This window comes from Onychostruthus taczanowskii, unplaced genomic scaffold (genome assembly GCF_017590055.1).
Source record: "Onychostruthus taczanowskii isolate IOZ18803 unplaced genomic scaffold, ASM1759005v1 scaffold12, whole genome shotgun sequence".
In the NCBI taxonomy this organism is placed as follows: domain Eukaryota; kingdom Metazoa; phylum Chordata; class Aves; order Passeriformes; family Passeridae; genus Onychostruthus; species Onychostruthus taczanowskii.
Window position 1 is genome coordinate 4,565,705 of NW_024498351.1, and position 126,760 is coordinate 4,692,464.

The 126,760-nt window shown below is 41.1% G+C and overlaps 3 protein-coding genes across 7 annotated transcripts; 2 read left to right on the plus strand and 1 right to left on the minus strand.

Annotated features, from left to right (window-relative positions):
* Window positions 1–16,352: 16,352 nt before the first annotated feature.
* Window positions 16,353–18,992, minus strand: TIGD4 (tigger transposable element derived 4). Its single transcript, XM_041395737.1, has one exon. The coding sequence runs from the start codon at window positions 18,935–18,937 to the stop codon at window positions 17,411–17,413; it is 1,527 nt and encodes a 508-aa protein (XP_041251671.1). The 5' UTR covers window positions 18,938–18,992; the 3' UTR covers window positions 16,353–17,410.
* A 189-nt stretch (window positions 18,993–19,181) lies between these two features.
* Window positions 19,182–59,910, plus strand: ARFIP1 (ADP ribosylation factor interacting protein 1). Of its 5 annotated transcripts, none has more exons than XM_041395741.1 (10): window positions 19,182–19,332; window positions 23,546–23,625; window positions 27,500–27,601; window positions 35,639–35,741; window positions 38,225–38,296; window positions 39,732–39,841; window positions 44,856–45,077; window positions 48,494–48,651; window positions 50,786–50,960; window positions 58,318–59,910. In XM_041395741.1, the coding sequence occupies exons 2-10, from the start codon at window positions 23,548–23,550 to the stop codon at window positions 58,471–58,473; spliced, it is 1,176 nt and encodes a 391-aa protein (XP_041251675.1). In that variant the 5' UTR covers window positions 19,182–19,332; window positions 23,546–23,547; the 3' UTR covers window positions 58,474–59,910. The 5 variants fall into 5 exon arrangements, with proteins under 5 accessions (XP_041251675.1, XP_041251677.1, XP_041251676.1 ...); XM_041395740.1 differs by having other exon boundaries at window positions 19,183–19,332; window positions 38,225–38,320; XM_041395743.1 differs by lacking the exon at window positions 38,225–38,296.
* A 9,993-nt stretch (window positions 59,911–69,903) lies between these two features.
* Window positions 69,904–100,172, plus strand: FHDC1 (FH2 domain containing 1). The gene is made up of 11 exons (XM_041395754.1): window positions 69,904–70,386; window positions 77,134–77,195; window positions 77,716–77,818; window positions 85,973–86,058; window positions 86,140–86,240; window positions 88,900–88,970; window positions 89,088–89,195; window positions 90,084–90,154; window positions 92,460–92,577; window positions 94,810–94,974; window positions 98,124–100,172. Exons 1-11 carry the CDS (start codon window positions 69,904–69,906, stop codon window positions 100,170–100,172), a joined length of 3,417 nt encoding a protein of 1,138 aa, XP_041251688.1.
* The last annotated feature ends 26,588 nt before the right edge of the window (window positions 100,173–126,760 follow it).

The following is a 126,760-nucleotide window of genomic DNA, read 5'->3' on the forward strand; positions in this document are numbered from 1 at the left end:
TGTATGTAAGTAGGAAGGTTTTATGTCACTTTTCAGGGTGATTAAGCAAGAAAATTTCAATAGTGCCTCACCTCCTGCCTTGGTTTTCAAGCTGTAATTCTCCCCCACATGAGGGTGGGAGACTGCATGCATTTACAATCCCAAAAGGCAGCCCCCAAGTAAGCTGTCTTCAGCAAATGGGATGAATGGCTGGCATTAGGAGCCTACAACTGAGTATTCTGGGCTGGTTTGTGCAGAGGAAGAGGAAAAAGCAGAAAACCACATCATTTTTTTGTTATGAGCAGGTGGCTTAGTGAGAAAGTGCTGTGACACTGGTGTGATAATGTCTGCAGATGACAGGGGACAAGAAGATTTCAATCCAGGATGCAGGGCTGGGGACCCACAGTGCCATGGTTGATTGAGGTGGCAAGGGGAAGGTAATCCTGACTCCCTTCCTCACTCCTCTTTGTTTTTGCTCCCCCTTGGCAGTCTCTGTCTGGGTGAGCAGACCTTGGCTGTTGCCCCCCCAAGTGCTGCCCTGTCCTCTATCCCACCACCCCATCACTGTCCACACACTCAGAAACACGTAAGAGCTGTCCAGGGGCTTCCACATGTTTCCTCTTCTGTGTTGCTCTGTGAGTAAGTGCAATGGAGAACTTAAAAATTAAACCAAACATTTTCAATCTTCTTGCTATATAGGGAGAGCCTAGCCAGGGCTCAGGATCTGGGTCTGGATCCAAACCATACATGTACCCAAGCAGGGAGAGTGGTTGGACCACAGAATTGGGTTGTTCCACTATAGAAATAAGTGCTAGGTCTAAAATTAATCTCTCTGAGTTGAGGAGAGTGTGCACTCCAGATTTTACTCTGGAGTATCCCAGGTAAGAGCCATTTTAAATACTTGCATAAAATTTTCCAGTAGTAGTCTAAGGAAGGAGGGTTGAATGATGACAGTGTAGGAGCTTCATAGTACTTCCCCTAGACATCAGTCTGTCAAAATCTGATTTCTGGTCAGAATTTGCTGAGTTCTGGAATTTGTCAAAGCTGGTGATTCTTTCTGTTCAGATTGGTGGGGAGTGATCAATTGCTGCTCTGTTTCTCCAGCTAATAATTTTTCTTAACACACTGATGCTTTTATAGGTCATCAGTTTTAGGTTGTTTAGCTTGAGTAGCTGAGAAATAGGTCAGTGATTCATTTAATGACCAGCTTGTTGATAGATTTAAGCTCCTTGAATGATACAGTTAACTTAAAATCTGAACTGGTTGCTTAGTATTGGCAATATGTATATCATAAAATAGTGGGGGGGAAAGCAAAGTTGCAACATTTGCACCTGCAAGTAGATAAAGAGGAGCTCTGAGTTATGAAGCCAGTACACTGATCAACAAATCAAATATTTCTAGGAGATATTCTTTAATATGATGTCACAGTCATACACAATAACACTTATCAGACACAAGTGTCAGAGATGGAACTTGCCAATACTTTTAAGATTTTTCCTTTAAAAAATGACAGAAACTCCAAGGAATAGTAATAGTGTCTAAATGACAGACTGTTTGAATGATGAAGTCCAGAAATTGAGGCTACCCATCTGGGCTCAGAGGTGATTTTGTCTAGCCTGGCAATAGGAAAACTGATGATGGGCTGGTGGCCAGCAAAAGCAAAGCCTGTCTGTATTTTCAGGAGCAGAGTCTCAGATCCCAAGGCTGTCACTGTTGTCCATCCTCAGCTTTTCTTGAACTTTAGTCAGCAGTGGGCAAAGTCTTACTATTTAACAGTATTTTTGTTGCTTTAATGTACAGAAAAGATGTGCTGTACTCCTTTCTGTTTCTTCCCCATTTCCTTCCCAGCTTTGACACTCTAATACTACATGGGCTGCAAATATGTTCTTCTGATTTATCCTACCCTGCATATTTATGGATTTGCCCCATTCTGTAGACTCAGCCCAGCTCGCTCATCCATTACAAAAACATAAACCTAGAGAGAGAAACTGGAAGGGAAAACAGGAAAGGATTTGTGTTTGTTTTCCTTTGCTGCACTTTTACACCATATTTCTAATTTAAAGAATTATATCTTTTTCTCTTTCCCTTTTCAGTCTTTCTGCATAGGTTGTAGCATTTCCTCTCAAGTTCCCATCAACTATTATTGACAGATGTTTGGCTAACAACTCATCACTGCCCCTTGAAAGCAAGATAGCCATCTACTGCTGTGTACACAACTATGATTTCTAAGGCAAATAAACGTACAGGAAATGTGACTCTTTGCCACAGTACATTTTAATGAAGATTTTAGAGGCATATGAAGGTGGTTTGGCATGCATTTGACATGCATTTTTTAAAAACTGTAGAGAAGGAGGGATGAGGTATTTTGGATGCTGACCAATCAGACTCCCAGGCAAGGGCAGTTACCTCGGTCCATGCCCAGCAACATTGGGATGGTGATCCCCTGAAGTACTCCCAACAGGCTCTCTTTGGCCTGCCTGGGAAGCAAGGATGGTACCTCTGCCTTGGTTGTTGTCTTCAGCCTCATGTGTCGCTCCTCATAGTTGAAATACAGAAACCAAAAGCTATAGTGACAACTTTGCTGCAAAACAAACTTGTGCATTTGGAAACCCATGTAGCTTCAGTCATGGATGGTTTTGTAAGAGAAGCAGATTGTATCTGACAATTTCATAGGCCTTAGTGCATTTTCTAGGATCCACAATGCACCTTAGCAAAAGGAAGTGTCTTTTCACAAGTAAAACCACTAAATTTTCAGGATGCTTACAATGTATGTTACTCATCTGGAAACATTTGTACATTTCAGTGTTACTGTTTCATTGGTTTTTAGAGTGTAAAGGGCAGTTCTGAGCACAAAGCTAGGCTGTTTGCTGATGTTGTTCCCTAGCAGAGAAGGATTTGCATCACTGAGATTACAGGATGTCATCAGAGTGACATTTTCAGAAAAACAGAAATGTATTGCAATGCTGCAGCCACTAGGCTGACGCTCTTCTAGTTCCTTTTTCCTGGGAGAACAACAACAGCTAAACTTGCAAGTGAAGTGCCCAGCTGATGGTTAGTTACAGGGCTTTTGTTACAAACCTGCTAGTACAGCTTGTCTGCTGCAGTCCTGAGCAGCTAATCCACCTGCTCTGAAGTGCAGGCAGGGGCCAGAGCCAGCCAAGTTCTGCTAGTCCCTTAATGACTTGTTTCTGCCTCTGACACATGTTGAGAATGGATGGATAAAATTTTCCCACAAGTTGCTGTGAAAGAGTGGAAAATAGCAGCGTATTGCAATTCACTGCAACATTTTAAAAAGAAACAAACATCAAAGCAAAAGAGTTTGTGCAAAGCCCACAGGGATCTTCTTGAGTCAGCCACAGTGTCAGCTGCAATGGCACTTCTGTGGGCTGCTGAGCTAAGTCAGATTTGCAGAATCAAGGCTAAAAGCCATCCTAGTGTGGAAATCCCATGGGGATCTGGAACCACATCCACAGTTGCACTTGTTTCAGAGCAAGCAATGTCTGACTGAGTTGCAGATGACAAAGCTCTCTTTCCAACAAATTCAAATCTAGATTATATGAAAGGAGAAGTTACATTTTATTTCAGCCAGAGAGGTGCTTCAGGAAAAGTTTTCAATCTTTCTGAAACCAATACCACCAGTATAAATTAGAACAAAGCTTAGAACAATGACATGTTATCCCTAACAACTGGGACAATGTAATAAAACTAAAATGAGAATGACAATAAAAGCATAAAAACAAGTATCTGCCGGTTTAAAGAATCTCTTTGCTTAACTGAACTTGTAATTGTCTTTTATTTTCTTTTTCTTTTCTTTTTTTTTTTTTTTTTTTTTTTTCTCCACATACATAACACAGGCTGTTATTTCTTGCTGACAATATTTTGGAGGCTTCAATAGGAATAGAAATAAAATATGAGACTAAAATTGAAAACATCCAGATGTTTGCATCTACAAAATTATACTTGAAAATATTCAGATGTCTGCATCTAAGTTTCCTTTAACAAAATAAAAAATGGGTTCAAATAGAGACTTCTAAGATTGAAAATCTCTGAAATGGAAGAGGCCTCAGGGTGTATTGAGAGCACTGGCAGATTTATACTGGAGTGTAGCTGGACACTTCGTTTCTACTAATTTTTGGGAAAGGACTACATGGATTATATATTTTGCACTTGCCAAAAGATTCCTAAATAACTTGTGAATTATGTAAATTCCTAAAATAGATGATGCCTTCATTCTGCTGTAGCACTGACTGTGTTTTGAAAGTTGTGTCCTCCTGGAAGCTCAGCTTTCCCTCAGGCAAAATCTGCAGCTGAAACTGCACTTCCAAAAGGACAGTGTCTGGTCAGCAAAGTTGTCTTGTTATTTGACCACAAGAGAGACACAATTACTAGCTGACATGGGTAGTCCCCAGCAGAGCTTTCCTCTAGCCTAGTGGGGATTCACCCATGAAATCCTTCACACAGGAACCTTCCTAGACTGCCATCCTTGAAGTTGAGGTGGGACTCCATGAGGTCTATCTTTGTCTCAATGCAGGTTGGGTGAAGGTGGGATGAACACTCCAAAGTACAACTTAAGGTTTGTTTTTTTTAAAGCCTGCACTTACCTCAATGCTACCTGTAGCAGGCCCAGGGCCAGCAAGGCCTCCTTGGCGGTCAGAAGCCTGAGCTAGGAAATGCCAAGTCACAATGACTCGGGCCTCAGAAGCCCCTCTCTGCCGCCTTTCGGACCCCGCTTATCTCTCTGTAAGCCTGTAGGTCACTTTTCCCTGACCCTTTCTATTGGACAGTTTTCAAAACCTCTGTAGGGTATAAAAACCCCTAATTCCGCCTGGTTCAGCAGAAGAAGCTGTGACTGAGAACCTTCGTGGGACACCCTAATAAAGAATCCTGCGGAACCTTATACAGCGCTTCTCCTCTCTCTCCCTGCGTCTGTTGCCCGCGGCCACAAGCAAGCCAAAAGAGCTGATAATCACACAGAGCTGATAATCACTAAGAGCTGAAATCACTTGAGCTTGCTTGGCTGCCAGCAGCTAGGAACGGCTTGGGAGATTGGACCAAGTCTGAGCCTCCACTGAGACTATCCTGGCCTCGGCAGTCCACTGGGCACAGCCCGGCTGGAACCTACCGGGATAGCTATCAGCTTCATATTCCTTTTGGTACCTAAATAATTAGTGCTTTCTCCTAACTATGCAACTTCAGAGTGCTCCTGGGCTCCAACAGTGGTTGTATCCTTTTCTGCCCTCAAAACTGTCAGTTTTAACAGGGAAAACCCAGGTTTTTGGGCCAGGATGCTGTCCCTCACTTATTTTCAAAACTGTGCAGAGCCTCATGAGACATGAAACCATGAGCATCTCAGACAAGAAGCCAAGGTTGAGCAATGCAATTCTGAGAATCGAACTTTCAGGCACTTTTATTCATTGTGACACACCACTACTGTGAGAGAAATTTACAATATATTAATCTTTTATATTTTGTTCTTCTGAGGCCAGTGCTGGAATGAAACTGAAATAAAAGCCATCAGTTTTTAAAAAGGCTTGGGTCACCTTCCTGACCTTTTATTTATGAGTAAATCAGGCTTTCACTTCTTAGTGGAACAGCATAGGGATTTATTAGTTAAAGGTTTGTTTCATTCTTTGAAAGTAATAATGCACAGGTTGTATTAGGGTTTAAGCTGGAATTAGAGACTGAAATTATATAAATGGAAATATAAATTTTCTGTAGGGTTGCAGTATCCCAAAACTGTATTAAGTATACAGCTGATGTAAACAATCCAAGTCATAAAGAAACAACCAGTTCATTGGGCACTGCAACCCAGCTGTCAGGAGAGGATCTCCTTCCACTCTCAGTCAGGGGTTGAGGAACGCATCTGACCAGAAGTGGACCCCAAAAGATAAGCCATGTAATAACCTAGGAAGAATTGATTTGCTTGAGATGCCTCACAGAGGGATGGGAGTGTGTTCAAAAGCCTGTTCAGAACAGGAGCTGACTCCTGGGTCTCTGGTATTGGGAATAAAGCTGTTTTGTACAGAAATGGCTGTGCAGGCACAGCAGAGCAGCAGACCTCCCAGCACAGACAGACACGTGGCAGACAATACAACTGTCATGCTAAAAGGAGTATCTGTGCAATTTAGAAAAAAAAAATCAGAGAATGGAAATTCTCTGTAGCTGCTCCTGGGAGTGAGAGAAGAAACATATCCTGGGTGTCCCACGCAAGGATCAGAGCCTTGTCTGCTCACAGGCTTTCATGTGCCAGCTCACTTGAGAGATGCATGGTCAGCAGCTTAAATGGGGAAAAAGCTGTCAGGCAGTGAATTATCTTCACATGAAACATCAGCGCTGTGTGTCTTTCATGGAGGTGCTTACTCAGTAGTTGTCACTTACAAGTCAATGCCAGCTTAAGAAAAAACCCACAGTACTCTGTAGAAATTGAAATATTTCTCTTAAAGAGATAACAAGGCATGAGATTGATGAAGTAAAGGATTGAAAACCAAACATAAATCTGTTCCGTGTGCAATCACTGGGGATTTAGTAAAATGAAGAGCAGAGAAACAAGGTACTTGAGGGAAAGTAAACTAGATTTTTTAAAATCCTCCTTACTTTCATTTTTAGGGTGCTTCAGCTGGATGTATGAAGGTATTTTCTCAGCTGTGAGCAATTAATAAGAAGAGAATAAAATCTGAAAAGCACATTCCTTCAGGAATACTAGACCATAAAAAAACACACCAGCACATCCAAATTGTAACGTGAGTACTAAGATTTTTCCAGCCACACCTAAAGCATCTGAAGATAATCTTTGATGTCCTAAAATAATGCTGCTTAAATGTTGCTTGATACATTTTTAGGCTGTGGCAGATCTCATTTGATCCTCCCATCTAGGTCACTTTTTCTGTTCTTGAATTAAATGTTCTCGAGTTTTTCCTTTGCATATTTTTCACTGTAATTACTGAACTTTACTTCACAAATAATTTATATAGAGTCCAGACTCTAAAGGAACATTAAAGACAAGCCTTTTTAAAGCTTCTCAGATACCTAAAAATGCAAAAAACCACTAACTACATTTAAGAGTATAGATATCTGATCTAGGGCAAATTTTGTCCCTAGATGATTTGAAAAATTTATTTTCCATAGTTTGTCATTTAAATACCTTTAAAGGACCTAACCCAAGTGCTCAGTTCTAGTGTAGTGTTATGAAACGACATTTAAAATATGTAAGCAGCCTCTAGTCCTTTCATAGTCCAGCTCTGCAGAATTTGAGGACATGTTTAAGCATATAAATAGTCCCAGTAGAATTAAAGAAACAGCATCCAGCTTTAAACCAGACAGATATTAAAGGAAAAAAGTGTGATAGTCTGCAGAGAGACTGTATTTATAATATGTATGCAAGTGAGAGGCTAAATTAAAGTGTTTGGAAGCCTTTCAGCCTGTGTTTTGAGCCTGTGCCTGTTTAACTTCAGGCCCCTGAATCAAAATGTGTTAGTGGTCCTGAAGGCACTTTGTCTGCTTCTCTATGCAAGTGGAAAATAGGACTGGAGCAATGAAACATAGCTGATTATTAGAAAATAAACATATTTTTGAAACACATATTAAAAAAAATCAGTTAAAGCACTTCCTATATGGCATGACATTGTTAATACTGGTTTGACCATCACAGGTGCTAATATGTGATACATCCCTTTGTCAGGGTGATTATACTAAACCCACATATTATTAACTCAAAAAGTTTTAAACAGCCTTTGCAGAACCAAGGAAGCTGTTTCAGAAATTTTACATTTTTGTCTAGAATCTGAAATCAGAAACCATGCTGAAACCTGGAAAACCATGTATCTGCACCCTCATTGTCAGACGGAAATGTGAGTGGTGTCTTGCCTACAATTCTTATTTCTCTGAAAACCCCATCTCAACGCAGGGTTTTATTTAATCACTGACCAGGTCTTCATAGAGGTGAAAGAATTTTTTGGTGGTATGCATACAAAACGCCATCAGTCACAACCCAGGGAGGGATATACTGAGGGCATTTGTGGCAGAAAGCATTGCTTCTCAACACTGTGTTTAAATCTAACTTTCAGTTCAGTATAGCTGACTGTAGTGCTGCAAGACTACCAGAAAAAAAAAAACCAAAACATAAATTTGGCCTTCTGATTGAGTGTGGTATGGGGAGAAATCCTTTTCTAAGAGCTGGGTTGGATGTACTGCAGCACATTTTCAGGTGGATCCGTGATTTGACCAGTGTCTGTGATGGCAGTACAGGATGGCACACCTTTATTAAATATTTTTTGGTTGCTGTAGAGAGCTGTGCCAGTGAAATACACTTCAGTATATATATATTAGCAGCCCAATATATATATATATATATATATATTATATATATATATAATATATATTACACATCCTAATAGCAGTACACAGACTGATACCCCTAAATTCCTGTGGTTCCTCTTCTATGCATCTGTCCATGCCACAGTTACACCCCTGTGCCAAAGTATAGGTGCACCAAGTGTGGTCTGAAGTGAGAAGATCGTGGTTCTGACAGGCTGCTACCTTGCCTGCATCCTGCTCTCTGAGGCTTGATCTTCTGTCAGAAGGTACAGGTTTTATACTTAGGTGTATCCTAAGGCAAGCAATACTAAAATTCTGTGAGACCTGGCATTTAGCCATTCACAGGCAGATGCAGCAAGAATGAAAGAGGTCAGTCCTAACTATTGGCTGCTAATGAAACCCCCGATGGAAAGAATTGTAGATGTGATCCTATAGGAAACATAAGCTTCCTGGAAGTGAGCATATAATTCCTCTCGTAATCCATTTTACTTCTGAGTACTTAATTGTGAAGCTTTATGACTTCTACCATGTCTGCAAAGGTCAATCCACACCTAACCTGAGTCTACACCCTTCTTGAATGTAAGTGAGGGCAGATCTCAGCATGGTTTAAATTCTTATCATTTCATCTCCACACTGAGAGAAATGTGGAGTTCATTTGAGGTTCACAACTCATTCTTTTCCCATTAGAGCTGGAAATGCTTTTAGACAATGCAAGTATCCAATACTCAACAAAAAAACAAATCCCCCAGAAAAACCTGCCAAATATAGGTGCTATATTTAAAGCCTGTAAATGAGGAGGGTGGATTGCACAGAACCATCCCAGGTTTCCAAACTGGGGGACTGAACGGTTCAGGCAGGCGCCTGACAGGGAATTTTTAATCTCTGAGGAGCTGGAATGGCAGACAGGAAGAAGAGAGAAGGATGAATGATTAAAAGCAAACCAGTACCTGCATTACTGCTTTTGGAGGATGTAATCTCACAAATATGTGCCTTGCCTGAGGAGTCAGCATCCTAATAAGAAGCTGGCTCAGCCCACTTGGAAGGCAGAGCAGCAGTTAAACCTCCTGCTGGCCAGATCACATGGGTTGTTTTCCACACTTTTTCTTCCTAATCCTTGCAGGTCAGTATGCCTCTGAACACTAGCAGAGCTCCCCCCAAAGAACACTTTTCAAAATTATCTCCTTTGCACTGGTGCAGCTACTGGGTTCTCCCCCTGTGAGATAAGGTGAGAGGATAAAGAAATCTGAAGGAAGTTTTAAATTCATAAAGCTACCTAATCCCATTCCAAATAATTCCTTAGGAAACTTACATTAATGAAAGTTTCATATAATCTCATTGTCCAGGATGCTATCTGCCATCCCAGTATTAGTTCTCAACATCACTGCAAATGCAGTCATTTCACAAGGAACACAGGTTTGGAGTTGCCCATGTGCATTATGGCTGGGGTATAAACAATGCTGTTGATATTGTTAGGGAATGATCGAGTCATTTTACTAAAGCTATTTAACTATGAATATTTAAGATTAAATTGCAAGATGATTTCTAGCCACCCAAGCATTATGTTTGCCAAATGCTCTCCTGTTAGCTCTGGCAGACAAGTTGTTGGCACCAGATTACACTTCGACAAAGCTCCAAAGGTGTTGTATGATCTAGGGCATCTAAATCTACATGAGATAAATGAGGGCCAGTTGAGGATGGGACACAAAAAACTACAAGTTTTATTACATGTTTACTTCAGCATTACCTTTTATATTTGGATTTGTTGCCAACTTCTACATGGTGAAAGGGTATGAAGAAAAACATTGCCAATTTGGCAAGAAATTATCAAACCTTAAATTTCTTTTGGTTCCTAAGAGAATTTCTGTTGCTTTTTGAAAAGATTGGGCTGGTAACAGGATATGTAGAGGAAGCCTCCTGATGGGGATTGGAGGGCTGTTTTTGTTCATTCAACAAGCAGAGCCAAGAGCCTGTAGCTCTGTCTGCCTGTACTTGTATTTCTGTCCTGCTGTTGCATGTCTATAGCATTTGCCACATCTGCTCCTGGTTCTCTGCAGATGCTCAGTGTATAATGCACTGAGTCTGGTCACCCTCAGCTCCCACAGAGAATTAAGTGTTTTCCTCTACTAGAATTTGAATTGTAGTTCAAATTTGGATTGTTTGCCTTTGCCATGTGTTACTTGTGTTGAGCATACATGTGACACTCAGAGCCACTTTTTCTCAGAGCAGTAAAACTGATATCCATTGTGCCAGCTTTTCAAAAATAGTTTAGCAGTTGTTAGCACATAATAAGTATCTCCAATTCAGATCATATTACCAAGTGTCTCTTGGTTAACTTCTGAAAAGCCATGTCAGTTTTCAAGCTCATCTGACTCTGAAACGTCTAGACTCTGCAGAAACTCTTCTTACACAGAAATGCTGTTTCAGCCTTGCCTTGTCTCTAGGCAAATGTCTGTTTGCTTACTGAACATTGATGAGCCCTGGGCAGGGCAGTGACAGTTTACACAGATCGTGTGTCATTAGCTCCGGGGAAGAAAACTCAAACACAAATTTGTGTCAGTTTTGAAGTGGAGCTGAATTGTGGGTGGCCATTTCTTGCTATTCAGAACTTAGAGAGCTTGTGGTTACCTCTCCTAATAATTTCTGTGAGCTTAATTATATATAGATATGGACGTACAGAGAACTCTTAATGTTGATTTTTAATAAAAAGTTCTGCTTAACCTGACTTAGAAATTCTCTTGAGTTCCTGCAGGGGAATTTCAATAGACCAGGACCCTGCCTTTTAACTCCTCCTTTTTTATGTTCTACCTGCCTTTCTCTATGATCTCAGGCCATATGGGCTCACTACACTTGGCACAAATATCTGAAGTCTCACAAACACCTATTGAAATAGCAAAAAGCAAAAATAAACAACAAAATATGTAGGTTCAAATAAAAACCTTGATAGATATTAGCTAATGTTTGAACTGGCTTTCAATCTGACTTTTTAATGCAACACTGTAACACAGTTAGCTATGTCAACAAACAGTGCTAAACTCCGTCTTTGCAGGTTTGCATGGTTTATTTGTGGGTTTATTTTTTACAAGGTTAAAAAAATAATAAAATTCATGCTGGTGATCAGGAGTGCAAAAGAAAGTTTGAAACAAAAGCAAGACTTGAAATGAGTAAGCATAAAGGATGGGGGGAAAAATGCTTATAGGTAAAGTTAGGGAAGATAACATACTTCTAATCATTACATAATATTTGATGTGCAAATATCATGGAGACGTGCCAAGTAAGATAGAAAGTAAAAAAACTGGTTGTCTCCAGAAAGAGTTAAGTATTTGTTTTTGGAGGAGAGCACTGGACATGAAATCATAGAAAGGAGGACAAGGGAGTTTGAAATGCAGTTTAAATATTAGATGGGGCCAGTAAAAGAGGAGGGAAGAAAGAGCCAAAGAGTAAGAGAAGTGATATGATATTTAGAAATGTGAATGTAAAAGTGTAATGTGGGAAGGATGCTAAACAGGCAGGTAGGGGTAAGAGATGAAAGAGAAATAGGAGCAGCTTAAAAAAAGATACTAAATGTCAAATTGAGAATTTCAAAATAACAGGTCAGAAGGGACCACTGACAGAAAGAGAAAATGGAGACACCCAAAAGGAGAGAGAGATTATATTTTGTTACCAGTTCTCTTGGACATTCTGGGAAAGTGCTGGAAAAAGCACTGCTCACCCTCTGCTATAAAAGGAAAAGACAAAAAGAAATAATGACATACTAAATATTTTCAGCTAAGTGAAGCAAGGATTTGGGAAAGCCACTAAATACAGCAATGGAGAGATTAGGGCCTACGATCACGAGGATGAGTACTAAGAGAGTAATACTAGCTGATACATGAGACAGTTCAAAACTATGATCTGCAAAAGATAATATTAGAAATAGGGAGTGTAAGGAGGAAAGCAGTTTGCCAAAAGGTTGGGCCAACAATACTAACATTAACATTAGAATTGTCAGGATATCAACGAATATAAAATGATACGGGCAACGGATGAATAAAAGGTGGAAGGGGAAAGAAATAGCATTTTGAATAGCAAGGTATCATATAGCATCATTTACACAGGTTAGAAATAGGAGGCACCTATGCCACTAGAAGAAAAGCAGCACTTCCATTAGGTTGTCTCATTGTATGCACGATACAGAGGCAGCCCCACAGCACATCTCTCAAGAGAAGTGGCTGACTTCAGATGAGAAATCCAACAACTAGTTACCACATGTCAAAGTAGTTCTTGAATAGTGAGTGTTTTGTAAGAACTTCTCCACAGCAAGGACTTCTCCACAGCAAGAACTTCTCTTTCAGCCTTCCTACTGAGCAGGGACCAGGAGAGCTGAGACATCTTAATGTCCTCCTCAGCAATCTTGGGTCCCACAGTCTTCAACCAATAAACCATGAATTATTTCATTTGGCATTTGGGGTGAGGTTGCACTACCCCATCAGACCACAGCTTTCTCAGATAGATGAGTCACTACCTTGGTGATGACAGCCAAGCGCTGGCACAGCACACAGAGCAACACAAGCATGGAAGGGGAGGAGGACGCAAACCAGCTCTGGAACTCACCTCCCCAGTGACACAGCCACTACCTGTGGGCAGGCTGACAACTCACATGGATTGTAGCTACCTATGTGTTGATGGGAGTGACCTGTTCCCCTTGGTGCTGTTCATGCACAAGGCTGGAATGTTGTGGCAGAGGTAGCATGACATGAAAGTTTGGGAAGAACGTGACTTTCAGCTGAAATATTGTGAAACACAGAAAGCCATTTTAAAAATTGTCAAAAATACGGCACCTTCTCACTCAACAGATTTGGTAATTCAGTGTGCTATTTGTTCACTTTACTGATAGCACTAATTTGCAGTTTACACTTTTCCATTCTGCTCAAAGAACAGAGGTGACACAGCTGAGAATAAATTGACAAGACACTATTGGCTTTCCCACTCTGCCTTAACCCAGAGGTTTTATGGTTTTAACTAGACCAGCTACATTTGAAAGGAGAAAATTCAGCTCAACTAGAGTAAATGAGCTACCAAGAAAGGAAATGAGCTACACCTGAATTCCTGTTTCTATAAACCAACAATGTGCAGTTGTATCAGGAAAAGGGAATCACATGTCTATACTACACTGCTTTACCAGCATAAAGGCTGTGTGTAAAATCAGGCTGTCAGACATCGAGTTGTTGTATTTTCATCTGTTGCAAAGATTTTTTTTTTCTGTCGTTAAAGCATGTATCAACAGAAATATGCTGGTCACTCATCCCACTGCAAAAATTTCAGTAAGGTTTGTTTGCTTATTAATTGACTAGGCTTTGTTCTGATTTTCAAGGAAGGGTCCCCCAAAACAGACATATTAAAACATCTAGATACAAATACTGACTTCCTTGCATAAATATAAAAATTCTTCTCTAGCCACATTCTGGCCACAGCATTCAATTCTCAATGAGAACTTTGCAAAACCTTCGTTTAACAAATGCCTCCCAAAAATAGGAAGCACCAGCTTTTATTGATATTAAAGGAATAAAATAACATGAAACACTGTCATTACATTCCATGGTTGTCCAGTCACCATACATTTCAGGTAAGTCTTGAGTAGGCCAATATTACTCTATCACTTCAATACATGCAGCCACCAAGAAAACTTGGAGGTATTTTAGTAATATTCTCATGTTACAATTTAACTTAAGTTTACAAAAATATTGCACATAAAATTTAAAATCACTTAAGACTCTGTGTGTTTGAGGGTATTATTCTCAAGATTTGTGTAATAATGTGAAACCATTGACTTATTTACTCCCATGATTGCTCAGCTATCAAAATGTCACAAATCTTGGATACACAGGCACACATGGATTGCTCTCCTATAGATCTCTGACTGCCTCCTCTCTTCCATTTTTGCCTAAGGGTGCAAAAAGTTATTTTCTCTTACCATTAGAGGAGAACAATATTCCTTTTAATAACAGTTTTAACAGAAGATGCAGTTTTATAGACCTGAAAGGTATCCAGAACTGCACACACAGTAACAAACATACAAAAAAAAATCAGAGTGTAATATTTCTACCAGTTTTCAAAAACCATGCATTTTTGAAGAGCATATTTATTTTACATATTATTTATCAAAAGAATGAATCTGAGGATGTTTTTATTATATCAAACATACTTTCCAAATTTTTTTTTCTATTTTGGCCTTGTCTAGACATCAGTTATATTTTTAAAACTTCATATTTTCAGTTCCCACTTCTAGAAGTCACTTTTGGGTTACCGAAAGCAACTTCACTGACTTGATGCTGAAGAATATAATCACTCTCTAACCATAGCACGAAGCAGAAAAGCTACAGGAAAAAAGCACATTGTTGTCCATACTAATATTAAAGTATTAAAGCAAATTACAGCCTTAGTTACCTGCCTTTTGTAGAAAAGGTTCTTCATGTTAAATATGATGCAATCTAAAGCTGTGCTCTTCCTCTCCCTCCAAAAGATAACACCTCAAGATGTAAAACGCCAGTGTCCTGGTGGTTTACCCAGAAAAATGTAAAGAAATCTCCAGCTCAAACTGTGTGCACAGGCTAAACTGACAAACATTTACACAGCACACTGCTTCCTTTTCCACTGTTTGTATTTTGGGTCTGGGAGCCTGCATGTCCCCGTGACAAACACCTGAAACAGCAGCAACTTCAGAATAGATTTCATTTTAACTCACTATAAATATGACCTAAATCCAAGAAAGGAGAAATATTCAGGCTCCTAAATAACTTTGAAAGCTATAGTGTTAGAATATAACGTGTCTGACTTACAGAACCAGTTTCAGTGAGTGCATTTTAGTTTGGTTTCTCAGAATGAACTAGGAGGCTAGGAAAATGTCATAAATTCTCCAAAGATACAGGATTTTGACAGGCTGTATGTTTTTTAAAGCAAGTTTCACAAATCACCTTCAAAGTCTAGGCCAAATTAGTAAATCCTTCCTGTAGCTTTAATGAGGGAGTATGAAAACACTCAGTAATTCACTTCCTTCCTTTCCAGCTGACGATGTTATTTCCCATCTCCTGATTTTACAAGCATCTTCTTGGAAAAGTTACACTTCTTGTAGAGTGAACCCTTGTTTAACCAAGATTTGCTGCTTACATACATGAGTCTTTCTCACTCAGATCCAACACTTTCACACCCTGAATTCTCTCAGAAGGAAACAGAGAGTTCCTTTATCTGGAACCCAGGCCAGTGAGGGCCACATGGAGTCAAATCATAACAAATTACACATTTACTATATGGATAAGAGAAATTTTTCCCTAAACTTGCCTTTAGCAGGAAAAGCTGTTGCAAAGAAATAGTTTTTAAATCGAAAGATTACTATAGGAAAATTATCTACAGATGTCTGTGGGATTAGATGAACTTCAAATAAGCTTAGTCAGAATCTAAAGTACTTTTCATAAGCTTGTTATAAAGTATGTAAGCAAGAAGAATGTGACACAGATTGTTAATTTTAAAGATTTTTCATCTGTATTTTAAAATAATAAATACCTAGAAGAGATAATTCAGAGGAGTACCTTTTTCACAGATTCTATAAATGTCCATGTAGGACCTTATTTGTTTGGATTTCAACAGAAATTTCTTAATTAATCAGAATATCCTTTGGACAAAATTCACATAATATATTTCACAACAAGAAACCAGAAGTTTGCGGGGTTTTTTTGGAAGGGGTTCTAGTAAAACATTCTTACAGCCAAAAGCTTTTTCTCACCAACCCTAATATTTTCACTGTCTTCCAACAATCTGATATATTTTCTGAAATGATTTCTCAATAATGAAAATGGATAAACTGTCCTACACCAGAAAAAAACGAGCAAACAAAGCTATAGCCAAACTATTTATTTAAAACTGAAGATCCACATATGCAAAATATTTTGTTTCTCATGGTTTAATTACAGGCAGCATAACAGATTTTTTATTGTGCAGGCTACCTCAAGGACCTCTAAATTAGAAAAATTATTATCTCCAACTTTTGAAAAAAAATCCAAATTTATAGATATAGAAAAGATTTAAAAGAGGTTTTGAAAAAAGCCAGAAGGTCATATACACTGTGGGTTTTGGCTCTCATATGATTACCTTGTTTGAAATGAATACTCCAAGACAAATAAATGTACTGTGATTTACAGAACTTCACACTGCAATCATGCAAACAGCACCCCTGTTAGTGGGATTTTTAGTGATAAACCACATTAGTGCATTGAATCCTACAGCAAAGCCTCCAAGTATTGAAAATAAAACAAGAGCTCAGAGAGGTTTTTACTCCAGATACTGGGGTTTTTTTTCTAAATTTACTGTAGAAATACATGGAGTTGCACAGAAAGACCTACATCAAATCTGTGCATCAAAAATGCTGAAAAGGAGAGAATGACCTTCCTTTTTGACCTCTTCAAAGACCAAGTAAAGGTTTGTTTGTCTTTTGACTCTTGGATGAATGATTATGCCATTCGAGTGTATCCACACATGAGCAGTTTTAAGAAAACAAAACAACACATTCAAAGCTGTGGTAACTTTTTGCTGTTCATCATCTGCTGCAAGAGTAAAGATGGCCAGAATTCCTGATAAAGGGCAAAAAATATTTCTTTTAAAAATGCCTTACTTCTCAGAATTTAAGCATGTATTTTCTGTGTTATTCAATTTTGTGTTTATGTATCAAAAAGCACCAAGGTGATAAATATTTACTACTCCACTGTCAAAATTCCAAAAACACCAGTGAAATTATTGATGTGTAGAAGTGCTTGTCTCTTCTTGAAGAAAGAGTTCCAAGTGGTCAACAGTTTATCCTGAGTGCACCAAACTGCTCAAAGAATTTCTTTTGCCTCCACTGTATTTATTACAGTTAGCATTTTAAGGGTTCAGCTTACTCCCTCTCTTCACCTCAAATACGTGTTATTTGCTCCTGATTTGGGGGAAAATTTCAATTCATAGCCCTTTTTCAGTTTTGTTATGTTCGTCTAGGCACCTGAGCAAAACATACCAGAGAACATTTCAACAATGCTTGTTTTTAAAATATCTTTGATTATATAATTTCTTTTTTTTTTTTCCAATTACATGCTTTCCCACTTTGCTAAAATATTTATTCACATGCTACATGTTGAATAAAGTTCTCTAAGTCACTTAGGGAATCATAAAGAGAATCATCTGTGTCCTGACTTCTGAGAAACTTTCGAAGGGTATCTAAAGCACTCAAAGCCTCATTTTTGGATGGTAAAAGCTGTTCAGCTCCCTGAAGTCGATCACCTTCATCCTTATCTTCATCACCAACAAATGTCTCAGCTTTATCTGATGCACTTTCTTTGGCACACATCTTTTCATTATTTGTGGGCACTTCATTAGTTACCAAGCCATCATCTAGAGCTGCATATTCTTCCAAAGACAAACCTTCTGGAAACTCTACTCCAGCTGCCCGTGCATGTGCAATCAAATCACAATCACTTTCAACCTCATTGTCATTATCATTTGTCTCAGTTTCTAATTTGAAAGTTACTCCATTGTAACTTTTTGCAATAGTCTCTGGTGTTACTTCCCTCCAGCACAGGCACAGCATCTCAATTGCATCAAGAAGGGTGGGCATAAACTCTTTATTACTTTCTATACAGCCAACAAATCTCTTGATAAAACAGCACCTGTATTTTACCTTCAGACGTTTGATAATCCTTTCTTTCATACCTATACATGAAGAAGAGTCTGGAGGAAAGAACACTAATTGGACAGACTTCAGGTGCTTTACTTCTGTGTGAGCTGGGAGAGAATCAACAAGAATAACCACTCGGCGCTGCTGTGCTTGAAATCTGTGATCGAGTTTATGCACCCACTGTTCAAAGACTCCTGAAGTCATGCACGCCTTATCATTTGCTTCATAATCCACTGGCAGCGACTTCACATCTTTGAAAGAGCATGGACTTTTACTTTTTCCTATAATGAGCAGTGGGAGTTTCTCAGAGCCATCCATATTTGTACCCACCACTACAGTGATGCTCTCTTCGCTTTGTTTACCTACAGAAAAAGTCTTCCCTTTAAATGTAAACGTGTTATGTGGTAACATCTGATACAACAACGCAGTCTCCTGCATGTAAAACACATTTTTTGGCTGATAATCTTTTAAATAACAAGGAAGCACATTTTGGTACCAAAGAGTTGGAGCACCCACTCTAGGAGAAGCAGCTGCTTCTACAGGCTGAGCTCTGAAAACTAAACCGTACCTCGACTTGAAACGATCGAGCCAGCCATTGCTGCATTTAAAATCACTGTGTCCAAGCTTCTGGGCAAAATCATTCGCCTTGAGGCGCAACATAGGGCCATTGACCGGCACCTTCAAGCACTGTGCAATTCTGTACCACTTCATCAATGCCTCCTCCAGGTCGGCATAAAACGCAGTCCTCAGTCTTTTTCTTTTAGGATCAAACCGCAAAGTTTCAAAGGCTTCCAAAACTTTTTCCTTATTCTTCATAATCGAAGACAGGGAGTTCCTCTTGATGCCATACTTGGCTGCAATGTCCGCCTTTTTCTTGCCGCTCTCCACAGCGCTTATGATGTCGATTTTCTCCTCGATAGTTATGCTTTTTTTCCTCCTCACTGTGGGTTCGGGCAGAGCCTCTGCCATGGCACCGAGCAGCGTCTCCCAGGCGCGCTCATCCGCGCCCACAGCCGGCCAGGCTCCTTCCCTGCCGCTCCGGCTGCTTTCCCAGCCGGCGGCCCGACCTCACGGGCACGGCACCCGGCGGGGCTGGAGCAGCCTCCCGGGCGGTGCCGGCGCTGGTTGCCATGGCTGCGACCATAGACATGACGGCCTAGAGAGGCCGCCGCCGCCGCCGCCATCCCTTTCCGGCCCGGCGCTTCCGGCTCCTGCTGCCACCGGGGAAGGAAGAAAATAAAGCTTGAGAGGGGCCGCCGGTGCCGCCCCGCCCGGCCTCCTCCGTGCCCCCTTCCCTCCTTCCGTCCTGCCCTCCCGTCCCCCGCAGCACGACGCCCCCGGGGCCGCAGCGGCGCCGCCGGCAGGTGAGGGACGGGCCGGGCCGGGCCGGGGCAGCCGCTGGGCCCGGGTTCGGGGAGGGCCGGGCCGCGCCTCCCGCTCCGTCCTGTCCGACGTGTCACCCGCGGGAGCGGCCGCCCTGCCCCGGGCTCCGCCGCGGCACCGGCGGTGCCCAGCGGGTCGGGCTCGGCCCGGCTCGTCCGGCCGCTCCAGGGGGGCTGGGAGGCAGGACAGGGAGAGCAGCGCCCTGCTCGGGAGCCGGCGGGTTCCACGAGAGAGAAAGGGAAGCTGTGTGTTGGTGGAGGAAGAAAGCTGTAGATGCTGTGTGAATTTTGTGCCCCTGGGAGTTATTCCACACCCTGGCAATTACTGTTTTAAGTGTGCCAATTTGTGTTTTGCTTACTGTTCTCAAAGCATGGAAACGCTTTGGTGTTGTGTGACAAGCAGGTGTTGCATGTGGTACTGTTTCCAAACGAGAGGCAGTTCTTCCAGTATTTCTTATAGTACCTCTCTATATAGGTTATTTTTAACCAAATCCCACTAATAGCCTTTAATTGCATGAAAGTCTTTGGAGGGGATCATTCTGAACATCCAGCCCAGGATGTAGTTTCTGTTTCTCACGTGTGCTTTCTATGCTTGGTGGAAAAGGTAGGAAGGAGTTATCACTTTGCAGTTGGTGGCTCTGTTACCTAAGAGTTGATTCTCTAGAGAAGATAACAGAAGGGTTCTTTTTGCAGGGCTGAAGAAGGATGTTATTTGATCAGTGCAACTCCAAAACTTTCTGAATCGTTTTATGTATGTGTGTATGTGCACACAGTTAAAATGTCAGGAATAAGAAACACAGAAGAGTGTGAGATTGGCAAAACTGGAAGCTGAGGCAGTGGCTTGATCAGATGCTTTTTTCTGATTTGGTAGAAGTTGAAACCATAATGGGAGCCCATGGCTTAGCTAATCTGGAGACAAGCAGTGCATTAAATTGTTTAGGGCCGGGTTGATGTAGCATGGGGAATGCAAAAGTCAGCAGCAGCAGCCCCATTCTCCAGTCTTCGTCTCCATCATGTCTTCTAACTCCCAAGCTTACTTATATCTTGCAAGTGGAGCAGCCAGGGAATTCAAGAGCATTAAGAGGAAACTATGGGGTGATTGCAGCAGGAAGTGTTTAGTACAGTCCTTTACAGTATTTTTTTTAATGGTTGATCTCTATCTTGACAAGAATTAGTGAAAGTGTTCTTAGTTAAAAATTGAAATGGTCATTAAAATGGTCATTTTTCTACCAGCACTGGGATTTTCTGCAGTGTTACAAAAATTTACATTCTTTATGCAGTTAAGTAGTAACAATAAAAGTGTGTAATAAACTTCATTTTAGACAGAAGATATCTTGCTGTTGCCTTATTGGCAATTAATTTAGGAGAAAAGTAAGTGAAGGAACCAGTGCATCTTGCTTAGGAAAGCAGATCTGATTGTTGAGAATCCCGTGGTTCTTATTTCTGAGACCGTCAATCATTTACCTAAGCGATGTAAGTATGTGAAGAATGTACTTCTTATTCAAAAGTAATTTATTGTTGATGACATTTACCTCATATTTTCATGAATAAGCAAATATGAATTTGCCTTTTTAATGAAAAGTACATAAGTATGCTCTTATAACCATTAATTATAAATGGTTAAATGTCTCTTTATGTCTCCATCCTAGAGGAAGCTTACTATGTTGTTCATAAGTTCTTGCTTTGTTTTGCTTTTTACTTTGCCAGTTGAAGAAGTGATATTTAAATCCCCAGGACTGAAAAATCATGTGGTTTCATATATGATGAGCAGAACTTAAAATTACTGAGGCTGTAATCAAATATGCATTTAAGGTAGCTTCACCATGGGGGGAATGAGTCTTAGTCTAGTCTGTGTTTTCTGTTCAACTGTGGTGCAGTAGATTCTGCAAATCCAGGTGTGGATTTGCAGTATTGGTATAGTGAGGTAAAAGAGAACCCAGAAGAGCAGGAGTGATGTGGACAGGGTTTCAGTTCTTGTCAGAATATGGATCAAGCATGTTTTTTCCAAGTAGAATGAATCTCTTTGAGTTGTTCTATTGCAGCAGATGGTAGCAAATGTCCTGGTACACCAGTCATTTAATGTGTTCTGAAGTTGTGGCTGCTTTAGTGAAGAAGCAAACCAAGCCCTGGATAACACAATCCATGCTGTTCTGGGATGAACAGCTTCTTGCAAAGATCAGCCCTTTGTCTGGCACCTGCAAGAACTCAGAGATGCTGAAGTCTGTATGGATTTCTGTAGTGGAACCTTAAATGATAGATGTGTGTAGATGTCATGATTACCACAATTTCACATGGGTGTCTTCATTTCTGAATTTTTGTGAAGGTGTAGAAAGTTTTCATCCTTGCATACAGTATTGGATGTTTACATCCCCATTTTTTTGCTGTAGAAGTAGTAATCAGGAAATTCTGTAGTTACATTTGAATGTGCAGTTGAACTTTTTATGAAAGCCACCTTTAATCTACATTTTTTTGCCTTCTCATGTTTTAAAGTTGATCACTGTGATCCTGCAGAGCTGTGTTGAAACTGCTAGCACTACTTGTAGGAAAAGAACACTACAAAAATTAATCATGGAGGGGTGTTCTAACACAAATGGTGAATTCATTTGGGTTTTAAAAAATTAATTATTTGCTTTTATGCAGTGTCTTCTACATGGATTTGTGAGATTGTTCTTGCTCCTAGGTTCTTAAATCTATCAAAAATTCTTAAATCTATCAAAAAATGGTTTTGCCTGTAGTAGTTTAGAACTGTGTTACCATAGTACATAGGCTTGTATGTGATGAAGAAATACAACTCCAGGAGCACTGATGTGGTAGAACTGAAGAAAAGATTGTCTTAAGGAGGGCTCTATCACAAGATGAATTTAGCTTTTTGTTTAACAAGCAGAGCAAGGAAATCACACTTATTGTGCTATGCTATAATGTAATTGTTTTAGCTGCTCAGAAATAAGCTGTTAAGCACAGAGCTTGTTTTCAGCCACAAGCAGAGTTTGGACAGGACCATTTTGCTGTGGGCAAACAGCATCTCTGCTGTACAGTCTTCCATGTTCAAAAGAAAGTTGAAAAATTAAGAAAGCTATATAAGGATATTAAACTTATTTCTTAATTACTTCAAAGGGAGTTTTATACTGATCCTAGAAAAATCCAACTTCATTCAGTGGTAGCCCTGAATGAACTATTTTTCTGGAGAAAATATCTTATTTTGCATATTTGGTTTTCCAAAATAAAGTAATAGGTCATCCAGTGTAAGATGATCTGGGTGATTGAGTTTCTCAGCCTTTGTGTCCTTATTTTATTTTCCTTGCTATGTGAGCTGTTTACCTTATTAATTATTTGCTTTAGTTAGAATGTTTTATAGCTCAGGAATTTGAAATACAATATAAATACTAATAGTAATCTCTTGTAAATTTTCTTAATCTGGTATGTGTCTGAACATGTATGAAATGGTGCAAGACTTAATGAATTGAAGTCATGTGTGATTGTATGCAATACTGGCAGATTAATTAATTTTTTATGATTGGTTGTCTCCTCCTCTCAAACAGCTGAGTGAATTGTGGTGTCATCTGTAGTTACCAGCTATTTGGAATCAAATTTAGATACTTTCCTTACTTAAGATAAAATTGTGTATGTAATTAATCTTTCATGATCACTATATTCACAGAGTTGATTTCATTTGCATGGGCTCAGTGTTAACAACTTTCTTTGCTTTTGTAGCTGAGATCTTTTTGAGGCTAAAATGAAAGGGATTCTGTTCTAGTAAACACAACAGATTTAGCAGCTTAATAAGTTTCAGTGGCTTAGCATTAATGTAATCTTGCAATGTTTGGATAAATCTTATGCCTTAACAAAATGGTGATCTTTGCAATGGTAGGATACAGTCAGTGTACTGTTGCAAGTGGCAGGATATATGTCACCTGAAGAACCTTGTTTGACTTCCAGGGTTTTATGTTGCAAGCTTAGTTGTCTGTGGGGAAAGGTTGCTTTGGAAGTGGAAGCTTACACTAGACTGTATTCCTAATCCCTCTTAGATTTTTGGAGAGCTGAAGGCCTGGTCACTCTCAAAAGAAGGAGGTTTCACTTTGCTTTAGCAGAACTTGTAAAAGAAATGTTTTCTGAAAGCCTGCTTTGGTTTCTGTGAGGTGCAACATCCAGCTCCTTTCACGTCAATTAATGCATGCCAAACCTGTTTGGTTTTCAGGTATGTCAGAACACAGCAGTGAATCCACAACACTTGATGAGTCTCATCCATCTGCAGAAGAGATCCAGTCTGGCTGTGAGGTGATTGGGTGATAGTTATGTTACTGTAAAATCAACCAATCCTAACAAGTTTCAGATTCCCAAAAATTCTGCTGTACACAGCACAGCATGAGTTCATGCATGCTATGATATGGGATATGAGTTCATGCACAGCAGCTTGAATGGGTGGGGTTGGTTTTGAGACACCATTAAGAACAGTCCACTTAATTCATAGCAAAGGATTACTTCAGCTAGTAGCCTGTTGCTGTGCTGCCGTATTTGTTTTGTAAGTTTAATACATTTAGGCATGGTAGAATCTGAAATGTGTGAGCATTGCAGGAAGAAAGGGTTGGTATTCAAAGGCATCAATCTTGGTGTAGCCTCACTATAACAAGGTATTCTGTCTACTGCTGGAGGAGTGAATCTTTTTTTTCCCTGAGAGCAGAAACAGTTTTCACCTTCTCTATGGAGAAGTCTCTGACATATTTGAATTATGAACAAATTCCTAAGGTTCCCAGTATTATTTAGCTAATCAGGTGTGTTTGGGATGCTCTTTCAGAAAGATAGTCAACATTTTCCTGACTGTTCTAGAGTAAAAATGAAAAAAAGTAATGCTGACTTTATTGCTATTGTAGTTTCAGTGACAGTGAATTGTTTTTAAAATTTCAGTAAAAACAGAATAGTGATTCTCTTTAGCATATTTCCAGATCTGATATTTGTAAACACAGATGTACAAAGAAAACCTAGGTTTTTACTCAAGGACTATTCTATTTTTTCAAAATAAAACATGCATCTGAAATGCAATGTTTTCTTCTAACACTCTTGTCGTTCATGTCTAATACATCAATAAAAATTTAGGAACTTATTTGGATTTATTTTAGGTGGTTTATGCATATGATAAATTTCCTTCTGAGGAATCAATTTCTTTGTATGCTTAGTTTAAGTCAGCTGTGGGCTACACTTGGCAAAGAGACCCTTGATTCAGCAATCATACTCCCTGTTTCAGCAGAAATGCTGCTGTGGTTTGGCAGTTTAGTATTCTCTCAGATCAACAACCTTACTGTGGTTGTGTGGAGTTACAGGAACACACATCCAGAGGTAAAGAGAAATGGCTGCTGGATTTGGGAGTAACCTACAGTCAGAGTAAGTATTTTGAGATACTGCACGGCTGATGCTGTGGGCGGTCCTTCATTCTCAGTGGTGTCTTCACTGCATTACTGCCTGCTCTGTTTCATAGGTGCAAGTGTTGGAGCTTGCCTGCTTTGGAGACTTGATGGGAGTGTAAAAATTACCTATTCTCTCTTTGAGCACAGGTCACTTCTTTTGATCTGCAGTGTTTCCGGAATCTTGTTTGCTGTGCAAATCAAATACATTGTTCTGGCACAGGAAGGAGGTGAAGGGATGGTGAAAGCTGCTGGGGGGAAGAGTTGGGGGAAAAGGGCAAGGATTGGTTCTTGTCAGCAGTGCAAGCTTAAACTGTTAACTAAAATGGAGATGATGGTTTCTTGTTATGTCTGAGTTAAACTAGCAGTTTATCACACTTCCCCTTTTCAGCTGCTCATTTCATGACTTTGGTGCTTGTCTGACTTCACTGCAAACTGATTCAATTTACTGAAGTTGGAAAATTAACCTGGTGAAAAGGTCTATTGCCAGGCTAGTGAGTTGTGTGTGGTGACTGTAGTCAGGTGAGTGTTGGGGAGGTGAGGCACTGTGTGGTTCACAGTAGAGACTGAAAAGTAGAGGGTGAAATATCCCCTTTTCAGCAATGGGAAATTGTTGTAGTTCAAATGTATCATGGAACTGACATTAGCAAGTAATTTTTTGCTTTCTCTGAACTAGATACAGAGGTCTGACACAAGTAGGAATGCAAAAAAATAGGTTAATTGCTTCTAGTTGTCCAGAGAAGCTGATGAATTTTTGTTTCCTAGTATATGTATTTATTAGAGGTGTGTGCATGTGCTTTGAGCATGTATGTCTCTGAATTAAAGCATAAAAAATATCAATGTCACTATTTGTGAAATTATTTTAGATTCTTGTTGAGAAGCACCTAAGTCAAGGTGTTTTTCCTTTAATTAGAGATGCAGTTTTGTTTGTGATCCCTAGCAAAGTGCCCCTTGACAGAAGAGGACTTTTCCTTTGCACTGTGTTGTCACAGTGCGATTTGCGGAAAGAAGAACAAAAGTAGCTGTGAACAGAACATGGCCTATGCTAATGCTTCTGTATTGTGCAAGTAGCTGTGACAGGCCAAGCAGTTTGAAAAATACCTCACTTGACCATATCAAGTAGAAGTGCAGTTCCTAGCAGTCTTAGAGCTTAATTAAGCACATATGAGATTTAGAGCAAGCTTAAGAAACTTGAGCTATTGGACAGATTTCCCTAATCAAAATGTGATGTGGCAGGTAAAAGGGGCATCTAGTCTAATGATGTCGTATAGCAGCTCTCTGTGAGGAGCAGGGAGTTGGACTTGGTGATCCTTATGGGTCCCTTAAAACTCGAGATAGTCTATATTCTATGAAATTAAACAAATTACTGTTTTAAAAGTACTCATAAAATAAACATAGACCTTTTGGTGTGCTTCAGTAGAAGCACATTTATTGGAGCCCACAGACAGTGCCTAGTTAGAAAAAGTCTTGAGAAGCCTCAAAACTAATAAAGGAAATCAGGCTCACAAATGTAAATGAAGTGGCGATGTGTGAAATTGGAAGAAATATTAGCAATGGGTTGTGACAGAAGATGTTCCAGTTAAGAATGATGCAAGTGGTGCTCAGTGAGTTCCAGTAAAATCTTTGTGTTATATTGATACTCCGTAAAGCTTCACGTGTGGTTGGAGAAGGTGATGGTGCTTCAGATCCTGATGCCAGGCTGGGCCTCTTCCTGACCTTTGGGCTGAAAAGAGCTGGTTCAGTTTGATGATGTAAGAGCTTTAAGGGTATAAGGGTACCTATTCTCAAGTACCTGTTGATGGTACACCTTGTCTTGCCAGTCTAGCGCAAGTGTACGGGCTGGTTTGAGGACTTGAGACAACTTTTATGTAAGTGAACAGACACTACCTCGGTTGTGTGTTGATTTTTCTGCTGTTTACACTCGAGATGACTGATGAAGCTGCCTTGCAGAGTTAGGAGCAGCTTTTTGAAAGGGATGACATTCTCACTGCCTCTTAATTTTGGAGTGTTAGGCTGCCATTCTCTCTTCAGGTCCTTGTAAATAATGTGCAGTTCTTCTGGGAATGTCTCTTCAAGGCTATGCCTTAGGTTGTACTTGAAACACAGCTGCTGCTACTGTTCGTGATGCAGCTGCATTTGAAACTGACTTTGAATCCTGAATTCTCTTGGTACTTCTGAGCTCTTTTGATGCTCCTGCATTTCACTTCACGTTTGCTGCTGTTAATTTCATGAGAGTTGCGTACCAACAGTTTGGTCAGAAGGTGGCACTATATTATGGTAAAATAAGAAGCAGCTGAAACTGTTTTAAAGTTTGTAATCATTGCTTTTCTTGTAACACATGATTAAACATATTGCTCTTCTCTAGTATTTATCGTTTAATCAATTGCTAGTACAATTTTTTTAGCCAAACTCATTATAATTTGAGATACAGAAACTACTCTAAGGCTCAAGCATGCATGTAAAACATTTGTCTGAGCCCATGCCTCATTTGTGTTTTACTCTCACAATGCCAATGGGTTACATTTTCGTTTTCCTTTTCTCTTAGATCTTTAAATTACTTCTGACTGAGATGTGCTAGAGTATTACTGTGATTCAATGATGTGATTAAATAAACATGCAGACTGAGTATGTCGGAGTATTTCCAGTTGGAGCTTGAAATAAAGTCAACTGTTATGAAACCCATACATCAGATATTTTCATATGGATTACTGATTGGGAATGTAAGACAGACACTAACCTGTTTCTTTTTACAGGGAAGTGCAATGGCTGAAGAATCTCCCAAAAATTCGGCGGCAGAAATTCCTGTGACTAGCAATGGACAGCTGGAAGATTCTCATGAACACAGCTTTAACAGGGTCAGAATTGTCTTTGCTGTCTCTTATGGTACCATTGTCAGAAATGCTGAAGTTACAATTCAATGCATAGCAGTCTCCATAGCAGTTTTCTGGAGGTTTACTGAAAAAAACGCCTTTGAGGCTCATAGATTATTGTAAGAGTTGACATTACACAGCGCGGTTGCATGTTGCAATGATCTTTTTTGTGTAAAAGGCGCGTTCGTAGTGGCAGGAGCCGAGTTCTTCCCCCTCCCTCCGCTCGGTGCCGATGAACGAGCAGTTTTGCTCGTGCCCGGGCGTCCAGCAGAGGGCGCTAGGGCACAGCCTGTGGAATTTGGGGTCGGGCTCCTTTTATTTGGATTTTGGACTTGTCCACGTTTATTTGGTGTCTGCTGAGGCTTAGGTTTTAAGGAAAGCTCTTAAGTTTTAACAGTTCCAGACTGACTTGCAGTGCAGAACTATTCTTAAAAGAAATGTTCAGCAGAATTTCAACATTTTATTCTGTTTTACTAGAATGCTGATTAGAGGGGGAAACCTTCATAAGATTTGTTGTTCAACTAAGATCTACCAGTGACATAATGTAAAAATTAGTAGAGTGTTTAATGAAATAAATTTAAAACTACATTTCTATGAAGATGTATATTTAGGGAGACAAGGCTGGGGAATGCATCTTGAAGTGGTAAGGAATTTGGGTTCACCTCAAAGCAGGGAAACAGACTTAGTAATTTGAAGCTTGATGACCTTGCTGCTGCTGTGACTTGGCTGCTGTCTAAGTTACCTTTTCCTTACACAGTGATTCTTCTGCATGCAACACTTATGTACATCAAATGGAACTTGCACTCTTGATGACTGCATTAGGGCCCATGCTCAGGCAAAATGTAAAGCTGGAATTTTAAGGTGATTTTTGTCTATGGCCATATGTGAAATTTGGAGTAGATTTTTCATGCATGCTAATCGTTTTGCTGGCTTGGAGTCAACTATATTTTGAAACTTCTACTTGGACAAAAATGGGTCAAATCTTCGGTCAAATTGCAGAAAAACCTGTACTCTGCAAGCATATTTGAACTTGCTATAATTATTTTCACAGTGCTTATTCTGAGATCAATGAAGAAGTGCACTTCAATCATTTTTTTGAACTGTCTTGTACAAGTTCACACCTGCATGTGTGACCTGAAGTCAGAATATGTGATAATCAAGGCTTCTTATAAACAAAGAAAGTAAACTTCTTGGAATTAACATCTAGGTCTGTTTACTAATCTCTTGGTCTCAAATTCTAATATTTAGCTTCTATTCATCTTGCTTCATGTTTGTTATTTCTAATGCTTAATGCCATGCTTTCTCTTTTTTTCCTTGCCAGGTAATTTTTTACTTTAACCTAAAGCAATATGCATTGCACCACAAAATTTTTGGGGTCTTTTTTCCTACAGCTTATGGAAATGACAAGCCAAGGACTGGTTTTTATGAAGTCACTTAAGGAAGGGGCAAGAAACCCTGACCACTCTAATTTGTACTGCTACCACAGTGCTCAGTAAGAGTATGTGACCACAGTAGAGTTTAGAGCATTCAGTGTACTGGTTTTGATTGCATCTTCTTGGGAAGCTGGGGAACAAAGTTATTTTAATTTCCTGCTTCCTTATTTGTATGATCAGGAAAATATTCATCTAGATGCTGTACAATTCAGATGTAAAGAACAAAATACTACTTGCTCTGTATTTTTTAGTCTCCTGCAGCTATTTTGCCGCCAAGACTTGAGCAGCTTTGATTGCATGTTTTTGAGTGAAGAGGTATTTGTACAACCTTTTCTTTAGAATTCTTTAATTACAAAACTGCACCTTCCTCTAGAGCCATGTTCTGTTTGGTACTTCCATCAGCCCTTGTCCATAAGCTGCCCAGGCATGAAAATGCACATTTGTGTTTCCCCAAATGCAGTATTAATATGCGTTCAAGCATGAGAAATATTTCATTTTGCGAGGCAGTGCGGAGCAAACGTATTTACCTGGAAATGACAAGCAGGATTGCTCCTTCTTTGAAGAAAGATGTCATTAGTTTTGCAGAACATCAGACAGCACAGATTGTCATAATATCACTACAGAAGGAAGTATATTAGTTCCATTTTTGTGGGAATGTGACATAGCACTAACTGGTGCATCTTCTTGGTATAATGAATATTTAAAAGGTAACTTAAGTGTTTTCCTAACTGTAAAATCTCAGTCAGAAATATGCTGCTACATTCTAATTCTCTAATAAGACATGCCTGTGGAATTCAGACAAGTTTTGTCCTGCCCATATGATGAATGGAAACTCTTTTACTGAAAAAGTTGGAGCTTCAGTCATCACTGGATCGAATATCTAACGTTCTTTCAGTACAGAAAAGCTTGACATAGTGCTTTTTAGCTCCCCAAGCTCTGTTGGATCTCACATGAGCTTTAAGGACTTGATGTATGGAACTGTTCGCTTGTGTTTGGCTATTTGTTAGACAGAATGCTTCAGCATTTCCTAATCAAAAGTTTTTCTTATTACTTTGTATAAGAAAGCCCTATGTACAAAAAGTCTGGCTAGTTTATATTATTCACTTGTTTTATTTCACTTATCCCTGATTTCCAGAGCCCAGTTTTCCTCCCATGCTGTTGGAATGATGTGATTAGCATAGTGGTGTTGTAATGTGACTGGGGGTACTGGGAGCTGAGGACACTAGAAAGGAGTGAGGGAAGTATATTAATTCTATTATTCCTATATATAGGAACATGCCATATAGTGTGAGAGCTGCATAGGAATAAATTAAATTTTTCCGAAAACAGTTTGATTTGCCTGTAAATATATTCAAGCAGCTGTAAGTGATTTGTTATGTTTAAAGTATTGCACAAAATCTACATGATATTCTTTTCAGTTTGAGCCTGAATTTGTTTAATTTAATTTTTGATACTGCCTCTCCTCATGGTTCTTATTGAACAAAACCACAGTTAAGCATGCATATACAACTAGTAATAAACTTCAGGATCCAAAAATATAATGAACTTTGTTGTGAATCTTCAATTTGTCTTATTAGAATTATGAAATAAGGTCTGGGATCTGATGAATCTGAGTGCATGTGTTCACGGTCTTGTTCTGTAATTTTGTTGCTAGACTGCACAAATAGATAAGGTCAATTTTCTTGTTTTTTGCTGTCTGAAAAAAAATGCTAGCCTTGTCACTTACATTCTGCCTGCAATGTCTGAGTTAATCTCTTAGGTTTTGCTGTGTTGACTGACATAGTTAGATTTTTACTTAGGGAAATTTTCATTTAATTAATGTAGAACTGATTTAAAGTGTATTTCTAGAACTGTATCAGTTCTAGAAAACTGGTTTGAGGAGATAAAAAAGTCAAATGTTCTTCATACAGTCTGAAAACCCAAAAATATGCATGTTAATTATGTGAGTGGGAGGGAAACTAAAACTGGATTGTAGTATGACATTAGGTAATTCAAAGGGATGTAGTAGAAAGGGTCTTCTGGTTGAAGAGCAGTGAATAGAGAATAGAAGAAATGTGTTAGTCTGTTATTTGCCACTTCATCAGAGATTAAAGCATTCAGGTCTTCTCCCATTTGTTTATGTTGAATTTATACTGTTGTGAGGATCTAGTGGCTTAATTCATGGAGAATAGGAACTGAGTGATGTAATGGGGCAAAGAGGAGAAGAAAAATCTGATTGTGTATGAGGAGCTCTACTTGCACGTGATTTTGATAAGAAGTTAAAAGTTCAGAGCCCATGTATCTCACTGGATAAATGTTATGTCTATCTGCATAACCTTTTATTCCACAGGACTTATAATCACACTTTAAACTGTGAACTTTACAATCACATAGATACGTTGTAAATTTTTCCTGAAGTCAACTTGAGTAGTTTTATTTAAAACGTCATCCACCATTGAAAACAAGCAAGCATATGATTGGTCTGATATTAGTTGCTCCACTGTTGAACTAGCCATTGGTGTGAGGTTTTAAGAATACCTTAATTCAAGATATTAAAGGCAAGTAAAACTATCTGTCAAACCTCCTGTTGGTACTAAGCAGAAGTTAATGCTTAGTGATGCATTATTAATGGAGTGGTATAACTAAGAAATAAATCCAGTGTTGTTTCCTTAGTTGCTCCTCAGTTAAGTAAGTTTCTATAAATTAAGTTTTGGCTGGGTTGGTTTCTGCAGTTGGAGAAACAATACAGTTCTTGTCTTTCCCCTCTTCATTTTAGGTTATTATGGATAGCATGATTGGGAAGTATCATTTTGGAAATAGTCTTGTAATTCAGCCAACATTCCTTCATGATCGTGCATTCTGAATGACTTCTTTGCTGTGTCTGCTGTCTCAACAGGACTGCTATGTCAAAAATCTGTACTGGTTCATCAAACTATTGTCTGTATAATAGAGTTAGGTAAATAAGGCTAACCTGACTAAAATATGTTTAGTTTAATATAGTGATTTGAAGTCATTGAAATGGGATTTTAGCAAATGGTTCAAGTGGCTTAAATGTTCATATGTCAAACCTATGGCGTATAGGTTTGAACTGTCTTGACTAGACTTAATTAAGCTAGTACACTTATTCTGTTTTGCTATATTTCATGCTTTTGCTTCTTGCTAAGAATGGAGTAGGTAATGCAGCCTTTTAACTTGGGAATCTTCTGAGTTGTGGTTTTTTTACACCTCTAGTTCTCAGTCTCAGTGAACTTAAAAAATTAAGATGCTTCTGCTAGGTGCTAGTTACATGAACATGGTTTCAGCCTGATACAAGTGAAAATTATTAATGAAGCATTTATCTGTTTGTTTTTTGGTGATGGTGATTCCTTAATAAATTTTTGGGCTTGCCATGTATTGATAAATCTTGATCAATTCTAAAGACTTGAATTTACCTTTACAAAGAAAGGGGAAAATCTTAAACTTAGCTGGAAGAGCTATATAATATGATCATCATTGGTAGTAGGGGAATCTATCCTCACTTCCTCTCTTGTAAGAGCCAAACTTACATTTAGTGGGAACAAAGACAAAAGCTATTTATGTTGCCTTCTTACCATTCAAACAAAGTACACTCATACCTTCCCTTAAGTGTGACGTTTTGTGCAATGCTTCTAAATGATCCCTCTTTGTAAGTTTTTGAAGGGATAAATGTTTTGTCAGTATGATTACAGATTTTTGGTTGTTTTTTGTTTATCTACACTTGTTTAAAGAAAAGAAAAGCAAGCACAATCAGTTGCAAGAATGACATTCAAACTTCTAGTTTACATGCAGCGGTGTGTCTCCCCTGAACAGTAACTTTCATGTTTATAAACAATGAAAAGGTACTGTTTTGATAATCACCGACTTTTTCCTCCATTCTGGTCATGTGTAAATGAACAGATGTTAAAGTTTTCTTTTAAATTCCTATATAAGAGTATCATTTTTCACAAAGATATATTTGAACTGGTGTATAGGTGTTCAAAAAGGGGTTTGAATTGAACTTTGCCTTTTTGAGAGTGGGGAAAAAAATAGATCTCTTTGAACAAATGTGTTTGTACACATATACATATGTATATAGATTCCTGTTAAAAAGTCTGGTATATATATGCACAGCTGTAGATCTTTAAAATTTTCATATTCCAAATACCAAATTTTTGTTTAAGAGATGGATGCATTGTAGTATTTTGATTTATTTAGTTCTGTAGTTTGTTCAGCTTGTGTTTAACTTCAGATTAGAATTACATTGAGTGTACGGAGGTAGTGCAGTTGCTTAGGTTTAGATACAAACTTTTGTCTTTACAAAGCTGATGTTCTGCATTTTAACCTTAAATACAGATGATTGCTTAGATTCCTATTGCGAACGTGCTTATGCAGGTTAGCTGTCTACAGTTGTTCGGCTTCATGTTTAGATATTTCTGAAAACTACACAACATGCCAGGGTGCCTTCAGGACAAAAATAATTCATGCCGTGTCCCTTTTTTTGAAATCAGTGCCTCTTCTCTGCAAACTGGTTATCCTTTTTCAAGTCTCTCTGCTTTTCCAGCTTCTGGTGACTTGCTACATTTTGAGTTGAATGGCCTCTATTAGCTAAGCTAAGTGGAAGCAAAGGCTTTCCAGCATACCACCAACTGCAAGTACTTAAATGGAAGCACCAATGTTAAGTCAGTTTTGAAGACTGAAAACAGTATGTATCTAAAGTTCCGACATGCTTAATTTGGGAGATCAGGTTCTGCATGTGACTACTATTTGTTTTTCATGATGTTTCTTTTTCTTTTTTTGGTATGATGCTTCAGGTACCCGAGTACGGCATGATCTATTATCACCTAGCCTGTTCATTGCAGTGAATGTTTGGCTGTAGCAGTTGGTTACTCTTTGCAGTAACATGCTGGGTTTTTGATGTTGGTGAAATTTCTGGAATTCACGTGGAAAAATTAATTTGCTGGAATTCATGTGTTTGTAGTTCTTCCTTTTTTCTTCTTCCCAGGGGTTTGTTCTAAAGTGAAGACATCTAAATAAATCTGGGGGGATGTGATCCAAAACTACTTCTTGACAATGTGAGCCTCTAGGCAGTATCAGTATCATTCTTATGCACTAACTTGCTTCAGGTTTGTGAATTGAGTGACTACAGTTATAAGTCAAACATGGATTAGATTTTAAAGGTTATTATTTCTTTTTTCTTGTAATTAGAGGCATTGCATGGATCATAAACAGTTACTACCTGTGTCTAGACACAGACATCTTAAAGTTATGTATAGCTTTTCTCTAGTGGTCCTCTATACTTTCCCACTTTTTTACCTCTGTATGGAAGCAGAGGGGATGCAAAATAGTACCTGATTCCAGACACTGACAGTTTTCCGATTTCTTGATGCTTTTATTTTTTTGTAACTGTATTTTACCTTTTTGCTTTCACTTTCATAGTACTTTTTCACTTACTTTTTATTTCCATGAATTAATAGGTTTTAATTGCTTTAAAACCTGAACTTTTTTTAAGTACTAGGTCTAATTCCATAACACCAGAAACTTAAACTTCAATTAGATCACTGGCAGTCTAGTCCAGGAAACCTGTGGGAAGGTTTTTGGTAGAGGTAGGTAAGACAGCAGAAATGGGCAGTAGGATGGGATGTGAGCTGTGGTTGGTGGAGTTTTCTTAGGCCTGTGCTGGGTTTCAGTGAAGACTTCAGTTTCTTGAGAGCTGGTTAGAATCAAGCCCCCAAAAGTAAAGAAATTGATCAAGCCCCCAAAAGTAAAGAAGATGTTCTCAGGCAATTTTAAATGAAGGAGTTTCAAAAGCAAACAAAAGTAAGTGGCAGCTTTGTGCTCTGAGCACTTATGATGCAGAATAGGTGCTCAGAAGGAAGCTGTTTAAATTACGGCTTTCTGGATGTCACTTCTGTGTTAAATATTGAAAAGATTTAATGTGCTGTTTGTAAGAAATAAGGATGCGATGAATTTTAAGGCTATTCCTTACTTAGTGATTTTTTTTTAATCTTGAACGTTATGATAGTTGCTTCCATGTTTTTGGTTTATAAGGTGTTTTCTGCTTGATAATCTTATATCATTCTGCACCCCTGTCAGTTTTTAACTGGACACTTTATTAAACTGACATGGTTGCTTGGACCAGCTTCAGACCACATAACATGATGCTTCTGGCCATGTTTTTGGTAACTGCTTCTCTAAGACATGGCATTCTTCTTGGTCATCAGTATAACAGAAATATCTAGAATAAATACTCAGGCTATACTTACAGTGTTTCTCATTCATTTATGTTTTATTTGTGCATACCAGTAGAAAGCAGTGACACCAGCAGGGACTTTATAGGCTAAAGGCAAAATTGATTGTCTGAGAGCTGCTGAAACTGTGTTATAATACTTTAGAGTAACTTGCCTTTTTTTTTTTTTTTTTTTTTTTTTTTTTTTTTTTTTTTCTTTTTTTTTTTATTTTTTTTGGAGGCCAAACACATCTAGCTTTTGACACTCTTTGCATATCCTGTGCTCCATCTTTCTGATTTTTTATTCTTTTTTAATAACTTTCTTTTTTTTTTTTTTTTTTTTTTTTTTTGTCTTTAACTTTCCATTTTTATTCATATATTTTGCAGGACTTGAAACTTGGACTTGGACTTTCTGAAACCAAAATAACATCTCATGGCTTTGATGGTGCCAAAGAGGGAGTTGTTGAGGCAGGGCAGTTTCCAAATAAAGGTAAGTGCTTTTTTTTTGTATTTCTCAATTTAAAATCTTTAGGCATATTCTTACATGGTCAGAAATACAATGTTCTGTAGCTGCTTCGAGCAGGTGGGATGAATGGACACATTTGAGATTTGCATTAGTGACAACCAGTTTATCTTCTCTTGTAGCTGGGTTGTTAAAATAAGAGAATACATGCTACACCTTTAGTATCTCTCAAGGGACTGGAAGAAACTACTTAGTGTTAAGCTGGTCTGCACTTATGGGAAGGGAAGGCCTTGGGCACCTTGAACTGGTGTCAGAAGAATTTTACTGAAGAATTTTACTATTACGTTGTGTTGAAGTTTTCTTCAGATTTTGCGCGTTACTGAGAGTTATTTATTTGTTATACACAATTCACTTACCATCAGTAGATTAAAAAGTGGGATTCTTCTTGTTGTATTAATGTATGCCTTAGAGAATCCAAGTGATATTAAAAATGAGAAATGCAAAGTGATAGACAAGCAAATAATACAACTATTTCCTGTCTAAAAGCAATAGAATACCATGATATTGTATGGGCAAATGGTATTCAATGAATTATGTACCTTTGACAGTTTCTGAATTTGAAAGATTTTAAATTATCTCGGTTGTGCAGCTATGAAAATAAGCTCTTTGTAGTCATAAATTTAATTTGCATTTTGCTTCATTTCCTGTTTGGTAAAATTCTTTGCTTATGAAAACAGTTGATTTACATGTTGTACTTTACATATATTACAAAGTGAATGCTGTTATTCTTTATGCCTTTGAAAATAGCAAAATATCTAGCTAAAAAACTGGAGCAGATGGCAAACTGCTCACCATTCCTGCCTTTTTGTATTCTATTACCAGGATAACTGTTGCAGCTGTTAAGTGTATTAGCCTGTGAGGGAGAAGTGTCTAAAGATGTTTCAAGCTACACTAATGTGTTTGAAATGCAAATGTTCTGTGGAAATTTCTGTACACAAATTATGATCTTTGGACACTTTGTGTATCACAGATTTTCTCCAAGGGTGTTTTCTTGGGATTTTTCCTGATGTTCTAACAAAATCAGAGAGAGAGAAGTAGTGGTAAAAGTGGCTTCATGTGAAACCATGGACAAAAGTTGAATGATTGCCCTATTTCTAAAAATTCTGTCTTCTGTTTGAGTGTCCTTATTAGGGCTTCATTTTTGAATGCAAAGTAGACAGTACTGGAGGGGAAGGGCTTTTAGGATTTGGGGGATGTTGAATGATGAAGCATGCATAAGGCTGTGTTAATACTCTGTCAAATGATAAGGATTTTTTTAACTGCTTGTCTTGGCTCGCTTGCTGAAATGATTCAGGCAAGATCTTGCAGTCAAACTTTTATGCCTGGATGAATTCAGTTGCAGCTCTTATGCAATGTACATCTACGGGAGGGCACAGCAAGTGAGCTGTGTTTTTCTCATCTTTTCTCTGCAGTTGGATCCAAATCATTGGATTTATTTACCCCATGTTAGCAGCACTCCGTGGAATGTTTTAAAGCTGAATGTTGATCCAGTTACTTTGAGTGATGTTTTTGGTGTTACTGGTAACTAAATTTTGTTGAAACTGCAAAGTTTAGGTTTCATTTTCTTTCCCCTTGGCACACTGTTTGCCCTGAAGTATATGGAATTTCTCAGCAAAAGCAATTCAAGTTCCTCCCCAGTATGGTGTCATTCACCATTACAGAGGAAAAGCTTATTTTTTAAGTCTTGAAAACTCCATAAGGATGCTGCTTCAGATTTATCTGTTATGAAAAACTGGCAAAGCTCTGAAAAACATAATGAGCATAATCCTAAAACAGCTTAGAGAACACACACATTGCAGGTCATTTAAAGTCGGTTGCTTTTTGTTTTGGTTTGGGGTTTTTATTTGGTGGTTTTTTTGTTTGTTTTTTTAAAGAGAAACAACAAGTGCTGTCAAATCTTTCATTTGGGAATGAGTTTACACTCTTTCACAGCTAATAACTTGTATGATCTTCAGGATAATTTATTGCTGCATGTTTACACAGACTTAAGAGTTGATGTCAATAAAGTCTGTATGAAATTGGCAGAGATTTCAGGGCTTACTTCACCCCTTAATGCTTTAAGTACCACTCAGTGACAATGCAGAGCTAGACCTGCAAAAGAGTGTTTCAGCTGTGGATTGTTATATAACAATCTTCCATGGAATTTTCTGTTTATGGTCTGTACTTCACTGATGAGCCCTTCAGTTGTATTTTGATTTTTCTTACAGAAAAAAAGAATGGTCATCATGACCTAGAGAAAAAGATTAATTCAAGAAAACTTGGAGTAGTTCACACAGAGAGATGTACTCTTAAAAAACATTTCCATCAGAAATTCCAACAACTTTTCCGTGAATACTTCTATCGTTGTTGAAGCAAATGTTTCTTTGTTTTGAAAATGTGTCTCTGTAAGAGTGCATATTCACTTCCAAGAGAAAATGATGCATTTTCATTGTTAAATGTCGTGTTTCCAGGTTCCTCAGCATCACCCAAATCATCTGTTATATCTCCTAGCAGTGCAGCAGCTAGCAGACTGGCTGGACAAGGTTGTGATTTAATTATTCCCACAGGTATTAAAGCAGTGAATGGATAACGCCCTTGTCTCTGCTGAGACTGTACTAACCCTTCCATGTTTCTGATTATTTGATGTACTATTAGTTGGAAATAAAATTTCTGCAGGATTTTGGTGGCTCTTTTGACTTCAACAGTTTACAAATTAACCTTTGCTTTCCTCTCTCTAAGCTGCTTTTACTCCATAAAATTAAAATTATAACTAATATTAATAATAACTAACAGTAGGTAACAAAGGAGTGACCAAAATCTTTTATTTAGGCTAAAGCTGAAACTTTTAGGTTTTTTTGCCCAAATGATCACATATTTCAATAGACTGTGGGGGCAGCCATTAGGAGGTCACAACACCCCAGCTCAGCTTTGCCACTTGACTCATTTTGTGCCTATGGGCAAATTTCTTAACATCTTAGTCTGCTTCCTCCTGCATAAAAGGAGAAAACTTAACTCAGTTACCTCATAAGGGGGTTGAGAGGGTTAATTACCTAATGTTTGCACAGCATGTTGAAGATGTAAAAACACAGTAGAACTTGATGCTGAAGGACTATCTTTAGGCATCTGTATAGACTTTTTTCCAAACTCTTGCTTGCATAAATCACTTGGCAAGACGAAGGTAGCAGTAGGGATCAGAGTCAGGAGTAGTTAAAATGAATATGGACATGAATAAATAAAAGTGTTCCTTAGAAAGTGATGATACTTAGCAGTTTTTAATATTTAGGACACTAGGAACTTTGCAAAATTGAAACATGGAATCCACATAATACCCCATACTAGCTTGAAAATGCTGAGTAATGGTAGTTTGTGTGTGGTGATTGGCCCTAGGTATTTGAATTAGTTGCTTTAAATTTCTTCTTTGCTGGTTTTATACTCATGGTTTTTAGAATTAATTGTTCCTAATACAATGAACTAATAAAACTGAAATAAATTATATATTGGCTGAACACATCTTCTGGAAAGAATGACTTTCATTGGAAAAGATAAAAAAACTCTGTGCGTCATGACAACAGTTTGCCAGTAATTGTTGTTTAATGGTCTTCAAGTTGTAAACAGACTTTTAGATTGACTAAATGCAAAAGCGTGTTCAACTGTTGGAGTTTTTAAACATAGATATAAATGTCTCAAAAATAATAAGAATAAACATGTCTCAAAAGTTGTTTTAAGCTTTCAGTATGCTTAATTCAGCCTATTACTTAATGAAGTAGTGAGATACATATACATTTTTTATCAGTTTTAAAGTAAGTCTTTCTTTCTGGAACTGATTTTTAAAAATCTGCTTATTCATCTTAACCTTGCTCTGCTTTTGGATGTGCAATTGCACAAATCCTCCATACCTGCTCCTAATCCTGTCAAACAGACTAACAAACAAAAAGCCCAGACACAAGGCCTTGAAGATTTGCTTTGTGTCTGACACAGGGGGCAGAGCCCAGCAGAAGAGTGGACCTGTTGTGTTGGCAGATGAAGTAAAGAATCCAGCGATGGAGAAACTGGAATTGGTGAGAAAGTGGAGCCTAAACACTTACAAGGTATGCAGCTATGTGTGTATGTATGCATTCTATAAGTGAGTTTGCTACTAGGTAGGAATAGAGCTGTATGAAAGTAAGCTGTTGTGACAGTGAGAATAAGCAAGAATGTATAGAAAAGGCTTAGTTTTCTTCCAAGTGTAACATTCTTTGTTAAATCCCTGGTGCAATGTGGAAAATCTTTAATAGGTATTACTGATTTAGCAAGGTAAAGAATGTTCCATTTGTAATGTTCCCTTCGTCATTCCGAATGTAGAGATTTCAGCACTAAAGCTTGGAATTAAATGTTTTTTGCTCTTTTTGAGTTGACTGCTGATACAATAAGATTTTAGGAATGTGAAATCAGGGGTATCTAGAAGTTCAAAACTTGTTAATTGCTATTCTGATGGTTTTGTTTTGTCTTGGCAGATTGGTTTTTCTTAGTGTTGTAATAGTTGCTTCAAGTTGTGTGTGTTTTATATGCTTATACTTCATGATCAGTTGATATTTGATGAAATTAAAAGAGAATAATGAATTTGTAAGAATAATGAAAAAGTGCTTAAAGGACACCAGTTTGCTAGAGGGGACTTTCATTAAAAAACTATAAGGTAAGGAACAGTTGTCAGGGAATGCATTCCTGTGAAAAGTTTTAAAGAGACCAGTTTTGAAAAATAGCTTCTTGTTATGCCTACAGTTTAAATAACAGAGTTGTGGACAGCTGCATCAGTGAGGTCTGTATGAAACCAAGAAGAAATTAACAATCTGTGGAAAGGAAAGTCTGAATCCCTCCATTGTTCTTCAAGCCCAGATAAGAACATCCTCAGTGAGGATGAGAAGCAGGGATGGAGACATTCTATCCCTAGTAGATGCTTATGCTGTCTTTCTGTTAGAATCAGATTTTTTTTTTTTAATGTCTACTTAAATGGCTTTTAGATTTGCTACTTTTCTTGTCATCTAAATATTTTAGCATACTGCAGAAGATGCAGTCCAGTGGTATCCTGGGGTGCCTTAAGAGGAACATTGCCAGCAGGTTGAGGGAGATGATCCTGCCCCAGTATTCAGCTCTGGTGAGGCACATCTGGAGTGCTGTGTCCAGTTCTGGGCTCCTCAGGACAAGAGAGTCATGGAGCTCCTGGAGATGGTCCAGTGGAGAGCAGCAAAGACAGTGAAGCGACTGGAGCAGCTTTTGAATGAGGAAAGGCTAAGGGAGCTGGGCCTGTTCAGCCTGAAGAAGAGATGATTTTCAGGGGACCTCATGAATACCTGTAAACTATCTGAGGGGAAGAGTGCCAAGAGATCTGGGTTCTTCCCAGTGGTGCCAAGCAACAGGACAAGAGGCAATGGGCAGAACCTGATGCACAGGAAGTTCCACCTGAATGTGAGGAAGAACATCTTCACTGTGCAGGTGACCGAGCACTGTAACAGGTTGCCCAGAGAGGTTATGGAGGCTCCCTCACTCAGTATTTTTGAGATACTCAAAAACCCTCTGGATACAATCCTGTGCAATGTGCTCTGAGATGGACTTGCTTGAGCAGAGATGTTGAACTAGAGGTCCCACTGTGGTGCTTTCCAACCTGACCCATTGTGTGATTCTGTCTGTCAGCTACTTTGGAGTGCACTGTGGTACAATCAGAATACGTGCTATTCAGCTGAAGCTGTTCTTTTACAATTCTCTTGTCTTTAAATCATTGAGTCTTGGGATCAAATCTCCTATAACACAACTAAATAGGGCAGGATTTGACCTTATTCTGTATTTTTGGTACTTTGGTTTAAAAAACAAACCCACAAAAACTCACAATGTCTCAAACTCACTGACATGAGCCATCAGCCAGAGGACTAGTGAAAAATGTTGGGAAAGGGGTCTTAGGTCTTTGTTTTGAACACTATTTCTTTGGCTGTAGTGTCTGCAAAGTTCAGATTTTTAGTTTTCTTTTATGGCTTACGCCTTCCCCTTGCTGAAATCCAGAATCACACCAGTAATGACATAGCAAACAAAGACTATCATTTTCAGAAATTAACATGTTTACTTTTATCTATTCCCAAACATGCCTAAGGAGATGTGTCAGTTATGATCTTTCCCATATTGACTTGCTGTTCACTCTTTTTTTGAGATACAAGATCATTCAGAGAACTTAGAAATTCATTTTGAGTTGATAGACTATTGTGCAACTGTACTTGGAGGCGCCATACATTTGTGTTGTAGACTTCGTACAAAAATATATTTAATATGGTTAAGGACGGTATTTAAATTCATGGACATACTGGCTTGCTTTGGTCCCCATTAGGAAGATCATGGGAAGTGTCCTCCTTCTCTCATAATAGCTAACTACATAGGTTTGAAGATGCAGAAATAAAGGACAGGAGTAAATGTCAGCACTTGAATCCCTCTGAATTTAAAATCCCTGGTATCAATGTACCAGACATTAATCTACAAGGGGAGTTAGTGGTAAAATTTGCTGTTAGGAAGTTCTTTAGGAATCTGACATGAGTAGTTCCTATACCATGGTATCTATATGAGGGGTTGAGAAATCAAAATTATTGGGTATGTTCAGAAGTCATTCCCATCTGTAAATGCCTTTACAACTACCATCGCCCTTCACACTCTCCAGTCGAATGCTCCCTAGTAATCATGATTAGTGTGAAGAGAAATTGCCTTTCTTTCCATAGTCTAGTGTCAGGATCTTGTTCTGTTATTTCTTCTGCCCATGCCTTTCCCTTTGGATGAGAAGGAGGTTTTCAGTCTAGCAAAAACATTTAGGCCCAAGAAAGTCAAGACTCTTCTTGACTTTCAGCAGTTCTAACAAGCTTGTATTTTTGTTTTTTGTACAAGTTCTTAAACTTTGAGGGGGGAAAAAAAAGCAAACCTGTTTTGCAAACCTCTCTGACACTGGGCTACTAGTAGAACATTTATTTCTGAGACATGTCTAGTAATGCCTCTGTTCATCTTTGGCATGTACAAGTTAAAATATATTTCTCTTAAACGTATTTTGGTAATTTTTTTTCTCTGAGTTGTTTTTCTTAAACTTTGCATTGGATGACTTCTTTTTTAGTTGCATGGTCTTTTTCGTGACAGTTTCCTTTATAGATACTCTTAGAACAATGATGGAAATAATGCATGGAATTTTCTTTGCAAGTGAGAATATAGAGTAACTTGTGTGCTTGTATTAGTCCACTTAGAAATGGAGTAAATCAAAATAGATTGGGGCATTTTCTTTATCTTTTGCTACATCTGAGTTAACAAAGTATGCAGTGTAAGTCTTTCCAATTACTGGTTTTTCTTCACTTGTCACTGCTGGGCTTTTTTAGGTGTTTTGCTGTGACTTATGAAGCAAATACATGTTGTCTGAAAAGAATTCCTTCATTTGTAATTTATCCTTGCTTTCAAAAAGTTTGCTTTTCATGATTCAGATTTTTCTCTTGCATTTCCGTGGGGGTTTTTGTGTGTGTGTGTGTGAGCTCATTTGGAAAATAGCCAAAATTTGACCATCACTTCCATAGTTCCTAATGAAAGGCTCATTTATACTCTGAGCACACTCAGAGCTAAGCTGTATTTTGTAATTTCTCGTGGAGTCCTTGGTAATAAAGTTGTATTCTCTGTTATGATTTGTTAACGCTCTCCCAAATTTCTGATGCTTAACAGATAAACATCACCTAGATTAGCTGTGCTTTCTCTTGTCAATTACTTGAATCTAACAAAGTAGCCCAAATAGTCTGTATCTTCTGACTTCTTGAATCGCTCCTGTGTTCCTCTATTACATTAAGAAGGGACATGGAAGTTCTAGCGGGTTGAATGTGCATTTCCTTTGGGCACAAGTAAAGATGGTATTAAATTAAAGTCCTTGAACTGGGAAAACCTGGGAAATCCAGTGCTGTAGTGTATTTGCAGAGTATGTTACAAGATAAGTTTGAGCATTATTTCACAAAAAAAAAATTTAAAATAGCAGCTTTGTGCTTAGATTAAGTCCTTTCAGAGTAGCTGTGGCCTTGACTACTAACTTAGTTTCCTTGTACCTTTTGTTTCTAGCAGTAATTTTTCATATGTCTAAGTTGTCTATCTGTTCATGACTTGGGACCACAGATTAACTTCAAGTAACTTACTAGAGCAGTAAATAATTCTGCTTTCCATGGAGAAACTGTATAGCTTTGCTACACATCTGCTTTGCAAATGGCTTCTCCTGTGTCTCAGTCAAGGGAAACCCCAGTGTGCATCTTGGTAGGCTGACTGCCAGGCTGGGCTCGAATCTCTGGCAGAGAAGGTGTCACAGATAGATCAGTGGAATGTGGTAGCAGCCTGCTCTGTCACAGCCACAGGCTGGGTGAGAGTGTCTACAGCTGCGTAAGAGCACATTTCCTGCTCCGTGTGTTAACGAGCTGCAAGCCTACTAAGAATTTGACTTATGACAGAAAAGCAGTAGTCTTTCTGAGTAAATCATCTCCATTTTATAGATGTGTAAATAATAAGTGCATTTTAATACTTTTGCGTTTTTCTCGGGAGGAGTTCCCAGGTTCCTAATCAGCTTTAACAAAACATGCTGAAAACCACCACCTTCTTACTTGCCACCTAAAAAAAACCACACAGTGAACATTTTTGGAAAATTTAACATGGATGTTCTGATCAGAAAATTGGTAGACAAAGCCCAAAAGATTACTAACTAGACATTTTTATGCAGAATAGTAATGTTCCTATTAACTGACTTAAATGCAATGGGCTAAAATGCTTCTTTTAACTTAATGAGATTCACCAAACCTATAAAAAGATAAGTGTTCTTTTACTTGAGAAACAATTAGTTATGCTGTTGATTTGCTAACTTGAATATTCATCTTAGTAGGAGTTGAGACTTGTCCAGCTGTTCTTGCTGAGTCCTGATAAACTTCTAAAGACTGTGTTGTTTTTTCAGTTTGTTGTGCAAACTTATATTGGGAGGGGTGATTGTGAAAGAATTGTGTGTAATTATATGTCCCTTGAAGCTGAAAATGGGTGTATGCTGTGTTGTCTTGAATATACTTGAATCTTTATAATTTAATTTTTTTTCTACAGTGTACACGTCAGATCATCTCTGAAAAACTGGGTCGTGGCTCAAGAACAGTAGACCTGGAACTAGAAGCTCAGATAGATATATTGAGAGACAACAAAAAAAAATATGAAAATATCTTGAGACTGGCACAGACACTGTCCACACAGCTCTTCCAGATGGTACATACCCAAAGGCAACTTGGAGATGCATTTGCTGACCTGAGTTTGAAATCATTGGAACTTCATGTAAGACTTTTATAGCGTTAAAAAATACAGTGGCAGAGATGAAGATAAGCCTAATTGACTCGTGCAGGGTATCTGCTACTTAGCAGCTACTTTTATAAACATTGTAGTTAACAATATATTACATGCTTTTTATGTTGAAAGCTTCTGTGATTCACTTAAAACTAGGAAATTATTGAAATTACTGTAATTTTTTATTGTTTCTTAAATGTTAGTCTCTAGTTGATGGTTGAACTCAAGAACTGACAATTTTGCTTTGTAGAGAAGATGCATTTTAGTATTAATTTTGCACCTAATGAAATGTCATCAAAGTGTTCCAGAGTGTTACGTCATTTCAATTACAAGATGTCTTTGGGGAATGTGCCTGGGAATAAGTAGATTAGGGCACATTACTTCACTTGTGCGCATGGAATGTGAGTAAATTATTTTTCTGTAGCATATTTAAGAATTGAGATTTGATCTCTAAGTCCTTTTTTAATCAGAATTTTCCTACTAATAAGACTAATCTGTATTCTTATGTTGTCTGGAGTTGCTGAGCAAGAGAGGCAATCTTGAGATATCTGGGTTGTTATGATTCCATGGTTTAGAAGTTTATGTAACAGTGGCACTTTCTTTTGCCAGTAGTAAAGCTGTTTGCTGTAAAGAGAGACAAGATGCATGTTGCTTACAGAGTATAGTATCTGGCTTGCTTCTACATTGCTTGTTCTGCATTTGCAAAGTTAAAACAATTTGATCCTTTGGAAAACCAGTATTAAATAGTTTAATAATTCCCTGAAACATAGCTGCTGAAACAGCTCAAATTATCTTTGTGATTTTAAAACCATCTGTCTTTTCATAATTGTTTTTTCCCATTGAGTTTTAAGGGAGTAGGTGGAGTTCATGCTTGCACAGAGGAACCTTAAGTGATAGCTAGCTGAAAAAATGTGAAACTCCTACACTAATATGGAGGAATTTTTAATATTAGTCTGACAGATGAAAATCTGTGAATGTAGAGCATTTCTAGCAGCTAAGAAATTAAATATCTGCTAAAAGAAGCTTTTAATAATCAGTTTATTCTTGACACAAATATGGGCATGTGATTTGTGGCAGATCTTAGTGATTGTTGTGAAGTACGTGCTGAAACTGGATGTTTCTTCCAAAACGTGGATGGAATCTGGCATTATGCTCATTTAATGAATCTTGGGGTTTTTCCCATTATTAGCTTGTAACTTCTAATGGGAATGCTGGTCTTCCAGGTTCTTTCAGCATCTTGTATTGGTCTTGGACTTTGTTTCTGTCATTCATCTCCTGTGTAGATTCTTGAATGGGGTTGTTGATGAAAATCAAATAAAGGTTTCTGCTGCTGTAATTAGAGTTATCTAACCTTTGCTTCTTGGAGACTTGCCTGGTGTTTGTCTCTTTCCTCTTTGTGTTTTCCCTCTGTTTAATCTGTAATGTATTATCATCTGTAGCCAGGCCTACTTTTGGATATTTGGATTTTTGCCTCTAAAACTTGTGCAGGACTAAAAGTAAAATTTCTGAACAGCTAGTCTTTAATGTTTAATGTGATAACAGTATATAAACTTAAATAAAATTAAAAAGCTCCCAAAGTCTCATGCTAATACTTTTTCTTTTATACATTATAACAAAACAAATTTTTAATGTGGTATCGGGTGAGGTATTACTTCATGTGAATGGGTTGCTGTTTCTCTTTTGGATACAAAGATAACTGCTGGTTCCAAGCCCATGTGCCTCTAATTATATAGGCAGATGAATCCCAATTTTAATTGACCTGAGCATAGAGTATGAACTGAATGTAAACTCCGGGTGTAGAAAGGATTTCCTGTGTGTTTCGTAAGAGGAATCTGCAGAGGTCACGGACAGAACTGAAAAGTTTGTATGAAGCTATGAGCCATTGGAAGGACATGATTGTTGGTTAGCATATTCCTTAGTACTGCAGGCCACTGCAGACCCATCCTTCTTACCTCCCCCTTTGAACTGATGATGTTTTCATTTGGGTCTGGGATGATCTGAGTGAGAGACCAGCTGGAAGACTAATTGCAGTCTTGCCTGCAGGAGGAAAAATAGATGGGAGTAGGCTGCTGCAAGGGGCAGTTCTACTGCTGTTGTCTCTGCCAGCATGCTGCTATTTCTTCTCTGTGCTAGCACTCGTGTTAGCTGTGTAGCTGGCAGTGTTAGAGCAAAGCCAGCTGGAAAATACTTGTTTTGGGTTTTTTTTTCCAGCAAAATCTGTAGCAATTTAGCCAACTGCTTTTGCTGCCTAAGCAGCTGTACAAAGCAAGATGACAGATTTTTAGCAGTGTTTACAGGGCTTATCTCATAAAAAACTTGCCCTAATTTCTCTTCCTTTTTTCTTCTCCTTCAATTGCTCACTTCCATTGCACCTTCTTTTCTAGAGGATTCTTCCCTTACCATTGCCCATTACCTGTTACCCTTACTGTCATGAACTTGTTGACATGAAATATCGTTTGGCTTTGGTGTTCATTTTCTAGACAGATGAAAAGAAACTGGGAGAATAGAGCACTTCTGAGTCAGTTGTTGGCAGTGTGCAAGCCTAAAAAGACCAAAATTCCAAATATGAACCTAGTGTGTTTTATAGTCATTGCAACCAGGGATTGTACTCTTTTCTGAGAACTCCCATCTGTAGAATATGGAGATGCTATATAGATGACATAGATATAATAATTGGATTTATTTGGCATCCATGCATTAGAAAAATCTTTGCAGCCTTGCTCAGCTTACTCTGCTGTTAACAAAGAGACATGGACAAACATATGTCTAAATGTGACTAAAATGCCTTGAAAATAGTTTTGCCCTCGTCTCTTTGAAATTTATGGATGACCTACATTAAAATTTTTATTTGCTATTCATTATAATGCTCTGCTCTTCAATTATTTACAGCCTATTAAACCATGATAGATGCTGGGTTTTTTTGCAGTGCTCCTTTCCAGAATGTAAGAATAAAACTTAATAGCTAATTAATGCTGTGTGCCCTTGTGAATTCAGTTACATTACTGTATTTAATGTAGCAGTGTCTCTGTTCGTATTAAAGTATTACCTAGACAACCATGAGAGATGCTGGATTAAAACCCCGCTGAATGACAATGTGAAGATTGAATTAGCACTTACTTTTAAGCAACATTCAAGATATCAGAGTGCAGAAAAATCCCATTATAAAATAGGATTTAACATCATCTGTGGTAACAAAATTGTAAACTGTGTTTTACTGATGTTGGAAGGATTCCATAAGAACTGTGAACTAAATATTGTATTGGAATCATATTGGTTTAATCATAATCATACCCAAACAGAAGTGGAAGACCTGCCACATCTGTGTTTGCATTTTTTTATATAGTTGCTGATGAATGCTATGATTTCAATTGATCTACAGCTTTGTTTTCTCTGTTCTTTGTTTATAGGAGGAGTTTGGCTACAATGCAGATACGCAGAAACTTCTAGCTAAAAATGGAGAAACACTTCTCGGGGCTATTAACTTTTTTATTGCCAGTGTGAATACATTGGTGAATAAAACAATTGAGGATACATTGTTGACTGTGAAACAGTATGAAAGTGCCAGGTAGCTATCCTGTGTCTAGCTCTTTTCCTTATGAATTAATCCCTGGGAAGACTCTGTATCAGCTTAGGTCTTGTATTTGAGTGACTAACCTGTCAGATGAAAACCTTATAACACAGCTCTCATCTAATGAGGGTTTCTGTTTAACTGTAGGTGATTGCACAGATCTTCAAATGTTTTGTACATGTTTCCTTGTAGACTGAATTTTACTTGTTAGCTGTAGGAGTAATTATAGCTGGTTTTTCCCACGTGCTAGATTAAGGTGGCTTTCTAAGTAGCGTGACAGTGGAAGATTAACACTTTTATCCAGCTGCATTGCAATAGGTAAAATAATCTCTTCGACTGAAAGACATTTCATCTTGTGCCTCTGATGAACAATGCCTGCAATTCACACTTTGGTTTTTATGCAGACATTTCAGGCTTGGTCAGAAAGGGGAAAATAAACCAGAAATTTCTCAGTGAGTGAATAATGGCTTTCTTATCCTGGAGAAGATTAGTTCTAGATGTGGCGTAGTATTCTAAAGCCGGGTTCCTTTTTGCTGTCAGGAACTTGTAGCTTTTCTGATGAGTGGTTCCATTCTGACTTTCTTTCACTTACCAGAATAAAATGGTTTTTGTTTTTTTTTTTTTTAATTTGACAAAAGATGTAGTTTATACATTTAATTTTTTGTGGTATTTGGGGTTTTTAGGTCCAAAATTGCAAACTGCTTGAGTTTTGAATTTCCCCCTCTTTTTTAATTGTTCTGTTCTAATGCTTATTTTTGAATAAAATAGTGGGTTATTGTTTCGATATTTAGGTAAACTTTCAAAGGCATGAAAGGTAGAATTATTGTGTAGATAAGGTATTGCTTTATTGTTGACATGTATTTTGAAAAAAAAAAAAAGAATTGGTTCATACATCCAGGTATCCCCTGAAAATTTATGCAAAATACATCTGCTGCGGTTGTTCTTGTCAGTTTTTTTCAATATATGGTTCTTCGCTCCTGAAATACCTTCATTGCTTTCCCTTTCTGTTCACTAAAGAAATCAAATGTTTTTCCATTTTAATAAGTCAAATAAATTATAAAGGTTCTTCACTGACATGGCCAGTTCATCATTTTGCACTGTGAAAATAGGTCACATTTATTTCTGTGCCTCTTCTTTCCTGTTCCCAGTTGCATTTTAGCATTCATCTGTTCCCCTCTTCTGTCAGCTCTCTGTAAGTTTAATGGTTTTCTTTTTGGAATTAAGCCATAAATTACATATAAATCCTCAGTCATAGTGGCAGTTAGAATCAGGAGGAGGAGCCCTGTGAATATTACTCCTTTTACCTCTGAAAAGTTGGTATTTTTCTTTTGAGCAGTTACATCAACTGAAAATTGTGTTTTATAACCAGTTATTAATCCTGATTTGCTTCCAGTTAAAGAAATGTCTGTAAGAAAGCTGTTTAAAAGGCTAAAAATAGTGTGGTTTGTCCTATTAAAATAGGTGGATCTGCTAGGTTCCATTATTTGACAACTACAGAAAAGTATGGAAGGAAGAGTGATGCTTTGGGTGGGGCTGCACCATCTTTTTGCAGTTTGTTTTTCCATAGGACAGACAAGTTCTCAAAAAAGTATTTGTGGAAGAGCTATGAAACTGTCCAATTAATGCATATGGAGCAGCCTGGAGCATGCTGAAAATGCTTTAGGTCAGAGTTTGGTGTAAGTGACCTGTTCCTCAAACATCTGCTTAAAGGGGGTGTTATGTTCTTCATGTGCCTCTTACTTTCAACACAAACTCTCCAGTGAACTGATTCAACAGCAGAAGAATGACCTGAAAAATATTTGCTAGCTTTTTCTGGGTTAGTAGGTTGAGATGTCTCAGGAGAAGCTCTGACTACTGAAGCCTGTACAAAACAGAGGGGCTGAGACAGGAACAGAAAAGGGACGGTGCTTGTTGAGGCAGTTTTATACAATGTGCTTGATAAATAGGAGAAGGGAGGAAAAAACTTGCCCAGATTTGTTTTTTTTATTGCTGTTGTTGTTGGTTTTGGGGTTTTTTTCCCTGTACGTAACTCTTTTGTTCATTTTCTATTGTACTTGGACTTATAAGTGAGGTCAATTTTAAGGCACTGTCCTTAGATGGTTCTTCTTTCCCTTCTTCTCTTTCTTCTCAGGATTGAATACGATGCTTATCGAACAGACCTGGAAGAGCTGAATCTTGGCCCTCGAGATGCAAACACTCTGCCAAAGATTGAACAATCACAGCAACTGTTTCAAGTGCATAAAGAGAAATATGACAAAATGCGTAATGATGTATCTATAAAATTGAAATTTTTGGAAGAAAATAAGGTAAGCTACTACTTCTCATGTTATGATTAGGAGTTTTGTTCTACAAGTTATTGTTTTGAAGACATATTTTAAGTTGTTACATCTTGAAATATGTATTCACTTAGAAGTAGAGCTAGCAAGGAAAATAAGCTGAATTTTCTGAATTCTTGCTGGGGGACACACTTTTAGAACAAGCAGCTTTAGAAGTCCCTAATCAAGCTGCTCCAGCTACAAATAACAAACATTGTAGCAATAAGTTTCTTGTTGATACAGGAGGTTTCAAGTTTGCAAAAATATTGCTTTTTCCAGTTTACCACATTTAATGGTTAAATGAGTCACATAATTACTGATTTAATATTCAAAGTAATGAGTACGTTTGGCAGCATTGTCATGGAGGTTATGCACAAAGAAGCGACAGAACTATGAAGACACTTCTTCAAAATTAAGCTTTCTTTAAGAATTTGAACTGAGAAGTAATACTTTCTATAATTCATGCCATTATAGTTTCTTAATTTACAACAGCATTCTTGAACCGTTGGTTTGTAGGATGAAGGGGATTTTTCTGCATTTATTTCAACCCTACCATTTCATCCATACCCTCTTAATGATGGGATTCTTACCCTTCTTATTCTACCAGGCAGAAATAAAACTGCCATACAAAACTTTCAGGCTGTCCTTTCTTTGATAAATATATCCTTTAAAATTGTCTCTAATTAGATGTGAAAATTATGGTCTTTCAAGATCTGATTTTTGTTCATACTCATGGTAAATGAGATGGTTATAATCATGTGTGGCTATATTTCCCATGTCTTCAGAGGAGGGAAAATGTGATTAAAACTCACATAGGAGATAATTTTCAATTTATCCAGGGTTAACATTATCAGTGGGTTAACATTTTCAGTATGGGTTGATTAACGTATTTTGAAAATTTAAACATAGGTAACAGCCTGTCAAAGAATACATGACTGGCCCCAGATTACAATAGCAAACCATGCTCCTTGCCTGGAAGGAGGAAAATTTAAAAGAAAAATCACAGGGACAAGTTAAACCAATTAAAATAGATTATTATTTTGTATTCTTGCATATATTATCACATATTCAGTTGCATCAGCTTCTTAAAATAAAGATGAGGCTCAGGGAAGAAACATGAACCATGAACAGATGATAAGAAAAAGGTTGAGAAAGTAAGCAAACTTTCTGGTTTCCAAAGCAATATATGCTTAAAACATAGCTCCTGAGCACTGTTCCTTCATACAGACATCTGCCTTAGGACTCCCTGGTATGGAATCACACAGCCAGCAAAAGTTGGCTTTGTGGTGGACCAGATCATCAGGTGGCTGAACTGGCGTTGGCCTGACTGTACTTCTGGTTCTTGCTGAAAAAACTGGAAAATAAAAGGATTGAAAAAATTCATATTGAAATTACTTTTCTTGAAAAAGCTGAAGTCTAATCTAAATGCTGATACTGATTCTTAAATCAGAAAAAGCTCCTGAGAACTGGATTTTAAAACTGTGCTAGGTTAAAAACAGGTATGCTGAAGGTGTCTTTCTACTCTCCCTACCTTTGTTTTCTTCTTTTAGTAAGTTATTTGCTACCACTACAATGTACCTCTGTTAAAATGGTTTCATCCTTCCAGCTCATATCTGTACAGGAATTTTGATGCTTAAGTTCAAATTAGTTTAAAATAAAACTTACCCTGCTTCCTCATGGTTTCCATTATCTATATAACACACTTATCAATTTATGTTTGTATGTATAGGAAGGCTTCAGAGCCAAAAGCGTTTTATTTCTACCTTGTACAAAACACATTTCCATAATTTTTTAAACTAAATTAGATGGTTTAGGAAACACTGAAGAAGTTTTCTTCCTAGTGACAGTCTTGAATTAGACCAAGCATCCTGTTAGCAGTCACAGCCTACAAATTGTTTCTGAAAGAGATTGTTTTTTCCTTCCTGCCTTTTAGATTAATACAGTAGAGAATCTCACATGCTTAAGCCTTTTTATCAGTGGCTGACATTGCTCAGTTTTGACACTAGAGATGTAAAAATATTTACTAAAGGGTGTGTGTAATTTTGTTCCCAAATGAGCTATAGAAAGGACTTCCTTTACACTTCAGTATTGGCTTAAATATAATTATCTGCTGAGAGCTTTTCTGAGGTAAGCTCTACTTTCTTTTTTTCTGTTTATTGTGTAAGATGACATTATGTCATCATGGCCATCGTTTGAAGGGAGTGAAGGAAGTAGCTTACCCTGTGGTGTAGGAGTAGCAGGTAGGAAGGCTTGTGCCTGCCTTGGGGAAGAAGGGCTTTCCTTGGTGGAGAAGCAGTGGAAAGGGAAATGATGTGTTGCTGTTTTCAGCAGGGTCCCTGCTCTGAGGGGCAGAGCAGCAGTGCATGAACCTTGCACTGCAGTGGCCTTGGACAGAAGAGCTCAGTCTGTGGTTTGCCAATCTTTTGTTTCCTGTGGCTGAGAGCTCTGGCACAGAAGCATTGTCTTTTACACTTCAGCTGCCTTTCTAAAAAAACCCAAAAAGTGTGAGAAGGGAGCAGGAGCAGCAACAATTGTGTGCTGTCTGCTCTTGGTGGTGTGTTTCTATAGAGTACTTGTTCTCAGCATAAAGTGAGCATTCAAGTTTTTATAAAGGCTGTAGGTGAACAGAACTTTGTTTGCTGAGCAAGTACACTCAGTCTCATCCTTGGATGAGAATCTGTTTTAAAGAGAATAGCTACTGCAGGAGAGAGAGTAGTTGATATTCCAGGAGGAGCAGAACGAGAGATCAGGAGAATCTTTGCAGAGTTCCTGTGTAAGACTGGTTGGTAGGACTGAGATGGGTCCCAGTGTGTCTGTCTGATAACATTTCTTAATTAAGTGCAGAGATCAGATATAGAACAGAAGGAACGTGAAACAACTTTTTAGTTCAGGTTTTCCCTGTTCTTGCTGTTCATGGCAGCATAAATCCATTGGTTCAGTCAGGAGCAGTTCAGCTATCAGCAGTGTGTTCCCAGTAAATGATGCTGCAAAGAACCTCTGAAGCCAGTTTAACTGGCTGGTGGGCTCCTGTTGGTCTGTGGTGCTGAAAATGTCACCAAAGAACCCATAATCTAGAAGGCCTTATCTAGGTTTTCCCTATATGGGTAAAAGACATCACATGGTTGCAGTCTCTTTGTGCCTGTTCTCCTCGGTTCATATGCTAATATTTCAATTAAAAGCCCTCAAAGTCGCAGAGAGCTGCATTTACAGTAAAGCTGGAATTGCAAGTTTCTTTCTGTAAAACCAAGATACACAAGATTTCTATTGACTTTTATTACAGCATTTGATCTGAAGTTAGAACTCATTTTTCTTATTGCTGATACAAAGTTTTATTGGCGCTATCCCCAGCTGGCAGAGTTCTGTAGAAGTTTGTAGCACTTGCTGATGATTATAATAATAGTTGCATTCAAAATCTGCATCTTATAAATAGTTAATTTTTTTTAAAATAAGGGTGATGGGCTGTTTTTAGCTCAAAAATTTCTGTCATTTCTGAAAACAGTTTTAGAAGGTTTTGTCATTTTGAGTAAAAAACCCTCTTACTCTTGGATGCACTTGAGAAATGTCAAATACTATTCTATGCAGAGAAAGAAAATGACTGCACTTCTGTGAATTCTGCTTCAGGAGTTTGATTCTTAAATGCGGGCTTCTACAAATGAAAGCAATCTGCAGTCCAGTGGAGACCCAGATGATGAAACTGTTTAGACTAAGTACCTTCAGATTAAGATAGCTAGGAGAAAGGATTATGATGGTTGTGAGGGTCATTGAAATGGCTGAAACAGGCTGAATGAGGAGGGTGTAAAGAAATATGCACGTACTGTGCCACAGAAAATACAATGTTCAGAGGGACAAAGAGGGCAATATTTAGAAAGAACTGAAACGTTAAGAGCATCCATGTGAAAAATCAAATCCAACCTATAGTATCTTCTGTATGACACTTAAGTCTCTTGTCTACATTTAGATTTTTATGCTTATCCACAACGTTTCTTTTTTGTTTTGACATATGTGTGCCAGTTGTATTATGGAGTGCTTGCTCTGCTTATAATTAGGAACAAATAGGTATATGTAGTTAATTAACAAGGAACAAAGATTTTAACTGTTGTTCAACTGTAAAGCACAATGGCTTTTTGACAGCTATGTTAGTCATACATTGGAACCTGTATTTTAGCTGTATTTTAGCAGCGTACCATTAAGCATTCTTTGATTGAGGCAAATCTTCAAACACTTCTTTCCTGGAATCAGTGCTACAGCTTGGTGATCAAGAATTGGCCTTTACTGCTGTAATCTGACAATTGTTTCAAGTCTTTGATGCAAAAAAAATGTGATCCCTTCATCCCCCCCTTTTCCCCCATTGCCTTCCCTCTAGTGTTTGTGAAAGTGTTTTTGCAGCTGTGTAGAGAATCAGATTGGGGAACTGATCCAGGATAAAGCAGATACATTGTTGTCTGCTTAATTTTAATCTAGATCTGTTCTCTGATCCAGCTGACTGTGTATCTGCATGAATGTTTTGCCAACAGAGGGCTAAGGTGAAATACAGTGTGAAAGTTGCAATCAGTGACTGGATATGGGAGTGGGTAAGATACTTACCCACTCCCCAAGTTGGAGTAAGATCCTTTTAATGGAAAAGTGGGTAAATTTGAACTTGGTTTTAAATGAATTTTTGGGGTCCAATCCTTAGCTGTGGTTGCAGGTGGTTTTGCTGTGGACATTGGGTGTTTTGAGGTGTTACAGCTTTTTCTTCTTTGCTGGCTGCTGCTTCATTGTAGAGCTTCTTTGTACAGTGTTAGACACTTTAAGTGGTATTTTTCTAGAAAAACTTTAAAATAAAGTTACTTGATAAAGATATGGAAAAGAAGATCCCACCATCACTTTGGGATTCACTTAGCAATCAGCTTCTGGAGGAGGAGAGTAGAAGTTGTAACACTTTGAACCTCTGAAAACAGTTTGATAACAATCATGAAATTTATACCACAATGATCTAGGGGATAGAACCTCATACAATGAAGTAGCTTTAGTAGTTCAAAAAATACCTTCAAAACAAACCATATTTTTCAGTCCAGATTATCTGCCTCTACACTGTCAGTTCCTGCCTCTGTGTGTGTGCACACACATCCTTGAGCCTAGGCCTGACTGAATTTTTAAAATTACCAGAAGATTTTTGGGGCAGTTCACAGAAGGTTTATGTTAAAAGTTACCCTAACAAAATGCCAAATAGTCTCAGACTGATGAACTTGGTCTGGGAGGGGAGGTTTGTTACCCCTGTTTTATTTGAGTTCCTATAAACTGTATGAGTAAAACTCTTGTAGCATTTTAATAATATGCTATAACAGTGAGTGTACTTCTCTGTAGAATTCCTGGCTGGGATTGCATGAAGTCTTGCATGTCAGTGATGAAAGAATCTGCTCAAGAAAAGCACTGTGCTTTCTATCTAAACTTTTAAAAGCAAACCATTTATGTTGCTGTGACATTTTCCACTTATAAAGTGTAATATTTCGGTACTTAACATTTTTATAGATGAAAAAAATCCATATGTTTATATACCTGTCTGCCCACACAAACTGAAGAAGAGGCCACCTTTTATGAGTCAAAAAATAGTTTGAACTCTGTTTGAACAAGTGTAGTAAGCTAAATCCTATGTCTCATCGATGTTAAAATGTCTGTATGTGATATAAGTCTGTACATTCTTTTGTAAATGAAAAAAAAGTTGTCTAAAGGTATCATGGGGAATTCCTTTCTAACCATTCACACTTCTCATGTATTTTCTTGGAGAGCCTTTTGGTGGAATAAAGTATCATTTTACACTGTTAATGAGACAAAAAGCCTATTCTTTGGCATGTATTTGCATAAATTAACCTGAATTATTAGGGGAAATATAGAGAGAAGACCTAGGGGTTCCAGTTTTCAGACTGTCAAAGTAACTTAGATGTAAATTTGGGCCAGTTAGAAAAAGAAAAAGTGATATAATCAGAAATTTTAATTTTGTGGAGGATTTTTATTATTCCTGCAGGGATACACACACACATGCTCAGCCCTTTATTCTCAAGGAATTTAAAAATATATTTATTACATTTCATAGTAAATGTTGCACTCTTCAGGTGTCACAGCATGTCAGACATAATGGTGAGGGGTTCAATTAGAGATCTTGCATTAAATGAAGAAGATAAGGTGTTTCTGTATTGAGTTGCATGCATTTCAGAGAAGCACAGTAGCCAATAACAAACCTGTTAAAACAGGCATGGCCCACTGGTAGGCACGGGCCAAACCTGCCCAAGGACAGTTTTGATTCCCAGCATGACAGAAGTAAACTGTCCCTTTTGGACTGAGAAATGAGACAGTGATCTAAAATTTCGGTAGAGAAAGCCTAATCTGTTACCTCCCACACCTTTCCTTGGGGCTCACTCAGCCACCTTGCTCCTCTGTTCCCTTCTATGTTGGCTGCTTGCTGCTGGGCTCAGCCTTGTAGGCTGGAAACAGGTAAGGGCCACCACTGTGGGGATTTGGGGTCTGACACAGGAGTAAGGTGGTGCTGGGCTTATTCCTGTATACTCAGGAATAAGAAGGGTTTGGCTGCAGGAGAAACTGGACAGATGCCTTTGAGCATACTGCTGTCCATTCACAGCTTCAGGTTTCCTGGTGTGCTAGGATGGAAATGGAACATTTGCTTAGCTTTGACTTCATCACTGTGGCTGCAGCTTGTTATCATAGAGAAAAACAGTGGTGCCCTCCAGCTGCCCTTGTGCTCTTCTCCCCAGGTTTTGGTTGCTGCTGTGACAGGTGTATTTCATGACTACTTTTCACAAATGTTAGAGTCAAGATATTGCCACAGTGCTGTAAATAGTCCTGTGTTACAGGAGATATTACAGGCAAGAAATTTTGCTGGGAGAAAAACAGCAGTTTAATTTCATTTAGGTGTCCATGAGCTGGAAAGCAGCAACTCTCTGCAAGGGGGGCAATGAACTGTATACTCAGATAATGCCCTTGCCATGTACTGTTTCAGGGAGGTAGGTCCATTTGGCCTGCAGGCACGTATCTTAGAGGTTTGGCATCTAATTTCAAGGCATCTAGTACTTGTAATCAAGTGTTTGATATTTGATAACATTATGCTGTTTAGTGAATTGTGTTTGCTCTGTGCATGCTGAGTTGGTTTTGACTGTTAAACACACTTTATGAAAACACTGAATCACTTTAATGTTAAAGAAATTAATATTTGTGTTTCGTATCTGTATTTTTAAGCTTTTGTTAAATAAATCTATAGGAAGTCTGAGCATTTCAAATACACCTATTTCTTTATAGCTGACCTGTGATGATGTTAACATCAGCCTCCTCTTAATGTCTCTCTCCTTGCCTGCAGGTGAAGGTATTGCACAATCAGCTTGTTCTGTTCCACAATGCCATTGCGGCGTACTTTGCTGGCAATCAAAAGCAGCTTGAACAGACACTTAAACAGTTCCACATCAAATTGAAAACTCCTGGAGCAGATGCCCCATCCTGGCTTGAAGAACAGTAATCAAATCATAGAAGAGGACCCAATGTTAACCTAAAATTCTTTAAATCTGAGAATAATTAAGGGTTGGGGTTGAAGGACTGTTGTGATTCTTGAACGGACAGCTTTAAATTTTTTCCCCTTTTATAATACTGTAAAACTGAATTTGATAGGAAAGTGGGTGACTTTAAGGTAACCAAACATAATTTCTGTAATTTCCAATATAGAGCACTCCTTTTGTACGTAAAGGTTGGCGGTTATTTCTGTAATTGGGAAAGGGGAGGGAAAGAGGGAGGGGAAACAAAACTATTATAGATTTGCACTGACAAATGATGCTTGTGATTTCTGGTATTTTGGTGGCTAGTCAAAATATTTGCAAATGGAGGTTTACATGATTTGTACCAACATCTGGTATTTTATAGATGAATATAGAAAACATCTTTAGTAATTTTCATATGACTTTTAAAAAAAGGAGAAAGTTAAACGACTATTTTGCAGATGAATACTATAAGGCCTATATGTAATATCTGCATATAAGCCAGCAGTAGCAGATGGCTCATTGACAAGTGGAATTGCAGCAAATGCCTTTTTTAAAAATGTACCTTTCCATCAAAGGGTTAAAAAAACCAAAAAAACACTAAAGCAAGAATCACTGTCAGTCTGAGGCTTCTGAGCACACATTTTTGCTTTGCACCAAGTGGTTTGCTGAGTGAGGCCAACCATTAAATGTACTAATTTCATTTAAAATGTTTCTTTCTCTATGAAACAAATACCGTACTAGCCTTAAATCACAGGTATGTGCCTTTTTATAAGATAATATTTTCCACCAGTGTACATAATCTAAGAACCCTTTCATGTAATAGTTTGTCCGTCCCCAGCAAGGGGAAGACGACCGTGTAAATGCTGTGTCATTGCACACTTAGAGCAAGTTAAAGCTTTAGTTAAACTTCATGGGCAGGTATGATTTTGAGAGGAAATCGGGCCAGTATGTTTTTTCTATTTAATTGAAAAGCATACTTTGGTAATGGGAGTAAAATGGAGGACACATTTTTAATTTCTTCATCATTTCTGTAGTCCTTAAATGTAAAATTATATGTCAATTTTATCATAGACATTTTAAAGTCAATATATTGGAGTCCTCATTTGCACATGTTATGTTGCTTTATGTTAAGTAAAATGAAATACTTCAAATATGTTATTTACAATGGTGTGGATTGTATGATTTATGTACTGTATGTTCAAATGCCTTTCAGCTGACATTCTAAAGTTTTCAGTGTTTAACACAACTGTAATGTAACTGTAAATCAGACTTTTTAATCATTCCTCATTAAATTCTTGGCCTGACAGAACCTTCTTTATGTTTTTGTTCTGTCAGAATCTCTTGTGATAGCTCAATTACGTTCCCTAGAATGTATATCCTATGTGAATTTTGTATTCATATTAAACATGTTTGCAGTCAAACTTTCTTGACTTGTGATGGTTAAAAGTAGAAGGGAGATTCTGCAGTGAAAGCTTAGTCCTGTTTTTGTGAGTTGTCACCCCTGTTCAAGAATATCTCATAAAGCAGTGCTATGTAGTGATGCTATTTTAACAGTGGGCAAGTTCAACTGGAAAGTAAATCCGTAGTGAAAAAATCTTCTAATATATGTGGTTTTCGACTTAAACTTCTAAAGGAAATTAAATTTTATTTAAATTTCTTATGAAGCCATTGACTTCCACTGAATCCTGGCACACGTGTGGTACGAGGGTGCAAGGAAAGTGAGCTGAGTGACTGTAGGGTGGAAATGCATTATTGCAGGGGTGAAGAATGCAAACCCACTGACCTTTACATACAACTGAAGTATTGGGCTTTCAGAATGCTGTAGGAAAAGGGTACATAAGGAACCTGTGCTCTTGGTTTCTCCCTGAGATTCACGTGTCTCCTGCCTCGGATCGCTGCTGCTCAGAAGGAACTTGCCTGTCAGAAATGGTAAGAGTGAACTTGAGTCTGCAGTTGCCTTAAGAAAGACTGACCAACGTGGCATTGTGTAATCCTCAAACTTTTGCAATGGCTTGAAACTACTGGAGTGTCTTCACCTGGAAGAAAAGGTGGGTCCAAAGAGATTACTTGCTAAAACCTGTCTGTGTATTGTTTAATACTGGGGAAAGGAAGAACTACTTCCATTTTGCTCAGCAAAGCAATTGTTCTAATGGGTAGCCTCAGTGAGGAGGGTTGTGTGTTCAGCTGATCAATAAGTTATTAAACTGATAGTAGCCTGCTGTAGTACTGTAGCTTTCTTTGTCACTGCTCAAATACATATGCTTATGAAATAATTCAAGCTCGTATCTTATATTTAAAATTAGCTTTTTGGAGCTAACCAAATTTAGAAACTTGGATCAAGAGATTGTAAGAGAAAAGACACTTCAGCGTTTCCAGTGGGAAGTAATTATGGTTGTGAGGCTTTCTGATCCTCGCAAATGAGCATTATAAATATCTTAAGGTTGTAATGTGGCCTTTATCTAGGTGCACAGTTGTCAGGATGGGGTGTTTTTGTTGTTTGTACAGGAGGCCATACCCACCTTGTAGAGACTTGTCTGTGACAGATTTCATCTCTGTTAACAAATTGTTACATTAATGCTTACAGTGTTATGTGAGGTTTCTTAGGATGAAGAACTCAAGGCAATTAGTAACATTTTCAGATATTCTGTTGTAGCTGCTGTTGAGCTCTCCCTCAGAGACTTGGGGAGCTGTTTTGATTCTCAGTGACCATACTATAAGTTATCTGGCTTGTTTGAAACTTGTTGCTCATGTTATTTTGTCTGTCTGAATTCTACAAACAGCTTTTTTGCTCTAAAAATGCTTTTTGGCCTACTTCATGCGTTTACAAGCCTTTTACAAAGAACGTTTCTGTTACAAAATGTATCTGTATTTTTATTTGGAAAGAGATCTACACAGGCAAGAATATAGTTGTACACCTACCTCATTAAATTAACAGCTTTTTTTTTCAATCTTCAGTCAACTGGTTTTCCAAGAAACCTTATCTCTAGTCTGTCTGTCCTTTCAAAAAATGATCAAAGTAGTGTAAAAGGAAAGCTAAATGTCTGCCTTAACTCTGTTTTGAACTGAATGGGGGGCATATTCACTTCTTATGCTTTGCTTATCTGCTCTTGTTCCTTGTTGTGGTGTTAGAAGAAGTGAAAGCTATTGCAATTATTTAGCATTCCTCATCTGCAATTATCTTTAGGTTTGGAGGGGTTTTTTTAGTCTGGTTATCTTTTCCATGTTGCATGCTTGGTGTAAGGGTTTTACTAGACACAAAAACATTTACATTAGTTGTGAATCTTATCATATTTTATGGTAGCTCCCACCCTAAAATTAACCAAACTACTCGTTGCTGTGTCAAGATGAAAGGGTTTTTTTATTAGAAGATCTTTATTAGACAGAGGATTTGACTGCTGCTTGGTTTATATTTCTCTAATTTCTTACTGTTTGTTGCTCTTTGACATCTTTGTGTTCTTTCCGGTTGCCGTGGTGTTAAAGGTAGGGCTACACAGAAAACAGTTCTCTATCTGTGACAGCACTCGTGTTCACCTCTCTACACCTGTTTTCACCAACATCCTTTCCTCTTCATTTCCACGAGTCTTGTGTGGAAACCAAATGGCCAGGGACATGGGGGTGTCCACATGTTTGTCATCATGGCCATCGTTTGAAGGGAGTGAAGGAAGTAGCTTACCCTGTGGTGTAGGAGTAGCAGGTAGGAAGGCTTGTGCCTGCCTTGGGGAAGAAGGGCTTTCCTTGGTGGAGAAGCAGTGGAAAGGGAAATGATGTGTTGCTGTTTTCAGCAGGGTCCCTGCTCTGAGGGGCAGAGCAGCAGTGCATGAACCTTGCACTGCAGTGGCCTTGGACAGAAGAGCTCAGTCTGTGGTTTGCCAATCTTTTGTTTCCTGTGGCTGAGAGCTCTGGCACAGAAGCATTGTCTTTTACACTTCAGCTGCCTTTCTAAAAAAACCCAAAAAGTGTGAGAAGGGAGCAGGAGCAGCAACAATTGTGTGCTGTCTGCTCTTGGTGGTGTGTTTCTATAGAGTACTTGTTCTCAGCATAAAGTGAGCATTCAAGTTTTTATAAAGGCTGTAGGTGAACAGAACTTTGTTTGCTGAGCAAGTACACTCAGTCTCATCCTTGGATGAGAATCTGTTTTAAAGAGAATAGCTACTGCAGGAGAGAGAGTAGTTGATATTCCAGGAGGAGCAGAACGAGAGATCAGGAGAATCTTTGCAGAGTTCCTGTGTAAGACTGGTTGGTAGGACTGAGATGGGTCCCAGTGTGTCTGTCTGATAACATTTCTTAATTAAGTGCAGAGATCAGATATAGAACAGAAGGAACGTGAAACAACTTTTTAGTTCAGGTTTTCCCTGTTCTTGCTGTTCATGGCAGCATAAATCCATTGGTTCAGTCAGGAGCAGTTCAGCTATCAGCAGTGTGTTCCTATTACTTAATTGTATCTTACTGTGATAATTAAATAATCATATATCTTGCTGCCTTTTAAAGAATACCAAGGGCTGTAAAATCAAGCAGTTAAGTGATAAATAATGCTAAAAACTAGTGTTGCCTGTTCAGTTTTGATTTGCCTTTCTTACATATGCATATGCATCATGCTAGTTTTATGTGATGGTAGTAATTAATTGAAGGGTTTTGTTTTGAGAGCTTAACTAACAGAGTGCCTAATTTTGAGCCCAAATATAACTTGATTTTAATGTGACAAGAGTATCACAATTAATTTTTCTCCTCCTTTTATCAAAGCTCTGTAGAATTGAGGGATTGTAATGAAGATGGCACCTTTTTTTAAGTGGTGTAAATTGCTTTATTTCCATTAGATCTGTTCAGTCATTAGATTTGTGTTCATCCTAAAGAATTAGGAGCTCTGTGCTCTGAGGAAAAGCAGAGTTTACAAAATACAAGGTGTTTTTTTACTTTTCATAAGAAAAAGCCTTAAAAAAAGTAGTCATCCTGAAGACTGTCTTGAGTATTTCATTAATTAGAAATCTTAAAAAATTAACAGTATGATTTGGTTTTGTAGTATACCAGCTCATCTAAATGCTATCTGTTCTAGGGAGGTGCATTTGTTGTTTATTATAGGTGGGGCCACTTGATCTACCTATTATTAAAGTTGCCTAATACTTCCTACTGTAAAGACCAGTTTTCAGTTGTTTATAACTCAGATTAATTTTAGCCGTGTGGGCAAAATATTTGCCTGTTGAGTGTTACATTTTTAGGTGAAAAAAATCAGCTAAAAATTTCTAATTAATTTACTGACATGTTTTGGAAAAGTTCAGGGAGAACAAACCCACAGGGTGAGGAAAAGTGAAGAGTTTAACTTCACATCCGGCCTGGCTCCCAGGTCCTCTGCTGTCCTGTTTGGGTTCTGACTTTTTAAATACAATGCCATTATGCAAGTCTCTTGTTTGGCTTGCTCTTTCCGTCTTTTCCAGAGAACATTTGTGCTCATGACTGGCAGCAATGAAAACAAGTCCCTTTGGCTCCAGCACAGGCGGTTGCAGTCCAAGCGGCAAAGCGCTTCCTCGCCGATGACCTCGGGGCTGACCTGACACTCTCGAGGAATGTCCACGCTGGCTCAAAGCTGAGCGTGTCCTCTCCAGCTGCTGCTAACCCTGCCAAGCAGGGATGTGTGCTGTGATGGGAATTGCCTTTTCCTGCTGTTGGACTCTTTTCATTCAGTGAATTTTCAGCTTAAATGACTGGGTTCTGGCATTACATTCCTTATATTTTCCTTTTGTTCTAATACTAATTTTTAAAATTGAGGTGACTAAAGCAGGCTGTCCTGCCAGACCAGTAGGTCAGATCTGTGGAACTGTGTTCAGGAATGGTGTAACCTCTGCAAGCATGGGCCTGGGCTCCAGGCCTGGGCCAGAGGAGGCCACTTGATCTCCCACTCTTCCTCTGGTTCCTGCCTCCCAACACCTGAGCAGAGTAAATAGCGCAGGTGAGGCGCTACACACTCAGGTAAGGCATGATTTTGTCCTGCTGCTCTTGCCTTCCCACCCTGGTTGTATCAAGGTGTTTTCTCTCTCCCTCTCTCCTGTGCTCAGCTCTGGTGGCTTATTAAGCAGGCCTGGAAGTGAGGTTTCTTCTTCCTCCCTCCCTCCTTTCTCAGGAAAGGAAGAGTTTCTGTTTCCACCTTTGGAATTTGCCTTCTGTAAAAAGTAGTGTTGGGGTGTGGAGGCTGACTATTAATTGACTTGAGTGAGGTTCTTCACCTTTATTCTACCTGAGAAAATGTTTTTATTTTAGACATAGGATTCAATCTCTTGATAAAATATTTTAGAACCATTGTATTTGTTTACTGTCTTATCAGTCAATGATACTTTGGCTTTCGGGCATCCACAACTCACATGCGCTGCTGCCTGGAGCGCTGTAAGCCAGGGCTGTGATCACATCTTAAATTCGTCTGCACTTTTCTCACACCGTCCGCTTTGGGAGTCACAAGGGGCCCGTCTTGCATGCTTTTCCCGAGCCTGCCAGGCTAAGCCGGCGTGGAGCGCCGGGGTGAGGGATGCGGGATGGACCGAGGGATGCGCTTGCTCGGGAGGGTGGGCAGAGGGCGAAAGGCTTCAGACGTGGAGAGGAGCCCGTTCCTGGCAGCCGGGCGCGCTGCCCGCAGCACCGCTGTCCTGTTCCTGTAGAAAGAGTTGCTGTGAGTGCGGAGACAGCGTGAGGGCAGTGATGGATGGATGGACGATGTGTCCATGGAGCAGCTCAGCCGGAGCTGGCTCGGACCCAGTGCCCCCGGAGGCGCCACTGCGCATCTCCGTTCGCCGCGGCGGCGGCACCGGCGCTGCGTCGCGGGTCGCTCTCCTCCCGCACGGGCTTTTCGGGGGCACGGGCCGGGCAGGGGGATCGAGGCCCCGCGGCCGGGCCGCTCCCGGATGGGAGGAAGCGGCGGCGGCGGCACCGGACCGGGCTGCGCCGCGTGCTCCCGCGGGCGCCGAGGTGAGCGGGGGCGCGGGGACCCCCGGGCCGGGCGAGGCTTCCGCGCTGCCGGGGGGGCGCGACCGGGCAGTGCAGGGGGGTCGCCACCCTCCTGCGTGTGTCCTTCGCCGCCTTCCCGAGGCGTAGGAGGAGGGAGCGCTCCCGGGGAGACGGGCTCCCCTTCCCGCGGGACCCCGGGCCCGGCCGGCCCCTGGCACAGCGGGAGAGCCCCTGCCGCCGCTCCGCTCGCACGGCGGGGCGGGCGCTGTCCCGGGCGCTGTCCCGAGCGCTGTCCCGGCTTTCTCCCGCAGGGCGAGCGCTGCCCCCGCCGCGTCCTGCGGGGCACAGCGGGGTCGGGGCGCTCCCACCGGGCCAGGGCGCGTCTCGGGCGCCGGGGTCCGGCGGAGCCGGAGGGCGGCGGGCGCGGTGTTACCCCGGGTGCAGCCGAGCCGCCAGCGCCCTCCGCCGTGCCCCGTGGCCTGCGGCTTCGGTGGAAGAGAATTACGGAGTAAGGATCTGTCGCGGCCCCTCGGGTGGTCCCGGCGGCAGGGCCCCCACAGGGCCCCGCAGCCTGGCACCCGGTCCGGGCGGAGAACACGGCGGTGGGGCCGGGCTCCTCCCGAGGGAGCCCTTTCCCTGCGGCGGGGCGAGCGCGGCACCTGTGAGCCCGAAAAAAAAATAGCCGGAGTCGAGCCCCCCGGCCAGGCCCCGTCAGGTCCGTGCCCGGCCCGGGCCGGCTGGCAGGGACGCGGTGCCGCACGGCGCTTTTGTGGGATGCATGGAGCGAGGAATTGCGATGTCGCTGAATAGCGTGAGCTGCGTGTTCTTTGTAACCCGCAGATTTTGGCAGGATCAGGGGATGATTATCGGCGTTTGCAGCTCCTCTGTCTGCAGTCAGACACTAGTTGCTCGCTTTGCCTTTCGTAGGGTTGTTGTTGAGACACAGACACCCAAATGCTGTGGTTGGGCTCGGCGCTGTTCTCATGAGAACTTGGAGGGTGCCTGATACAGAAACGTGGGCAGGAGAGAACTTAAGGTGTGAGTTAAAGGGAGTCAGTCATGTCTTGCAGCATGAATTATGAAATGCCCTTCAGTGCGTCGTGCACCTCACCTGTTCATTTGTGTATGCAAACACAATCTGTGTCCGTCTCAGTGGCAACTGCCTTTTTTGCAAGAAACAAATTACTTTAGAGTGTTTCTCTTACCTGGGGAGAAAGTTGTCCCCATCCTCTAACTTTTAAATTACATTTCCAAGTTAGAGTAGCTTGACTAAAACAATGAATGAGACAAAGAAATAAAATGTTTCTTTTATGCCAAATATGGACACAATTAAAACGTGCAGTAAAGATGTTACTTTAGAGCTTTGGTGCTTCTCCGGCTGTTTTGGATTACAAACATGCAACAATGAGGTATAATTGCAGCGTCTTAAACATTTGTTCTTTGGTTGATTTCTTTTTCCCCTTTAATCATTTGAAAAGTGTGGAGAGGCTGCTTAGGAGTTAAAATTTTGCTTGGCTTCTATTATGCATCCTGGTCCCAGCGTGTCTTGGTAATCTGTAGCTCACAGTTGGAACGGCTGCAGTGTTCCCCACCTCCTCTTGCTGTACTTCCTGCTCAGAGGCACCTGCTGATAGCAGCAAGCAGCCCAGAACCTGTCCTGGCTGCCAGCTTCTCTCCTCTCCCACCCACGGTAGCGGTGGGAGCCCCGCTGGGAACGGCTTTGAGCTGCTGCTCCCGAGAAGGCAGCATGAGAAGGGAATTTTGACCAGTCTCCTGGTATCGGGTAACTCGAGACTGCCATCCTCTTACAAGCAGGTGACCTCTGTCACCTGGATCGTGCTTATCTGTCAGAAAACAAAGCTGAATGCCAGCCTTTATGCTGTGCCTTTCCTTTCGTGCCTTCCTTCCAAATGCTGATTCCTCCCCTTTCCTGGTTCTGGCTGTTACCTCATCTGAAGCAGTGTGGGGTTTGTTGGATTGAAAACAGTTTTTCCTGTTCTATCTATCTTTACATCTAGGTTGGGATGTTTTCTTCCTCGTGCCTTCTCCACTCCTTTCACTAGGAGTGTCCCTTGTCTAGCGCAGAAGCGCTCAGGTCTGAGATCAGTCGTTTTCCTCCCCTGTGTGTTAGTGCTGGGACTCTGGTGATTCATCTCCTACAACTCTGTTCCATTAGGATTTGATCCTGTTTTTCCTAAAGCATATGGATTTATTGAAAGTCTCAAAATGAGGTTCTTGAATGTTGCCTGGGGCATGGTTGGTCAGTCTGTCTGTGTCTTTTTCGACATTTTTTTGGTGAATGTGTGGGAACCCAAGTTAGAAAATAATAATGTTGAGTACTGCTTTGTGTGATGGTGGAAAACTAGCTAATACATTTTTCATTTTTAAATAAGTAGTAGGGAGGAAAAGTGTTTTTCCTAGTTGAGTGTTTCTTTAAATTAATGCAATACTTAATTGCTTTGAGTGGTTAATCTCCTTCCACCACCTTGCACCTGCTTTTTTATGCCTCTCTGCTTCTATGATCATGAATTTGGGAGGAGAGGCGTGAACATGCAGAGCCCTGTAATAGCAGCTGGGCATTAATGCTGACTTAAGTTTGAAACACTCTATCCTGATCCACTTTCTTTGTAGCTTCTCTCCTTTTTACCATGCCATTAAAATATTTTCCATCATGCCTGTGATTTATACAGGTTTTTATATATGTTTTCTACTCTTGTAAACACCTGGATAACATAAGGTATGAGACTGGAAAATCTGAAGCAGGAGAGAGGAGTTCATTGTTACCTGAGCAAGGTTTTGAGAAGAAAAGGTACAGTGGATGATTTTGTGTTGTTTTCTATTGATTTCAGTGAAGCTGTGAGTGGCTGAGTCCTTGCAGACCAAGAGAGAATTTGCCCTAAGGCTTGTTTCTGTGACTTGGGTCTGTTCGTTCATGTATGGTCTAGTGATGGATCTCTGGCAAAAATAGCGAAGTTTTTTCATCACTGTTATAAAATGTCAAATTGATCTGGGTTGCTATTAGCTCTGTGTGAACCCTGCTGAGGAGGCATGCCACTAAGTCAGTGCCAAATTTCTGATCTGATGTTGTTCTTGTGCCAGTGCATTACTTGAGCTTTTTCTGGTGAGTTTTCCTGAGACTGAGTTTTCCTCAGAGGCTGTCTGTCTCCTATCTAAGTTTGTATTGTGTGGCATCTTTGAATTTTTAACATTTTTTCTTGTAAATTCCCAAATCTTTTTTTTTTTGAGATAGCTTCCAAATTTCCATAAAATCATGAGATTCCTCATTGGTATGCATTGCATTTGAAACACTTCAGTTTTTCTCTGAGACTTATGAATTAAATCTGTTTCGACAGACTCAGCATATCAAAAGTGTGGGGTTTGTGGAAGTCATGCTCATATCTGAAGGTTTGCTGCTAATAACAGCATTTATATTTAGAAGGTGGCAGTATAAGAAAAGTCTTAAACCCCACTGTGACTCCTGTTAAGTTGTTTTATGAGATAATCTAGAGGTAAAAACTTCACAAAGTATTTAAAGCTTTGCATATGTGCAATGCTTAGGGATGTGTAGGGTCCTGTTCCTCTTACCAGCTTCTCTGTCCTTTCTCTCTCTGTTATGGAACTGGCACTGTTAACCTGGATGCTGAAGTAAATTATAAAGGACAGCTCAATCAAACTGTGGTCTTTCTTCTCTGAGTGTATTTTGGGAGGTAGTGCAGCCAGACTAATAATACTTTTAAGTTCATGCTCAGCGAACACGGAGACTTTAGGGACTGTACACTATCTTTGCCCTTATTGATATTTGTGTGAAAAATACAAAGGCAAAAAAAGTAGTACACTATGCTAGACTGTTAAATCATCAGCAAATTTTTAGCTGTTTTTATGCAGTTTGGGTTTGAACCATGGGTTTAGAAGATTCAGACAGGGAACAGGGTCTGCAGTTAATCCAATACCATAGTTAGTACTGTGTGCAGTCATCCTTAAAAGCATACCTGAAATTAGCAGTGGAATAATATTTGTTTTAATAATTTGAGAAAACTGTATTCTCTTACAAAATTGCACTGAATGGAGATTAACAGGTAGTTTTGATGCTCACTGTGGGTGATTTAGAGGTATTCTTGTGTTTATATGTGTTCTTGAAATCTAGGCACCTGAAGCTGCTTGAAATCTTGGTGTGGATAAATGTAAAACTATTGCCCTGAGAAAGGCTTTTGATTCACTAAATTTCCCTTCTGGATTGAAAGCTTGATAGCTGTTGTACCTCAGTTTTGGTGCCTTTTCAGTGCGAGGGACAGTGTCCAGTGTCTGTGATCTGAGTGTCGCTATTGTCCTTTGTCGCAGGTTGCGGAGATGGTACAGTCCCCTCTTGTGCTGCCGCCGCTGGCAGGTAGGGTTTGAGAGGGCGTGATCCCAGCGGCTGCCGCGCTGCCTGCTCAATGTTCCAAGCCCATCCAAGGAAGTAACACTCTCCCCTTCGGGGAGGCTGTAAAATGCATGTTATGAATTGTCTCTCCTTGGTCAATGATAAAGAAAATGGGGCAGTTCCAGTTGCGACGGGATTGATGAGCGAGGATGCGACGACGGCGCCTCAACTTTCTCAGCCTGCAGCATCGCCGCCCCCCGCGCCATGTCCCCTCACGGGGGCTCCCCCGGCCCCTCCGCTCCCCCCGGGAATGCCACCCCCACCGCCACCCCCTCCTCCGCTGCCTGGCCCCAACATACCCCTTCCTCCTCAGCTGGTAAATGGGCACGACAGCCACGGCAAAAAAAAACGAATGCGGAGCTTTTTCTGGAAAACTATCCCTGAAGAACAAGTCCGTGGTAAAAACAATATCTGGACAATTGCGGCAAGACCACAGTATCAAATTGATACGAAGACAATTGAGGAACTTTTTGGGCAGCAGGAGGAAGCCAAACCCCAAGACTCCCGAAACCGATCTTTAAAGTCTTCATTTAAAGAGACTAAAGAGGAGGTAAGAATTAAAGTAAAACCTCTTTTTTTACATAATGCTGTAGGAGTTTATATGAATTCTGCCTCGCCTTTTTCTCTTTCTCTGTCATGTTTCATCCTTACGGCAAATTTGTCTTGATTCAAAGGAGAGGGGAATGATGGGAAACATAAACTCTTTGTTCTTAGTGGCACATATTTGTTTTTCAAAGAGCTAACTGTGTTTTATTATTTTAACTTGCTAAGTGCTGTGATTTGATCACCTGTTAAAATAAATATGAATAAGCGGAGGGAGCTGAAAGCATCTGTATTTACTCATGTTGGATAGCCCTTGAGTTTCCAGTGTGGAACACAACTGTATTATCTCTTCAACTCTTGCTCTGTGTCTGTGATGCAAGCAAGATGTTGTACATGCAGACACGTACCAGGCAGGAGAGAAGAGAATCCTATTTGCAAGGGTTAAAGCTGTATATGCCCACAGTATCCTAGAGACATCAGGAAGGGAAGTGCCAGTATGGCAGCAAGGATATAGAACGTAACGTAGTGATTAAGGGTATTTGTTATTTCATAATTTCATAAAGTTTCCACTTTCATAAACATGACTTTCCTGCTAAGAAAAACTTCATCTTCCCTGTTTTTTCTGGAAATGAAGATAACCTTCCAAGGAGGTCCCAAGATTGCCACTGATTTCTGCTCTGGTGAGGAGGAGTACTCTGTACTGAGTACTCTCAGGTTCAAACACTCTCCAGGGAAGTGATAAGTAGCTTTTCTAGTTCTTAAATCCTCATTTATAGACAGCCTCTTTGTGAAGCCAGAATTGAATTGTCTCAGGTGATCTTTCTCTGAAGTAATTGGAGGGCTGAAATGTAGATTTAATCACTAGTGTGTGTCTTCATACATGTTAACTTGTAAACAAAATACAGAGGGCATGGGGTTAAGAGATGTACCAATGCATCAATTTTTAGTAGAGAAAATAGGGACATGAAGTTGCTGACATCTTGCAGGATTCAGAAGATGTCAAAATAAGATCAGAAGGGACAAGATGATAAACCAATGCACTGATAGTATGCATGTTGTACATACTGAAATGTAAGGTTTAAGAGGGCATGTGTATTGCAGGCTCCGAAACCCTGACGTTGGGAAGCAGTAATTGGGGCCATCATCAGAGGTAGTCATTAACCTGTGCGCTGTTTTCAGGCTATGTTCATCTTTGAATCAGGAGTGCAGTGAGTGCACTTCCTGTGCCGAGAGCAGATGTACAGAGCTCTGGCCTCCTGCGTTTCCTCAGAGGCTCCCCCTTTCAGCACTGCTGTGTGGTAATGATCTAGTTCCAGTAAATATTACAATAAGTTTCATAAACTGATTGTGGCCCACAGTGTGCAATAGGTAGGTAAGAGAAAACCCCGGTGTGCTCTAGAACTCATGCAGTGGTAGAGATTAAAATCAGAGGCCTGCAAAACCAGGGATTCTCCAGGATACAGTACCTTGGAAACAAAACCCCGTCTTGCTGAAAGTTACGGTTTTTGTGTGTGTGTCTGGAGCTGATGCGGTGGTGCGGTGCATTTGCCCTGCTTGGTGCCTGTGCACCCTGGCTGGGGGCTGCCGTGGTGACTTTGCACGTGGCGGGTGGTGAGGCAGCAGGACTTGCCTCTGAGTGATGCCACTTAAGTGACAAAGCGTTCCAGGGGCTCGCTAAGCTTTGTCAGGCATGCTGCAGCGGTGTGTCAGCGGTGAGCAATTTCTTGTGTGTTAATGGACTTTGCAGTCCTATCTGCTTAGCAAGGAGGGAAGGAGATAATCCTGAGGAGCCGCGTGTTAGTGGAAGTGCGGAAGTACAGATGGCAGCAGCTCACGTGCTTCACCCTGCTTCAGCAGGGGGCTGCAGGTGGGAGCACAGGCCTGCTTTGTGACTCCATGGGTTGTTTCAGTGTGGATGGCTATCCTCAGCTCTCTCTGGTAAAACCTACTGACAGGAGCCGGGGGCAGGCTGAGGTGTGCGGAATCTGTGTGACCTGGTGGAGAGAGTGCTGGTGTGGGGCTGAGGGAGCTCTAGTTCTTCTTGGGACCGTTTCATAAGCCAGCAAGGCCAGGTGGACCAGACATTTTGTGTTTCAGTACCTCTGTTCCCTTTGTGTACAGCACAGTCGCTTTTAGACAGTGCTTTATGGTCTAGCAAAGAAAAATGTTCTTAGATGTTTACACAGTGGAATTAGCCAAGGTGGCATCGTATATCAGCAATGAATTTTCAAGGCAACTTCAAGTGCATAAACTCAACTTTTACTTAGATCCAAATTTGAAGAAAAGCAACATGTGTCTGAAGTGCTTTACAGAAGGGCAGGGCCAGAGAGCGCTCTGTTGTCCCTATGATGTCCCTCTTGGTGCAATGGTGTAGCTTCAGTGCATGTGGTGAAGAGTTACTCTTCAGCCAGTGTTGAGACTGCCCTACAGACTGTGGAGGAGATTTGGGGTTTCGTACCTTTGCCAGAGATCACTGTTGATTATGAAGTCATGAGCAGTTTTGGTAAAAGTTCTATGCATGTAGGGGCTTACAACACTGCATGTCCTTTGAATTCCTCACTCGACAGTGATTTATACAGGGAATTTATATGTAACATCGTCATTATAACAGAAGTCCCTTTTGAGGCTTGAGTCAAACTCCTACAGCAAATGCTTTCCTTTTTGTAAACAAGCCCTCACCAAACCCTTAGGAGATTAATTAACATGTTTCCTTGACTAAAGGCTTAATTTGCCCTATGGTTCCGTGTAATTTGAGGCCCTGAAAAATAGGGGGTGCAAGGTTAAGTTTACACGCCAATTTACTTTCCCCATCCTTCAGTGGTGTCCCAGTGTGGCACAACAGGCGCTCACCCAGGCTGTAGTTAGCCTGGCAGTGGAGTGGGCAGAACAGCTTCTTGTCAGCCAGAGGAACTGGTCTTGCTTTCTCCTTCAAACTGTGCCTCTGCTCCTGTCTCTCACCTCACCCCACCTGTCCGCTGCCTCTGGACAGATATTGGATAATGCAATGCACATATTACACCCTCTGTAAACATATTTAAGTAAGCAGCTCAGCAGAGTGCTGTGGGGTTCTTCATTTGTTTTCTGCTGGAGCAGTTTCTGCTCTTCGAGTGAGGTTTGATGACTTTGAGGAAGGATGCAGTGAATTCCAGAACCTGTGCAAAGGGACAGTGAGAGGAGGAGAGAGAAGGAAGATGGAAGGAGTGAGCAGGATGTCTCTTGTCCCCTCTCCTAGACATGTCTTCTCTGTTTTCCCTGTGCTGGCTCTGATGCTTATTCCACCTTCTTGAGAGCTGATTCAACCTGTCGGTCCAGAGAAGAACTAACAGCAAGAACCAAATGAGATGAGTACCAGTGCCTGCCTAAGGGAAAGAGCAGGCTGAGAACGTGACATGGGAGGATGACACAGAGTGGGGACAGCCCTTCAGTAAGTTGCTAGGTTCACTCTGCTGCCCCGTGACTGCAGGCATGGAGTGGTGGTAGCTGTGTTGTAATGTGAAGTGGAAGCTGAAACAGGAAGTTATTTATATCCTTCCCAACCTGCAGCACCAAGCCCGAGCCACCAGGCTGTTCCATGCTTGCTGTAATTTGTAAACTGTGTCCCACCATGTGAAACCCCATTACTCTTGGGCAAAGAAACCTACAATGTTTTGTTTTACTGATCTCTCATAAATCCGCTTTGTTGTGTTTCTCTTCCTCATTGATGATTTCATGGCAAGAAACTCCTGTTGCATTTCTCCAAAGTCACTTTTGATGTGGGTCTTTTTGTGTCTCCCAGAACACTCCTCTGAATCTTTTGTATTGATTACAAATTCGTGTTGGGATTCAGGAATAGATATCCTTTTATCATCAACACAACTTCACCGTGGTACTCAGGCTAATTTCCCCGTTCTCATAGTACCTTGATAACTGAGTATTTCTGTGGTGGATTTGTCAAACTGAGGCCTGCTATTGTGTGATCTGTGCCTGCTGCAGGTTTTGGAAATATGCTGGGTTGAATACTCTGGTGATGAAAAGTGGATTAATGAGTGAATTGCTGTCCTTGGTTTAGAGATTGCACTGTTTATAAAATAGATGTGGCAAGTGATGGCAAGTGACCTGTGATGTTTTACGTAGGCTTGCAAAGTACAGGTGTGGAGATGGTGGAAGGTGTTTGAGAGAATTGTAGTATTTCCAGCTTCAGAGAGTAGAGGATGAGAATGGAGAAAGCTCTCCTGAATTTATCTAAAGTAAATCATAGGAAACCGTATGAGGGTTTTTTTTTTTACTATGGAGAATTCCGGTGGGACTAGGAATGCCTGTTCCCAATTCTCAGTTACAGTCCAGTGTAACTTTTTGAGTCAAGAAGTCCAGGGGTATTACTGGTGGACAGCACTTCAAAGCCCCTTTGGGTGGCAAGACCTGAAATGGTGCTGTGCCGGCAGCAGCATTGGTGGCATGTGTGAACAGAAGACAGGAGCAGACTGAGCAGAGTTTAGAAAAAACTGTGGTAATGTTCAAAGGGTAAAAAACAACAGCAGACAGTGCTCTGCATGAACGAAATCAAATGAAATCTCGGTGGAGAAGAGTAGACATTGTGAACAGATGTTCAGGCTGAGCTTACGAATCTAATACGCAACTGAATGTGGGATGGAAGATAGTCTATTGTGTGCAGGGAGCTTGGATTTATGGGGGATCTGCCAGGTTCCCCTTTTCTCCTCCTTGTGCTCCCATCTGCAAACTCCTTGAAGGTAGTTATGTAATGACAGCAGTTTCAAACACTTTAGATAAGCTTGAAGTAGACACCAAGCAGAGAGTGACCAAAAAGTGAGACTTGTTCTGATTGTGTGGTTAAACAAGAAATCAGAGAAAAAATAGAGTACAGTCATATACAGAGCAAGAAGTGTATGTAAAATCCTGGTGCTCAAGAACAGCTGTGACATTTTTTTGTCGTGCTGATAAGACAAATGCAGCTGTATATGTTTCCCTTTGTTGTTTTTCTTCGAGGGAAGATATTAAAAAAAAAATATGTAATTTGTTTGGGGTTGTACTGTAAATCTGAGTTGTGCCATGGAAAACAAAGGTTTACTCATACGATGATCAGTCTCCTTGTAACAGTTACTGACTATGATTTAAAAAATGTACACAAGATTAACTCTGAACATGCTTAAAAACCCGAAACAAACCAAAAGCCAAATGATGGCAAAGCTTATAGGCTTAAACTAGTGCAGAGAACTAGGGGTGACCGGAGCAATTGGAGACTGGAGCTACAGTTAGAGAGGTCAGTGAGAGGTCCCTGCAGTAAAACATTTGAAAAAGATTAGATACTGCAGGGGGAGAGATAGCTGAACCTGTCCTGCGTTAAGGGGCTTTTCCTTAATGATCTGTTGGGGGCCTCTCAACTCTCAAGATAACAGGAGAATAAGCCACAATCTGTCCCCTTATCTCTGCATATGCTAAAACTGAAGGGCTTTGGGCTACCAATCATCTAATTAAAACTAATATGCTGATATTTCCTGTGTTTTCTAGTCTTCACTGTTTTCAGAAGAGAGGAAATTCCAGAATTTCAGAAAACTTTTCAATATGACTCACTATTTTTAGCAGACGAAGAGGCTGTCTCCTGGGTGTATGTTGGGGATAGCCCATTAATCATCCCTATATTTTCACTGTCACCAGCATGACTGCAGGCTAATTCAATTTCATGATAATGCCAATGTTGCATTTATATATCTACTTCTAATCTGAGCACTGTCACAAAGGTCAAAATGCCTTCCCAGTTGTCAAAACCACAAACACATGAGTCCAACACTAGTCTTGAACATCTATGTGTACTGAGCTCTTTTATTGTAGCCATCAGGTGGAACTGTTAAGGTGAAACAATTCTCTTGTCCTTGTAAATCTCATGACTTCTGTAGCTGTTATCGCCAAAATAGCTGTGGTAAAATTTTAACCTTAAGGACACAATTTGCTAAAACAGGGCATACCTCTCAGGTTTGAACTTGTATGCTGTTACAGGAAGAAAAATAAAAGAGGCACTTGGATTTTAAAATTTTTTACAAAATTAAGGGGAAATATTGTGGGGAAGGTTTGGCTTTTTTTTTTCTGTCTGCCTAATCTTCAGAATTATATACGTAAGATGATACAGCAAACCAACTTTGAAATACAAAGCTGGGAGAGACTGTTATTTTATTATGGATTTCTGTTTGCTTCTAGCTAAGCAATCAGATTTGGGCATTACATGTTTCAGGGTTTGATTCAAGATCGACTTACTTATCTTGCCTTGAGTCAGTGTGGCTGTTAGTTGGGATGAATTAAATCAGTAATGCACCTGACCTCTGCTTAGAAGTCCCATCCTCACATTTGTCACAAAACCTCTGAATTTACATGGGTTTTGAAGTGTGGTGTTCACTAACCTTGGGGCCTTCAAGTGCAATACAGTGTATTACCTGGAAAGCAACATTTTGCAGATGCAGGGTTATGAAATAAGCAAGAAGAATGTTTTTACTCTGTAATGAAATAGGAATATTGATTCTTTCCTTCATTATATGTTGCTATGGAATTTTTTGCTTCATTTGGAGAAAGGTGATGTGAGTGTGCTATATATTTCCCTGGTAAAAACTAGTTTTGTAGTATATGATCTTTGTTGATAAGAAGTGACTCTTTATTTGGCATGGGATTTGGTGCAAACAGTTATCTGTAGCAATTTAAGAAATTATATCTGCTATTATACGCTATTTTCTTAGGTATTGTTAGATTAATCTCTTGCTTTCTCTCTCAGGTTTCCATTTTGGATGCAAAACGAAGTATGAATATTGGGATATTTCTCAAACAATTCAAAAAGTAAGAAGTCTTTGTAGTTCTCATAAAATACATACATTGTGCTCTGTTCCTTGTGGAGTTTGCAGTTTTATGCAGTTTTCTCAAAAGTAATTTGACGTAATTTCTTTTCTAATATGTTTCATTTTGAATGCATTTATGACTTAGCATCAAACAGAGTTTGCTGATGTTAACCAGCTGAGGTGAGCTTTCAGGTATGGTCAAGGGAAGCCCTTTTACCTCACGTAACAATGCCTGTGAGCTGCCTTTTGCTGGCTTCCTCTCTTTGTAAACAATTAGAAAGGGGCAATGGGAGCAACATTTCCAAGAGTGAGCCCTTCCATTGCTGTCTGTATTCACTGATAACGTTGCCCTTCGGTCAAGGCATCACTGAAGATGGTGTCAGAGCAGTGCTGCTGTGAACACTGATGCATCCACAACCTCTTTATAACTCTGTTGAGTAGCCCAGGCATGGTTATTTCAATCTGTGTAGCTGTTCGCCCTGCAAGTGTTAGAAATATGTGTGCTCAATTGTTTTTTCAAGGTCTGCCGAATCCATCATTGAAGATATTTATCATGGAAGAAGTCAGCCCTATGGTCCTGAACTGCTACATGAATTTCTTAAATTATTACCAGAAGCAGAGGAGGTAAATAATGGTTTTATGTGGAACTTATTTTTTGTAGAGTTCTGCTGACTGGGATTCCAACCAGAAGCTCTGTAAAAGAGGAATCTCAATGCCTTCCTGAGGCTAGGGAACAGGGAAGCACTGAGTGCAAATGTTTAATCTTCGTGTGACTTGTGGTATTGAGGTCACACTGTAGTCATTCCCTTCACATCAAGTAATTTCACCTGCTTTTAAGGAGTTGATAAGACATTTTTTGTTTATATGATGTTCCTTTTGTCCCACAAACAGCAAGACCTGGAGCATTCCTTTGTGCAGATAACTGCTCTAGGGAGGTTAGAAAATTCAGAATTTAAGTGTATTCTAAGCAAACAAATTTCACTTCTTTGGCACCTGCCTCATGCCTTCCCATTGCAGTGCCTGTGAGTGGAATATTGGTTGAATATTGGTAGCCCTGTGCTACTGCCTTTTTGCCTTCTGGTTCACTGCCTGCTTGGTTCATCTGGGTCTGTTCCTGGGCCTGATCACTGGGTTTCAATAGGGCAGAAAGGCAGCTCCAATGGAAAGTTCAGCACCCATGGAATTTGCTAACATGGCTTAGTGCTCAAAGGAGATGTGTTAGAAGGCACAGAATTGCCAGCAGTGCCTCCTCAGTGTTCCTGTGATCACCATATGACCAACATCCAAGCGCAGCCTTCTCCCCTCCTAGTCCCAAGCTTCAGGTCTATTCACATGATTAAAGAGGTGAAGCTTCATCGACTGACCTGGGAGCCCTGCTTAATGATGTACAGTTCCTTGCCTGCTCACTGTTGGCACTGACCCATTTGTATGTACTTGAGAGAAATGTAAACCACAAACCTGACAAAATTAGCATTAGAATTGCTTGGGTGCTTCACATCAAAGTGAGTGGCTGAAACTTGGGAAATTGCTAAGTTAAGGTCCACGTAGAGATCAGCCTCAGCTCACATGCTTTACCACTTCAAGGTCATACTGTCAAAGCACTTTGTTTCCTCTGTGCAGCAGCAAATCTCCGATCCAGTCATCAGTAGAACATGCTACAAGTCTTTTGCTATCAATTTTATGACCCTACATTGAGCTGCCTTTGCAGAGAATCTTGTAAAAATTGTGTTATGTTAGTACACTTGATTAATATATCTCTTAGAGTTGGGAGGGTATAACAAGCTGAAATGTAGTCAATCAAAAAAAATAGTAACAGTAGTTCTGGGACCTCAAAACCATTCCCTCTTCCCTCTTTGTTTGCATTTTAGTACATATTCCATTATATAAACAGAATTTATCTCCTTCCTCTGAAAGTCAGACTGAGGAGAACAGTGGAGTACTAACTTGAGAGTGACTCCCAGTTAACTTTATAGTCAGAAAATTAGACTGAAAGAAAAGTACTTTTTCTTCTTTTCCTCTGTCTGGCTTAGATCTTGGTTGTTATTTTATGACAAGTAGAAAATCTTTCAGCTAGTGTAGTCTATGTGATAAAAATGTTGTCATTCAGCTAGATTTGTAATGTAAGTTGTTGAATTTATCATTTTTGTCTGCAATGCTCAACTAGATGCATTAGCTATCCAATAGGTACTGCTAAGAGTGAAAAAATGTTTATTTATTTGACAACAGATTTGACAGCAGGCCTGTCACTCAAGATAGTGGGGCCAGAGGATTTAAGAAGTGCTTTTAAGGAGTCACTTGAGAAATTAATAGAAGATATTCTATGATACAGGAGGGCATTAGAAATAAAGGGGCATTAGACATGAGATTTGTTGCTATTCCCAAGAGAAGGCTGGAAAGAGGCTGCTTTCCAGTGTGCAGGTGTTTGTATGTATTTAATTAATTGCATGCATCAGAAATGGGAAAGACCTCTTTGTTACTCTTCTCATAATTGTTGAACTTCTTTGGATTTTTCCCCTTGAGAGCTGGATGGCAGGCAAGACAGGGAGAAAATCCTGAGTGTAAGGGCCTGATGTTTCTGCTGGTATGGAAAAATGCTTCCATGTTTTCATATCATCATGCTTGGTGTGGTCTAAGAATAAATGGGTCCAGTAACTCCTTTACTACAGTGGCTTCTAAAATTTTAGTGTAGGCGATTAAAAAATTTGGTTTTCTTAGGAGCCTCTGAGCTTTTTTTTTTTCTTTTTCACCATTTTTTCTGCTATATCCCCTTACTTTTTAGTTTATTGTCTGCCTCCTAGACTGAATACCTGTCTCCTAGAATAGTGATTCACCATTTGCTAAGGGAAAGGCATCAGAAGCTTACAGTCCCACATACAAATAATCCAAGAGCCACTAGAGATACCGGGTGAAGTGGTGTTAGTTGTTCTGCTGTTCCCTCTTCTGTTTAATACTCCCTAATTTCTTTTTTGTCATATCACATGAGATAGCTTTAGCAAGTTGTCATCACATTGGCCTGTCCCTGCACAATGTTTCACCCATCCTCAGCAAGGATTCCCTGGCATTGCCCTTTCCATGCTTCCTGTTCTCCTAAGGACCTGCTTTGTTGTTGTAAGAGTTGGCAATTGCTCTGAGCAGAGACCTGAGCACTCAGGTGCTGAAAGGTTGGCAGCTGTTCAGGGCAGTCTGTCTTGCTGCAGCCATGGGTGGGCTTCTGCAGTTCCTCTGTGTGTGCTCTTCCAGCAGCTCAGGTACTTCCAGACACATTTGCCTGTATGCATGCACAGGTTTCTTGCAAGCTGCAGTGAGGGCCAAGTGCCTTCTGTAGGCTCTTCACCAGTAACTGTGCTTTGAGATGTCTTCTGCTTTTTCTTTTTTATTTTAATTCCTTAGTCTGTAGCAGTGAAAGGAGGGAGGGGAGTGCCATTCCTGCTCATGGCTGTAGAAAGGGCAACTCTGGACTATTTTGTGTCTTTTTTTAACCAAGAAGTTTAAGTTTACAGTTTACCTGGTGTGAATAAGCCCCAGCTTTGTACTCCAATTGTATCTTATCTACAAGTGTTGTGATATCCAGTCACATTACCTGAATGTGCTCCATGTCTCTTGTTTGACTTTTCTGACATATTTCAGATCATTTCAGTTCATTGTATCTCAAGCACCTGGTGGTATTCCAGATTTATGACAATGGAGGCTAGGTCCTTGGACTAACAAATATATTTAACATCAGTTGTCTTTAAAATTATTCTATTTTCACTGTTGCAATGTGGCAACTCTATTTGCATGCAAAAATAGGTGTCAGTACTACTGATCTTCTAGCTGTTTACTATGAAAAATCCCAACTGCTATCAGAGTTGTGGAGATTTTTGCATGTAAATGGCAAATACAGGCTCCTTACTGAATGTTTTTCTCAAACTATTAAGACTATTAACTAATAAGACTATTATTGAAATATTGGCACTGCTGTGAAGTCTTTCCTAAAACTTAAAATGTTTGGGTATTTTCAAATGTTTAATTTTAAAAACTTGACAAATACTTGAAGCTGGCCGTGATGGAGCTTGCTGCAGGGCTCTGCTCAATGTTTTGTCCAGGGCTGTCTGTGGGTGTGTGGCCTGGCCACTACACAGTGGTTAGGAAAAAGGCCAAAAGCAAATTTATAACAATTCTCAATACATTACCAACTAGCATAAGATCTAAGATTTGTTTAAGTCTTCTTAGAAGTCCTGCTGTTTGTACCATACTGTGCTTAGCAGTTTTGTAAGGAGAAAGAAACACCTATTTGGAATCTCCTCTGCTTGATCTCTTTTTTCAGTTTGTTTTTTTTCCAGGGAGCCTTGATTGAAGCAGTTGTCTTCTCTGCTATATCTCTTCTGAAAAGACTCCTAGTTGTTTCTGAATGATACCCTATTGAAATGGCTGACAGCTTTTATTTACTGGCATCCTGACTAGAGCAGAGAAGAAGCTTTTAGCTGCTTTTATGTGCATATTATTACACTCTTCAACAGGCCCAGACTGGCAAAAGTTGAGAGAGTCCAGTGTTTAACGAGCTAGAATAGCCAGAATCTGTACTTTAAATACGTACAGAAGAGAGCATATCACACTGGTAATCAGCTCACCCACACACATGCACTCCCAGGTTATCAACACAGTGTCTTAGCTTCCTTTATAGTGTCTCAAGCCTGTCCTTTGCTCGTGTGCTCTGATTTCAAACCCTGGTCGTCCGTCACCTGCTTTATTGGAACTGTTTCTGTCAGCCCTACCCTTTTCAAACCATGTCTGTAGTTAAATGCCCTCTCCTTTCCTCAGCCAGTGCTTTATAGGGTTGATCATCCTTTAGAGCTTTCATCTCCTTTTCCTTTTTTGCCCTTTATGATTACCTGCAGGTTTTTCTCCCTTTCTTTTTGTCATTTGCTGGTAGTGGTTTGCCACTGCCCTGGCTTGTGCCCCATCGTGTTTCACTGCCTCACACATCTGCTGCTTTCCCACATGCCCTTGTGGCTGGATTCCACTGTGATGCCTTTTGGGGCATTGATATTTTTTAACTTTCTTTTTTGTTAGTGCCCTGAATATTTGCAGTGGTATGGAGATATTAAATAATAAAAACTAACCCACAGAGAAAATATTTATTCCTCTTCTTCAAAGATCCTGCATAGCTACAAGATCCTACAAGATACCTGTTTTATGCCATAAAATAAAATCCCACTAGAAGTGCTGCTGGTAGCTTAAAAATTACCAAGAACTTGAATACAGTAGCTTTTGTGTCTGCCAGGTATAATGGCATACTTGAAATGGGCATCTCTACTGCAATTGTTCACAAAGCAAATCAAAGATCAGGCTTTCTATGTTTCATAACTGTTCTTAAAATTAAGCAAATTATATACGTGAGAACCTTGTGTATCTAAAATCAGATTGAGTGTGCATGGGCATGCATGGGCAGTGCAAATGCATATTCCATATACAAATATAATGAAAAATTAAATTAGTAGCTCGGCACCCAATTTGAGTAATACAGAACTGAGCATGCAATGTAATTATGCTCTCCTGCATGTACACATTACACTGCCATATCTCCAAGAGTAGGTACATGGCTGCCTGCTCTTGTGGAAAAGTTTTGTTGTTCTACAAGAGAGGAGGTCAAGGCCAGAACTGATAGGATTATTCATAACATTTTTATAATAAGCTACATTTTTAGCTCTCTTTTGTTCTCAACCCATCTACTATATCTGTTAACATGATTAATAGTGAACATTGTTGTCAATCTCCTTGGTTTCTTTGCAGCCCTGGCTGCAGTTGGTATTTGAATTTGACCCCACTTCTGGGAGCCATCAGAGAATCTCAGTTTTCTTCCAGAATACTTAGACGGCGTGGCAGTTGAGAGTAGAGGCAGTCCCATGGGATTTTGAATAGTCTCCTTGGAATGTGTCATGACAGACATCCAAAATGTGTTCCAGTAATTTTTTAGCTTTGGCGTTCAGAAGTTGGGGTTTTTTTTTAGTTTATTGGTAGTGTTGATAAAGTCAAATAACTTTTTTTCCCCCTTCATGGCACAAATTATTTTTGAAATATGAAATTTTTAATAAAAAAGGGAACACACAATAATTGCTGTCCTATCTTTACCTTAGCTATTTCCCAGACTATTTACAATTTTAAGGCCAAGTTAACAGATGATTTAGTCTTCTGCGTGAAAAACTTCAGACATGTATGGAGAACCAGGCTGTGTTTGCTGAATTCCAGGGTGAAAAGGACCTTATAACTCCTTTGTGTTCCTGTTTTGTCTGCTTGTGGAATGGGTCACTGTCCTCCACCATCCTTGGGGTTTGGGCTTCTTGGGTGAGCTGCCTTGATGCTTCGTCCAAAGGCAGTTTGGGATAGAAGACAGTGGGGGTTTAGGTGGTTGATGTAGGCTGGGAAAAGTGGGGTGATGAGCACATCTTTGTTTCAAGTCTGGTTACACAGACTTTCTTCTGGGCTGACTATTGCCCAGAGCTTTTTGCATGATGACATTCACACCCCATCCTACCCATCAGAAGGCAGCCTTGTCAATGTCTTCTGTTGTGCATGTTTAGGAATGTTCCTCCTCTGAGTTAATTCTGGGATTTAGTACTCATGTGACTCCAGGCGTTTTTCCTAGTAGGATAGAAGAAAGAGGATTTCATCCAGTGCATGTAAAACTAAAATTGCACATAGAACACATTGATTTTTACTTACTGTTGAAAGTATATTTAAATATAGTGCTGGTAGCATGAATAAGTTAATATTTCTGTCTCAGGATCTCTTATTGTTCACTTTTTGTGCATTTAAGTCTTCAAATTCCATCTTCCTATAATTAACCTGTGGCTTATATGGTCTGATTTTGGTGAGGTGGCGTGGGTTTTTTTGGCGGGCTGTTTTTCTGTCTTTCCTCCCTCTCTGCCATATCTGAATGCCTGTATCCTTTTCAGGCAAACACTGGTATTTGCAAGACAGTAAAATGAGGTTGGAGAATTTGCAGATTTTTTTTTAGGTTGCAGTCATCTAGTTTTGGGAAGCTAGGTTAAAGAACCTTTAAAGACTGAGGCAGTATACTATCTCTCACTCCCCACCTAATGAGGTAGAAAAAGTGTTTATTTTGGGTTTGTTTCTTGCTCATTTAACACCTTAGAATTATCAGGAATGTCAAGTCTGGTCTTTCCTGTTTTTTTGTTGGCAGACTTCTTGAATTACTCAGTAAATTAGGAGTTTTCTCAGGCCTAAAAAAAATGGTTATGCTGTTTATCTTTAGAAGGGGAGCTGTTGTCTGAGTGTCTTGAGTTAAATGGGAGGGGGTGGCAGTGTTAGGAAATGAAGCTAGATAGCCTGAATAAAAATTGCTCTCTTATTGGAGGTCTTTTTCTTGGTTATAAGTTTTTGTTAGTCTTTTTTCCTGTTCATTTGTTTGTTGATGTGGTTTTTAATTTGAAAAGGAATTCTTTTTCATTCTGTGATTAACTTGTCTTTTTCTCTTTCTTCATGTGTTCTCAACATTTCTATTTTTTGTGGTGTGGAAAGAAATAGGAATAAAGCTGTTAAGAGAATCCTTTTCTTCTGTTAGTTCATAGTCCTGATTTAGCATAGCATATTTTTCTTCCACTACAAATCAGCTACTTTTTACTGTCAAAGCAGAAAAGTAACTGAAGTGATTAATTTGTAGGCTGATTCTTTAACAAAACCTGTGGATATCTTGCTAAATCATGGTGTTGGGGGGGGTAACTGTTGAGGCCTTGATGTAGTGTCCTTCTCTCCAATAGCTTAATATGCTTTCTAAAACTAAAAACCATCTGTGTGAATGTGGTTGTGCATGGGCTTTAAGTGTGATGTTACACAAAGGAAGGACGATGGGCTGGTGTGTAAATCAGTGGACACATGCAGCTGCTGTGAGAACTTATTGGTTGAATGAAGCAATAGTGCAGCTGAGAGTGAGCTCTGCTTTTGGACACAGTTGCTGTGTTGGAAGATGTGGAAGAAATTCCAGTTACACTTAAACATATGTGCATGTATTTTTCAGTTCTTCTATATAAACAAATAGTGAGTATGTGGGTGGATCAGTGGCTTCCAGATCATGCAAATATATGGATTTTGGTGGAGCTGGGAAGGAAGATCGACAGAATTAATGCAGTGGTATTTCCTTTGCATGTAAATGGTGTCCTCAGAGTACTGAGAGTACTGACAAAAAAAAATACTTAAAATGGAAGATTGCATTTATCTTTAAAATATTTCATATTAATGAAAATAATACAAACTCAAGATCATGAAGTTTACCCCTTAAGAGCATTTTAGGGGAAATGGTTGAAGCAAATATCTTGAAAAAAACCAGTAACTTAAAGTTTAGTTGTATTGTGCCAATAAGATCTAGGCAGTCCAATGCTGGATATTCTGAACACAGTTATGCTATGCCCGAGTGTGCATCACTGTTGTTCAAGAATTGAGGGTCATTTTTCAGATCATCATCAGTATCCTAAACATAGTGATGAAAGTAATCATTGATCAGAAATCAAAATCAGCAATCAGAATGGTGGCATCATGGTTTCTGCTGCTGGACTGTGTAGCTAGTTTTTTAGGAGAAGAGTGGCTCTATATTTTAAATTTTTTTTTGTGCTTGGGGCGTGTGCAAATTACAGGATCTTGGGACAGTGAAGCCATTCACTGGGTGGACTTTCCAATGCCTTCATTTAAACTTACTGCTTTTCAAGGTGTTGCCTTCCAAAGTCAGGTTAATCTCGATCTTTCATGAAATTCTTTGCTAGTGTTTTTTTTTCTATTTTCTAGGTAAAGAAATTAAAAGCCTTTGATGGAGATGTATCAAAACTGTCTCAAGCTGATTCCTTCATGTACTTACTAATCCAGGTGCCAAAGTAAGGAGATAGTTGGTTTGTTCTGTTTATGATAAGTGTTCTTTTTCGGCTGTCAGTTCTAAACCTGTTTGTGTACTCCAGCTATGCTCTTAGGATTGAAGCCATGGTGTTGGAGAGGGAGTTCTCACCCTCCTGTGCTTCTCTACAAGATGACATGAAAATTATAAGACGGGCAACAAAAGGTAATTAAATATGTTGGGACATGCCTAATACTCTTGTTTTTGTTAGCATGTTAATTAGTCTGCATTACGAAGACCAGAGCTTGAATTTCAGGTACCTTGGCTATTAAAAGGAGGCTAACTCCCCTCTGACAAATGCCATCAGGGTGTGCCTGGTGGATCTTTGCTTCCAAAATCAAAAATCTTGGAGACTTTGGGTACACTAGCAACAAATTCATGTTCAAAGCCTAAAAGGAATATGCCCTAAACTGACAGAAGCAAAAGTGTCTGTGACCAAATTAGGATGTCATCTTTTGAGTACAGTTTGCTCATTCCTGCACTGCTCTCCCTCTGATGGAATGTGGTTGTTACACCTCTCTTCTTATTCTTTCACAGATCCATAGAAAAAAATGACTATTTTCTCAATTTCTCTATAGGCCACTACCTTTTGAGGTGGCAGTATTGATTGGATAAAATCTTTATTTTAAAGAATACCTTTGCTATTCCTTGGTTTTCTGTTTTTGTTTTCTGTTTCTCTACATACCTGTTCTGCTCTTTACATTTCTCAAGTTTTGAACTGCTGCAGATGGCTGTTTGTTGGATACTGTAGTGTCTTCTACTCTGCAGGAAAATAGTTGATTTCCTGGTTCCAGTTAAACATTAATGCTGACCCTTTACAGTATCTTGAGTGCCACTTTGTCCTGTTCCTCAATATGAAATTCGTATTTCACGTTGGAAATTTTTTGACTGGCTACTAGATCACTGCTTAGGCTGCTTGTAGTGCTATAAAATGGTGCACTAATTAAAATATTTTATTATGAGCACTGGTGATTAGAATAGTCCTTTCAAGTGAAAGCAAAGGGCAAAAAAAGAATTTTCCCACCAGTGGGGACTGAACTTCTCATCGACTCTGGAAAGTGTTCTGTACTTAGGATTAGGTCTGAGTTTGGCCTTTTATTAGGATCTCTTTCAAATCATTGTTCTTTGTGTTTTGAGCAACAGACATATGTGAGGGAATATGTTATGTATAAAAGTAGCCACACCTTAATGTCCTTGGTGTCCTTCACCCAAGACATATGTAAACTGGTGCATTAATTCCCTCCAGAGAGGAGACACTTTGGTCTCCAGCTCCTGCAGCAGGCCAGTCACGCAAATCACTGACTGGGCCTTCCCTGTGTTCAGTCCACTTTGTCATGTGCTCTTCTCCTTTTGGTCTTTTCACTTCAGGGTTTGTTGATAGCCTGAAGTTGTTCAGGAATTATGTCTCCTTTCCTATTGCTGTCTCCTGGGTTTCTTTCCTGTAATTAAACGGAGAGAATATTTACTTCAACTTTAATGCTGATAATCACTAAGGGTTAGGATGGTCTAAACAGCCTGGTGGATTCTCATCTAGCCTGCAGATGGATGGATGTCACAGTGACATGGAGCAGGCTCTTGCTATGTGAAGTCTTTAGAAGTTGCCCTCTCCTCTTGGCCTTGTGAAATTTGCTATGCTCATATTTATCCTCTCCTCTCTCTTCCTCCTTGTGTCCTCACCTTGGATCTATCTTGTTAAATCAAAGGTTATTTAACTATTTCTGTGTTTGCAGATTGCCAGTATTGAAATACAAATGTTTAAGGGCTATGGGCTTCCAAAATGATTCATTACTGTATTGTGTGGATCAGCTGAATGCAGGATAAATTAAAGAATGTGGACTTGGGACCAAAATAGTTTTTAAAAGTATTTAGACTACAATCAAAAGTATTCCACCTTTTATTTCCTTCATTAGTATAACATTTAGTACCTTACATTACAATCAGCTCATAGTGATTTTCTTGCCATATGGGTAATTGCAAATTTGGAGTTGCTTGGTTTGCAGTGCCACATTTATTAACTCTTTACAGTTTTGAATTTCCACATCTTATTTCTAAGGCAATCCCTCTGGTGCACATACATTGTTTTTTGCACATATGTTGTTTTTTGCTCATATATGGCTGGGTGAAAAGGTGCATGAATTCAGATAGATCAGTACTGTGCATTTTGCAAAGAAATGAAGATACATACAAACCAGGCTTGTGTGATGGGAAAACTTTAAAAGGCTATTTTATTCCATGTGACTCTTTGTCACACTGAATATAACTTTGTGCTAAATCATCTTTGATATGACAAGTAAAACAAATACTGCTCTGAGTTGGTGATCATACAGAAATAAAATGATGATTCATAGTGGGAGTGGGATAAGCAAGGAAAATTTAAACATTGCCTGTTATCTTTTCAGGCCTTATGGCCAAGTCTCCTAAAAAAAGAGTAGTTGTTCAAAAGCCCTATCCTGGCAGATGGCAAATGGATCCTGCAGGGTGCAGAACACTTGCCTCACACTGGAATAATTAGTAGGTAGTGAGGATACTTAACCACTTGCATGAGGCACTTTGCACATTCAGGATTAAGCCCCAAATGTTTCCTTAGCTGGTGGAGGTTGCCTTGGAAATACTACACTTGCTAACTTAAAGTCTTGAGGTTTGTCAGTTGTGCTTGTGAATTGGAATTATATAGTACCATTATCTTTCCCATGACCTCTTCAATTTATTGGTGTTTCTTGTCAAATTAAAAAAAAAAAAAAAGCTCAAGATGAAAAGGAGCTTGGTAACTGACTATATTTCTAAGCAAACAATTGTTAAACAGCAATTTTCTTGCTCCTTACAGAGTTAATGACTTGTGAGGAGCTGCATTCCATATTGCACCTGGTCCTTCAGGCTGGGAATATTATGAATGCGGTAAGTGACATCCCAAAGGGAGATGGCTGCTGGACCATACTTCCTTGTTAGTGCTGCAGTGCTCTGATGTCATGCCTCAGCTTCTCATTTGCTTTTCTGCAAATTGTTTCTTTTTAGGGAGGTTATGCTGGCAATGCTGTTGGATTTAAACTGTCGTCACTGCTGAAGCTGGCAGACACAAAAGCAAACAAACCTGGGATGAGTCTGCTGCATTTTGTTGCTCTGGTATAGAAAAGCTATTTTGCTGGTATAAACAACCTCTACAAATATAGGTCCAGTAATTGATACACAATATAAGGGGCCATGTGCCTCCAAAAAAAGCAACTGCGTCACAGCTTTGATCTAATCTTCACCTTTCTTCTCCTGCCACAAAATACACCAAAAATTACCTCTACCTGGTTATCCTATTGGGAAACCCATGGAAAGCTTAAGTTTTAATATCATGTAGAAAGAAATCATATATCATACTTCTTCATTGTAGATTTTCTCTTATTATCCCAAATTCTTACACGGTGGAAGTGGCTTATTTTGATAAAAATTCTCTCCATCTTCCCATTGAATCTTTTGTGCAGCCTTCTTGATAGCTTTTTCTTCCTCCTTCAGTGACTGATGTGTGTGTTTTTAAAGCTGCTGCACACATTTTCAAGCTATTTTCCTTCCTTTCAAACTTTTTGATTTTAAAAGGGAGAGAGTTTAAATGCATCTATTTGACTTCGGTTATCTGTGTACAAACTGGCTTAAGAGATTTAATAGGGTATAAATTGATGTTTGTGCAGGAAGCATTGTATCTGCTTCAACAATGGCATCAGTAAATTGTTATTTCCCTGACATTCCTTATTAATACATCTGGCTTATGTTCACTGGCAGAAGCAGCTATTATTTTACAGTGCAGAATGGAAGCTGTTGTTTAACATCTCCAGTTCTGATCCCTGCTTTTCTTTAAGGGATGTCCTCCACTCAGTTGTGTTAGGATTGAATGGGAAGAAAAACAGTGCAAGAGAGAAACCTTTAAGTGCCCTCCCAGAAGCTTTAGAACTGCCAGACTGAGGGATTTTGGCGTGGTGGTGGAATGTTAATGGATTGTGTGTTTTGGTTTTGTTCTGTTTGTTTCAGGAAGCCCAAAAGAAAGATGCTGCTCTTCTCAACTTTTCAGAAAAAATTAGGAGTGTTCATGATGCCGCCAGGTGAGTTAAAAGAAAACTGAAAACTTATGGTTTGAGTGAAATTGGAATTTTCTCATTTGTGAAGCAATGAGGCTTATTTAGGAAAGTCTTGGCACAAAGCCAGGTCTTAGCAAATGTTTACTGTAGCTTTGAGGTCTTCATTTCCATTTACTAGCAGAAGTATGCCTGCAATGTGCCTTCAGGTATGAGGTTTTTGTATTACATGATCTCCACAGGTTTTTGGTGATTCTGTCAAATGCATGTGCCTGTTCATTACTTTCAATTGATTGAACTAAAATCATGATATTCTTTTTCCTTAAACTAATTTCCATCAGTTTCTGAGCAGGCTACAATACTTTTCCAAATCTGGTACCAGGGGCAGGTGCTGGCCCTGGCTTCACTTAGGTGCTTTTTGAGGTTTCATTTGCTGTCTTGGTTGGAAAATCTGAAGGGTTTGTGGCTCTGTATTTTTTCAGCTTAAAGTCTGAAGCTGCATAATTTTAAACTGAAGCTGATTCCTACCTCAGTAACTGTGCTTACTTTTGTGAGACAGTATGATCTAAATCTGAAACCTGGAAGCCAGCAATGCTGAAGTTCTGTTCCCAGTTTTGCTGCTTCCTTACTCTTGAGCTTACGGCAATCTATTTACATTCTTTTCCCAGCTGCAAAATGGATCCATTTTCTTAGATCTGATGGAAGGTTAAGTAATGTCTACAAAAGACTGAAATCTTCTGAGGAAAGGAGTGGCCATGGAGTTAATCAGAAAATTTTTGAGGGACCACCTGTGTGGCTCTCTGCCATCCAACCCACACACCTTTCTGGCAGTTTGCCATGTGGCCTGCTAGGGAATGTAGCTTTCCCCAGCATCCAAGCCCCCTGGCAAACAGGAGAGAAACAGGCAGAGTCCTAAATTTGGTGATATTTATTTTCTAACCACTTTGTTCTTTGATCACATTTGTTAACGTTGAAAATCTTCTGTTGTAACTCATGCCGAAGTCTATTCAAGGAGTGCACTTTGTACATGAAAATGAAACAAAATTAAATATGTACCTCACCACTGGGCATGAGGAAGGTCTTTAGAGAGGATTGTCATGTACAAGTTACTCATAAATCCACCCAGTTAGAGCGTGTTAAAACAACTACCATTACGTTCTTTACTTTTTGTTGTCTTTCCTTCTTTACTTGTAGGGCATCCTCTTCCTCCTTCACAAGCAGAAAAATGTAGCCTGTGTTTTCTACTGCTTTTCTTACTTGCAAAACCACCATGTTTTCCCAAAACAGGGAACTAAGCCTTGCAGATGAAGTACACAGAGAAAAGTCAGCACACATGATACAAATTTGTGTGTACTGACAAACTTACAGGTGCATCACCATCTGCTGCCATGTGCGTTTCAGTCACGCTGCCACAAGTTCTTCAGCTTTAGCGTTTGAAAGTCGTGCTGCTGGTGAGACAGCCTTAGGAGGAGCATGTGTACAGTTGTTAGTTCTTATCACTTGGCTAACTGCTTCAATTCCTAGGCAAAGTTTAGTTCTCTTGTGAAGGAAATGCCATAGGTTTAGAAGCATTTACCCTCGAAGTGACTGGGAGGTTTAGGTGGGAGCTCATGTTGTATGGAATGTGGGTCTCCCAGGACAATGCTTAGTTTACACCAGATCACATTCCTGTGATCTTCAGTTTCTGAGTTCCCTTTTCACAGCAGCAGCTTCACTGCTGGTGTTTAGTAGAAGGATGAAATCTTGTAACTGCGGGGTTAAGACTGTGGGTTGCATTGCTGTGACTGCTTAGAAGAGTGTAATGCGCAATTTCAGGATGCCAGATGGTACTGCCAAAATCAGTAGTCCTGGCTGATGGTCTCTTGTGACCCCCTTTTTGTGGTACCTCCTGCACTCAAACAGTCATGTAGTCAGTTGGACCAAGCAAAGGATCCATCTGGAACAAATAGGCTTTTTCCTTTTCCTAGGTTAATTTTCACTTCATGGAGGTGGCTGGCCATCTCGAAAATGAGCGCTAGGCACCAGGAGAGAAAAGGAACACCTGGGCAGAGGCAGGGCAGCAGTAACCTTTCTAAGGTTAGGTGGGTAGGACTGGCTGGAGTTAATCATGAAACCACACCCCATGGGAATCTTTTCAGGTTGCAAATAAGAAGAAATGTGCTTATCTCTCTCCTAATTTTCAGTGTCTACTCTGGAAATGTTTCCTGAACAGGCAGGTCTTGTTTGATAGCCTGTTTGCACCTCATGTAAAGCATCCACTTTTGCAGTTGTGGCTAACCTGTGGGCCACTCCTTCTCTTTTGATAAATGTTCTCTGTACGTGCTATTTTTAGGTTATCCATTGATAGTGTAGAAGCAGAGCTGCACTCGCTGTCTGTCAAGACAAGATCTGTTAAAGACAGCGTCCGACGAGACCCAAAACTCTTTCACCAGATGGAAAACTTTCTCCAGGTTTGTAGGATATCTGTGTTAATGTGTTCCTGCTGCCTGAATACAGCAGCATTCTTCAGCTGAATGTCATTTGTGTGGACCTGTCAATAAACAGAAGCACTGTTTTAATATGCCTAGCCTGTCAGTTGTACAAAGGTGTTCCAGCCTCACGCTGTTTGTCAAGTAAGATTGTTGGAAGGGCTGTGTTTTTACAGGGAGGGATACTGAGTGTACATTGCCCAAGGCTTGTTAGGCAAACGTGTTTGGTGCGTGCGAAGTTACTGATGAAGATCAGTAGTTAAAATATAAGACAATTTGCAGTGGTCTATGGTTTTGTACTTTGCACCTGCCCAAAATATAATGTCTGCATGTTACATTATTCTGGAGCACATCAGTTTTAGCTGAGGGTGTGCTGAGGGATGAATCTTGTTTGCTGGGTGACTGAAGAGATATTGCTAGAAGCTGGAAGGTTAAGAGACTCTTTTCTCTACTAATTTACCCTTAACACAGAGTATCTTATTCAGAGCCATACCATTATGTCCGTGTGAGTTCTCCTTTTTCTTATTTTATTAAGTACTGCAGTGACTTTACAGGCCTGGATGTATATAGCACTTACCTTGGAAGCAGAGATCTTGGTATTTTCTGAGTATGTGGTGATGCCTTGAGAAATACATATAATACTTCAATTAAATTATTTTTTCTGCCTCACACTACAGGTAATTATTAAAAGTAAGAAGGCAGGTGTTGATCTGGAACTTAACCCGCCCTGATTTTCAACTTGCAAATGTAGTTAATAGTCCCTGTAGTTTTCCAGGAGATGAAAAGCTGATGAAGAAAGGGGCAGGTTAAGATTGAAATACTTGTCCTCATTCACTCTGAATTGTTGGCTTTTATCCATTTCACCCAGACTCTTTAACGTTATGTTTTAACATGTTTGGGATTTTTAAAAATTTAATAGGTGGTTTTATGTAAAACTACAACCTTGTTTAGGCCACATTCCAAAAGAAATGTTGGGGAAAAAATAATTTTACAAATGCATACCTTGCATAAGCACTTCCGGATTTTGTTTCTAAATTACAGGTGATAACCAAGCTGATCTAAAAGTCAGCTTTGATTATTTCACCCTTGTGAATAAATTCCTGAAATATGTGGGAGGAACTATTCTTTTATGTATGCTTTTATCAGTTGTCCAGTTTATCTTCAGATTTTATTGTGGGAATTTTTTCCTTCTCTTTTTTCCTTTTTTTTTTTTTTAAGACTAGCAAATCATATTTGTTCCTAACCTAACCTAGTGGTATAATTTTCCAAGTAATTCCTGAAAGCAGGTTTGGATTAAGTGATCACCAGTGCCTTCAGCTGCATTTTCCCACCCCAGTGCTACATTATGAAAAATATGTAGGTGACTATGAGTTAGAGATTTGTCTGAAAAATTAACTTTTCTTCTCAGGTTACTTTCAGCTACAGGTGGTGTCAGATGGGGGATTGTGCAAGAATAGAAGTGGATTGCTGGTGATGCAGATAGAGGAGACAGGGCACCTGATCAAAGTGTTTTAAGGAGTTCTGCTGCTCAAAGTCTAATCACAGCCTCATTCTCTTCCTCCTGAATCTTCTTCCGCTAAACTATTCCCATCCTGTCTATATTGCTCTACACTTACGATTCAAAGTGCTACTTTAGGGGAATATTTTCTGGATGTGTTAAAATAGATGTAATTTCAGTGGTTCCTTACCTTTCAAGTACAAAAAGCTTTTTTATTGTGGTCTAGGGTCACCTTAGGAAGGAATTGATTTTGTGATGTATATCCATGAATCAGTTCATGTGTGTTTTTGCAAAAGTGGGGAGGAGGAATTAATCCTTCATGCTTAGTTGAGGGTTGCAGGGGAAATGGGAAAATAAGGAATGAGGAGCTTTTAAGGAGCTCCCAGGAGGTCTGTCAGTGTTCTAGTACAGTCTTTGATTTTACTAATCTAAAACTTAAAGCAGTAAGTTTTTTTGTTCAAGGGCTGTTGAGCTTTTTCATGGTTTCCATCCTAGTCACTAGAATGTACATTTTGATTGATCCATTTTTCCTGACCTTTACTCAGTTTGCTGAAATTGCATGTGTCCATTTGTTAGTACGAGATCTCCTTCAAAATTTTAATTTCCTGGGCTCTGTAGCAGCTTCTAGTTGGAACATGATTTTCATAAGTTCCTAATATATACATGACCTGTTGTGACTTTTATTTTTCTGTCTGGTTCATGTGTGTATGCTACAGTTTGCTGTAAGGCATCTAAAGGAGCTTGAACACCAGAAACGAGAACTGCAAAAGGAGGGAAATGCTCTCATTGACTTTTTCTGTGAAGACAAAGAAACTATGAAGTTGGATGAATGTTTCCAGATATTTAGGGACTTCTGCATAAGATTCAACACATCTGTTAAGGTCAGTGTGCTGAATGAGATTCTCACACTTTTGAAATGGATGTTGGCTCACGTGAATTAAGTTGGTTTTTCTGCTTAAGGGGCATTTTGTATTGTGTAGTATTTGATCTATTTGCTCAAATGGCTACAGAAAACTCCACTCCTACAAGCGTTCCTTGCCAGAAGCCAGGTGGTAATGGCCATTGTGAGCAGCCCTGCTGCTCTGCATCTTCTGTTTCAGGCGGTCAAGACCACCGGGATGATACATCAGGGTTCTTCATTTGCCTGCTTATAAGTGGGCCCCTCCCTTCTGTTTTGGTGAGGAGGCTGGTGACTGCTAAGCTGAGCTGTGAGACAGATTGCACAGATTTCCTGACTCTGGGTCGCTGCTCAGGTGTTGGCCTGGTAGTGTTGGATCATTGGAAAGGCCCTGAGGCGTGGCACGCCATTCCTTGGATGTACCTGCCTGAATCGGTACTAGCTCGGGCTCTCCACTGCCTTCCTTTACATGGCTAGAAGCACTAGCCATGTAAAGTAAGGGCAGTGTATTCTACTTTGTCCTTTCAAAGGACTTTTGTGGGTGAAAACTTCTAACAGGCCTATGGCAGCAAGATACCTTATCCCCAGTGTGAGCATTCATTCACTGAGTACCCTAAATTGGTCCTAAATAATTCAGAAAATGTACTAAGATGGAGAAGTAGTATTGGCATTGGTTACAGTTTTGGTGCAGCAAAGTCTGTCTATTGTTACAGATATTTCTTAGGTCTTTATAAATAGCATGAATTAGTTGGATCAGTGCCCTTTTGCAATCTGCATTTGGCAGCACTTTGGATAAAAGCTTTGGTTCAGAAGGAAGAGAACAGTGTCGATTCAGAGCGAGCTGACAGGATGTTCAGCTAATGTGCCTGTTGTACCATTAGTTTACCTAACCCTTACCACCTGAGACAACACGTAGTTACAGGAGGGTGAATGTTGCACAAATGTCTAAAAATAAATTGTGATAGCTGTCGCTGTCAGTTTAGCAAGAGGTGACTTCCATATATGTTCAAATATTGGGGATTGAGGATTTCATTCCTAGTCACATATTACAAGTGGTGGATGGATAGCTATGACTTTTGAGGTCCCCTCTTTGTAGTAAGCAGCTACACTCTAAAAAATGACAAATTAGACTCTTGCTTGCAAATTTTGAGATGATTTGCTTGCTAACTGTGGATTGACCACTGTTCCTACAACATTACCAGAGCAATTTAGAATAAAAATGGCAGTTTTGACAAAAGAATGTGATGTGTAGACAGCACATCCAACAGACTAAAAAGATGGCTGGTACCACCATGGCCATGTGCACATATTTCAAATGCTTAAACATTTTTTGCAATTTTTTGGCATGTCTAACTATGTGCTTAAATTAGGTTTTTCATCTGAGTAAAATCTCCTAAAACATGTTCTGGGTGAGGTTAAAATATTCTTTTTCTAATATGGAATATGGTATTAGTATCTGCAACTATTTTTAACCATTTCTCTTGACAATGGTGTATTTAAAGTTGAGCTTTAGCATTTGGCAAGAATTCATTCTGTAATTCCATACCTGTGAAAGAAAGCTTCCTGCCAAACATTTTTCCTGAAATGCAAGTTTTTTCTTTTTCCTTTCTTAGATGTTCAGGTTTCTTAGGTCTCTAATGCATCCTATCTTTCAGAGCCCAGTGTAGTCTCAAATCCGCTTTAAGAGGTGTAGATTAATCCATTCATCCCAAAGCATTAGGCTTTTGTTTACTGAAAGCTTTCAGGTGACTTTTCCTACTGGTGCAGCTCTTCTGTTGTCACAACAATGGCAAGATCAAACTACACAGAGCTTTAGACAAATAAAGGTGTGATTTTTTTAAACGGCGTGTCATTGATTAGACCAGATTTTACAACGCGCTGGAAAATCATATAATTTTTGAATTCTCTGTCAGGACTAGCCTCTTCCTTCTTTCTTTTGCTACAGCTGTACTGGCTGCAGCAAGCCAAGTTCTTCATTTCAGAAAGTAACCCAGAAAGTTCAACCAAAGGTGCAGTTAGATTAAATCTGAAGCCTAGAGGTAACAGTCAAAATGCTGATAGTCACAGTAAATCACTGCTAATTATTTTAGTAAAAAGATGTTTACTGTGTTGTCTTTCAAATTCAAACTACCTCTTCTATGGCTTCCTGAACCAAAATCCCTCAGTTTAGCTGCCAAAATCTCCATCCTACCTTGGGCAATCTCTGTACTACAGTTGCCAGTTTTTGAAACCGACAGTGATTATGAGATCCAAAATTGAAGCGAGACATTGATTGATGGTCCCTGAGTGGTGTCAGTTGATGTCTAAGTATCGTGAGGCATTGTGTTAACTTTTCTATTTGCCTTCATATGCAATTAAGCAATGCCTTTTTGCAAAATTTTCATTCTGCAATGGTAGAGGAAAGTATCACTGTGCAGAAGTTGGACTTGCTGAGGAACAATTGCAGTTGTAGTGAGGTAGGTTGGAAAAACCATGTTGGCTGTGTGCTGGTCAGACAAGTTTGTCTTAAAATATGGATGTAAAGATTAAATAGAGGTTTACTCACTTGTTAAGACTGCCACTTTTAAACTTGGTGAGGACTTGGTCTCTCCATCTTACATCTGGAATTCTTTGGCTCAACCAAAGTGTGGTTGGGCCCTGGAACAGGATGCCCAGGGAAGAGATCATGGTGCCAAGCCTGACAGAATTGAAGTGTTTGGACAACGCTCTCAGGCACATGGTGTGACTCTTGGGGATGCTCCTGTCCAGGGTCAGGGGTTGAATTCAGTGATTTCTGTGGGTCCCTTCCAACTCAGCATATTCTGTAATTCTAAGATGTGAAATCTGCTTGAGTTTGATGGGTCAATTTGTTGATCTTTGCAAAGTCTGGTGCAATTTTTGCATACGCTGACCAGACGAATGTGTTGTCCCATTAGTTATGTAGGGAGCTGCTCTCCACAGGGTTAGTGGTTGCAGGCTGTGGTTGCCACAGTGATTTCATGCATGTGTATGTATTGGAGGTTGGGAGTGGGTGATAGCAGTAGGAGCTAACTTCGATGGGAAGGAGTAAAGGGAGAGAGGAAGGAGTGTGTCTTGTTCTTATGCATAGGACACTGTCCTCTGAGACATGTATTTGTGATTTTCCTCCTTCAGGAGAATAGGGAACGAGAGATGCAGGAACTTCATAGTCTGCAAAGGCGAAAGGAGCTGGAGGAGAAGCGTCGATCCTGGGCCGCTGGAGAGCTTGGGAGCTTTGGGCGGAGCAGTAGTGAAAATGATGTAGAGATGTTGGCTAAAAATGGACTTGGAGAATTTCTTCCCTTCTTGCAGCAGAGGCCTCAAAGCCCTTTGTACAGAAACACAAATTCCAGACGCTCTCGACTTTCTTTGGGGGTGACTGCAGACAGGGAGTTGCAGAGTTTCCTGGAAATCGCCAAAGATGAGGATCCAAACAAGTTTAACAGCCTTCCCCGTGCAAACACCCGACAAGCAAAACCTAACGTAGCCTGGACGGAATCCAAAGAAACGAGAGATCTCAACTTAAATACCTTGCACTTACACCAACAGTCTGAAATGGAAGTGAAAAGTGGTGGCTCCGTGCAGGTGCCTCCAGATCAGCCCAGTCACCTCAGCAGCTCAGCCAGTCCTGGTGCCCATTACTCACAGAGGAGCACCGACTACAGCTTGCACACTTCCAACGTGTCCTGTGAGGAGTCCACAGATATAAATGCTCTGGCCCTTGCAATTGAGGAGCGTGAACTTGTTAAAGGGTTACGTAAGTTTGATATTCAAGGAGCAAAGCCTGCAGAAGATGCACCTTTAATATATTTAGAGGATGCTGGTGGGACAGACCTGGAGACTCTGGATGATCTAAGCTTCCATTCCCTGAGCACTGCCGATGACGAGCTGCCTCCAGCTTGCAGGACTTCCAGAGAGGTCCGTGACCATCAAGCCAAGGCAGTGGGTTGCAAGACTGAAGCTTTAGAGCCCAGCAGCAGCAGCCCTATGTCTATGGATACAAGTGTTTCAGGAAGTAGGGAAGATGGGCCAGTGTGCTACATGTCAGATACCACGACTGATTGTTCTTTGACGTTGGACTCTGAAGAGGGAAATGATTTTAAATTGGCAGGCAACGAAATAAGAAATGAGGCTGGCAAAGCATGCTCTTCTGGCAGTGATGCTCAACACAAGGCAAGATCATTCTTCTCAAACCTGAATTCCACCTCTGACAAAGACCTGTCTCTTCACACTTCTGCCAATGATAAGGATGATGCTGATAGCAAGCACACCCTTCCTAAAGAAAAATCCATAAAAAATAAAGATCTAGCAGGACCAAAGACAAACTCTCTAAAAGATCGATCTCCAAGCTCCACAAAATCCAGTGGCACTCGCCCTAGCCACACAGGTCCTTCCAGACCTGTCAGAACTTTGAATGCCTCTGAGAATGAAAGTATGAGGAAAGTGGTGCCTATTTCTCGGTCAAACAGGGCACCCAGCAGTGTGAAAAAGCCGGAAGCCAAGCCAGCCCTTCGTGAAGGCAGTACAGTGGAAAGTCGGCTGTCTCATCGCAGCTCTGTCCGAGGCACAACAGACACGCTGCCAAGAAGTCCCTACAGGCACAGCATGTCGGTAGAAGAGCCAAAGTTACGAAGGGGCACTGTCACCTCAAGCAGTGCTCATTTCGAGAGAGATAGAGTCGCTCTCAAGAAGCCAATCTCCAAACCCATTACCAGGAGTAATGTCAAATCAAAGACAGATGAAACAAAGATGTGTCGTTCCAGTGTAAAACCCCAGACCCCTGCAGATGACACCAAGGTTGCCACAGTCAGTATTCCCAAAGCACCACCTGCTGTCCCAAACTTTGCAAGGAATACAGTGGCCTCTTCTTCAAAGCGTGCAAAAGTGGATCTATCCAGCTCATCCAGACCTCCACCCATCACAAGGTCTGTGTCCCAGAGGCTGCCTAAAGTGAAGCCAGCAGCAACCTCTGATGATCCAAATCCAAAGGAGAACAGTGTGAGTACCTTAAAGAGAGCAAGTAGTGCAAGAGTGGTTGGAAGAAGCATCCTGCAGGGAGAAGCTGTCAGCACAAAAGCAGAGCCTGCACCAAAGGAACAGGGAACAGTGGAAAAGGCATCTCTTAAACTGAAGGATGCAAACCGAACCACAATTGGTAAAATCTTGAAGCCGTTATTGAAATAAGGGAGAGGGGTTTTTCAGCCTTGGAATGTGAACACTTGTCCAAGCACTGGATGTCTGTGTAGTGAAATTCCTTAAAACACTAACCTTGCCAATACATGGCATCATGTGCTTATTGAAGTACAGCACACTGTTGGAAAAGGGCAAGTAGCTGTGTTCTGGTCTAAATCCTTCTTTATGAATTTGAATGTATTTAAAGCTACTTTGATGGCAAGTGAGCAGAACAGCAAATCTTTGCATTTTTGATAAAAAAAGTTACCAAAAGCCAAAAAGTTTTAAGAAGTTTTAACTACGAGATGAAACACTTTGTGACAGAAAACATGGATTAAGGCCAGTTTTTTTGTGTACATAAGATTCTTCCTAGGACTCAAGCCTTTGTGCTTGTTGGTTTCTTATTTGATGTCAAAATGAATCTTGTGGAACAGTACTGAAATGAACTTAGGTGATTGTGCTTTCCATTGCTTTCAATTCCTTGGATTTGGGGGCTCTTTTTGCCTGTTGCAAAGTCCATTGCTGGCAATTGGACACACTGGGAACTGCTGGCCAAAAAATTGTAAAACAAGACGTTTGCTGTTTATGGCTGTCTTTAACCTCCCTGAAGAATTTATAGCATGTTTTATGAACGTGTGTGTGTGTCTGGGGAAGGCTTTCTGCTGGGCAGGAGGCTTGTTCTCCAAGAATGTGGCTGCATTGTCTTGCATGCACAAGTGGATATGGCTGGTGCTGCATTGGGTAGCACAGCTGGAGGCTGTGCCTGTTGGAAGGGCCATTGGCATGATGACTACTCCTGACTTGTTTTGATCACAAGCAAACTTGCCAGCTTTTGGTCATACAGAAGTGCCATATATTTATGATACATATCAGGATGTTTGCAGTTCAGCTCTTGAAGGCTGCAATGCAGTGCCGAGCACTTTCTTACCATTCCATGTTTCCACTGGTTTGTATACTACCAAACTACTTGAATGTTGCAATGGCTCTGATTGAGCCATTAGTTTCCCTGCCTCCTCCCCCTCCTACTCCTCCTCCTCCTCCTCCTTCTCCACTCCTTCTCCTTGTCAACAAGAATATTTAGCATGAAACACAGAGCTTACGCATGACAATGTTTTTGTAGAGTTCTTTGGTTGCTTAAAATGTGGTTTTTAATGTTTAAAGACTCTAAAGGAATTAAACTAGCATTTGATAAGCTTTTTGCAAAGTAAAAACACCCCTTTTTACCTGCAGATACAAATTTTAACTTCTGTCAGACTGAGATACAGAGAATGAGGGAAAACTCATTCAGCATGCGGTGCATCTTCTCAAGAGAAATGTATTTAGATGGGGAAAGTGCTGTTCTCCTAAGCATTTTATTTAAAGAATTGCCTTTTATTCACTTATGAATGAAGCCTCATTTAAGAATAAAATAAAAAACAAAAGGGAAATCTCTTTGGACAAGTGGCATTGATATACTAGTGCTAGATCTGTTTGTCTGCTCTATCCCTCTGTGCTGGGAGAGTGTAATTCAATGAGAATGAGCTCACATGCTTCTCACGGGCTGGTATCAGGGACAGCTAACTTTGAGGTTTGAACCTGGCAAGGGGCCTTTGGCTCCTCCCACACACCAGCCAGTCTTGATGCAGACATCATACCCAAACACCATAAAGTATTGCACAGGGCTTCTTGTTTGAGTCTGTCCCACAGGGAGAATTTATAGAGCCCATTTTTCTGTGAGGGCAAATATTTTGCTTTTTGGATAAGCTTTTTGGATACTGCCTCCATTTGGGTTAGATACAAAAGCATCTCCCTTCTTATTTGTATCTGTGTGGATGTATGCACATCTGCAAGAGCAGATGATTGACATTTTTCCTCTTTTTTTTCTTTTTTTCTTTTTTTTTTTTAAGAAACCAACAAATTTTATTGGTAGCAAGCTTGGAAAGTAATTTAAATGTGTTTGGAACATGTAAATAAATTTCTATAAATCCGTGTAAAAGAAAACCGACTGTATTTAATGGAACATTTATACATTTCGGAGTAACTTGGTAGTTTAATAAAGTTCCCATTTACTGGGTATGAGGTTTGTACTTTCTCCTTTCTATTACACTCTTGGCTTTGGTCCTGGAGATCTCAGGCAACTGACTCTGGGTGGGTGACTGTGGGAAGGACTCTACAGCAGAAATCGTGGTATTTGAAATCCTGGGTTTGTTTTTATATCGAGACATGCAGTTGAACTGCAGTTTCTGAACATTTCTGGGCTGGGACTTTCTGCACAGGTTTGGGTATAACATAGGAGGCATTAGATGGTAGATGCAGCACTTTGTGTACACACTGTATGTTGTGGCCAAGACAAATGTTCATGGCACTAACAAGTCTGGATCTGTCGCTATCTTCATGCCTTTGAGCTTAGCACGCTTTATTGAGAAATTCTGGTCTACAGCTCCCAGGACTGTGGAAATACAGAACAGCCTGTTTTGCAGGAGCATGTGGTGACTTTTGCACTGCAATTGTGAATTTTTCAGTTTTGTCCCATTCTCCCATTATTTTTCCTTCTTTATTGCATATGAAAGAACATCTATTCAGCAGGGAAAAAAAAGCTAAATCCAGCCAGCCTCTTTGTCCTCAGGGAACACTTCCTCTTCTCTGCTATGGAAATCATTTCTGGACTGGAATTGCTGCTTTTTGCAAACTTGTTTAGCCCCTGACTTTTCTAGTTTGGTGAGTGTCTCTCCCCGTTTGGAGTGGCAAGCACCTGCTGTCTGCCAGCGCTGAGTGACGGCTGCTGGTGGAATCTACGTGGGAAAGCCCTTCACCATCAAAAGGTGTGTCTCAAAAGTTTGTTTTTTTAAACTTCATTTTTATGTCAAAAGGGTTTATAATTACCAATTCATTATTTAAACTACCAGGTGTCAGAGACAGCAATGCCCTGTAGGTTAAATTTCCCATGCCATACAATTTTCCCAAAGGCTACCAGGGCATGGCACTCACCTGGTTGCAGTTGGCTTTCAGAAAAGGACCGAGACCTTGTCTCCTGCTTGGATCTACTGAGTGCTGATGCTTCTGACTGTGACTTGGGTCCATCAATCTCTTCTGGTCACTACTGTGGTGGCAGTAGTGAAATGAAGTGGGGGAGCCCAGGGGACCATGAGGGTAATCTGGAGCTGTGGAGCTGGTGAAGATTGAGAGATAGAGGGAAGCTGTGGGAGTAAGAGGTGCTGATTCATACTTGGAGGAATTTAATATTCACATCTCATGTGGGAACTGCATACAAATGAGGGGCTCGGTGGATCCCTCATTACAACAGCTCATTAAATTATCAAGAAAGACAGAAAGGGTTCCCATCACACCTCCCACAGTGTACAAGCCTGGACTATGTCATTCAAAATAACCCTTCAGTATCTTTCTAATCTTAGGGTCTGTCTGAGTGGATGGATGCAGACAGCCACACGCTGGCTCCTGCCTAACCCTTCCCGAGCCAGCTCAGTGCTGGGGATGTTCCCTGGGCACTGACCCCGAGCTCCCAGCCCGGGGTATCACTGCACATCCTCCCGGGCTCGGTGCCTGCGGCTCGGCCAGCCCTGCCCAGAGCCCCGCTGCCCACCCCGGCAGGGCCTGCCTGCTGCTGCTTGTGAGAACGTAATCCCTGTGAGAGAGGCCCAGCTGAACACTGCTCCTTTCAGATTTGGCTGCACAATGTTTTCCATTAACTTGATACATGCTGTTTACATCCTCCTGCTGCTAGCGCCAGAGATAACTGCCTTGGGAACAGCTCCCTACAGGTATTGTTAACAGCTGCTGGAAACAAAGGAGTTTGTTCTAGCCACGTCACTATCTAAATAGCCAAAAATACGTTACTTTTTTATTACTTGCAAGCTGATATTAAAAACTCTGTTGCGTTCCCCGGGTTGAAAGATGCATTCTGGAAATCTTGTATGCTTTTAAAGCTGGCAGCTAAAGAAGTATCTGTGCAAGCCTAAAAGAAAGTGACACTGAGGCAAAGGAATATATGAAGGTACTTGCTGCAAGGTGTGTGATTGGCACCATCAGCATCAAATACTTCCACTCAGAGAAGGTTTCAAGCCTGTGGTTGTTCCTTGCCATACAATTGGTTTCCATGCCTTTTCAGCCTGAAGGCTGAGGTTGCAGGATAGGCATTGGTTGTGTCAGCCGGCAACTTGCTCTGATTTAAAAAAAAGAAAACAAAAATCCTCAATCTGCAGCTGCTGATGTCCTGAGTTTCAGCATGGAAGCACTGGAGATATGAGCAGGTTTACTTTAGTGCTGTTGTTCAGGGTGAGGTTGGCAGTGGCTGAGCAAATGCTCAGCGAGGGTGGCCTTGTGTGCATGGAGGGGAGAGAGTTACATGAGTTTCTGAGACCGTTCACACCATCTGAAGCAGACAGACTCCCTTTGAACAGAGATGTGCCTCTTCTGCTTTTGATCAGGTCTGAACAATAGCTCCTTGTTTGTCCTATTCTATCCTTACTTGTTGGGAACAGGAGTGGAAAAAAGCAAGAAACTTTGATGCCTCCTCATGGGTCAAGTGGAGCAAAGATATAAACTCTACCTACTTTGGTTTTTGTCTTTTTAAACAATAGGACTTTGACTCATAAATAGAGCTGTTAGCTTCAAATAACTCTCTGCTGCACAGGGGCAGCAGATATTTTCAGTGGCTGCAGTGATCCAGCAGCAAAATGAGCATAAAAGCAAGAACTCTTTAGCTCCAGAGTACATCCCAGTGATTCCTCTTCTCTGAAAACAAACCCTAGCAACTGAACCCAGACAATGTTCATTTGGGTACCCAAGAGGAGCTGACTAGAAAATACTTGATTCCACTTCTAAATAATTGTTTACAATTAATTTTATTTCCCTTTATTTTTCAGTTTCTTTGTCATTAGAAGTAAAAAGGTGACTTGCAAGAGAGAACAGTAAAACAGGGCTGAGGGATACAAAGCTGCTATCACCTTCACTTCTCTGGTGCTTGCTCCTCATGGTCCTTTTCTGTAGGTTTGGGGAAACAGATTCATTGACTCTCTATGTGCACTTTTGGTAGTTTCTTCAAAAGAGTAATATTTTGCATCTTTCAGGTGGGCTAGCACAAGTTGTGGGAAGGAACTAAATATATATCTAAGGTGGATATGTGCTCAGTTGGTGTTAGGAATTACTGAAGCCCAGTAACTGGTGTGCTTCGCAGGGAAAAGTGCACAAGGAAGAAAGTGACAAGAACAAACAGGCACAAGTGGAGACAAGTGTTCAGAACCAGTACAGGTCCCTTTCTGTCTGCTTTTTCTGGCAACTCTAGGTTTAAACCACAGTCTCCAGGAGAAAGCAGGACTTCCCTGTGCCTGACTCCACTGAATTGCTGCAGAAAGCAATTGCCTGAGAACTGCTGGAGTCACTTGAGTTCTGGGGCTGAAAATAGGACACGTTGCTAACTTCATGTTTTGGTTTCTGATGTTTCTCACGCAGCATTTTAAACTGATTCAGACGTATTCCCTATGCAAATCTTTAATCCCTGTTGTTAGGAAGAAAAATGGGTGTAAATGTGGTTTTGATTTTTTTCCCCACCCTTTTACAGCTGTATTTACCCCTATATGTCCCATGACTGCTTCCTCCCACTTCTGTTTCCTCTGTTACAATTTTCCATCATCGTTAATAACTCATCCCTCTCTTAATCTTATTTTCACGTGGCAGGCTTTCTGTACTACTCTTCCATTTGCTTCATCCTGCTTTCTCTCCGTTTCTGGATGGATGTTTTGCTCCATCCCTTTCTTCTTTCTGCCAAGGTGAGTCCGTCTCAAACGTCTGTCTGCAAAATCTGCAAACTGAGACCTTTTGCTGCCAGCTTCCAGTAAGGTGTGGGAATAGAGGAACAAAATGAACTCAGGCTTTTAAGGCTTGCATGTCTGTATTTTGCAGCTTTGCCTTGTTACTGCAGGCGAGGCGCTGGGGGAGGCCGTTACTGAGAAGTGCATCTTTGCCTCTTTTCCGTGTGAACGTCGCTCACCCCCTACGCTGAGCAGCTTATGAGGGAGCTGAGAATCTGAGCACATGGGGTGATTTTGCAGAGGTGGGTGAGGAAAGTCTGCTCAAATAAAGGTGTGACTAATTTAGCTCTGCGGTGTCTAAAAAGCCCTAATGAAAGACTGTCGACGACAGCTTCAAAAGCCATTTGGTGAAGTGATTTCTAACCCCACCCATAGTCTTGGTACTGAAAGCAAATACATTTGTGGTGTCACATCTGGTCCTGCTTCCCTGTGCACCAGAGCAAAATAATTGTATTACCGTTTCTTAAATTTGCACGTAGCTTTTCATGGTATGGACTGAGCCTCCAGGATATTTGGGGTTTTTCTGATAGGGTAAGGACAACAACCTTTTTATAAGAGCACATGAAAGGCCAAAGATAGCTCTTGAAGAATGTATACTCAATTTTCCTTCTGCTGAAAGTAACTAATCACTACAGGAAAGGGAGAGCACTTGGAACACATACATACTATATTCATACCATAAGCACTGCTTATTGCTGCAAGTACTTGGTGCTCACATGTGTTCTTTCTAAAAAGAACAGAATCCTGTTTAAGATAGTCTTTCCTCCCAGGAGGTTGTAGCCTAAGCAATTGAATACATGAGCTGAGAAGGCATCTGCAGAGGTCACCCAGCCCAGCCTCCTGCTCCAAGAAGAGCTACCTTCACACATAGGTCACTTTGCTGAGGGCCATAGGGCATTGTTCTTAGCACAAAGTAGTTATAAGAGGGAGGAATAGGATTTTGCTACTGAAATAAGTGTTCTGAAGATGGGAAAACCCTAAGGAAAATGCTGGTCTTCTGTAGGCTATGGCTTGAAAGCTGGGAATATATTTAATGCAATTTTTAATGCTAGCCAGTCTGAGGTGGCTGATGGTGATGTGAAGTCCGTAAAGCAAGTAAAAGACAGGAGCTTGGCAAGAAATATGAGAGAAAACTCAAAAGCAGCAGACAACCTACTGAATGCAAGAAAGAAAGAAGTTTGTGGCTTAAGGGACACCAGAGATCAAAAAAGAACACTGGAAATTGCAAAGGCTTGTGGGAACAGTGGACATTTGCAGTTTGGATGAAGAAAGAGCAGGAGAGGTGAGAGATGCTCACTAGCCAGGCTGAGGATTGGTCCAGCAGTGTTAACCTGAGCACAGATGAATGTGGACAGGTGCTGGCAGCTCCAAAATCAATCTGTGGGAAACTGAGGAATGACCCTTGTGAGCTCAACAGCTCAACCTTTCCTGGCAGAGGTTTGCTTACCCTCTTCTTAAAGGAATGAAGGACCAAATAGAATAGTAAGTTACAGTAAATGTTCCCAATGACTAACTTGTGTCCTGCAGGATGGGATGCCTCTTATGCATGCACTGTTAAGCAGCAAGTCTCCTCAAAAATGTGATGCTTCTGATGCTTGTTTATGAAGGAAACCAGCGCCCTCACACATAGTAGAGCTGTTGTGGTCATCCCAGGTAGTACAAATACTCATATGGAGTACAGAAAACAGCAGCTAACCAGGAAGCCTAGAAATCTAGCAAGTATTTCTGCATTGCTGCAAAGTACTGCCTGAGTTACTGTGAGGGATTTGATGCAACCTGTTGCCAGAGACTTAAAACTCAACTGGATGGAGCATGGGCTGGATCATCTAGCAGCTCCTCCTTTTAGTGGCCTCCGCAAAATATGAGACTGGTGCATACCCCAGGGGAGATGGTCCCAGATCAGAACTCACACTCTGAAGGACCTCATATTGAGTAAGGCAGCAAATGAGATGGCAGTAGGGAGAAATATGAATTGCACAAACCAAATCTTAACTCCTGCCCTATCTGTGTGTACCTTCCAGTAGGGATGTAACCAATTTTCACTGACTACTTGGATCTACTGAACAATATAACCACCAAATCAGACCCTGCAAGACAATTTACAGATGAGTTGCCAACTGAAGACAGGACACAGAGGTTGTGGGTGGGGTGTTAGCAAGGGGAGCTCTTTAAACAGTTGTGAGGAATATCCCTGAAATCCTGGTCTGTTCCTCATCTGTGCAACAAGCAGAGGAGCAAGGCCCCTGGGCACAGCCCTGTGGCCATGGGGTCCCAGAGGTTGTGGTGTCCCCAGCCCTGCACAAAGACAGTGTCTGAAATAATGTGAAACGCGGCACAAGCAACCCATGGGTGAAGGGCATATGGAAATACAGCAGGAGACGTTTTCTAATTGTAGAAGCAACTAACAATATTAAAAAAGACCATAAAGCAGAGATTTTCAAGAATGTGTAGCTTAAAAATTCAGCATGAATTGGCAGTGGGGTCTATGACTAATCACAGAGGTCCATTGTATGATTGAGTTTAAACTCTTGTTTAATGAAAGTACTTTGAATAAGTCTCATTGAAAGTACAGTAAATATCTCTGAATAAAATGTCCAGCCTTAATATACAACATTTTAAATGACAGAGAAATCACCCCAACCTTTGGTAAATAGTTTGAACACATAATCACGCTCTCTGTTTAAAACTGTCATAGGATTTCTAGCACAAATTAATCGGGGTGGAGTGTCTAATTGCTGGTAACTGGATCTGTTACAATGTTGTGTGCCAAACTGGCAAGCTCTTATTATCATATTTCTGCTTGATTAAGCCTTTGCAGGAAAGAGTTGTGATTTTCCCCACTGAAGGTCCACAGCGACTCTGGGGCCAGCCCATGCTCCAGGGACAGTGTGGGGTGTGGAAACACTTGGGAGATGGAGTCCCAGTGTGCTTCTGCTGCCATGCTGGGATGGGGAATCTTGTTCTCAGCAGGCTATGGTGGCTTTTGGCACTGGGGGCATTGTTGCTGGGGCATTGTTGCTGGCTCTTGGCCTTGGGCTGGTCCCCCTCAGCTCCATGCAACCAGAGGCTGCCATGGGACAGCGGCTCTGGCTGGCAGCGTGCTGCCTGCCTGCTGGCCTTGGGGAGACCCACAGGAACCATTTAGAAACCTGTTTAGCAGAGTTAAGTTTGGCAGCAAAGTTAAGTGGAAGCTCTGGGAGGTTGGATCTGTGTTTCCTGCAGTGGTTTCCCAAAACCACTCTAGGTAACCCAAACTCAGTCTCTGTTACACTACAAATGTGCCTAACAAAAGGAACTTGTTTCAGAAATACAGGATAGTTGTGTTTAAAAGGTTATTTAACCAGGCATCCACTATCTTGCCAGTTAGAGTCCCCATGCTTCTGGAAATCATCAGGGCTGTCTTTGGCCGGCCCTATTGTACTTGCTGTTCCTTTCTCCCTGATGGGGACAATGTGGATGCTAATAAACCCTATGACTTTCCCCTCTGTTGTCTTCTGCTCTTTGGCCTGATCCTCCTGTCCCTAAGCAATGAATATGTATTTTTCACTAAACCTCTCTCCCTTCCCCTTGGGACTATGTTGAGCATTCCGTAATTAAGGAGACAGTGATAATGTCTAATGAGTCATTTACTAACATCCTTTAAAAAGGGAACTCTGACTCTGTCCCCTCTTTCCTGGGTTTCCTTCCCTCCTTCCCTTCCACTAAAGCTGGTGAGAAACCTTGAGCTATCCTACACATTAAATGGCATCTATGCCACTTGCTTCTCAACTGACCATTTTTTGACTGTTTACTATTTATTTTAAGGGTGCATTTAGGAAGAGAAGACTCTTTTTTCCCTTTCTTTTCCTTTTCCTCCCAATCTTTTTTCTTTCTTTTTTTTTTTTTTTTTTTTTTTTTTTTTTGAGCAGACCTGAGCTGTGCTGCTCCCTGATCACCCCTGTTCCCCGTGCTATGGAAATGAAACGTCTCTCAGTTGAGCACAACACGTTTGCTGCAGTGCCTCAAGGTGACTATGAAACAGGTGGCCTCATCTCAGGTCGTTCTCCTTTATTGATGTTATTGCAAAGTCCTGTGCTATGGCAACCAGAGGAGCTGCACCCTCTGGAGCTGCAGTGGGACGGAGGGACGAAGGACTCCACTAGTGCTGTTAAGGATCAGCCCTGCTGCAGCCGGCACCCTGCCAGCGCGGGTGTTTATCCAGCTCTGCGGTGAGTCACGGGTGCCATGCTCCACCAAAGCCACCTCCAGCAGCCTCCCCATGAATCACTGCAGCCTGAGAGGACTTGCAACAATTCCTGGGCCACCAGAAGGATGATCTCATTGCCTGCTGAGTGGAGTAAGGATAAAGTCACGTGGAATTCTGCTCCTGGAGCCAGGAACATGGCATCCCAGAAAGAGCTTTCAGGTGACCTAATCAGGCATGTGATTCAGTGCTACAGGACCAAACAGGGCAAAGATCCTTCTCACAGGGAAGGAAGGAAGGAAGGTACTGCAATATACAAAGAATTAATTTGAGGTGACTTTCATAACAAAACTTGTAAGGCAAGAAGGAATGATATGGTACAGGGTCTACAAAGGACTTAGCTTTAAGCAATTCTCTTTGCGTTGACTGTTTTTGTCTCCTTTTTTGATTCTCTAAGGGGTATTGCCTATTCCAAGTGATCACAACGTGAAGTCTGATGATGTAATCTTTGCACACTGCGTCCAGCCCATGGAGCTGAGTTACTGTGATACCAGATCAAACTCACTTGCCAAAGCCAGCTGAAGGATTTACTCAAGTTTGCTGTAGCTGAAATAAAGAGCTTTTCCCTCTTCTAAAAATTAATTTGTGTCAGTTTTCCATTTCAATTGGATTTGTTGTTATTTCTTAGAAATTGCTGATTTCTGAAGGAATCAAATGGTCTTTTCTGATTTCAAATATAAAAGATAATAACCCTTTGCTCCTTCTGTAAGACAAATTTTTAAATGCTATGAAAAGTGCTAGTTATTTTAAATACATGGACTTCTAAAATCAAAACCAATGCAGAAAACTGGTAAACTTTTTTATATCATCTTGAAATTGTAAAAGGCTGATAATTTTACAAAAATTTAAAATCAACTCTTTTTTATTTTTTTGTTAAGAAAGGTTGGGGGGTGGATTTGATGAAGTTGGAATTTGCATCTATGACAATGAGGCCTCTCAAAGCTGCTTCTTGCTTCTACTGCTGTCAGCTAGAGTTCAGATTTCAGGAGAAAGTGGAGGAAATTTATTTCCAGAGATCCCTGGGGTTTCAAGGTGCCACATCTGCTGGATCCAAAGCATGCGTGGGAAGCCAGTGGGCTGCAGCAAGGAGCAGTCAGCAGGGCTCAATTCCTGCACATATTTGCTCCTTGAACTGTGAGTGTTGGCCATCATCCCTCTTCCTGGGCAAGGCATGCCCACATGTTGGTGCTAATTGGATAGTGCTGACAATCCCCAAAGTAATATTTTGGCAGCTGCTTTCCATTCCTTGACTCTGTTAGGTATATGTTGGTGGCTAACCACATGTAACAGCACGGGTTAGATAATGAAATCATTGGGGTAAGCACTGATAGGGATGAAGAAAATGATCCCAGAAGGGACTCCCTCAGTGTCGACCATCAAACAGCACCACCCAGCTCACATCCATTAATTTTCCCTTCCCCAGGCCTGATGTTGTCTTGTGTCACGGAAAAGCCTTGTGAAAATCTCAGCTGAGGATAAATGTGGTGGTTCTCAGCAGCGGGTTGGTCCAATGGTATCAAGCACCACAGCTGAAATACTTGTGAAAATTGGCCTGCTATGTTTTCCTCTTCTGTTCAGCTTCTGGTTTCAACATTTGTCAACCTCACAGCAGCCTGATTGCTTAGCTGGAAAAAGGGATGAGCTGCTATACTAGAACAAAGAAGCCTGGGGGATGCACTGCATGACCTCGGAAGCTCTCTAATGATTTTGTAGGCAAGATGGAAGCTATCAGGTAAAGAGCTCTTTACATTTCCCAGGAGAGTTACTTTGCTGGGGAAGGGTGCAAAGCATGAGCATGGCCCAAGCCAGAGCTGGAGCACCAAAGGCACGATTTGCACAGCCTCTGTGAATACCAGCTCTCTGTTCTGGCTTGCAGGGTTTTAAGGAAGTGCGCTGCAATTGTGATGACATCAGGCAGCTAACATCAAATTCAGGCTTGATGAACTCTGAACGTGTCTGCTCCATGGAGGTGCATCTGGAGCCTTTTGAAAGGACTTTCCTTAGCTGCTGTGCTCCTCTTTTGAGTCATAACTGCAGCGTGCGTGGTGCTGCCCAAGTGCAGCAAATGACACAAGGCTCACACTTTGGAAGAGGTGTCTCAACAGCTTTCCCTGCAGCATGTTGGGTAATCTTGAAAATGCTGATATTTTTCTTTAAAAAGTCAGAGTGTGTGTGCATGAGAAGGGGTGCAGGGTAGTTGCTGCCTTCCACATCTCACTCGTGTGGGGGCTGGAAGGGTGACACTGGCAGCTGGTTCCCTAGGATGGTCCCTGCTCTCTGAAAGCTTTAGAGATGAGAAGGTGGGTAAAGGAGCTAAAATCTTTGAATTGTGGCTATAAATGGAAGGGGGGTGGTTTGAGATGTTCTCTTCTGAAGTGGCTGAAAAGCCAAAGTGTTTGGAAATGTTCTGAGCATAGAGGAAACAAACTGCTTATGATCCTGCAGCTCTCTCAGCCCTGCTTTATGCACAAATATGGCCAAAAAATGATTTCTGAAGAGCTACACAGGGCTGGGGAAAGACAAAGAAGCAAGATCTCTTGGTCAGTTGCCTGGATTGCTGGAGAGGAAAAGGAGCCCCAGAACCTCATGCCAGGGAGCAAATCCCTTGGGTTAGGGGATGATCCAGGGTGAGTGTAGGCAGACAGAGGTGAAGACCACTGTGTATAGCCCTGATATTCAGCAGTGACCAAGTTGAGGCCTGCCAGGTGTAGGAGGCAGTGTACCTCTCACCTCCACCGTCCACCCTCCCCACAGAGGAGCACATGGGTGAGCACAGTGGGGGCCTTGGACCTCCAGGAAACATATTCCCAGTGCCCCCAAATCAGTGCTCATGCTCAGCTCTGCAAGCTGGATGCAGGAACCTTGTCTTCATGGATGAGAAAGCTCAGTGTGCTCCAAATATTTCTTTTCTCCCCTGTCTTTTATCAGTTTATTTGTCATAATCGGATTATGCTTGTGTTCCTCTTGGCCCAGTCCCCGAGGCACCTTGTATCCGCTAGGAATAGTCAGCAGCCAGAGCCAAGCTGTCTTGTTTCAGGATGGCCAGCTGGGGCTGTGTGAATGGCACGCCCTACAGTTAACTGTGTGACTGCAGGACTCACTGCCAGGTGATGCCTTAATTGCTTGAGACTACAGCATAGCCCACACTGGGAACCGAGAGCTTCCTTTTGCGACGCGCCTGTGTCTAACTAGTGAAATGTACCATGAGGCATCTAGAATATGAAGCACAGGTCTACACAAACTACTGTATCAAAAGGCACTTTGGATGAAGGAAATGCATGTGGACATGGTATTTAATAGAAAATATACTCAAGACTCCCTCCTTTCTTTAGACTGTTTTACATCACAGACCTATGCTGCTTTTCTGGCAGTTTTTTGATATTCTGATCTTTTGAGAAGTAGAATCCTGATGCTTCCTAGTGAAGAATCTGGCTCTACTGCCAAATGTTGGAAACAAAGCTTTGCTATTTAATTTTTTTTTAAGAGAGAAAGAAGGAGGAACATGGTGCGAAGAGATGAGTGAGACAAGCGGAGCCAAAGGCATCAGCAGGTAGTGACCAAGAGGTGTGAAATGTCAGCAGGTGCCCAGTGTGATTCCTTGAAGAAGAAGCTTCTCCAGGAGCAGTCGGGTTGAGGCATGCACCATGTAAGTGGTGAGTTGTTCATCATTACTCAGGGGAGCAAGACAAATGAGAAATCAATTGAACATCAAACCATTGTTTCTGATTGCGTATGTTGAAAATAAATGATTCATTGAGTGTTTTAATTGATTCATATACGTGGCTAGGAGCTCCAGTCTTGATTTACAGATCTCTTCACCAGTCAAGCTGGAAAGTCTTGCTCCTACTCACTTTATTTGTGCAACAAACATCCTTTTCTCTTGGCCAACCCACTTACACACTTTTTTTTCTCTCTGATTGTTTACTTTGCCTTTAAGAGGCTGGTGATTCCTCTCACTTCTATGGTGCTTTTAAATTCTTTTTTTTTAATTATCAGAGGAGCCTGGAAGGGATGAGGATGGCTGTGCATAAAGCACTGGGCTCTGTGCCCAGCAGGGCAAGCAGATGACCCCAACCTCAGAGAGCTGCAGTCTAGAGTGTACCATGGATTTACAGTGTCCACTGCCAAATAAGAGGGAAAGAGAACATTTGGTAACTTAAGAGCCTTTTGTAACTCCTTGTGAGATATACTGTGGAGTACTTTGTGTCTGGTAATCTGTATGGCCTCTGTAGACAGCAGCAGCTGCTCGCAGGGGCTGAGGAGGCTGTGCCCTATCCCTGCTCCTGTCTCTGTTATCCACATGCCTGAGGAGGAGGTGTTGGAGATCTGCCTCTGCTTTGCCACAGCAGTTTGATAAGTCGTCAAAACAGAAGGGAAACAGGGGGGTGTTTGCTGTAGGTGAGGGGAAGGAATGATGAGGGAGAGGTATCCTGGCTTGTGTAACTGGTGGGTGGTACCATGGTGAGGAGAGCTGTCAGGACAGCTGCAAGGACAGGGAGGTCCTATCTAGCTGGTCCAGGAGAGCAGGTCTCTGGCAGTCCTGACTGAAGGCAGCACAAGTGGAGAAAGGAGGGAAAAAGAAATGTGACAGTAATCTCAGAGTTTATCAGGCAGCTAAGGCAGAGGCAACTTGCCAGTAGCCCTGTGTGCCCCCAGCCATGCAAAGGCAAATGCCCTGTCTGCCCCTTCACCACCCCAGCCTTGTCGTGGCTGGATTCTGTTGGGTTGCATGGCTCTGCCTCCGTGTCTCTGTGTGCCCTGAGGTCAGGCTGTGGGGAAGCAGAGTTATCTGGGAAGAGCCTTCTCCAGCCAAAAATACCATAATGCCACCAAGCTCCTTGACTCATGGCAACCACAACTGAGGTGGCTACCAATAAACTGGGCAAGAGAAAACCAACAGCAAGAGAAAAAAACTCAAACGGTGGCAATCACTTGCAATTATTTGCCACTAAGTAGAAGAGTTTTAACTTAGTTGCCCTGGGGCTGCTTAAGAATGGAACCAACAAGTCACTCACAGGAGCTGTTAGGGGATGAACTGGATTTCTCTGTCTGAGAAACAATGCTTTTCACCAGGTCGTTTTTCAGTTGGTTAACACTTTTTAAAAACACTTTCTTTTTTACCACTTTTTTTTTTTTTTTAACACTTCTAAAAGAATTAGTTAACACTTTTTTCCCTCAGCTCTTTGCTGTGGTGCTGGGGCTAGCAGGGAGATAGAGACAGCACAGGACTTGGGAGCTGCAGAGCTGCAGGGTGGGCAGGAGCTGCCTTTTTTCTGTTCCTGCACTCCACACCATGGCTATGGGGCTTTGGCTGGCAGACTTGCATCAGCCTGGTGAAAAGGATCTCCAGCTCTGGACCCACAGGTTTCCTCTCTGATTTGATCAAATGTCTTGCCTGGATCTGTTTGGCAGTGGAACAGCTACAGTGCTGCTACATATGTTTATAGGTTTTTGGGTGATTTTTGCATAGAAATGGAACGAGCTCATGTCTTGTGTCTGCTCAAGGGAGCCCAAACAAATGAGAATAAATCTAGAAATACCTCCTGATCTGTGCCCAAGCTGTCTCTGGTGCTTGGAGGTCTGAGTCTCCCACTGCCTGACAGTGCAGCACAAGTGGCTCATCTGCCTTTGTGCTCCAGACAGGAAAGCTTGGTTTCTGCAATATTTTTGAATTTTGAAAGCCTATAAGGGAAGGGTCTGAGTTCCTGTCCAGAGAAGCTGTGCAGGTGGACACTGGTGGGATGGCCCCTGTGTTGACTGTCAGGCTGCAGGAGCTGAGGTGACAGTGAGCTCTTTTGAAGCTGGGTCTGGTTGTTCCACTCTTTGATGTGTAACTTCCTTCTTTCAGCAATGATTCAGTGAAGACAATGTGGGTTGGATATGGTGAGGGAGGGCAGGGTTAAAGAGTAGGAGCTTTGGCTTCGAAATAGGGTGATTTGGGGAGGTAGGTAGCTTGGAAGTTCAGAAAATGCAGTTTGTGGTGAAAAGCAAGAAAAAAAGAAAGATGGTAAGGATCTTGCTAGGCTAATAAACAATGTGATCATATAGCCACAGGCAGAGACCAACACGTGGAAGGATGCTGGTGTGCTTGTGCTGCCTGTTACTGGTTAAAAGAGAGCAATGTAAAACAAATCTGGGGAGGATTCAGTGTTCTCCTTCCATAAGCCATACATTTGCAGGGAAGTGTCTCTGAAAGCCTTGCTTCAGTCCTGGTTCTGCAAAGAGGTTGCAGGAACTAATTATTCATGATTTTATCTTGCTACCTGAAATACATAAATAGCCTAAAGGTTCCTCTGATGGACTTCTTCCAGCTCTTTGATGTGCCAAAGATAATTTCTGTACATACTCCCTCAACCTGTCCCCACTCCCTACCTGAAGTTTAATGTTTCTACTTGTTATGTTTACCTGTCTGTACTAGACTGTAAAGTCTCCCAGGCAGGGACCTTGCTGTCTTTCATGTTGAAGTACCTTGAAGGAGTTGTAACTTCAACAGCTGTAAAATGTGATATAAATTAAATTAAAGCAGTGTCAGCTAACACAACTCTTTGGCCTTTTCTGCACTAGGCAAGTTTTCCACAGGGCTGCCAGCTGTTCCTGACACCAGGCTGCCATGATTTGTGCCAGCAGCACCAGCAACCCATTCCCAAGAGGCAGCCACCATCGTGAGAACACACAGTACCCTGGAAGAGAATCCTGTCTGTTACAACAAGCGGGCTGATGTAGCCTGTGCCCACTTGGAGTCAGGCTCCTTATGAGGCATCAGCAGTGACAGGGCTTTTTGCAAAGCCTCCACCTGAGAGAAATCATCCATGCCCCATGGGTTTAAAAACTATCTCCTGGAACTTCTAAAAACTCAGAAAAACTCTCACAGTGCTCTGGGTTAAAGTTCCCTTATGTGAAAGTATACTAATGAAGCAAACAGATGCATCCCTGCCTACAGGAGGTAAGGCAAGAAACAGGCAGAGGCCAGCAACACACACTGCCCAGCTCCTGCATGGCTCTGGTGTATCCCTGGGGCTGGAACCCCCATCACAGTATTTCTGGGAGCCTGCCCCTTGCACCCAAAGTCCACAGAGCACTTACAGCCGGGTCTCTCTCACCTTCCTCTCTTTGGAGGCAGTTTCTTTGAGCAGTCTGGGATATGTCAGAGAGAGACCTTGTTTTTATAACCTCCTGTTATAGCTGGAGGTGATGCCTCTGTGGTGACAGCTGGGAAGCAGGCTTTGATCTGGTGCATCAATGCCTCCTCTGGGAATTCAAGCCTCTGAGCCTTATTTGCCCTGGGCAATCATTAGGAGGATTTCCCCTAAATAAAGAGCCATCAAACCTTATCAGCTGTCTTGCTATGACTGTGTCTCTGCTCTTTGAAGACAGCATCTGCCACAGAGAGGTCAGCCAGAGCAATCTCTGGGTAAAAGTCCAGTGTGCACACCAAAGCAGTGCAAAACTGGAGGGACATGTCCTGGCATTAGTTCAGCCCCACGGCATCCCAGCAGGTCAGGGACTAGCAGCCATTGGGCCAGGAGCCCAAGTCCCTATTAACTCCCTGCCAAGAACATGGCCTTTCAGGCCTCCCTTTAGTTTGCAGTAGATGTGGGCAGGGTGCCATCAGCAGGGTCTCACCAGCAGCAATTTTATCCCACTCACCTAGGAAAAGACTGCACAGGGCCTGCTGAGCCCTGGCAAGGGGGAAGGTTGGGCTGAGGCTGCTGGCAAGCAGGTGTTCAGTCCTACAAGGGGTCCCTGGCACCCACCAATAACAGCCTGAGCTGGGCTGTCCTGCTGCAGTGGTGAGAAAAAAGCAGGCTGGCTTTTGGGTTTTGCAGCCCCCATCACTGCAGCATCCTAGAAATGAGCAGGGGCTGGTGGAGCAGCATGGTTAGGATTAGGGATGTGAAACTGGGACATCCAAGTTCTACTTCTGGCTTTACTACATGCCCTTACTTTGCCTAACTGTAAAAATGCTGGTAATGCCTTCATGTTTTTCATTCCAGTTTGGCTTCTGAAAGATTGATCACGACATTTGGAGGTAAATTGCAGGGATAAAATGCTGTTGCACATACAGGTTGTTTTTCTTCTCTAGAGAAGCTTATTTCCAAAGACAAGGGAGTGGTGGATGTTAAAGGCCCTGTAAAGTGGTTCACGTGGGGAGTTGCAGACCCTACGCCCAGGCAGACTGCCTGGCTCAGAGTTTGGCTATACATGAGACCTCAGAAGTGCCTGTAGATTTGGTTACTTCTTTCACACATCTGCTCCTGCAGACTGCTCAAGGCTCTTCCATATTTCTTTCAATCAGGGCTATTCTTCCACTGATCCAAGCCTGCTATTCACTGATGAATTGGGTGCTGTTCATTGCAGCTTGAAATACTATTTTGCTACTTGTAATGCTTCCCATTCATTTGCTGTGGTGATTGGATTCATAACAGCAGAGATGCAGCTTTCATTGATACTTGATGCAGCAGCAATACCCTCAGCAAAGGCTTTTTTGTACATAGGCTCCAAACCTTTCAACCACACTATCATAGAAAGCTATAATGTCCCTTTTCTGCAATGCCCCGAGCCACCTGCAGCCCCTGAAAGAGGACATTGTTTCCCCAATTAACCAAACAACATGGGCAGTGTCTGTGTGGGTTGCAAGGGAGGGCTCTGGGTAATCTCTTTTTGCCCTGCCCCAATCCCTCACCCTCTACAAGCCCCCATCCTGTTTGAGGCTGAATTTCAGCCCCCACTGCTGTTTAAAACTAAATGGAGGAATGTTTGCAGGGTGGGTTATTTTAGCTGTTAAATGAGCCTCCTGATGCTATTCTCACAGGTGGGGCTGGTGATCTGCTAGGAGGGATTCCTGGATGCTGGGGCTTTACATGATCAGACACGGTTTCCTTCTTGCCTCAAAGTGACCACTGGGGAAGTGGGGCTGTTTTTCTTTCTCCTTTTCTATTTTCCAAAAAAAGGCATGTAGGGAGAAGATGCTGCACTACCTTTTGCTCAGAGAAAAGGAGTCTGACAGCTTAGCACTGTTCAGAGACAGGAAAATTACTCTGTCTAGTGAATATTCTAAAGAGATGAAGTAACAGGGTGCAATCAAAATCCCCTGTTTAAAAGAAGAGCTGTCTCACTCCTGTTAAACCAACGGTTTAATTGTTTCGCTCATCTTTTGCAGAATAACTTCAGAGAAGAAATGGTGGAAATGTCTGTAAATGCTTTTTGATAAAGAAAAGGAAGATTCAGACTGTAATCCATGTTGCCTCAACAGATAAGTGGTGGTTTATTATGGGCATATCCTTACCTGTTTCACTGAGTGGAAAAAGGTGTTGTCACCTGTAGCTCAGCGCTGTCAAGCGCCACCCAGCAGCAACACAGTTGCCATTTGGCAGGGTGTGATATCAGCCCTTGCTTGTTTTGGATAAACAGAGTTATGTTTTGAAGGGAATAGCAACGCTGTTTAAGAAAAACAGAGTACTTAAAGAAAAGTGGATTATACACTGAGCTAGTAAAATGCCAAGAGATGGCAAAGAATCTCTGAGCTGGCCCACTGCAGCCCCCTGGGAGTTGTAGCGCCTGGAGAAGTAGTTGGTGGGTTGTTATCCCAAGAGATGCAAAGAAGTGTGCATAGTGCTTTGAACCATAGCTTTTTCTCTGCCCCACATTTTGTCTTCCTTGTGGCTATCTTGGAGGGGATGGAACACTGGAATCACCTCTGCATCTCAGGAGCAAGAGGAAGTCATCTTAAGTGTCAGGCTCTTGTAAACATCCCCCTGTCTTTTCAAAACCTTTGCCTATATTTGTGTCCTGTCCAGTTTCCAAACAACTGCTGACACAAAGTGCAAGCCTGCTCCACCCATGTGTGCAGGGTGTGCAGGGCTTGGGGTGAGGGGCTCTGGGAAAGTGGGGATCCAGCAGCACTGTCCTCCGGGAGGGCTCCTGCAGGCAGGCAGGGGCAAGGCCATGCTGGGAGTCCCAGACACAGTTCCTACTAAAGCCCTGCAAAAAAATACCTGGCACAAGAATAGTTTGCTGGGATTCCCCTTCCTGCTATTTCCCTCGAGGCCTTAGCCACTTGTTTATCTTGTGGGAGAAGTCCACAGCTACAGTTAGCTTTGCATATTTGATCCTGTCTGAGGTAATTCCTTCATCCTATCTGCAATATTTCTATTGCAAGCGCCTATAAATGTTTCATTGAGGTGACACAATTGCTCAATGAACATATTACCTCTATTGTCCCTGTGATCTCAAATACAAATGTTGTGGCAGTCGCCTCTTCTTTGTGGGCTTAGTGACAGAGGCACCAAGAAACAAAGGCCAGAGCTGGCCGTGGCTGGCACTTTGGAGCTGATCTCTTCAGAAGCCCTGGGAGCCAGACATGGTGCTACCTCCCCTCCACAGGGTTGGTGATGAATGCCTCCAGGACATCTGCTGAGAGGACTGCAGTCAGTTTGAAGCACAACCCACAGCACCAAATATGATTTTTTAAAGGATGCAGTGCACAGTGTCTTTGGTTCCTACTGAGCAACCTCGGGATTGTGGGCGTGTGGCACTCTTGAAAATCAGGCTGTACTTGAATGGGAAAAGGCAGAGAGATGTATGACAGGAATGATCAGAGATGCACAATGCTATCTGTATGAAAAGAGACTGAATGTCAGATTTAGCCTAGAAAAGGGAGGACTCAGGGCTGCGACAGGTCTGCAACGTGATGAACAGCAGGAGGAATGGCTGCAGTTGCTTGTAAGGCAAGAACCAAGGGATGTTAAATGAAATCATCCGGTAGATATTTTTTTAAGGCATGGAGAAGGAAGTACTTTTTTCACCCAACCATAATTAATTGGTGGAACTCATTGCCATAGGATGCTTCAGGTGCTGAAACTATACATTGGTTCAAAAAGCAATTAGGCAAATTAATGGGAAAGCAGGCTATGGAGGCCTGTTAGAGCTGCTGCTGCAGATGCCACCTGTGGCCTGGGAAGTCCCTGGGCTGCCTAGAGCTGGGATTTGGAGGGTTGCATCAGGCTCACTGCACTCTTCCCCGATAACCCCTATGGGCCAAAGCTGCAGAACAGCTCTAGTGTGTCTTCTTTTCCCAGGGCACACCATGCCAGACTGGAAATACTCCCTCTGTAAGGATTTTTCTCAAGTGTAAAAATCAAAGGACTTCTGAATATCACAGTGGGGTACTGGGAGGGAGGGAGGAGAGCTTGGCAGCTCTCACTTGTCTGAAATGCATTACTGTGGGAGCTGTGTCTTTGCCTTTGTCCCCCTCCCTGACTTTCATGCTGGCAGCAGTGTTTCCTTACCAAGCCAGCGGTGTGGGTACCGACACAGAAGATGCTGCGAGGGCAGCAGGACACAGAGAGGAGACGGGATCAACTTAGCTGCTGTAGCTGCATGTTTAGCTTCGCTTCTGTGCATCTGGACACACTGTCCTTCACTCCAGCACATTCTGGTTAATTGTGGCATGTGAGATGCTACTAGATGCAGGTGTAACATCAAGATATTGCAAGGAAACAGCTCCCACATATATACAGATGGAGAGAGGTGTAGTCTGCAGACTGTGATTAAAGCTCAGTGCATTTACATTTTAAATGCTTCAGTACCCAGTCAGTTTAGATAGCTTAACCTCTGAGAATTAGATAGCTTAATCAGACAGAAATAGAAGCTGTGCAAAGAAAGCTCTATAAAACCTCTCTGGGTACAGGAACCACAACCTTGACTTAATTTTTGTTTAATGCAGCAGTTTGCTAGGCACTTTTCAGACAAGCATAAGAACTGGAAAGAGATTTCATGTGCGAAGATATGTAAAACAAGACTTGTGATTTGTTTATTACATGAAAGAACACAGAGCTTAGGATGAAAGGGTATAAAATAAATGCCATGGGAACCCAAACAGCTGCACTTTTTTCTTGGCATAGAGAGAGGTAAAACACAGATTGTGTCAGGTTGCCTCATCTGAACCTGCCTACTTGGGTTAAGTGATGCTAACATTGCCCTAGGTCTGCCCTACCCAAAAGTCTCTGCTACTTTGCAAAGAGGTTTGGGGTGGGCTCTTGTATGCAGCCATCCAGACCCTCTGTGCTGCATGCAGGACAAAGGAGACTGATGGGGTGTTTGCTGTAGCTGCAGGAGGGCTCCCTCAGGGGCTACAGGCTTGGGGTCATAAGGACACTAACCACCCTGACAAGGGGACAGTCAATGGATGTGATCTACAGAGAATAAATCTGGAGTGACTCCAAGGCTGTTTATCACAAACCAAAAATTACCTTTGGAAACTGGTCTTGAAAAACAACAGAGGTGACATCATTGCTTACCTGTGGCACAGCATTCCTGGCCTTCCATGGAAATTTGTGAGCTCTGCTGTATATCTGGTCTCTTACTCCTTGTTATCCTATCTTAATCACTTGGAAAAACTGTATTCACCCAGGAGAAATGTACTCGCCCCAAGGCGTGCGCGCGTGGGATTATTTACCTGCTCTCCGGAAGGGCAGAGCTGCTGGGCACCGGGATGGGCAGTGTGCCCTGCAGGGAAACCCTGCGCAGGCTCTGAGGAGCCGTGCTCAGCCTTTGTCCCCACTGGACAACAGGCACTTCTTTCACAGAACTGGAAGAAGCTTGTAAGGAAGGAACTGCAAGGTGCAGAGGCATCTTCTATGCCCTTCATTAATCCCTTGGATGGTTTGGTGTTTTTTTTGGTTTAAACTCTCCATCCATTTAACATCACACTTCTTCCGTCATTGTTTCTTTCCTTTGTTTATTCTCTTTTCTCTCACTTTCCTCTACTGATGCCTGAGAAATAGGCAGAGAAAGGTTCATTTTAGACACTATTCACCCTTGTCCTTGCTCGCCAACCCCAAGTGAACTCAGCTAGGCTCTCCTTTCACTTTGCCTGTTTCCTACTTTGATACTAGCCCCAGGGTTTGTCTCTGCAAACAAGCCACACCCACCAGGGTGGTGGGAGCTCCTTGGGATGCAGCAAGACACCATTGCCCCTTGCTCTCTCCCCAAAGCTGGAGCTCTGCTTTGAGGACTGAAGCCAAGGTGAAAATCTCTGCAGTGTCAATCCACAGCCAGATAGCACAAGGTAGTGAGGAGGGAGAGGCTAATCTATTCAGGTCATTAAGAAGTGGGCAGAACTCAGTCTGTCCTAATGCTCTCCTTTGAAATCCTATATGTATATAATTCATCTTGTGCTCCAGTGGATCCTGCCTGAAACTGGTATTGCAATTCTGTTTCCATGCATCTGCTTTTGTATTCAGTACTTTGAGGTAGTTTACATAAATGGGTGGCTTTAATTTGCATTCCCATTGTAACTGCCTTGCAGCTGTGTGGGGTTAGGCTCCCTCCACCCGATTTTTGGCGGGGGCAGAGTTACTGAAGGCATAAGGAGCCCTGTGTGAGGTACCAGCAGGCACGTGCTCTGTGGCAGAGGATGGGGCAGCTCTGCAGTGTCACCCGCCCTGCTCTCACAGCCCTCCTGGCTGCTTGGAGCAGAATGTGCCACCCTGACCACACAGAGTGGGGCCACAAAGGCTGTGACAGTCTGTGTGAGCCCAGGAGGGACACCAAGAGGAGACTGGGATAGCTTTAAAGCTAACTGGCTTTATTTGTACAAGGGTTTGTTTGGTTTCCTTTACAAGTGATTTTGAAGAATCAAATTGTTCCTAGAACAATGCTTTCCGGGCTAATTGAGTTGCCATTAGCTATGACCATACCTGCAGCCAGTTGTTGGTAACCCTGTCCTGTTCCACACTAACATGGAAATTGTGGCAGGGTGTGGGACTTCCTGCACCAGTGTTTTGCTTTGCAGCGTATACCACAGCCCCACTCCAATCTTGATTTGGGGTCTTTGGATGTGACAACAACAGACACCTTGTGCTAGGCCAGGCAGGCCTCTTGTAGACATGAGTATTTCTGCTGTTGAGAGGCACCAGCTTTGTTTTGGCAAAGCAAGTAAGGCTTTCACGTGTAAAGGCAGGGCAGCAAGAGGCCTCCCCGACAGTGGTTGTTACCCAGTGAAAGGGTCCTAGGAAAAAGACACCATCCTGCTACCTGCAGGGCATCTCACACTGCTCTTACCAACTTTAATTTTATCAGCTTGGCATAACTGGGTGTGTGTGTCATTCATGTTTCCCTTTGCTGTCTGTCTCTGAAGGCTTTACTGGAGCTTGTGGCCTGGAGCCTGCATGTACAGCAGACGAACACAAGGAAATGACTGAGAGATTTATGTTAATTCATCATTCTCCAACACTCAGAGCCATTGGTCTGAGGTCAAAGCTGAAGCTTTCACTGTAAACAATAACTAACAGATGCTGTACTTAAAACCAATCTCTTGTCTGTTCTAGGAGGACACACAACTCCTTGGTAAGGAACTGTTGTGGGGATTATAAAGCAGAGTAGAAGAGGCAGGGATGAAAAAAAGCCATTGTGTTTAGTGCTAAACCTGTGGTGAACAGTATCAATAGTAATATACAGGCAGAGAAAAGACATCTCACCTCACATCTTTCCTGGCTGGATGTTTCATGGCTGAAGAATTGATTTTGGAGTTTGGCAGACAAAGAGAAAAACTGAGACAAAAACTCTTGTTTCTGACAGACCTAAAAAGTCATTCTGTCTCCAGATTGTTCAACTCTTCTCAGTGTCACCTGTAAGCTCAGCAGCAGAGTCAAAGCAAAGCTTAGCCAATTCATCCTGCTGAGCCTTCTCATGTGCCAGCAGTTTTAAGCCAAATTTTCCTGTCTCCCAGCCAGGAGCAGTGCTTTTCCCACCTGAACTCTGATATCCAAGAGGACTGGCATGGCAGCAGTCTGGCACTGGCAGCGCAGTTTACCCCTGTGCCTGGCTGGGCTCACAGTTTTGACCAGTGACTACCATGGGGAAGAGACTGCTTTTACATCTCTCTGTCCCAGCTGCCTGTGTATAGGCAGTGGTTATAATGTCACTGTGCCTCAGTTATCCCCATCAGTGGGTGGACTCAAGAGATGCTACCTGAGCCCAAGCATCAGTTTGGACCAGTGCAAACCTGTCAGAGGACAAGGGATTCATTAGTCTTTTTTCTCCTCACATCAGCTAGTAGGCAAGTTTAGGCTGTTCATTTGCCCAGTTCCATAACTAACTGGAAGGTGCTGTGACCTATGGCCACATGACAGGGATTTGGTGATGTTAATAGTCTTCCCACAGCTGAAAGAGGCCCTCTCCCTTCTGCTCCCAGCACAAACCACTGCCTTTCAGTGAAGAAAGTACCTTCCATTCAGCTTACTTTATCAGTAAGCCTTGTACCCAGCTGTGTTGTGCTGTGAGGGACTCTGGCTGGAAACAGGACACACCAGGTTCCCTTGCACCTCTCGCAGCATGCTGTGATTCACCAGCTCTCATCTTTCATTCTCTATGAGGGATGAAAGATCCCTGAACACCAAAACTAATTAATGATTTTTTTTTAATGCAACATCTCAGGGTAAGGTGCTGCTGCTCATGGAGAGGATTGCCTTTGAAATGAAAGGTGATCTGAAACTTTTTGTCAGAAACGCTCCAACTGGTCTCTCCCATGTCCCTAGCACAGGTGCCAACCCCCCCACTCCCTTTTTATTTTTCTCTCCACCTTCTTCCATTTCTTTCATGGAGCTCCTTGGCTGCACCATACTGTATGAACTTGTAGTAGGATTAATGTGACTTGAAGCCTGAGGCTCTATTCAGCTCGGATTTATGTCAGTAACTTGGGGTCCATGGTACTGGAAAGCAAGCAGGCCAGCACTGGCTGAAATTGCTCATTGTCATCTTTGCAGCCTGGATGGGCAGGAGAAAACATCAGGTTTGAGGGGATAGGAGCTGGGGATCCTCTGATGGGACACTCACATGGCTCTGCCTCTGGGTCAGTGCCATGCAGCCACCATCCCCTTGTGCCTGTGAGGATGAAGGGGTGTCTTCATATGCACCATAAGCCACAGTTGAACTGGGCTTATGGGCAGTGAGGTTCCATGTGCTAGCTGCTCCAAGGCCCCATAAAACTGGGGAGTTCAGGAGCCAGAGAGGACCCCTGAAAGTACAAGGTGACCACACGTTTCTTACGGGGCAGAGGCAAATCTTGCACACCCTCTCAGGCCACGTTTGAGCTTGGGGCAGGCTTTGGCATGCTTAGCCCTGTGGCCCGCCTGCTCTTGCAGAGTCACCAGGGCTGTCCAGCCAGGGTGCATGGGGCTCAGGGCCATCTGTCCAGCTCCCCCAGCACCACAGGTGTGATGGGCTGGGCTTGCACAGATACCTGAGTTTTCCCTCTCCAAAAGGTGCCGCAGCAGAACTGGAAGTCCTGACCGGAGGCCGGTGTGCGAGCGTGCTGGGTGGCTGACGAGCCTTGGCAGGTCTGGAGGGAAGCCTCCTTGGTGGCACAGGGAATGGTGCAATGTGGGACCTGGGAATTGGAGCACCTCTGTACAGCCAAGGAGGCTTTAATGTGACAATGACACACCACAGCTCCCATTTGCTGGTCATCAAAGCACAGCTGAAGTCAAAGGATGAATTACCCTTGTCTAAGGATGCTATCTAAGTTTGCCTAAAACCCAATACGGTAG

Bases quoted from the DNA above. Each gene is read 5' to 3' on its own strand.
- TIGD4 (XM_041395737.1), bottom strand. From the start codon at position 18,937: ATGGCAGAGGCTCTGCCCGAACCCACAGTGAGGAGGAAAAAAAGCATA.
- ARFIP1 (XM_041395739.1), top strand. From the start codon at position 23,518: ATGCATGCCAAACCTGTTTGGTTTTCAGGTATGTCAGAACACAGCAGT. The intron at 35,742-38,224 runs GTAAGTGCTTTT...TCGTGTTTCCAG, and splicing joins AGGGCAGTTTCCAAATAAAG to GTTCCTCAGCATCACCCAAA. The intron at 39,842-44,855 runs GTATGCAGCTAT...TTTTTTCTACAG, and splicing joins GGAGCCTAAACACTTACAAG to TGTACACGTCAGATCATCTC.
- FHDC1 (XM_041395754.1), top strand. From the start codon at position 69,904: ATGCATGTTATGAATTGTCTCTCCTTGGTCAATGATAAAGAAAATGGG. The intron at 77,819-85,972 runs GTAAATAATGGT...TCTATTTTCTAG, and splicing joins TATTACCAGAAGCAGAGGAG to GTAAAGAAATTAAAAGCCTT. The intron at 86,059-86,139 runs GTAAGGAGATAG...TGTGTACTCCAG, and splicing joins TTACTAATCCAGGTGCCAAA to CTATGCTCTTAGGATTGAAG.